The sequence below is a fragment of the Erinaceus europaeus genome, chromosome 12, assembly GCF_950295315.1.
Source record: "Erinaceus europaeus chromosome 12, mEriEur2.1, whole genome shotgun sequence".
Lineage (NCBI taxonomy): Eukaryota > Metazoa > Chordata > Mammalia > Eulipotyphla > Erinaceidae > Erinaceus > Erinaceus europaeus.
Window position 1 is genome coordinate 55176781 of NC_080173.1, and position 138276 is coordinate 55315056.

Here is a 138276-nt window from a genome sequence, read left to right on the forward strand (position 1 = left end):
ACCTACAAATTTGCTTCACTGCTCATGTAAATGGGGAGCAGGGGCTTGAACCTGGATACTTGTGTATGGTGATATGTCTGCTTAACTGAGTGTGTCACCCCTTGGTGCCTTGGACCAAACTTCTTTATGGGGTACAGAAGGTGGAAGGTCTGGCTTCTGTAATTGCTTTTCCCCTGGACATGGGTATTCCTGCCAATACCCCCAGCCTGTTTCTATCTTTCAGCTGTGTCTAACTCCCTCGTTGTTCACCTACAAGGAAGGTAGTTAGCTGAGCACCTCTCAGGAACAAGCTTTGTCCTAGAGGTCCACATCAGATTTGCCAACATTTCAATTGCCAACCGGGGTTGGCGGCACCTTGGTGAGTCAGGGTCTCCAGAGAGAGGGCTGAAGGACCGGAAGCCTCGCGCCCCAGCACCGGGGAAGTTCGGGAGGTGCCGCCAACCCCGCCCGCGCGGGCGCCTCCAGTGACGTCACGGTCCGACCCCCCGGCACCTCCGTGACGTCACGGACCGACCCCCCCCCCCCCGCACCGCCGGTGCAGTCACCGTCCGATCCCGGGGCGTTCTCGGGGTCAGTTCTGGAGGAACCGTCGGCGACCAGCTGCGGGGGCGCGGCCTGATGAAGAAAGTGGCTGCCAAGCTGTCTCCAACCAAGGTGTTAGGTGGGTGCGTGCCGGCGCCGGCCGCTGGTTACTAAGGACGCGTCAGCGAGCGCTGCCGGGCGGGCGAGTGGGGGCGCGGGGTGTCGCCAGGCCTAGTTCATCCGGCGTCCCGGCGGCGTAAGGCCTTGCTCCTCACAGCTCAAGCGGCACCATGAAGTCCCTAAAGAAGGATTCCCGGCTCAGAATACCCGCCGCAAACAGACTGTTGGAGACCACAGAGAACATGAAAGGTTGGCTTTGACTGCCTGGGATTTGGGAGACGCCCGCCCGCGCCCCCGCGAGGGCCAGCCTTGGCTGGGAGCCTCGAGAATGGAGGTGACACTGGAGTGGAAGTGAAGGCCGCTGCCCAAGGCGTCCCCCGAGTCCCAGGATAGTGGACAGGACAGAGCCTCCAGGGAGCGAGGGCAGCGGGCACCGGCCCCGGGCCTGGGGTTGTGATGCGCCCGGTGGGAGCCCTCCGGGAGCAGGCGCAGGGCACCGTGAGTGCGGGGACACAGTGGAACGGCACCCACGGCTCAGTTGTTGAGAAGATGCTTTTGAGCAGGAAGACTTGGGAGACATCTCCGCATATTATATATATATATACATATATATGTGTGTGTGTGTGTGTGTGTGTGTGTGTGTGTGTGTGTGTGTGTGTGCAGTGTAAAATAGTACGGCATCGTATATATGCAATTAAAAACACTCTGCTTGTGGCATTGGGGATTGCAACTGGGACTTTGTAACCTCAGGCCTTTTGTATAACCATTATGCTATCTTCCCAGACACTCAGCTCTGGCTTATGGTGATACTGAGGATTGAGGCTGGGACCTGCCCCCCACCCCCACCTTTGCCCCCTCTAAACATAGAGTAGGAGGAAGAAGGCAGGAACCCTTCCATGTATGATTGCAGAACCAGCAAAGGACTTTAAGACTAGAAGGAAATGGGGTCCTTAGGGAAAAATAAAAGTCAAGGGAGAATTTAAGAAATGTACTGAGGTTGTAAAACCAACAAGCTTGGTGGACTCTGGGTGGTTGTCACCTAAGAGTTCTGCTGGAATACCCAGAAGACATGCTTAATGTGGCTCCCCCACTCCCCTTTCCCACCAGATGACACCTAACTTGCAGGGACACTAGTCATGACAGCTTCCTGGTCTCTGCAGCTGGTGTCAGGTTGCATTTGGGAGAGCCCCAGAGTGTCTGACAGCAGACTGACTCCCATGGACATGTCCCCATCTATAGCTTTTCCCGTCTTCCATCTTTTCTTCCTGTTTCTATTTACCATTGTGGACAATGGTGAACAGTATTGGTGATGGTATTAACTAAGTGACCCCAGGCCTCAAGAAACTCAGTCCAGTGCAGACCTGACAAATATAGATGCTGTGATAGTGTCCATAGGTACAAGCACCTGCCCCAATCCTTAGATTAGGAAGGGAGGTTTTCAGAAGGTGACCTCTGTGACACAGACACGCACACGCGCACACACGCACACACATGCACACACGTTTCTCCAGGTCTAGGGAGAACATGACTGAGGTGTAAACATATATGATCTCCGTGGCCAAGGCAGAAGTGGTGATTGTGGAGAAGGGAGCAGAGGTATGGAATGTGGGGGGAAGAGGAACCAGCTAGGACGGCACAGGTAGGCTAGGACCAGCTTACCAGATTGCTTCACATGCTGGTTAAGAAAGTCTGGGTGAGCTCATGAGACCCCGCTTCAGAATCATGGTAGAAGTTCAATGTGAGAAGAGGGGAGTCAGCAAGGCCACCAGGAAGACCTGGGGCTTGGTCACTTTTCAGCATGACTGACTTTAATGCTGCTTCATGGTATAAAAGTTTGGTTATGGCTATGGTGAGAGGCTGTTTCATGGTACACTTATTATTATTAACATTATTATTATTATTTTGCCACTAGGGTTATCCCTGTAAATCCAGCACTCCTAGAGGTCTTTCCCCCCCCCTGATTTTATTAGATAGGACAGAGAAAAATTGAGAAAAGACAGGGAGATAGAAAGAGAGAGAGAGAAAGAAGGAGTCGGGTGGTAGCGCAGCTGGTTAAGCAAAGGTGGCTCAAAGCGCAAGGACCGTCATAAGGAACCCGGTTCAAGCCCCAGCTCCCCATCTGCAGAGGAGTCGCTTCACAGGCGGTGAAGGGGGTCTGCAGGTGTCTCTCTCTCCCCCTCTGTCTTCCCCTCCTCTCTCCATTTCTCTCTGTCCTATCCAACAATGACAACAATAATAACTACAACAATAAAACAACAAGGGCAACAAAAGGGAATAAATAAATAATTTTTAAAAAGAAAGACATCTGCAGATCTGCTTCACCACTCATGCAAAGCAGCCCCCCCCCCCTTGCATGTGGGGACCGGTGGCCTGAACCCCAATCCTCACGCTTGGTAATATGTGCCCAGCCTCCCTTGGTACACCTTTTAGCAGTTAAGGTAGAGAGAAAAGTAACTGGTCTCCTTTCCCAAGGACAGTCAAGGGCTCTCCTCACTGCTGCCTCCTGCTCATTTTATTTCTGGAGCTCTTATCAGATTTGAACTTTCTGCTGTAAACAAATCAGGGAAATATTTTTCACTGCATTATTTACTTTTAATAGGGGGAGATTTAATTTATTAAGTAACCCTTGAGTTAACAACATACACCAACGTGAGTGAAGTGTTTAGCATGCAAGATGCTATTTTTCCCACCCCCCAGATAACTTAGGAGAAACCTCTAATATAGTGATGCAGTGCATATACCCTCTTCCTATAATGCAGCTAGTCAACAAGTGTAATCTTATGCTTTATGTCTCCAAGGCCTCTGAATTTTAAGCAAAAATTGGCAAGTACTGTGACTGTAAACCTGTTCAGGGACCCTTTTCCATTGACTCCCAGATGGTTCCCTGCTCTTGTTGCTAAGAAACCAGGAAGACTCCCAGCAATAGCAGATTCTCTCTCCCCCATCAGTTACAATTCAGCCTTGGTAGGGACAATTCTTTCCTTGGTTCCCAGAGTCTGACCCTGAGGTCAGAATTTCTACCCTCCCCCCCCCAAAAAAAACACCTAATTCTAAGAATAACATCTAGGTAAAACAAGAAAATAGATTCCAGGTTTCTTCTCTCTCCATAGATCACTGTCTTCTTCTTCTCTCCATTCCATTTGAGCACTTTGCTTCCAGCTGCCTTGCCAAGCACCAGCAGGTGTCACCTGACTGTCCTGTGCAAAGAGGCTAAGTGCTTTGACCTCCTTACAGATGTCAGGACTGAGGGAGAGAGGTCAGCTCTGTGGTTATCAGGAGCCCCCCTCAGCTTGGGTTTCTAGTCCAAAGGAGAAATGGCTTCTACATTTAGTTCAGTAGTGAGACATAATTTGGAGCTGTAGAGCCCTCCTGCAGGCCCTGAAATGACCTAAACTGAATGTCTCCTTGGTCCTGTGAGTAGGAGGTTAAAGCAGCCAGCCCCTTTGCATAAAGCAGTCAGGCGGCATCTACCAGTGTTAGACCAGGCAGCTGGACGCAGGGTGCTCAAGTGGGATGGAGAGAAAGGGGAAGAGAATCCTTTTGTCTCTGGAGGGACAGAGGCCCTGAAATTGACCTTCATAGGACTGACCTTCCTCCCTCACCCCCCCAACTTCCCTTTGCCCCTCCAGTCCACCTGGTCCACCCACATAGGATGAATCAGTCTAAGATGTTGCTTTCATCCATTCACTCTCTCCTGGACCAAACCTTCTGTCAATAGAGAGAGATCTGATGCTTTGGCCTCATTTTACAAAGCTGTCATAGCCTGTTTTCTCTCTCCTTCCTTATCTACCCCCCTCCCCAGCAGCAAGCTTTCTATGTCACAATGCTCAGCCTAGCCTCCACCTTTGCTCTGACTGAACACTTCCACTTACTGCTCTACCTGTACAAAGCTTTCCTATCCCTCTAAAACAAGCCTGTGAAGCTGCCTCTGACCCCTGAGGCTCCTCTTCTGAGCTTTTCTTTAGAGTTCTCAACTGTTTGATCCATACCATCTGTTCCTTCTTTGATGTGTAACCAAACCTATTGCCTGTACCACTAATTTAGTTCCTTATGTTGTGTTAGGTGTGTGTTAGTATCTGCTGTATTTTTCACTTCAAGGGAAGGAACCATCTTTCAAGCATCATCTCTAGTTTCTAGGACATAGGAGTTGTCTGATAAATATTCTCTAGGGCAAATTGAAGGTTAAAATACACGGTTCACTCTTGACCACCACTAGAGTGAGTGGAATCAACTACTTCCCAGCTGTCAAAAATCCATGTATAACTTTTAAAAAATGTATTTACTTAATTAATGAAAGAGAATGAGAACCAGAACACTCCTTGGCTTATGTGGTGTTAGGAACTGGACCTGGAACCACACACATGCAAATCCTGTACTTTGCCCTTGAACTACCTTCCTAGCTGCATGTTTATGACTTTTTTCTGTCCCCAAATCACCAGTTGCCCCAGACAGTGGATTAGTTTCAGGAACCCCAAGGATACCAAAGTCAAGTTCCTTATGTTTTTAAGTATTTTTGTTTTATTTAATGAGAGAGATAGAGAAAGACACACACAGAGAAAGACCAGAGAGAGCACTGCTCAGTTTATGGTGGTGCTGGGGATTGAACCTGGGACCTCACAGCTTTAGGCATGAGAGCCTTTTGCATAACTGTTATGCTGTTTCCCCATCCCCAAGTTCCTTATTCTTAGGATCCTCAGTATCCGTGGGTTCAGTAGCCTCAGATTCAACCAATTGAGAACTGCTGTTGGTTAATTCCTGAATGCAGAACCCATGGAGATAGAGAGCCAGCATGCTTATTGAAAGCAATCTGCATATAAGTTAACCAGCACAGTTCAAATATGTGTTATTCAAGAGCGAACTATATATGCCATTTAAGTGAAAGTCTCATTAGTTAAAACACCACTCCTGTGGTTAGGGAAGTCACTCTGCTAGTGGAGCGCAGGACTTTCAGACCTGAGGTTCCTGGTTAAATCCTTGGCACATGTGCTGGAGTGCTGTGCTGACTTCTCTCTGTTTATACTCTCCCTTTCATATGAACCTATCTCTTTCTCCATGAAATAAAACGAATCTTTAAGAAAACACTATCCCATGACTACATGCAATTACAAACCATATATTGTAGTACACCCAAGAAAACTTCAGAAACACCTCAGACTAGCATTGCACTATTTCTGAAATCTCCAGCATTGTTGAAAGTTTATAAATTCACACATGGTAATGATACACCCACCAGTAAAAAACACACATCTGGAGATGTTTAATCCCTTGGGGGAAATGTAGACTTAGCCATGATAATGGACAGATGAAGCAACTACCTTGGAAAATATAAATAATACCGAAATATTTATAAAAGCTGACCTTCAGCTGGTTCCAGCTCTCTTGTGCTGCCACCAACTTTGGTGGCTCTATAGAAAGGAGAGAAAAATTTGAAATGAAAACTCAAGGCTGCATCTGAGGGGATAGCTCAGCCTGTCAGAACTTAGTACTTGCATGCCTGAAGCCCTACGGCCTCAGGTTCAATCCCTGATGCTACCTTATGCCAGAGTTGAGTAGTAAACTGGTGTCTCCCTCTCCTTCCTCCTCATTCTCTCAAAATCTCTTATCTCATAACTAATAAATCTGAGAGTCCAGGCAGTGGTGCACCTGCTTAAGCACATTACCATGTGCAAGGCCAAGGGTTTGAGCTCCTGGCCCCCATCTGCAAGGAGGATGTTTCATTAGCAGTAAACCAGGTCTCAGTTTCTCGGTCTCTCTCTCCTCTCTCTCTCTCTCTCTCTCTCTCACACACACACACACACACACACACACACATACTTTCTCCCTCCCCTTTTCAATTTTTATCTTTGTCCTATCAATATGGAAAGAAAAAAATTCTAAAAAATGAAAGTAGCAGATGGGACCACATTGCTGGGTCAAACCACCCAGCTTCATGCATGTTTGTGTGTGTGCAGAGTCTTGTGGTTTTACTGACAAACACTCCTGAGTTGCTGTTGCCCCAGTTGCTGAGGAGACAGACTCTGGCCAACAGATTAAATTTAGTTATGTTTGCAATGACTCTGACTCGGATTTCCTTGCCACCAACTATGTGGCCATATCCTAAAAATGAGTTTGATTTTTGGTAACCAAAACACCTGCCCTTGATGTTTTCTTGTAACATTGCCTAATCAGAATTAAGAGTACTGCTAGAGCAGTGAACAAAACCAAGTTCTCTTTCAACCCCTGAAGGTAGGGATTAGTTTTTATTTTGATTTATTTTCTTAGGGTGGACATCAAACTATTCTGAACCAGTGGGCAGCAGACAGGAACGCAGTCAGAGAAATTAACAGACTTTTGAAACTGTTAGCCCACCTCTGTGAAAGGAAGGCAGAACCTGTGTTGTCTTTGGAGAAGAATCCTCTTCTGAAGTCTTCTGTGAGCTCAGTACTGAGCATTGGCATGTCACATGGGAGAAACTGGCTCAGCTCGCTTCACTTTTCTCCAGTCCTGGGAGTCACTCTTGCCCTCAACTATTGCATCACTGTAGTAGACCCCTAAATAATCTCATTCTCAGATGAGAAAGATGGGTAAAGACCGAAGTCCTTTATATGGCTCACCAAGCTCTTCGTGACAGGGCTCCTAACTCCCTGCCAAACACTGCTTCCTCCTTCCCACCTCGTTTCACCCCAGCTATTTCAAAACACATACTTGGAGTTCCAGGAGAGCACTCCATCCTAGCTTGCCTCTGGGCAGCTTCACGCTCTTCTCTCCTGGAATGCCTACTCCCCAGTTCCCTTTCCCTTGTCCAAGTTCTTTTCATCCTTTAGCTATCACTTTAAACATCACCCCACACATTCTGCTGGAGCCTCCCTGGGTGCTCCCATAATAAACCTGGATCAGACTCCTCAACAGTCTTGTCTCCTATGGCCTGTGCTCTTTGAAGCCCAGCACCTATCTTGTATCCCCCAGAGCCTAGCATATTGCCTGGCATAGAATGTGCTTAAACAGTATGTATTAAATGAAATAAATGAGGGGGCTGGGTAGTGGTGCATAGAATACACACCTTACAATGCGCTCAGCTCCTTGGTCCCCACCTGTAAGGAGGAAGCTTCATAAATAGTGAAGCAGTGCTGCAGGTGGCTCTTTTTTCTCCTTCTCTCTCTGTCAGGCAATAGTAGTGGAGTTGGGCAGGCACTAAGTCCCAGTAATAACCCTGGTGGCTAAATAAATTAACTAATTAAATGGTCAATAGTGAGTGTTCTCTTTTCCCGCAGAGCATTTGCATTTTAACCGGTATCTTGAGAAAGCTGATGCCTCTACCCAGAATGGATCAGTGCTAGTAGTGAAGAGAGCTGTGAAAGCTTTAGTACAGTTGTCCTAAACTACTGTGCATCACAGTCACCTGTTGGGGGAAACAAAACAAAACATAAAACCCTTCCAAGTCCTGGATCCACATAGGAGTCAGAAAGCTCTATTGGTAATAATCTCTAACAGATTCTGAGGCAGACATTTGACTAATATTTAGGAACCACTGATTTAGTCTGGCTTCTTTATACCAAAGGCAGGTTAAGTGTTATACCTAAGGTTGTCCAGCTATTAACAAGCACAACTTGGAATGATATAACCTCTAATTTCAGCCCCGGCTATAGAAGCCTTAGTCATTATGGTGGATCAGGGGAAATTGGTAAAGGAACCTCCAAGGTTCCAGTCAGTCCAGTATAGTGCTTCCCAGGCCACCTGGCAGCTTCTGTTGTCCACCTGATGGCCACTCTGCTCCCCCTACTCCAAGTAACTTTGTTTTGTTTGTTTTGTTTTTGTTAGATAAGAAACGGACAAAGGTACCTGAACAGCTCACACCTCCCATTCAGGAGGAACCCGAGACTGTTAGCAATGTCCTACAGGGAGATGACATCCTTGCCTTAGCGATTAAGAAGGAAGACTTGAAGAAGGTAAGGACCAAGGCTAGAAACTCCTTACTGCAGAAACTGTGCCCTGCCTGCTTGTGTGGTCCAGTCTCACTATTTCTCCATCATCTCTAAATCCTTAGGGAGTGTCTAGTCCCAGGGAAAATCCATTGTACATCAATTCATTCCCCTTTAGCACCAAAAGGAATTTACTAGATTCTTTTCACATTTCTGATATTTGTCTAGAACCATATGGGAATGAGATGATGAGGTGCCTTGCTTCCTTGCAGGCAAATGCCATCACCTCCATTTCATGGACATTTCATGGACATTAAATGGACATGAGTTTATGTAGCAACGCTACATAAAATGTGGCTTCTTCTTCTAGCGTTTGCCCTTCTTCCGTAGCCAGTTAATGGCTTTGAAAGTGACTGGGATCCATGTGGATTCAGTCGGCTAGGAAGGATCGTCAGTTTCCCCAATGAATGGGTACTCACGGGATGCACCACGGGAAGGTCGATCCAGTGCGCCCCAAAATGTGGCTAACACTGCTAAACCATGACTACCACTCTCAATTTAGAAGAGTCAGCCACTTCTCACCTAAATTGTCTGGAGGCACAAGATGTTACTCCCTCCCAATCCCCAGGACGTTACCAAGTCTCATTTCTGTTGTACCGGCATTTCCTCAACAGAACATATGGTCAGAGCTAGAGAAACAGATTTATCAGCCTCCAGGCATTCCACCAAGAACTAGGACAGAGGAGTTGGGTGGTATTTTTCCTCTTCTTAATTTCAAGTGAATTTCCCTTCTATTGTGTTTCTTTTTAGCAACACATTCCACGTCTTCCTGAAGCAGAAGACAGACCTGCCATTAGACAGAAATTTGTCATTCGTAAATTAAAACCCAAGGATTCCAGGAGGAGGGTCTGCCACTTAGTAGCACATCCGGCTACTCCAGATGCAGCCACAAAGCCCCTGGACTACTCTGGTATGCTCAGCACCAGCTTAAGCATCACTGGCCTCTGAGTTCATGGCTCAGGTGGCTCATTGGTCTAGGAGTATGAATAAATGGGTCAGCCTATGGGAAAGCTGGGCTTCCATCAGCAAGCAGCCCCCTTGAATTATTTATATCAGCTAGCTTCAGCTTGTCATACCCCTTCCTTTCTCCCCCTACACAGGTCCTGGTGGCAGATTCTGTGGTGGTGACCAGATCCTGCCCCATCATATCTTGGGGAGCCTCCAGGACTTTAAGAGAATTGCAGTTGCTCGAGGGAATAATGAGGTTCGTTTGGCACAGAACTCCTTGGATGAGAGATCATTGGAGTCATCTTAGTTTCACTACTTGGAACAACCCAATGTCTGGGTCCTATGATCTGAAATAAGTGATTTCCCACCAAATAGTGAACCAGCTGAAGCTAGTTTCTGCTGAAATCAGGGACTTACTGTAAGGACACAGAGGGACCTTAAGGAACTCAAGGGCAAGAGTGTGACTGGCTGAACCCAGGAAGGCATCAGAACTCAGGGTCCCTGTCCCCCATTGCCATCGGCTCCTCCGTGCACTACCTCAGGTCTCCCACCTCTGATGACTGGCCTGTTCTTCTTGGTCTACCTGGTGGAGAGAGGTGTCCTTTTGCAGTTCCCAGGACCTCATGGAGAGTCTGCCTGTCTTTCCCATTTCTCCCATCAGGCAATGCTTCTGTCTCTCAGTTCTTTCTTCTTTTCATATGAGAGATGTGATGGTGCTAGGGATAGAACCTGGCAAGCCTGGAATCTCAGGTGTACAAGTCTGGCTTGTTGCTGCTGTGATATCTCTCCAGAACAATTCCTTTCTCCCCCTGGCTCTAGGCAAAGACTAGTGAGATGCAAAGAAGATGGAACCATAGAGAAATGACTCAGTCACCCTGTAGGAGGTGCCAAGTGACCTTCATTATGAGAAATACACACTGAAACACGTTGACCATGATCTTAAAACAAAGGCTCCCATTCTGGGGAAGGGAAGAAGGACTGAACACTGTTTCCAAGCCACCTTGGTTCTGTGATTTGTTTTATGTTACTTGCTTTCTTAGGGTCCTGAGGAGGAGTGATTTGTTACAGAGTAGGAGGCCCTAAATCCCTGGTTCAGTGCCTCGTCATCATCCTCCACATGCTGACATTATGCTTTTCAGCTGGCCGAGATGATACACATCCCATCCTATGAGGTACTCTTCATCATATCTAAAGAAGAACCAAAGCAGAAAGTGTCCAAAGAAGAGAAGACAGTTCCTTGGGCTCCACCTCCTCAGCACAACTTTCTGAAAAACTGGCAGCGCAACATAGCCCTGCGGAAGAAGCAGCAAGAAGCCCTTAGTGGTGAGCACAGTGGATGGGGCTCCCCCCAATCCTCATCTGGTACAGAGGTTTTGAAGTGTTCCTCTGGCCCCAGATTTGGATTCAGGCTGGTCACATTTGAGCTGCTCACTCCCAGCTGTTTCTTGCTCTTAAGCCCTCCTGCTCAGCTCACTGAATGGTTCTGACTGGAGCAGAGCACCAGGGCCCCTGTTTGCTCTGACTTGGTGGAGGGACTGCATTCTCATGTCTCTCTAGAACACCTGGGGAAGCCAGTCAGTGAGCTGCTGATGAACACTGGGGAGACCTACAGGCGGATCCAGGAGGAGCGGGAGCTCATTGACCGAGCGCTTCCAACACAGCATGACAGGAAGGTGAGAAGAGCTCTGAACTCAGGGATGACTCCCTCATATTGCAAAGTTGGGGACAAAAAAATATGACTTTCTGTTGCCAACTATTGATATACCTTCCAAACCTTCTCTAAATTTTTTTTAATATTTATTTATTTTTGAGAGATGCAGAGAGAGAAAGACACTGAGAAACACCAGAGCACTGCTCAGCTCTGGCTTATGGTGGTTTAGGGATTGAACCTGGGAATTTGGAGCCTCAGGTATGAGTTTCTTTGCATTATCATTATGCTATCTACCCCCACCCCTCTAAATTATTTTGTTGGTCCTATATCATTTCTATTTGTTGGATGGTCAGGATCTGGCCAGTTGAGTAATTTGGCTGGTGGTGGTCAGTGGTAGTCAACTTAAGAGAAAGGTATCATAGGTACTGAGTTGTCAGGTTGATCTTCGTATTGTGTCTGAGAGCTTAGGTGCAAACTTGGAATGGCCAGGGCAATTGTTGGTACAACCTACAGCATACATCTGGCGTGGGTAAAGGCCACATCAGGGCACCCTGAAAGCAAGGGGGTACTTCTTTGAGGACAGAGGGAGTGTGGTTCTTGTCTTTCCAGCCCTTCCATCCCTTGCAGTTCCCTAAGGAGCCCAGTTGATCTGACCAGCCTTGCTGTCCTTACCAGGTCTGTGAGGAGACTGTTGGGTTCTGGAGTCCCCTGGACTATTTGGGAGATGAAATGACAGGTCTGCTAATGACAAAGACGAAAGCTCAGCGTGGCCTCCTGGAGCCAATCACTCACATCAGAAAGCCCCGCTCCATCCAGCTAGAGACAGGTAAGGAGCAAGCTATAAGTGAGACCAAAGCGAGTGACCAGCCTAGGAGGTGGGACAGCATGATGTGAAGCCTAACTGGGGACAAGTCCCATCCATAACCTTCCAGAGGTTCTGTCCATGTCAATAGATGGTGATAGAAAAGGTAGGAGATACCAGTAGGGTGGGGGAGGTGGGTGCAGCATATTGTAGGGCTCACCAGCTTGTCTGCCCTGAGCCCCTGGCTGCCAAACCCCTGGAATGTGGCTACTCTGAACTAGGGTGTGGAAACTGTACATAGGCTCTGAAAGATCAGTGTGGAAAAAAAAAAGTAAAACTAATGGTATATTGGGGCCAGGTGGTGACAGACCTGGTTGAGTGATCATGTTATGCTTGAGAGTTCCAATTCTTTTTCTACTACATCACCTCCCAGGCTATAGAATAATTTTTTAATTTTATATTTATTTTCTCTTTTTGTTGCCCTTGTTGTTTTAGTTATTATTGTTGTTATTGTTGTTACTGATGTCGTCATTGTTGGATAGGACAGAGAGAAATGGAGAGATGGGGGGAGAGAAAGAGGGACACCTGCAGACCTGCTTCACTGCCTGTGAAGTGAGTCCCGTGCAGGTGGGGAGCCGGGGGCTCGAACCGGGATCCCTATGCCAGTCCTTGCGCTTGGCATCACGTCCTCTTAACCCACTGCACTACCGCCCAACTCCCCTGAATAATATTTTTATATACTAGGTTAAGCCATATTACTCATATTACTGTTTTTTTCATTGTGGCATCTATATAAAATACTCATAGGTGTCTGGGCAGTGTCATGCCTGTTGAGTGCACATAACTACTATGCTCAAGGACCCTGGTTCAAGTCCCAGTCCCTGCCTACAGGGGAGAAGCTTCACAAGTAATGAAGAAGTGCTGCAAGTGTCTCTCTTCCAATCTCCCCCTCCCCTCTCAATTTCTCTCTTCCTGTCAATAAAATGAAACAAAAGGGAGTCGGGCCGTAGCCTGGTGGGTTAAGCACACGTGGTGCAAAACACAAGGACCAGAGTAAGGATCCCGGTTCGAGGCCCAGCTCCCCACCTGCAGGGGAGTCACTTCACAAGCAGTGAAGCAGGTCTGCAGGTGTTTATCTTTCTCTCCCCCCTCTGTCTTCCCCTCCTCTCTCCATTTCTTTCTTTTTTTTTTTTTAAATTTTTTATTAAAGAAAGGATTAATTAACAAAACCATAGGGTAGGAGGGGTACAACTCCACACAATTCCCACCGCCCAATCTCCATATCCCACCCCCTCCCCCGATAGCTTTCCCATTCTCTATCCCTCTGGGAGCATGGACCCAGGGTCATTGAGGGTTGCAGAAGGTAGAAGGTCTGGCTTCTGTAATTGCTTCCTCGCTGAACATGGGTGTTGACTGGTCGGTCCATACTCCCAGTCTGCCAGTCTCTTTCCCTAGTAGGATGGGTCTCTGGGGAAGCTGAGCTCCAGGACACATTGGTGGTGTCTTCAATCCAGGGAAGTCTGGCCGGCATCCTGATGACACCTGGAACCTGGTGACTGAAAAGAGAGTTAACATACAAAGCCAAACAAATTGTTGAGCAATCCTGGTCCCAAAGCTTGGAAAAGTGGAGAGGAAGTATTAGGGAGGTACTCACTGCAAACTCTAGTGTACTTCTGCTTTCTTACTTTGGTGCCATACTCCAAACTCAGTCAATTTCTGCTTTGCGTTTCTACTTCTTTTTTTTTTTTTTTACATGCATAACATTCCCCAGATTCCCATTCAACAATACAACCCCCACTATTTCATTCATCATTTTTCATGGACCTGTATTCTCCCCACCCACCCACCCACCCACCCCAGAGTCTTTTACTTTGGTGTAATACTCCAATTCCATTTCAGGTTCGACTTGTGTTTTCTTTTCTAATCTTGTTTTTCAACTTCGGCCTGAGAGTGAGATCATCCCATATTCATCCTTCTGTTTCTGACTTATTTCACTCAACATGATTTTTTCAAGGTCCATCCAAGATTGGCTGAAAACGGTGAAGTCACCATTTTTTACAGCTGAGTAGTATTCCATTGTGTATATATACCACAACTTGCTCAGCCACTCATCTCTTGTTGGACACCTGGGTTGCTTCCAGGTTTTGACTATTACAAATTGTGCTGCCAAGAACATATGTGTACACAGATTTTTTTTGGATAGATATGTTGTGTTCCTTAGGATATATCCCCAGGAGAGGAATTGCAGGATCATAGGGTAGTCTATCATGTCAGATATGAGAATAGCTGTTCTTGCCCTTTTTTGTGGGCCATTGGCTTGAATGATAGTTTTCCATCCTTTCACTTTAAGTCTGTGTTTGTCTTGTTGCGTTAGGTGAGTTTCCTGTAGACAACATATTGTTGGGTTGTGTTTTCTGATCCATCTTCCTACTCTGTGTCTTTTAATAGGTGAATTCAGGCCATTCACATTTATTGAAATCAAAGATTGAAGATATTTTAACGCCATTCTTGTAGAGTTTTAGAGTGTTTTGATATGTGTTCTATTTGTGGTGGTCTGGTTGTTTATAGGAAACCTTTCAGAACTTCTTTCAAGGCAGGCTTGGTGATGGTTGCTTCCTTCAACTGTTGCTTGTCTGAGAAGGTTTTGATGCTTCCATCTAGTCTGAATGACAATCTAGCAGGATATAGTATTCTTGGCTGAAAGCCTTTCTCATTGAGCACTCGATAGATATCTTGCCATTCTCTTCTGGCCTGTAGTGTTTGTATGGAGAAGTCTGCTGCTAATCTTATGGGTTTTCCTTTGTAGGTGACTCTTTGTTTTTCTCTTGCAGCCTTGAGGATCCTTTCTTTATCCTTATTCCTTTCCAATCTAAGTATGACATGTCTTGGTGTCTTTAGGTCTGGGTTAATTCTGTTTGGGACCCTCTGGGCTTCTTGAATCTTTATGTCTTTGGTGTTGTCTAGACTAGAGAAATTTTCAGCTATTATGGCCTGGAGAACGCTTTCTTCCTCCCCTTCTCTTTCTTCCTCTGGTAAGCCAATAATGCGTATATTGTTTCTTTTGAAGTCATCCCATAGGACTCTGTTGTTGTTTTCAGCATCTCTTAATCTCTTTTTGAGATCTCTTACTTCTTCTTTAGTTGTCTCTAATTCATCCTCAATCTTGCTAATTCTGTCTTCAGCCTCATTGATTCTATTCTCTCTGCCCTCTACTGCTTTCTGGAGTTCATCTATTTTGTTGCCCTGCTCTGATACTGTTTTAGCTTGTTCAGCTAGTTGCCTTCTTAGCTCAGCAATTTCAGCTTTCAGCTCTCTAATAACCATGAGATTATTAGAATTTTCTTCCATATTCTCATTTGTTGTTCCTGCAGTTCTGATTACAATTTTTTCAAATTCTTTACTCACTCCTGTTATTATTTCCTTAGCTAATGTTTGGATGTTGAACTCGTTGTTTTGTGCTTCACCCTCTGGAGGACTTTTAGCTGGACTCTTGTCCTGGTTCGAGTCTCCATTATTTTTTCTTGTTGTTTTAACCATTTTATATAAGTTAACAGTTTTTTCAATCCCTGAGTTGGAGTTCAGTGGTGTAAAAGCCTTTTTTTTTTTTTCCCCTGTAGGCTATGGTAGCCTGAGGGCTTTTAAACTATCAATAGGCTTCTTGGCTTAATCAATGACTCCTGACCAAGAGATAAAGCAGGGTGTGGCAGAGATAATCCTGTGGTTATGCAAAGAGACTTTCACAGCCCTTCAGCTATGCCACCGAGGTATAGGTCTTCTCCTGAGTTTCCCGGTTAGATCTCTGTGCCCTGGTGTCCCTCCCTGTTGCTGCTCCAGATTCTGAGGGTAGTAGCAATGGAGACTCAGAGTTGTACTTGGTGAGTCTCTGGGGAGTCCTTTCCTCCCTTCAGCTGTCCCCTTGTTGGTGGAGCGGACTGGAGGTGGTGTCTCCACTGACAGACTGTCGAACTGTTAGCAGTCACTTAATCTCTCCTTAGGCCCCTCTCTCCTCTCTGTCACCAGCCACGCGTGTTTGTACTCACGGGTGATTTACTGGGTTTCTGTGGTCATTCTAGTCCTGTCTTGTTTCGGTCCGGTGGTCTCCTTTGGTATTCCTAGTTGATCCGGGAGAGGAGAGGAGAGGAGAGAAAGCGATCTGCTGCTCGTAGCTCCGCCTCCGGAAGTCGAATCTCTCTCCATTTCTTTCTGTCCTATCCAAAAACATCAATAACAACAACAATAACTACAACAATAACAAAGACAAGGGCAACAAAAGGGGAATATATTTAAAAAAAATTTTTTTTAAGTGAAGAACAAAAAATGCCTGTCGGGAGCAGTGGATTTGTCATTCAGGCACCGAGCCCTAGCAATAACCCTGCTGGCAATGAAAATAAAATCCATAGGGGGTTGAGTGGTAGGTAGCACAGTGGATTAAGCTCATATGGCATGAAGTGCAAGGACTGGGATAAGCGTCTTGGTTCAAGCCCCTGGCTCCCCACCTGCAGGCTTCATGGATGGTGAAGCAGGTCTGCAGGTGTCTATCTTTCTCAAACCCCCCTCCCCCAACCCCCCACTCCCCTCTCTCGATTTCTCTCTGTCCTATTCAACAACAACAGCAATGGCAACAATAACAACAAAGGCAACAAAAAAAAGGAAAAAACAGCCTCTAGTATTTGTAGTGCAGGCACCAACCTCCTGCAATAACCCTGAAGGCAAAAATAAATAAATAAATGTTAGGCATTACGCCAGTTCCCCCTTGCTCCATACTGCATTGCTTGATGCTATGGTCTATTTACTTAATCATTGTTTTGCCTGAGACCCGCCCTGCCTGCAGGGCATTGGTTTAATCCCCACTGGTTAGATGGAAGCTTGCTACCTTCTCGCTCTTTTTTTCTCTCCACCCCCTCTCCTAGCCATTTCCTTTTCTGACCTGCCACTCTCAGAAGATATAAAGGCATTTTCTCTGATCAATAAAAGGCATTGCATTGTGTTCCCGCTCAGCCACTCAGTTCCTGGTTCCTCTCCCGTGTTAGCAGCCCAGGTTGGCTCCGGTTGAGTTCTCTTCCCCATGATGCAACCCAACAAATAAATAAATAAAATCCATCAATAAAATAAACTACTCATGGGATTGTAAAAGGGTTTAAGGAGACATGTTGTGTATTAAGAGGTACCTTATTAAACACACAATGAAAGGAAGCTGCTGGGGAGTCAGATGGTAGTGCAGCGGGATAAGCGCAGGTGGCACAAAGCTCAAGGACCAGCTCAAGAATTCCCAGTTCAAGCCCCCGGCTCCCTACTTGCAGGGGAGTCACTTCACAAGCAGTGAAGCAGGTCTGCAGGTGTCTGTCTTTCTCTCTCCCTCTCTGTCTTCCCCTCCTCTCTGTCCTATCCAATGACTATGACATCAAAAACAACAACAATAATAACTACAACAATAAAACAAGGGCAACAAAAGGGAATAAATATTTAAAAATAAAAAAGGAAGCTGCTATTGTCCTTTTTTATGTTTTGTGAGCATATGTTTTATTCTTTTAAAGTTTTTTTTAATTTATTTATTGGGGAATTAATGTTTTCTTAATTTCCTTATTGGGGAATTAATGTTTTACATTCGACAGTAAATACAATAGTTTGTATGTGCATAACATTTCCCAGTTTTTCATATAACAATACAACCCCCACTAGGTCCTCTGTCATCCTTTTTGTACCTGTATTCTCTCTCCCACTCATCCCAGAGTCTTTTACTTTGGTGCAATATGCCAACTCCAGTTCTGGTCCTACTTGTGTTTTCTTTTCTGATCTTGTTTTTCAACTTCTGCCGGAGAGTGAGATCATCCCATATGCATCCTTCTGTTTCTGACTTATTTCACTTAACATGATTTTTTCAAGCTCCATCCAAGATGGGCTGAAAACAGTAAAGTCATCATTTTTAATAGCTGAGTAGTATTCCATTGTGTATATATACTACAACTTGCTCAGCCACTCATCTGTTATTGGACACCTGGGTTTTTTCCAGGTTTTGGCTATTACAAATTGTGCTACTAAGAACATATGTGTACACAGATCTTTTTGGATGGGTGTGTTGGGTTCCTTAGGATCTATCCCCAGGAGAGGAATTGCAGGATCATAGGGTAGGTCCATTTCTAGCCTTCTGAGTGTTCTCCAGACTATTCTCCACAGAGGGTGGACCAATTTACATTCCCACCAGCAGTGTAGGAGGGTTCCTTTGACCCCACAACCTCTCCAGCATTTGCTGCTGTTACCTTTTCTGATGTATGACGTTCTCACAGTAGTGAAGTGGTATCTCATTGTTGTCTTTATTTGCATTTCTCTGACAATCAGAGACTTGGAGCATTTTTTCATGTGTTTCTCGGCCTTTTGGATCTCTTCTGTGGTGAATATTCATTCCATGTCCTCTCCCCATTTTTGGATGAGATCATTTGTTGTCTTGTTGTTGAGTTTGGCAAGCTCTTTATATATGTTGGTTATTAAACTCTTGTCTGATGTATGGCATGTAAAGATCTTCTCCCATTCTGTGAGGGGTCTCTTAGTTTGGGTAGTTTCTTTTGCTGTGCAGAAGGTTTTTAATTTGATGAAGTCCCATAGGTTTATATTTGCCTTAGTCTTCTTTGTAATTGGATTTGTTTCATTGAAGATGTCTTTAAAATTGATGCGGAAAAGAGCTATTATCCTTTTTGTGCTATAACTTGGAGATACTACCATTTGGACATAAGTTCCTCTGTAGAGCTGCTAAAGCAGAGCCGTATGGGGCAGGGAGGCTGGAGACTGCATTGTCATCCTTACAGAATTGGTGCTGTGATGGGTGCTCTCAGAGCCCTTGAGAGGGGCGGGAAAGGGCCACGGCAGCAGCCTGTCCTGGCCCTGCTCTAGGACTGCAGGCTCAGAGGCAGGCTACATACCGCTACACCTGGGATCGGAGTCTGTTTCTCATCTACCGACGGAAGGAGCTGCAGAGCATAATGGCAGAGCTGGATTTCAGCCAGCAGGTTGGTAATGTTTCTGTGCCCCGGTGCAAAGCCCCTGGGAGGGAACCTATCTTCAGCCGCCTAATTGTCCTCTCCGCTCTCTCTAAGGATATTGATGGGCTGGAAGTGGTGGGCAGAGGGCAACCTTTCTCGACTATCACAGTAGAAGACTTTTTAGTGTCTGAACAGAACCAAGAAAGCTCCTCTGAAGACACAATATCCTTGTGAGTTAGGTGTGACCCCTGTAGGCTGGGGTTGGCCAGTGGGTTTTCCCCCAGAACCAAGTATTATGGGCAGTTCTCCTTCTCTAATGAGGGTGCCTACATCTCAGCCTCTCTCTAGCAGCTGCCACCCCCTCCTCTAGTCCATTCCAGCACCTGTGCCAGCTTTTCTGTTGCCATCTGCTCCTTTGTAGCAACCTACTCTTTTTTTTTTTTTTTTGCAACCCACTCTTAATGGGGATTTCCTAGACATCCCTTTGCTATAAGTGGGCCTCTTCCAGACTCGCCTACTCTGCACACTCCCCTGCAGGAAAAGTCTCCGTATTTCTAAGAGCCCTCCACTTGCAGGAGTGGCACATGATGGAGCAGAGCTGCAGTGAATTGCTGATGCTCTGTTGGAAGCCAGAGTCAGTCACCCCTTTAGACTTCCCAGCAGCTGTTCCTTTGGGCTCCACATGCCAAGACCATGACAACTTTAGGGGTGATAGTCACTGGTTTTTCTTACAGCGACATAAAGACTAGTCAGTCTGACATGGCCTCCATGCCAATTCTCGGTCCTTCTCTGCTGTTCTGTGGGAAACCAGCTTGCTGGATCAGAGGCAGTACCCCAGAGGACAAGGTAAGCCCTCTTCCCCCTCAACCCCCTGCTGGAAGGGCTTCCTTTTGGTACAGTCCCAAGGTGATTGTGACAGTCACAAGGAGTCTGCGTGGTGTCCTAGCTGCATTTTTTTTTTAATCTGGTCATGCATTCAGCATGTCTTAAAATGACGACAGCAGCATGAACTTGAGTCAGAATAAAGTCACAAGGCTGAAAGGAGATGTCACAATTCACCCAGTCTGTCCCTCGCTTTCCTCACCCCAGCATGTAAATAAGCAAAACTTCTCAAATTAGGCATAGCTTTAGGAAAGCCCTAAAATATTCTTCAGATGCTGAGGAGCAAATGTGTTCATTGGAGAGCAACAGGGATAAGAAGAAATAAAACAGATTTTGTTTTGCTCTCCTTGGGCCCTCCTAGGTGATGGCAACTTCCAACACAACCATTACTGGGATGTGGTTCCACTTAGCAGTAAACCCAGCCAAGTACCCAGCAAACCAGGATAACTTGGTCATTCTAGTCCAGGGTATCTTGCAAAGATACCTATTTTCTTCTTTTTAAAAAAAAAACAAACATATTTTATCTATTTGTTTATTTGAGAGGAAGGGAAAGAGAAAGAACCAGAGCATCACTGTGGTACATGTGATGCTAGGAACTGAACTTAGGACCTCATGCTTTTGATATGCATGACAATGCCTATCATTGTCACTTCACCACCTCCCAAGCCACTCAAAAGTTTTTTTTTTCTTTTTGGCCTTCAGGGTTATTACTGGGGCTTGGTGCCTGCACTATGAATCCATTGCTCCTGAAAGCCTTTTTTTTTTTTTTTTCATTTTGTTGCCCTTGTTATTGTTGTTATTGCTGCTGTTATTGTTGGGTAGGATAGAGAGAAATCAAGAGAGGAGGGCAAGACAGTGAAGGGGAGAGAAAGAAAGACACCTGCAGACCTGCTTCACCACTTGTAAAGCGATCCCCCTGCAGGTGGGAAGCCGGGGGCTGGAACCGGGATCCTTGTGCTTCATGTCATTTGTGCTTAACCCACTGTGCTACCACCCCACCTTGAGACTTTTATTGTTGTTAAAATTCCGGAGGCTCTTGCTGGCCGGGCTAGCTTCACAGGCGGGTAACAGAGACACGGAGACAACGGCTGGGCAGGGAAGCTGTATTTCTTTATTCAGGAACAACAATTCATAAACTAAGACAAACTAATCACCAAACAGAACTCTTCTGTCTCTTTGCAGCGGTGCAAGCACTCTCTCTTACTCTGGAACTCAGGAACCCTCCAACTCTGGCACTCTGGAACTCTGGCGGGGTTTCCTAGGGGCGGGGCCAAGCGGCCCGCGAAAACTAACTGGACTGATCTAATTCTCTTGGTGGGGGAGGGCTAGAACAAACCAATGTAAAGCATACAACATCTTATATATCCCCCTTCCCCAGAAGCACATTGGAATTGCTGTGCGGTTGACCTTTGAGACAGTAGAAGGGGAGAAAACATCTTCAGAACTGACTGTGGTTAATAATGGCACGGTGGCCATTTGGTACCACTGGAGGCGGCAGTCCCAGCAGGACTCTTTCCAAGACATGAAGAGAAACAGGATGCAGCGGTTTTACTTTAACAATCAGGAAGGTACCCACTCACCATCTCCTGTCTGAATGTCTGAGAAACCAAGATCGAGCTAATACCCAGTTCCTGCACACTTGGACCCCTCTTCCCCATCTTGCTGCCTCTATTTCTTCTGTGAAGCATTTCATCTAGCTGTTCATGTCTGATCGGGAGAACAGTGACCTCTTCATAACACGGGGAGATGAGCTCTCAGGGAGCAGAGGCATTCTAGGGGTTCACTTACTTATGTGCACAGAGCTGGGCTAGAATGCAGAGAAGCCATGTTTGTGTAGAACTTTCTGAGTCCTAGCACCAATAGTCCTGCATCCCGGGAAACGCCAGGTTTGACCTTGTATGGGCAGCCACCCTACCTGGAGCTCAGTTAAGTACATGTACATAGGCTTGGTGCTCAGTTAACTTTATATATGCAGACTTAGGGCACATCTGTTCCTGTGTGTTAAAAAATCTCTTGTCTCTGTCCCTCTCAGGTGTGATTCTTCCCAGAGAAACTAAAACTTTTACCTTCTTCTTCAAGTCTTTGAATGCTGGGATCTTCAGGGAGTCTTGGCAGTTTGGAACCCATCCCACACTGCTGGGAGGTGCCATTTTGCAGGTCAATCTCCATGCAATCTCCCTGACCCAGGACCTGTTTAGGGATGAGAGGAAGTTACTGGAGGTAAGAGACCTGGGATCTTGGCCCTCATGGACACCAAGCTACTCTAGCCTTCTTCCTGGTATTGCCTACCTGAGGGACCTTATTTCCATAGCCTAAGAGGTAGGAGCTACTCTCAGGCAGTTATTCCCACTCACCAAATACTTCTCTAGGCTTTGTGATGTCATAGATGGGTGGACAGGTGAAAGGAGGGACTCCAGAAAGAAAGGCAATCTGATCTTGGGGTGCAGGCTGCATGGTAACACTCAAGTGCAAACACACAAATGGCCCCTCCTAGTTTCTGTGCTTACTGCTAACTGCTGTTGGGTCCTACCTCCTGGAGTCAATTTAAGTGACAAGACTTCAAAACCAGAGAGGAAGTTTAAACTTGTGGGGCCAGCATCCTGGGAGTGGATGTGAGGGAGGGAAATAGGGGTCACACCCCTCACCCCCAGACAGTTTCATAGCCACCTCTGTCTGTCTTGCTTCCTGAATTCTGTGGAGAGCTGTGCTCTCTCATTCACTATGGCTCCCATCCACAAGTCAGCTACTTTAGCCAGGGCTCCTGCCTGTGGTGACCATAGACCTTTTTTTTTTTTTTTAATTATTTTTTCTCTTTTGTTGCCCTTGTTGTTTTATTGTTGTAGTTATTGTTGTTGTTTATTGATGTCGTCATTGTTGGATGGACAGAGAGAAAATGGAAAGAGGAGGGGAAGACAGAGGGGAAGAGAAAGATACCTGCAGACCTGCTTCACCGCTTGTGAAGCAACTCCCCTATAGGTGGGGAGCCGGGGCCTCAAACCGGGGTCCTTATGCCGGTCCCTGTGCTTTGTGCCACATGCACTTAACCCGCTGCTACTGCCTGACTCCCCATAGACCATTTTGACAGAGACCAAGTCTGCTTCACCTGCTGACTATAGGAACGGCTTCCACATGAGATGCCCCTTCATTATTCCCGGGATGCCAGCCCTGTGGCCTAGCTATGGTCCCCAGCTGTGTGGCTTCTGCCTTGCCCTTCTCCCCTGTCTCAAGGACATCCAGACAATGTGGCTTCCTGGAGGATGAGAAACCCCCGGAACTGCATTTGGGAATAGGGTGTGTTTATTTGAGAAAGAGAGACAGAGAGACAGAGGCAGGAACTCTTATGCCTGTGAAGGCAGAAGGGATCTGGCTCCCAATAGGATATAGTGTAGATCCGGAAGTCCAGGCTGCCATCTGAGCCATCTTCCTTCCCCAGAGTAAGCTGGCTATCCACGAGGCAGTTACCATTGTGAAGAGTGTGCTGCAGGAGATGCTGGGAGGCATCCTGACTCCGGAGCGTGCACAGTCCCCCGTGGATGCCTACCTCACAGAGGAGGACGTGTTCCATCACAGGAACCCTCAGGTACAGGCCCAGCATCAGCCCCTGGTCCCTCCTGCATGCCTTGCATGAAAATCACAGCAAACCTGCCAGGTATCTGGACCTGTTCTCAGGGTCTTCCCTGAGTAACTCACACTCTCTCTACAATAGCCCTGTGAGACAAGTGCTGTTCATCTCCTCATTTTACAGTGAGGCACAGAGAAGTTAAATGATTCTCCCATGGTCCTTCAGCTAGTAAGTAGGTGCTTAGTGAGAACAGAGTTTCTTAAATGACCTCACTGAAACTCAGCCCTTGCTTAAAAACCCAAATGCAAAATATGTGTTAATTTGGAACTGCTTAGGTAGAAGGCAAATAGGGAGCACCTCTGAGCACAGCACCCATACCCCACTTCTCCCTTAGTGCTTTTAGGGGAAGGGAAATTGGAGAAGGGTGGCTTAGGCTCTCGGAGGCCCCTCACACCTATTCCCTTGCCTCTTCTGAAGCTGCATTACCAGCACCAAGTAGTACAGAGCTTGCACAGACTGTGGCTTCAGTACATCACCCCACCCCCCAAGATCGAGGAGACCAAGACTGAGGAGGCCAGATCCAGGGATGAAGAGAACACCAGTTCCAAGGCTCGGGCTGCCAGGGGCCAGTCATCCTTTCTGGATAAGACACTGATAAGTGCTGAGCCTTTGACACCAGTTAAATCCTCAATGTTGGAACTCCAAGTACCAAAGCAGGAGACTGAGGCCCAAGATTCCTTTGGGTCCCAGAAGCTTGGGACAGGGAGCAGGATTTTCCGTCAGAAAAGCATCATGGAGGAGATCCTGGTGGTTGCAAGTCCAGACCCTGAGAGCTTCAAGAGCTCCCCTTCAAGAACCTGGGAGCTTGGTGGCCTTTCTTCACCTGAGTGGAATCTTTGCTTGGAGGACTTTAGAAAGGTGCTTTGTCTGACCTAGTGGGTTGGTGGACAAGGCCTCAGCATCGACTGGTGCCAGTGTGCTTGCCAAACCCAGGGAGGGAGTCCTTAGAAGCCACTCCCCCCACCCCCCAAGGAAAGGGTAGAGAGTCAAGCTTCTAAGGACCTAAGGAAGTAATCTCTTGGGTCATCTCTTTTTGTCCTGGTGGTACCTAGGCCAGTGTGTGTGTGTGTGTGTGTCTGTCTGTCTGTCTGTCTGTCTTTGGGGATAGGGTTCTTGCCTGTCTGTCTGTCTGTCTTTGGGGATAGGGCTCTTCTCTGACCCTGGCAAGCCTTGGAGAAAGGGCTTCACTGGTATGCATTTCTGAGGGAGGTCCCAAATTCCCACAGAAGGCACACCAGACAGACTTCATGGCTATACCCCCTCCTGGAATCTGTCCCTAAATACCCATGCTTGTCCCTAGAGAATACAGGGGCCCTTAAAGTCCTGGGCAGAGCAGTTGCCCATGGAACCTCCGATACCTTCCAGGCAATTATGGTACTCCCTGAGGAGAGCCAGAGAGAAGATGCCCTGATCAGACTCAACAGAGCAGCACTGGAGCTATGCCAAGAGCAGAGGCCCCTGCAGTCTGACCTCCTGTACCAGATATGGTAGGTGCCCCCACCAGGAGAGCCTGCTCCTCTCCTCCCTAGGAGAGCCCCCTCGATCTCCAGTTGCTAAAATATGTTGCAAGCTTTCCATGCTCTGGCACCTTCCACAGCAGCCTCTACAGCTGCCTGCTGATCTCTGGGGAACAGTCACAGAGGAGTAAGCACCTAGTCTTTTTATTTTCCCTGTCTCTTTCCTTGCCTCTTTTCAATGAACAGAGGGATGAATAGAGGAGAAAGGAGAGTGCAGTGAGAAAAACTTCATTTCTCGGTTGTCAGCATTCCTACTGCTGATTTATAACTTGTAGGTTTGGGGCTTGGAACTAGATAGGCTTATAGGATAGGGTGTGTTTGAGTAGGGGTGGGGGGGTGGGCTTTTGCAAGGTACCAGGAGCCTCATGCTGACAATCTTGTGTAAAGTCCTATCCTTCTGTTAGGGCTTTGCTCAAGTCTAGTGTACGTTTTAAACTGGAGTTTAGACTGACCTTAGCTCAACCCCAGGCTGAGCTGCTGGTCACCCAGAAAGAACCAGTTCCCATGTGAGCCCTAGTAGGGGTGCTGGCCAGGATGCTGACACACAAAAACATGGCAGTTCTAGGCACCAAAATGTTTTTGAAAGAAAGGACCTAAAGCTCTGCAAGCTCAAGGGCAAATTGGGGTGGGGGGGTGGGGGGTAATGGCTTTCCTCGGGTATGCTTTGCCTCTAGTCTGCAGCTGTGGCGGGATATGATTGACAGCCTGGTGAGCTACTCCCTGTGGCTGAGAGCTCTCCTGGGCCTCCCTGAGAAGGAGACTGTCTACTTGGACATGCCCGAGGAGCAAGGTCAGACCATGTGCAGGCACAGCTCTGCATGTTTTCCTCCCCCTCTGCCAGAACAGCAGTGGGACCTCAACCACATGAGCCACTGTGGGGGAACCTCTGTTAGGTCAGGTCCGTGGAATAACACCCTATCACCCTTATACCTGCTACCAGCATGTGAGGCCTACAAGTCTTCTTAGTGATCATGTAAGTTCAGTTCCCTTGTGTTACAGTTGGAGCCCCAAGAAGATTAAACGACTTGTCTGTGCCATGTATGGGGGAGTTGCTCAGCTGGCACTAGAACCCAGACCTCTCCCCACTGCCCACATTCCCGTTCTACAGGGTCATGCATCTGAGCCAGGGGCTCTTCACAGTCTGTGAGAAGTCTCTCAAAACTACTGGGAGAACTGATTGCTCATGACCATTTTCTTTCTCCCTGACTCCTGCCTTGGGGGGTCTGCTAGGTCACCTTGTCTTCTGTTCACCTTCTTTAGATCAAAAATCACTTCCTAGCACAGAAACAAAGGTGACTTCTGGGAGAATTGGGAAAGAGGACAAAAGAGGGACTACCCAGGAAAAGAGGCAAATGAGCATCAGAGAGGAAAAAAAAGCATCCAAGTCCCCAGGGAAAGAGGCAAGTCAGGACATAGTCTGGGCCCTGAGTGTGCATGGGAGGGGCGTGGAGGGGCTGCAGCAGGTTCTGGCCACTCTGGCTCCCTGCTGGGATCTCCTGGTGGATGAGCTGCTCCTGAGAATCTTGGACCTTCCTGGGTGCTGCTGAAGACTGTGAATGTCTCTGTTTCTCCAAGCAGGACCGTTTAAACAGCAAGAAGCAGAAGGCAAAGGATGATAAGAAACCAGCAAAATCTGTGAGTCGAGATAGAATTTTCTTGGAAGACCCTGTCCCTGACAGTACTGTGCCCTCTCAGGAGCCTATAGATCCCCTTGTCATGAAGAAATACACCCAAAGGCTGTACACTGAGGTGAGGATACGAGCCCAGCACTCACACCTGTCCAACTCACCTCCCTCTGCTTCCTCACTCACTCCATTTATCCCACGAACCATACAAGCCTTCTATATCTCTGATCGAAGCAGACTTCATAAATAAGTACTGTGCCTAGTACTTACTAGGTGAAGAGCTTTGGAAGAAAGAAAAGTAGACCAGGAGGGAACAGGTGGTATGGGTTAAGCACACATAGTGCAAAGCACAAGGACCCATGCAAGGATCCGGGTTTGAACCCCTTTGCCCCCCTGCTCCCTACCTGCAGGGAGGTCATTTCACAAAGGTGAAGAAGGTCTGCAGGTGTCTATTTTTCTCTGTCCTGTCTTCCCCTCTTCTCTCAATTTCTCTCTGTCCTACCCAACAGCAACGATAAAAATTATTTTTAAAAAGTAGACCAGGGCCCAGGTGGGGCAGAGTGGGTCTCATCAAGAAGATATTAGAAACCCTGAGAAATCCCCAGCACTAGATGTTCCAGAGTGATGCTGATGCTCAGATTTCCCTCTCTCTTCTGTATCATTAATGAGAGAATTTTAAAAATATTTATTCCCTTTTGTTGCCCTTGTTTTTTATTATTGTAGCTATTGTTGCTGTTATTGATGTCATCGTTGCTGGATAGGACAGAGAGAAATGGAGAGAGGAGGGGAAGACAGAGGGGGACGAGAAAGACAGACACCTGCAGACCTGCTTCACCGCCTATGAAGCGACTCCCCTGCACATGAGGAGCCGGGGGCTCGAACCGGGATCCTTACGCCAGTCCTTGCGCTTTGTGCTACCTGAGCTTAACCCGCTACACTACCACCTGACTCCCGTGATTTTTTTTTTAAAGACGGTATTAAACAGACAGGCTTGAAGGGAGGTGTGCTGTGGCTATGTGGACACTGGAGGCACAAGGAAGCAACTAGTACATAAGAGTGGAGCAGGGACAGAGGTCACTGACAGACTGTAGGCTCCCCAGGGCTCTGTAGGCTTCTGTAAGGCTTTGGTAGTTTTCTGAGATTAGATGTCATGCAAAACCTTGCATGGAGGCATGATGCATTCTGACTTACCCTTTAGAAGGCAGTTCTGCTCATGTTTGAGTAATAGACTCTAGAGCAAAGCAAAAACCCTTCTCTTCCTAGCAAGCCCCTTACTCTCTGTTGGATATGTCTTGGCAGATGTGTGTGTGTGTGTGTGTGTGTGTGTGTGTGTGTGTGTGTGTGTGTGTACGTACCATGCAGAAGGGTGTTAGAGATTCACCCAAGAGTGGTATTTTTTCTTTGTTATCCTTGTGGTTTGCTTTAGAGGGGAGGTCTACAAAGGCACATTTGATATGTTACTACTATGTTTGATGATGATGCTTTGTTTCATGTGGTGTGGCCAGCAAGGTGACTGGGGTTGTACCATGTGTTGTAATGCTCTGGATCTCATTTGATCAGAGCTCTGTTTGCTGCTTAGTGACATCATCAGGATTTCTGAAGGTCAGTGGGGTCTAGGAAGTAATTAAAGGGCTCTGACAATCTATGACTCTTTGGAATTAACTTGGGGGGGCTAAGGATATAACACAATGGCTTATACAACAGACTTTTATGTCAGAGCTCCCAGGTTCAATCTTGGACCCCACCATAGGCCAAAACTAAGACTTCTGGTAAAATAAAATTTAAAAATCACTTGTTGAGTTATGGGTCAGCTCCTAGAAGGACTTAGTGTCAGAGACATTTCAGCACATGAACCTGGGGTCTCACAGGAAGAAAAGTTGGTCATAGTGGCCACTCCAGGTCAGCAAAATAGTTCACTTGGATAGTGCACCTGCTTTGCCATGTGTGTGACACAGACTTGAACCCAGCCATCACTGCACTGTAAAAAGCTTTGGTGCTATAGTCTTCCCTCTTCTCTCTTTTTCTGTCAGAAAAAAATAGTGAAGCCTTCACAATAAGCTAAAACCCCCCCCCAAAGAAAAAAAAGACTTTAGAGTACATACCTTACTATGTGTCAGACCCTGAGTTCAAGCCATGGTACCACATGAGTACCCCAAGGACCCAGGACAATAGTGTTTCTCCCTCTCAAAAAAAAAAAAAAAAAAAGAAAGAAAGAAAAAAGAAAAAGCTGGACCAGAGAGGCAGCTCAGCAGTACTGTGTATACACAAGACCCTAAAATTCATTCCCTAACACCACATTAAGGAAAATAAAAAAATTAAAACCCAGCTAATCCAGCTAATCCCAATTCCTAAATGATTCTGCTCCGTGGTTTCCCTGGAATTAATCCCTTGGACAATTCCAAATTCTACCAACTGTCCAAGAGACCAGCCCAGGGTTAACTCCCCAGACTGATGTGAAAAAATAAAACGAGTTGCAATTATAGAAGTTCTACAGAAATCTCAGGACTTTGGTCTTAATTACCCCCCCCCCAGCTAATCTCTCTTGGTATTGTATATTCACCCTCATAGAATGTTTGATATGGTTTCTATGAAGTGAAACTTTACCTTTTGTGTCAATCTTTTCTTCCCAGGTCTATGGGCTGCTGGACACCCTGCTAACTGATCTGATGGTCCTGGCTGATGAGCTTGGCCCCATAAAAAACTCTGAGGATCCTTTGCGTCTTTGTACCTGACCCCCACGCCCAAGGAACCTTCTGAGAAATTGGTTAACAGATCAATAAAGAGCCTTTATGTTGCTACAAGTCTGTGTCCTGAATGTTGAATCTTTTTATTTTTTTAACTTTTTTTTATTCTTTTTTGTTGCCCTTGTTTACTGTTGTAATTATTATTGTTGTTATTGATGTTGTTGTTCTTGGATAGGACAGAGAGAAATGGAGAGAGGAGGGGAAGACAGAGAGGGAGAAAGACAGACACCTACAGACCTGCTTCACCACTTGTGAAGTGACTCCCCTGTAGGTGGGGGAGTAGGGGCTCGAACTGGGATCCTTATGCCAGTCCGTGCACTTTGCACCACCTGCGCTTAATCCAAGATGCTACCGCCCAACTCCTGAATCTTTTTTTTTTTTTTTAAGATTTATGTATTCCATGAGAGAGAAATTCACTAAGAGACGCCAGAGCACCATTCTAGTATATGCAGTGCCAGGGGTTGAACCAGGAATCTCAGACATGAATATCTGATGCTCTACAAATTGAGCTTTTTCCTAGCTAGGAATGTGGGATTTTAAAAAAGTTAGGAGGAGGTGTGGAGCCACACAGTGGCGCACCCGATTGAGTACACACATTAGAGTGATCAAAGATCCAAGTTCAAGCCCCTGGTCCCCACCTGCAGGGGGAAAACTTCCCAAGTGGTGAAGTAAAGCTGCTGGTATCTGTCTCTCTCCCTCTCTCCCTCCCCCTCCTCTCTCAATTTCTCTCCTTCTCTGGCCAATAATAATGTATTTATTTATTCCCTTTTATTGAGATTGTTTTTTATTGTAATTATTATTGTTGTCGTCGTTGGATAGGACAGAGAGAAATGGGAGAGGAGGGGAAGACAGATAGGGGAGAGAAAGATAGACACCTGAAGACCTGCTTCACTGCCTGTGAAGCGATTCCCCTGCAGGTGGGAGCCAGAGGCTCAAACCAGGATCCTCACGCTGGTCCTTGCGCTTTGCACCACCTGGGCTTAACTTGCTGCACTACTGCCCAACTCCCAATAAATGATTTTTTTTTTAAAGTTAAAAAAAAAATAGAGGTGAGAGAGACTCATCTGGCACATGAGATGATTGAACTCAGGAGCTCCTGCTTGCGAATACAATATTTTATCTTCTGTGTCACTTCCTAGGTCACTGGATGTTGGATCTTGGTGAAGTCCTTTCATGGCCAGGTCCTCTGATGTCTTGCCTGTCCTCAGATTAATCTCCCAGCCCCTAGAGTCACGCAGCAGGATAGACACTTGTGAGGAGGTGATATGTGGGTTGGTGAGCAAGTTGGTAGCAGTACAAGGAATGAATCAGATGACAGGACAGTGAATATCACCCGTCCCAGTTCCTGCCCCTGATCTTCCTTTTGGGGTCACACTACCTGGATCTAGGTCTTCTAAAGTGTCATCAAGTATGACAAAGTGTGAGGCAAGGAGAACTAAGTGCCATGGGACCTGGCCCCCCAAAATCTTTCCTCTTAAGCTGGGTACAGGTACCCTATATGCTACCTGGGGATCTACTCAACACATCTACTACTACTACTATAGCTACAGCAGCTAGGGAGGTAGGTCAGTGGGTAGAACACCATTCTCTTAAACTCTAGTCCCGGGCCATAGGTGCTATGGAGATTTTTGTTGTTATTGTTTATCAGAGCTCTGCTCAGCTCTGGCTTATGGTGGTGCTGAGGATTGAAGATGGGACCTCAGAGCTTCAGACCTGAAAGTCTTTTGCATAACCATTATGCTGTTTCCCTGCTCCTCTCTCCAAAAGTTGACCCAGAATGGTGAACATCCCCCTCAAAAAAAGGGGGGATCTGGATTTTATAACCTCTCCCTTGCTCAGAGAAATGTGAAGTGGTTAAGAGTGGGTATGAGATGAAAAGAAAGGTGCCAAAAAAAAAAAAAAAAAGGAAGAAGGAAGGAAGGAAGGAAGGAAGGAAAGAAAGAAAGAAAGAAAGAAAGAAAGAAAGAAAGAAAGAAAGAAAGGAAGAAAAAGAAAGGAAGAAAGGTGGCATGATCTCAACCTCAGGTGTCACTGTCTCCTGCCAGGAAGCATTAGTCTGAGCCAGGCTTCCTGTGCAGAGTGGGCTCTGGGCTCCAGAGTCAAATGGCCAATGGGGGGCTTGCAGCGAGGGCGGCAGTTTTGCATTTGGGATTTAGACAGGGGTCTCCTAGGGCATACCTGGGGTGGGGGTAGGGGAGTCCCCTAGCTCCAGTGGGAAGTGGGAAAAAGCTTGGAGGAAGTGTTAAAAACACAGTGACTGGAGTCTTCAGGCTGGCCCCCAGGGGAAAGACGGGAACCATATATATCTTAACTACTGGGACAGATCCAGGGTGTGGTCCTTCTGAGTCCCATCCCTTTTCCCTCCCCAACCCCCCCCCCCAAGGACATGGGGCACATGATGTTGCTCCCCACTCCTGTTTCCTGTTGAGGCAAAGAAAGGGTTAACTCACCGTGGAGTGGAAGGGGGCCACAGCACTGGCTCTAAGTGAACATCTCCTGGGTACAGCCAGCAGGCAGGCTTCCCGCCCCCTAGGCACCGTCTGACCAGCCAGCAGGAAGGGGTTAACTGCTGCTGCGTCCTCCTGTGTCCTGTTACTGCTGAGACAGACCTGCCTGGCCAGCTGAGCAACTTTCCTCTGAGTGCTGCCTGCTGGCTGGGTGTCTAAGAGACAGACACAGGAGCAGGGCAGAGCTGCAGCCCATTCAGGGGGCCCCCTGCCGCCGCCCTTCCTCAGCGGCTGCAGCTCCTTGGAGAGCGTGGGTCTCCCAGACAAGGGTCTATGGTGGATGGCTCTGGGGACACTCCTGAGGCTGTGCCGTCCCCCTGCTGCGCAGGTTGGAGGGTCACTGCAGAGGTTGCTCGTGGTCCCCGGGCTGGGGCCAAGGGAGCCTGCGCTGGAGGTAAGCTGCCCCTCCCTGGCAGCAGTGGGGTGGAGGGGAAAGTGCAGGGGGCTTAGTCTGCCCATGGGCCTCCAGGTCCCCGGGGAGAGGGGTCAGGAGGTCTGGGCTGTCATGGAGCCAGGATGCTTTCTTGCCTGCCTGCTGGGGGATTGGGGTGAGGATGGGGGCTCATTCCCTAACCTGAGACTAGCGTGTCCGGTGGTCTCTACAGACCCCTCCTCCACAGCCCCTGGTGACCCCCCTCAACACCCTCTAGCCTCAGGGCATCCCCCATCCCATCCTGACCCCTCTGGTCTGAAAGGGGGTAGGGCATTGCCACTCCCCCCACTGCTGGGCAGGGGCTGCACACACCCCTGCAGAGGATGGGGTGAGGTGCAACTGGAGGAGCACACTTAGGCTCTGGACAGGCTCCTGCATGTGACTGATCTCGGTCCCCTGAACTTCCACTCTGGGAATGCCATCAACATCCTTTGTCCTGACAGCTCAGTCCTGGGAAGAGCAACCCCCTCTGTTGTAAAGTTCTCCTTGGGACTCTGGATGGGGGAGAGCAGACAACAGCATGTCCCACCCCCTCCTAGACCTTCTCCACCCACCCCTCCAGTTGCCCCTCCTTTCCTGCCCTCCCCACCTGCCCCAATTAAACTGGCTTCTCAGGCCTGGCCTTCTCTGTGTCCTTCCCTCTACCTGCCGGGGTCTGGCTCAAGGTCACTGCAGTAATTCCATACCCAGCCGCCTGGGCTGCCGCCACCGCCACTGCCATCTTATCGACAGCTGGGTTTCTGTTTCACTCCCTTTTATTTCTGGGCATATTGTGTTCGATAAAACCCTTTGCTTGTAACACCCGTTGGCAGCACTCCCAGCTGTTCCCTCCCTCCTCCCTTCCCTTAGTCTTTCCTGTCCTCCAGCTCCCAGGTCCCTGCCCCCTGCTCTTTCCTACCTTGTCCCCTCAAACTTCAGGGAAGGGAGATCCCAGTCATCCCCTTAGTGTCTCTGCTCCCTTTTCAATCCCACCAGTTGATGTGTACCAAGAATGGTCCCTAGATCCACCAGAAGGAGAGACCCAGCAGGCTACAGAGCCCACCCCAGGGTCCCCCCTCAGGACCCCTGGGCTGGGCCACAGGGCTGGGGCATCCTGGCCTAGGCAGGCTCCCAGCACTAGGGACACTGGACTAGTTCTGCAGGTTTCAGTGGCCAGCACTGGGAGGGGCTGCAGTTGGGGCGGGCTGTGGGGCATAATTATTTCTCATCTGGACCAGCCCACCGGTTGGGGAGGTGAGGTCTGAGTCACTTGTGAGGGGGAGGACAGGAATTACACTGGTGTTGGTTGGGGCATCCCCACAGAAGGCACGGAGCAGTGAAACAGCAGCAGACAGCAGGTAGGCAGTCCTCTCTAACCGCCTGGCCCCCTGCAGAAGCTCTGGGTTGAGGGCCTCTTAGGCCTGATGAAACTTGCCAAGGCCTGCGCAGGGCCTGCTGTGAGCTGGGCTCAGGGTTAGCAGGGCTCTGGCAGGCAGTGGCCAGGGAGAAGTCTGCTGGGTTGGGGGGCAGGTGAGGAGACTGGACAGGTTCCTGACTTCTGTGAGGGGTGGGGGTTATAGCTGTCTCCAGGGTACTATGTATGAGCAGTCAGGAGGCTCTTAGGCCCAGCCTATGTATGTGTCCCTCCATCTCAGAGGTAGGTGGTAATACTGGGGGTTCAATCTGGGGCCTGCCTCCGTCTTCTGATCTCCATCAGCTGGCCTGGGTCTGGGCCTGAGGCAGGGGTGGGGGTGGGGCAGAGGGTTGGTGCCAGTCTTCCCTCAGCTGGGCTGCCAAAGGCCTACTGTGTGCCTAGGCCTGTTACAGGGTCTGAGAGCTCAAGCTAACCTTGCCTTCTGGGAGCTTCCATTTTGTCTGAGAAGGTGGGACCAAGCCAGCAAGGCAATCGAATGAATTACAAAACTGGTGAGTCTGACAATAAGTATTAGATGAGCCTTCTGGAGGCTTTTGCATAAGTCCCATCCCTGCCACCTACTTGCTGGGTGGCTGTAGGCAATGCTTGTGTGTCTGCATAATGGAGTGGGATGTCTAGAGCTCCTTCCAAGCTCAATTTTGGACCCAGTGCACCTTATACTTTCTGAGCTGCACTGCCTCAGGTTACTGGCTCACTCTTCCTCACGCTGCCCTTTGGACTTCACTCAGCTCAACTGTCATCTCCCTGGGGAAGTCTTCCCTGATTTTCTTAGCTTGAGTCCTCCTGTGTTCCACTGTACTGTGATTGCTTGTACCCACTCAACTGAATATGGGTGGGCCAAGAATTGTGTGCCACGGCTGGCTCAGTCTACCTGGCTCAGAGGTAGCCTGGGACATAGATGTTGAATCAGTCTAGTGACACAAGTTAAGAGCCTATGGAGAGAGTTAAGTGAGGACAGAAAAATGGAGCTAAAGCCTGAGGAGAGAGCTGAGGCTAGATCCTGGCAGAAACAAGAAAGGTAGGTAGCTGAGTGGAAGTGAGGGGAGTAGGCACTGGTGGGCAAGGAACCCAACCATGTCTCTTTGATAAGGACCAGGACTGTGGGGTGCATCTGCCCACGTTAATCATGATTCCCCACTTGCCAGTCCTGTGATCTTGGACATGCACTTGATCCTTTGTGGAACCTCACTCTCCCCATCTCTGAATGGTGATAATAATAGCATCTCTGTGGTTGTGAAGATAAACCAGCATGCAAAACTAGAAGTGCCTGTTAGGGAATAAGCCAAATAAGAGAAAGAGAAAGAAGTACTTGCCACTGGTCCTCCTGGCAGCAGGCACACCTGGGTTGGTCAGGCCTTACGTGGGCAGCTGAGTGGCCAGTGTGGTAGGTCATTCACTGGCCCTGAGTTCTAGACCTTCCCATCCACCCACCTCCCCCACCCCTGCTCTTCCTCCTCAGACCCATGCAGGACCCACAAAGGCAGCCACCCTGCTAAGAGCACAGTGGCCCATCCCTGGAGACACTGACTTCTCACCGGTGGCCCTCAGCCCTCCACCTCCGGCTGGGGTGGGGGCCGCCCAGCACCAAGTCCCCAGCCATGACCACGTCAGCACTGCGGCGCCAGGTGAAGAACATTGTACACAACTACTCAGAGGCCGAGATCAAGGTGCGTGAGGCCACCAGCAATGACCCCTGGGGCCCACCCAGCTCCCTCATGTCTGAGATCGCTGACCTGACCTTCAACACCGTGGCCTTCGCCGAGGTCATGGGCATGCTGTGGCGGCGGCTCAATGACAGTGGTAAGAACTGGCGGCATGTGTACAAGGCGCTAACGCTGCTGGACTACCTGCTCAAGACGGGCTCTGAGCGGGTAGCCCACCAGTGCCGCGAAAACCTCTACACCATCCAGACCCTCAAGGACTTTCAGTACATTGATCGTGATGGCAAGGACCAGGGTGTCAACGTGCGTGAGAAGGTCAAGCAGGTGATGACCCTGCTCAAGGATGAGGAGCGCCTCCGCCAAGAGCGGACTCACGCTCTCAAGACCAAGGAGCGCATGGCACTGGAGGGCATGGGCATTGGCAGTGGGCAGATGGGCTTCAGCCGTCACCATGGTGATGAATATGGCCGCTCTCGGGGATCTCCGTCCTCCTATAACTGTGAGTCACTTCTCAGGGGTGGGGACAGTGGGGTGGCCTGAGCTCCAGTCCTGGCCCTGAGACCCTGAGCCATGGGCAGCAGTGCCTAGAGGGATGCCATGAGGGGTCTGCTAGATGAAAAATGGGGCTGGGTGAATAATCACCTGGATAGCATGCCTGCTTTGTCACAAGTGTTTCAGCCTGGTCCCTAACTCACTGGAGGAAGCTTCAGTACTGTGTTTCTATCTGAAAAAATGGTGAAGTTCTGGTGATGACAAAAAAAAAAAAGAGAGAGAGAGAACAACAACAAGGAGAACGGGGGAAAGAAAAAGAGAGAGAGAAATGTAAGATGCAAGGCATATCTATAGTAGCTAGACAAGTTAATGAGAATCACAATGATACCACGTTTGGTTTTCCTTTTTCTTTTCTTTTCTTTCTTTCTTTTTTCTTTTTCTTTTTTACCAGAGCACTGCCTAGCTCTGGCTTATGGCAGTACCAGTGATTGAACCTAGGACCTTGGAGACTCAAGCATAAAAGTTTTTTGCATAACCGCTATGCTGTCTCCCTGGCATCATATATTTGTTACTATTATTGTTAGTTAGATGTCTGCTAGGAGAGGATAGCGGTTAGAGCGTAGGCTCTGCAGTACTGCCCCATCCAAGCTGCATGACCTGGAACTCCACCTCGCTAATCCCCGGTTTCCTCATTTGTTAAACAGGGATAACCATTTTTTAATCTTTTTTGTTTTTAAACATTTTATTTATATTGGATATAGATATAAAGAAACTGAGAAGGCAGGGAGAGATAAAATAGGAAGAGAAAAAGACACACACTTGCAGACCTGCTTTACCACTCATGAAGCTTCTTTCCTGCAGATGGAGACCAGGGGCTCGAACCTATATCCTTGTGCACTGTAATGTGTGCACTCAACCAGGTGCACCACCACCTGGTCCCAGGGTTAGCCTTTAATTTTTTTTCTTTTATTTATTTATTTACTCCTTTTTGTTGCCCTGGTTGTTTTACTGTTGTAGTTATTATTGTTGTTGTTATTGATGTAATCATTGTTGGATAGGACAAAGAGAAATGGAGAGAGAAGGGGAAGACAGAGAGGAGAGAAAGACAGACACCTGCAGACCTGCTTTACCACTTGTGAAGTGATTCCCCCTGCAGGTGGGGAGCTGGGGGCTCGAACCAGGATCCTTATGTCAGTCCTTGCACTTTGTGCCACATGCGCTTAACCTGCTGTGCTACTGCCCGACTCCCAGCCTTTTAAATTTTTAAAGATTTATTTATATTAATGGGGGTAAGGGGGCACAAACCAGAGTATCACTCTGTTATATGTGCTGCTGGGGATAGAACAACAACCTCGTGGTCCAGGAGGTGGCGCAGTGGATAAAGCATCGGACTCTCAAGCATGAGGTCCTGAGTTCAATCCCCGGCAGCATATGTACCAGGGTGATGCCTGGTTCTTTCTCTCTCCTCCTATGTTTCTCATTAATAAACAAATAAAAATCTTAAAACAACAACAACAACAATAATCTCTTGAATGCAAATCCACCCTGCTGGACCACCACCCAAGCTTCAAAGCAGAAATAAGTTCAATTTTTTGATGTGAAAATTAACTAGGTGCAGGCTCAGGACAAACTTTGGCCCTGTGCCTGAACACATGACACTTGGTGCTTCCTCAGTGGCTTTTCTGTCCACCATCCACTTGGAGGACGGGAGAATGCTGCAGAGCAGTTCTTGCCTCTCTTGCTCTGCCTATTGTGTGTGTGTGTGTGTGTGTGTGTGTGTGTGTGTCCACGTGTGCATGGTGGAGGGGTGAGGGCTAGGAGTTGGGGGCTTCCCTGAGCTGAGGTTATGCATTCCTTAATGACAGTGCCACCCTGGGAAGTGTGTAATTGGGTGATGCTGGTGCTGTGTACATGTCAGAGGGTGACACCATGTAGGCCTGGGTGACATATAGCCCATAACACACCTTGGTCACATGGTGCAGTGTGTGGGGACCTTGTGAAGTTGGGGTCTGTGGCTGACTGAAAGTCATAGCGACTCTGGGTATCCTCAGAATGATCCTCCTGGCAGTAGACCTATGGCAGGATGACCAAGGCTCTGAGAGCTGGAACCTGACTGATGGGGACTTCTTGTCCTCCCACCCGGCCTGACCCCAGGCTGGACAGGGTATGAGGATATCTGGGACCAGTCTTGCAGTCAGAAATGTTTGTGGATCTGTAAAGGAAGGGAGTAGAGTCTTTTTTAGTTTTTTTTATACTTATTTTCCCTTTTGTTGCCCTTGTTTTTTATTGTTGTTGTAGTTATTATTGTTGTTGTTATTGATGTTGTTGTTGGATAGGACAAAGAGAAATGGAGAGAGGAGGGGAAGACAGAGAGAGGGAGAGAAAGATAGATACCTGCAGACCTGCTTCACCACCTGTGAAGTGACTTCCCTGCAGGTGGGGAGGCAGGGGCTCGAATAGGGATCCTTAAGCTGATCCTTGCGCTTCGTGCCACGTGCACTTAAATTGCTGCGTAGCTGCCCAACTCTTGGGGGTAGAGTCTTTATGGGGATTCAATGCCTGACCCCCAGGCTCCCTCAGTTTCCCTCTCTATGCCTTGGCTTCCTAGCAGCAGCAGTGGGGGATGGAAAAGTGGGTGTGGGGGGGCCTCAGGCACTGGGTGGTTAAAGATGCTTTGATGGGCTTGCAGCCTCCTCCTCATCACCCCGCTACACCTCCGACCTGGAGCAGGCCCGGCCTCAGACATCAGGAGAAGAGGAGCTGCAGCTGCAACTGGCACTGGCCATGAGCCGGGAGGAGGCAGAGAAGGTGAGGCCCTGAGACCCTGCTGGGTTGGGGGTGGGGCTAGAGGAGAAAGGAGATATTCAGGGACCCTGTCACCTCTACTCTAGAATTCATGTCATCCCAAGGACAGGACAGGCCTGACTCAAGTCCTTGGATTGTCCCTGGATAGAGAAAGAAAGGAATGGCCTCCCTACCTCTGAGCTTTGGGAGGAAGGAAGGGCTGGAAAGGGCAATGTGTGTGTAGGGGTTGGGGACATACAGTGTGTCCTGTGGGCCTGCTTCCATCTCGTGGTAAGAATGGGAGGAAAGTGTGTTACTATACGTATCAGGAAACAAACAAGCTGGCCTTCCCCATTAGCTGCCCTTGGAAGGGATGCCGGCAAGCCCCCCAGTATGATTCCCTCTCCTTTTCTCTCTGAATCTGTGGATTCAGGCAGATTGGGCAAGAGGTATCTGGGTATCACACGGCAGGTTTAGAGAGCACTCAGGGGATCCAGAGGAAAAGTTTATCCATTAAACTTGATCTCATATCCAAGCTGGGAGAAGCTTGTATCTACACTGCTGTGGGGGGGGGGGGGCAGGCTGCCCTCACCCTTTCAGGGTGCCCCCCCTCTTTCCACGTTCCTTATCCATCCAGCGCTGGGCGCACTAGGTCAAGTTCACCCCTCTCTTCCTCCCTCACAGCCAGTCCCCCCAGCCTCCCACAGGGATGAGGACCTGCAGCTGCAATTGGCTCTGCGTCTGAGCCAGCAGGAGCATGAGAAGGTAGTGAGCTGAGCCTCCTGAGCTGGAGCTGGTGCTGGTGCTGGTGCTGGTGCTGGTGCTGGTGCTGGTGCTGGTGCTGGTGCTACCCAGGCACTAACCAGGCTCTGACTGCCTCACCTGCTGATCCTCTGCACTAACCTCTTGCTGACTCCCACTCTGCATTTCTTCTTGACTCCAGCTCAGGTCCATGCTTTTCTTGTTTCCTTGTGTGTGTTCTCCTACAGGAGGTGAGGTCCTGGCGGGGAGACGATTCCCCCGTGGCCAATGGTGCTGGTGGGGCCGCAGCCCCCTGTCGACGGGACAGAGAACCTGAGAGGGAAGAGACCAAGCAGGAGAAGCTAAAAACTAGCCAGGTATGAAGGGGCTGGAGCACAAGGGCACAGAACCCAGAGATGAATTAATGTTTGTGAAGAGTCTAGAGCCACGCCCAGTACATATTCCCACTACTTACTATTTTGTGGGAATGGCGGCTAAGTGGGTGTTGCTGGGTATGGTCAATGACTGAGCTGACAGCAAACTGGATACAAGGACTTTTGATCTGAAATCCCTGGATCTACTGCCACTCACTTCATGACTTAGGGCATGTCATTATTCATCTCTGTCCAGTGGACTTGTCAGTCTCAGCTCTAACATTCTAGGATTATAAGATAAGTGGATCGAGACAGTGAGGGCAGCGGGGGAAGGAGTGAACTCAGCCATTTGGTGCTGGAAACACCTTGGGCTCATAACCAGTCCCACACCACAGGATGATCCTTCTGCCAATGATGGACAGCATATACAATGGTGGGCCCCATGGAGCCCATCTGCATCATGGGCTATACCACAAAATCTTGTGTGAGGACACAGTGAAATCAACTAATGATGCACTAGTCGTTAAGCAGTGCATGGCTGTATACTTCCTGAGAGAGGGGAGAAGCTAGTTGCTGGGAGCAAGGCTACCCTCCAAAAAAAATCCATGCTATTCTCCAGGGGTGTTTCTACTCCTTTATGCCCATATTCTATGGAGCCAGTTTCTGTTAGGCAATGGTTTTGGGAAGTAGAATAAGGTCTGCCTTATCATTGATGGCTGAGGACAGCTGAAGGTCTGGGTTCTATCAGGCAAATTGTCTCCCTTCTCTGGGCCTCAGTGGCCCATTTGTAAAATGAACACACCATTGTAGGCCCTGCCTCCCTACTGCACAGGGTTGCTATGAAAATTAGGCACCAAATGGGTGAGGAAACCTTTCTAAGTGGGAGAGCATAGTGCCAAGGTGGGTGAGAGGTCACTGATAGATGTTTGTGGAATGAACAAAGGAGAGCATGAGCTGGATTTAGGCTGACAGGCCTGCCCTTCCTCTGGGCCCCGCCCACTTCTGTCTCTCCCCACCCCCCACAGTCCTCCATCCTGGACCTGGCGGACATCTTTGCACCTGCCACAGCCCTGCCCTCCACACACTGCTCTGCCGATCCATGGGACATCCCAGGTGGGCATGCAGGGCTGCAAGAGGCTCCCAGGCTGGCCCCAAAGAGCCCTTTCCCTTCCAATCACTCACTGGCATCCCACTCTCCAATTGAGGGACCTTGGGAAGGTCACCTCCTTGAGCCTCAGCTGTGACATAAGGAGCACATCAGAGAAGCCCAGCCCATGGGAAATTCCTAAACGTTCTCTTGTTCTATCTAGTCACCCTGCTTCTCCCTACCCCACCTCCATGGGAAGATGGTCTTTTGCTTACCGGGGTGCAGGGGGTCTAGGCCCTTGCAGTCACCCGCTGAGTATGGGCATCAGTGAAATGGGTCCTGTGGTCTCCCAACTCATTCTAGGTAAATGGGAAGGACCCTGGACCAGCTGTAAAGGTGACATCTGTGCTCTCCCCATTTCAGGTCTCAGGCACAATACAGAGCCCAGTGGCTCTTCCTGGGGGCCTTCGGCAGACCCCTGGTCTCCTGTCCCCTCAGGAAGTGCCCTGTCCCGAAGTCAGCCCTGGGACTTGCCTCATACACTCTCCTCCTCTGAGCCCTGGGGCCGGACCCCAGTGCTGCCTGCTGGACCCTCTACCACACATCCCTGGGCACAGGACTCGCCCCACCATAAACTCAATGCTGGGGTTGACCCTTGGGGAGCTTCCATGGAACGCTCCAACTCACCTGGTAAGTGGAAGACCAGCGCATGTCTTGGGAGGAGCTGGAGGGTTTCTGGTGCCCAGTGCCCAGAGGAGAGCAGACCCTGTGTGTTCAAAGGGCTGCTCACCTGGCAGGGGATCACACTAGTGTCTGCCCTTTTTGTCAACACATCTCCATCTCCCTCTCTGGCCAGGTGGTGCCTCGACCTTTGACCCACTCGCCAAACCTCCAGAATCCATAGAGGCGAGGGAGGGGCTGGAGAGTTCCCCAGCTCTGCCCTCTGGGATGCCTAGCAGCCCTGTGGGTAAGCAGGAAGCAGGTGCGGTGAGGCTCCCTGGGGAGTGAAACGCCCCTTTACAGCGGGTCTCCGCACCTGTGTACGGTGTCCGTGACCAACCCTCTACTCAGCAATAAGCTCTACGGTATCTATTCCAGAGCCGGACCTATTTGGAGACCCCGTCCCCAGTTCCAAGCAAAATGGCACGAAGGAGCCAGATACCTTCGACCTGGGTGTGATGGGGGAAGTGCTAGCCCAGCCCAGCAAGGAGACCAGAGCTTGCCCGACTCCTGAGTCCTTCCTGGACCCCTCAGCCTCTTCCCTGGTCAACCTTGATTCACTGGTTAAGACACCCCAGGCAGCGAAGACACGGAACCCCTTCTTGACAGGTAGGACACACCGCTCAACCCCGCCCTAGAGCCAGTCCCGGCCCTAGAGTCGTGTCTTCCTATTATCTCCAGTCTTGTCCCTCCCCTCTAAGGGGTGGGTCCCCAGGCCCGCTCCAACCCCTCCTCCCACTCTTGTTCCGCAGGTCTTAGCGCTCCGTCCCCCACCAACCCGTTCGGCGGGGGCGAGCCGGGCAGGCCCACCCTGAACCAGATGCGAACCGGGTCACCGGCGCTGGGCCTGGGGGCCGGAGGGCCCATCGGGGCGCCCTTGGGCTCCATGACCTACAGCGCCTCCCTGCCCCTCCCTCTCAGCAGCGTGCCGGCCGGCGTGACCCTCCCCGCCTCGGTCAGCGTCTTCCCGCAGGCCGGCGCCTTCCCGGCCACGCCCGGGAGCCTCCCGCAGCCGCTGCTGCCCTTGTCTGCCTCTGCAGGGCCGCTGAACCCGCCCCCGCAGGCCAGCACCAATCCCTTCCTCTGAGCGCGCCCCCTCGGGGTTGCGGCGCGAGCGCGGGAGGCCCCGCCCAGAGACGCGGCCAAAGGGGGCGGAGACACAATAGTCCTGCCCCTGCAGGGGGCGTGACGGTCACCAAGACCCACCTCGGAAACCCGGGAGGCCGAGACTCCGCCCCGCGCCCGGAGCGCGCGCGCTCCAGGTCTCTGCAGGATCTTGAAACTCATCTAGAGACTAACAACTTCCTGGGGGCGAAGCCACGCTCCCCCACCCACCCAATAAAGACTGGAACCCAGGTCCTCAGCTCTCGCCAAGTGGACTTTTTGCCGGACCTGGAGGACAGGCCTGGCTGCAGTGGAAACGACTGCTCCAGTTTTTCCTACAGCCAGCCCCCCTTCCCCCCCCTTACCCCCCTTCCAGCACACTTTGGCTTCCTGATGCTCTCCAGGCTCTCACTTATTTATCACACGGGGGTACTGGAAATGAGCTCAGAACAAGGAACTAGATGCGACTGTTTTCATTTACTCCCCACGCCTTCCGTGCTAAGCACTTTAGTCTTTGCAACCGTCCTTGGAGATAGATCCTGTTACGGGACTAGCTCCACAGTTTGTGGGACCCAGTGAGAAGTCCTTGACACTGCTCCCATTTTATAGGCAAGAAAGCTGAGGCTCAGAGAAGTTAAGTGGCATGTTCAGAGTCACGAAGCCAGCACTACAAAGGGCTGGAACTCAGTCAGTCTGGCTCCACAACCCTGAGCTTTCAGACTGGGCCCCAGATTTAATTCACAGATAGTGACTGCTATAGACAAAGTGCAGGGCTTGCCTGGGAGAGATCCAGAAACAGCTAAAAGCACAGTCTCCAGCAGTGCTGAACTCAGTGGAGCAGCAAGCCGGGTTCAGGAGCCCAGGGGACTTCTTGGATTTACTGAATCACGTGGATTCAGTAACCCAGGTGTTACCTGTCCCCCTTTCCACGTGATCACCAGGGCTGCCAAGAATACTCAATCTCATTCACTAAGAAGAAGCCTCACCTCCTTATCCCTTCCACTCCCAGGCTTATGTGAGATCTGGGAAACTAAAGGCCTGGTCTCACCTTGGGAAGTCACCCTCCTTTGCTAAACTTAGTGCCCTCTGATCACTGTACCTATGGACACAGGTGTGTCCTCCATGCTCAGGGTCTGTTTCTGCGGGCAGCCTGCTGCCAGTTACCCCTCCCCCACACCCCTAGGGGCATTGGGGATAATGGTCTTCCTGGGACCTGAAATACTTACCAAAGCAGGGGCAGAAGACCCCATGCCGCTCTCTTTCCTTACGTGGGAGTGGAGAAAGGAGCTTCTTTGGGTTATTTTTTGGAGGGAGGAAGTTCTAGCTTGATTGTTAGAGCAGATAGGTAAAAGCCTACTTAGAAGAAGTCAGACCAACAGTGCTCAACACTACACCACGGTTTGCACTTAGTAATGATAATAATCACTTTGTAATGAGTGGTTATGCTTCCTGACCTTGAGTAAATGATTTAACCTCTCTAACTCTGTGTCTCTGCCTCCTTGCTGGTCAGGTGGGTACGGGAATTCCTTCCTTATGACGTTGCTACAGGGTCCCAGGTGGCTCAGGGTCCACCCTCCTAGAGACTCAGCATGAGGAATGAGCCTGTCTTTCTCCTCCTTCCTGGTTTTGCCAGTCTGTGCCCAAAGTGCTGCTCTGCTTGTCTTCTGCCACACTAACCTGGGAGGTCTCCTGTCTCAGTCCCTGACCTCTTCCCTATTGGGGTTCTTCTCATCTTCCAGATGGAAACTGCTTTCCTGAGGACTCCAAAGAGAATGGGAGTGGTGTGTTCTGCCCTTTTGCCCATCCAGGGTTATCTCTGAGACTCTGTGCCTGCCTGACACCACTGTTCTTGGTGGCCATTTTTTAGAAATAGAAAGTTAGAGACACCAAGATAGAGAGAGGTTCCTGCAGCACTGCTCCACTACTCATGAAGTTTCCTGCTGCAGGTAGAGTCCAGGGGCTTGAACTCATGTCCTCGTGCATAGTAACATGTGCTTTACCAGGTGCACCACCGCCTGAAGTCCCAGAAGTGCTGATTTGTTTCTCAAAGAGGAGGTTGGCAGCTTTGCTCCCCATTGCTACTTCCAGACTGTCTTCCTTCCTTAAGACCCCCTTCTCCTGGGAAGCTGGGACCACTTGGCTGTCCTGCTGCCTTGAAGCCTGCAGCTGCCCCTCCACCTCATTCTTGCCATGCCTCAGTCCTGGCTCACAGCCTTCTCCAGTAGATCTTGCTCAGTCTGGTGTAACTGTACTACCAAGATGCCCTCTCTGCCCCTGGACCTCTCAGCTGTGCCCATGGTCACACTCTGAGATGGGTTGTCACCCCCAAAGTCCTCCACATTCAAGATGGGATTTTTCTGGGGCACCACCTACACAGCCCACTGATGAGCTCCATTTTGCTGAAGCCAGTGGACCTGTTTCTGTTTTCTCCCAGTTGGCTTCTATGAAGTGTGGCTATGTGGTCCCTTAACACTTCTGGGAAACCATCCTCTCCTGGTTTTCCCTTGACATCTTGACCGTTCTCTCTCTGTGCTTTTTGGGGTACACTCCTCCACAAGCCAGGGCTCAAGCCCACTTCTCTTCTCTCATTGCAGTTTCCCTGAATGATCTCTTCCATATGCATACTACCCCCACCCTGAACGCCCAGTCCCTCCATTCAGTCTCTCTCCTTTGGGTCCAAAGCCTTGTCCTCTCCCTGAGTATGTTCCAAAGGTACCTTTAAGTGGCATGTTAAAAAGGGGGGGGGCGTCAGGCGGTAGCACAGTGGGTTAAGCGCACGTGGCGCGAAGTGCAAGAACGAGCATTAAGGATCCCGGTTTGAGACCCCGGCTCCCCACCTGCAGGGGAGTCGCTTCACAAGTGGTGAAGCACGTCTGCAGGTGTCTTATCTTTCTCTCCCCCCCTCTGTTTTCCCCTCCTCCATTTCTCTCTCTATCCTATCCACCGACAATGACATCAATAACTATACAACAACAGGGCAACAAAAGGCAATTTAAAAAATCAAAAAAAAAAAAAAAAAACCCAGAAACAAACAAACAAAATGACCTCATGGAACAGGTGAGATGGCTTACTTGGGCAGTGCACTTGCTTTGCCCATGCTGTTTTGGTACTGTGGTATCTTTCCTTCTCTATATACATCTGTCTCTCTGGAAGAAAAAGCCCTAGTGTGGTGAAGTCCCAGGAACAACTACAAAGTATCTTCATTTGTCAAGTGTTGTTGGGCAGCCCCCCTGCTCTGATGCTGTGGTCTATTTACATAGTCATTGTTTTGTCTGAGACCCACACTGCCTGCAGGATATTGGTTAATCTGACTGGTTAGAACCTTCGCAACAGCTGCTATGGGAGCTTTCTAAACCTTCATGCTCTTTTCTCCACCCCCTCTCCTAGCCATTTCCTTTTCCCACTTGCCACTTCCATTTAAAGATATATATAAAGGCATTGTCTCTGATCAATAAGGGCATTGCATTGTGTTCCCGCTCCACCACGAGTTCCTGGTCTCTCTCCCGCGTTGCTGAGTAAGCAGCAGCCCAGGTTGGCTCCGGTCGAGTTCTCTCCAACGCAGAGAGCACGTGCCCGAGAAGAAACACCCACAAGCTAGCCCAGTATTGTGTCTTCTCCCTGTGTCCCATTTCAGTGAATGACCCCACCATTCAGTACAAACCTTACTCAATGAGTCACTTTTTTTTTTCAGTTTTTTTTTCTTCCACCAGGATTATTGTTAGGGCTTGGAGCCTGCACTATGAATTCATAGTTCCTGGTAGTTATTTTCTCCACTCCCTCCCCCCTTTTTGGTATAGAGACAGAGAGAAATTGACAGGGGAGAGGGAGAAAGAGAGTGAGAGTGAGAGACACGCCTTCAGCACTACTTCACCACTCATGAAGCTCCCTCCCCCTGCCCATCCACAGATGGGAATTGGGGCTTGCATTTGAATCCTTACACTCTATTGGCTGTGTGATCCCGAATCACTCTCGACATTTCCCTCTCCCTTGTTGCCAACCTTAATGCTTGCTCCTGAACAGAGCTCACATCCATTTCCTTTTATCTCCATTTTCATCTGCTGAAGACCTCCATCATCTCTGGGTCTTGCTAAGACCACCTAACCTCTCCTGCTTTCACTCTTGCCTCCTTCTGAGGCTTCCCTCCTCTAGGGAGCTAGGGACAGCTTTCCAAATTAGAACCCCTTCTTTAGCTTACTTCCCTACCTGCCTGTAACCCAAATTCCTCATGGTTCACAAATCCCTGCATGCCCTGGCCCCACCCCTGTTCACCAGCCTTATAACTTCACTATTATTACCCCTCTTCCCTTTGTGTTCTGACTTGCACTCATGCTGACTTCCTACAAGGTTCTTCAGCCCTGAACCACTGCTATCTCACAGGGCCTTTGCATTTGCATTCCTCCTGCATACCCTCTGGAGAGTCCAACTTCTTAGTCTTCAAGGGCTGCTTCACAAATGTAGCACCACTTTCCTTCTGCTTTTTCCACCAGTGTTAGTCGTAGCACTTCTCATCATGAGGAGGTAGGCCTTCATTGACTCAGCCATCAGATTCACCCCAGTCTCCTTCCTCAGACTATGAACAACACAAGAAAAAAAACCTATTCTCTCTGATCACATCTGTCCTAACAGCCTGCCTGGTTGGCAGTGGACTTTCACAGTTGTTGAATGCAACAAACAGGACACTTGTATAAAATATATGAAATAACACAAATGGGGTGGCATAATAAATTATTTAGATAGTGCTTTGCTTTGCCATATGTGAAGCCCAGATTCGAGCCAGGCCCCCACTGCACTGGAGGAAGTTTCAGTGTTGTGGTCTCTCTCTCTCTCTCTCTGCCTCTATTAAAAGGAGGAGGAGGAGGAGAATGGAGTTGGCAGTAGCGTAGTGGGTTAAGTGCACGTGGCTCGAAGCATAGGGACCGGCATAAGGATCCCAATTGGAGCCCCCGGCTCCCCACCTGCAGGGGAGTCGCTTCACAGGCAGTGAAGTAGGTCCTATCTTTCTCTCCCCCTCTCTGTCTTCCCCTCCTCTTTCCAGTTCTCTGTCCTATCTAACAACGATGTCAACAATAACAACTACAACAATAAAAACAAAGGCAACAAAAGGGAAAAAATAAATAAAATTAAAAAAAATTTTTTAAATGTGGTCTGGGAGATGGTACAGTGGATAAAGAATTGGACTCTCAAGCAGGAAGTCCCAAGTTCAATCCCTAGCAGCACACGTACCAGAATGATATCTGGTTCCTTTTCTCTCTCCTCCTATATTTCTCATTAATAAATAAAATATTTTTTAAAACATTTTTAAAAAAGACATAAAGTTGGCTCCTCATTATTCTTGGGGGTGGAGGCTGTTCCCACAGTGGGCAGGATTAGAGCAGGACCTTGAAGGAGGTTCAGCAAAGGTCTGGCTGGCTGGACCTAGACAAACTACACTGCAGTGTGCAAGGCCTCTCTTCTCAGGTGTAGAATGGACACGTGTGAGGAAAAAATGAATGGAAGCTCTGCCATTTCTTGGCCCTGGTCCTTACAGCTCTCCGTGTTCCCCTCAGAAAGGTGATCCTTCCAGCAGCAGCTGGTTTAGGTCCACCTGAGCATCTAATTTTGTGTCCAGAGCCCCGTCCTCCCAGGGCCAGGTCCTCCCTGGCCTGCAGTCTCGCACATGACCACCAGGCGGCACTCGGAGACCATCCATGTGGTCCAGAGTCCGTCAAGTCTGTCCTGCAGCTGGGTTTCTTGGGTGCAGGCTCCCCTTAAGGCAACCCTCCCACCCCACTCCCAATGCTGGGCGGGGCCTCTCAGCCCATAGCCTGTAGCAGCCATGCTGGGTTCTAAGCTTGGCTGCGCTGCAGTACGCTGCGGCTCCACACTCGGCCTGGGTTGGAGCCTGCAGCAAGTGCAGTCCTGTAAATGGGTCTGTGACCTCCAGGGGGTGGGTTGTCCGGTGATGGTCCCTAGTTCTTGTGGCCACCCACCACCCACCACCCCCTAACCCTGCACCAACTTTGTGCACCAACACTGTGAATCCCACCTGGCCCCAGTATCATCCTCCTCCCTTCCTCCCTTTCCTATGGCTGAAGGGGGATTGAGGGAGAGAGGCTAGTTCCCCTGGGGTTATCCTGACACTGCCTCCAGGAAGTCTTCCTTGAACCCCAAAGCTGAGGTAAGAAAAGTGTCCTGTTGCTCCGTGGGCTGGCTGAGTTAACATTTATTGCTGCAGGGACATGTCATTATTTAGGTCGGCCTGCAGCAACATTTTCTCAGACTAAGGGAGAGGTGAGTTGCTGCCCCATTTCTGATTCTCTGAGGTCCAGGGATCTAGTACAGGGCCCTACACAAGAATCCAGAGGGTGGGTGTTGAGTGAGGGTGTCCCTCATGTCTGTTTTCTCCTGACCACCCCTCACCTGGTCCAATCCCAGATCCAGCTCTTCCCAGTCCACCCCCCAGCTGCCTGGGGCATCCTTCCCAGCTCACATTGATATCCGGGTGTGCCAGAGAGATGCCTCCCATGAGAAACCTTGGGGAGGGGCCCCAATAGAGGGACAGAATGGAGCCCCGAGGACCATTCTATCCATTGTGACTCACCCTGACCTCACAGTCATCATCCTTCCCACCGCCAGGTCCTAGAGGCTGGGGGAGACTGACCTGCCAGGGAGCCCCCAATGAGCCACCTTACTTCACCCCCCCCAAAACATAAGGGGGAGCACAAAGGCCACGGTCTCCCCCGTGGTTCAGAAAGGTGGGTTGGGGGCTGGGAGCAAGGGATTCTGGGAGGGATGCTGGAGGGCAGAATGGGCCTTGGGGTGAGCCTGGATCTCACCCCCTCAACTGAGTATCCTACGGCATGTCAGGGGAAGCTCCTCCCGGGACAAGGACCGGAACGTGACAGTCAGTAGTTCAGTGCCCATGCCCATTGGAGGGAAGGGAAGCCGGACCAACTGTTCCCAGTCCTCATCACAGAAGGTCCCCAACCGCCTGATCAATGAGAAGTCACCATACCTTCTGCAGCATGCCTACAACCCTGTGGACTGGTGAGCCCCTCCTCTCTGCCCTCCCCCTCATCCTCCTTTACCCCAGCCTAGTGGGTGACACCCTGTCCTGTCTGACTAGGTATCCCTGGGGACAGGAAGCCTTCGACAAGGCCAGGAAAGAAAACAAGCCGATTTTTCTCTCGGGTAATGCAGCTGCCTGTCTTGGGATGGGAGGAGGGACAGTGGTGGCAGATGGGAAAGTATTCCCTGGGCCTAGGAACTTCCTAGCATACTAGAGGCAACAGTGGAGGAGCCAGGAGGTGGTACAGCTGCCACAGTGCATTTGTTACCATTCTTGAGGACCTGGGTTTAAGCCCAAAGTTCCCACATGCAGGGGGGAGGCTTCATGATAGTGGAGCAGTACTGCAGATGTCTCTGTCTCCCTTCCCCCCCTTTCAATTTCTCTTTGCCTGTCAAAAGAAGTAAAGAAAAAAATTTGAAGACAGTCCTTGGGCCCTTGGCTGGCTGACCCCCCCCCCCATTCTAGTCATGGTTTCTTTTTCTTCTATTTTTTTTTTATTGATTTAATACTGATCAATAAGACCGAAGGACAAGAAGGGTACAATTCCAGACAGTTCCCACCACCAGAGTTCAGTATCCCATCACCTCCATGGGAAGCTTTCCTGTTCTTTATTCCTCTGGGAGTATGGACCCAGGATCATTATGGGATATAGAAGGTGGAAAGTCTGGCTTCTGTAATTGCTTCTCTGCTGGACATGGGCATTAGCAGGTCAACCCATACTCCCAGCCTGTTTCTATCTTTTCCTAGTGGGGCAGGGGTCTGGAGAGGTAGGGTCCTGGGACACATTGGTGAGGTTAGTCACAGTTTTTACCTGTCTCCCATGGCCCATTTCAGTGGGGTACTCCACCTGCCACTGGTGCCACATGATGGAGGAGGAGTCCTTCCAGAATGAGGATATCAGCCGCCTGCTCAATGAGGACTTCATCAGTGTGAAGGTGGATCGGGAGGAGCGACCAGATGTAGACAAAGTGTTCATGACCTTTGTGCAAGTAAGCACTGACCTCAAGGTGGGGGGGCTGAGCTTAGGAAGCAGTGTGTCTCTGTGCCAGGACTGTGCCCCTCACCTTCACCCTCTCTCTGCCAGGCCACTAGCAGCGGTGGCGGGTGGCCCATGAATGTGTGGTTGACTCCCAACCTCCAGCCCTTTGTGGGGGGCACCTATTTTCCCCCTGAGGATGGACTGACCCGAATCGGCTTCCGCACAGTATTACTGAGGATACGAGAGCAGGTGGGTGTGCATCAGAGAGTATGGAGGAGAGAGCTGGAGAATAAGGGACCCCCAGCGCTTGCTGACCTCCTGTTATCCACAGTGGAAGCAGAACAGGAGCACCCTGCTGGAAAACAGCCAGCGTGTCACCACGGCCCTGCTGGCCCGCTCAGAGATCAACATGGGGGACCGCCAGCTGCCGCCCTCTGCTGCCACTATGAATAGCCGCTGCTTCCAGCAGCTGGATGAGGGCTACGACGAGGAGTATGGTGGCTTTGCTGAGGCCCCTAAGTTTCCCACGCCTGGTCAGTGCTCCCTGGCCTTCACACCCCAGCTAAGTCGCTGACTTCCTTCTGTCCGCATGGGCCACTGGCTCTGTACAGGCTGGGGTCTGTCCCCCGCTGTCTGGTGACATCCCTCTGGCCCTACCCCAGATAATAGCTTTCTGATCTCTGGGTTTATCATTGACCATCTGAACTCCAGCCTGTCTAGAGAGATTGCCCATTGAGTGAGCTCTTAACTCCAGCCTGGCCAGAGGTTTCTGATGGGCAGCCAGGGAGCTAGCTTAGCTGGTAGAGCATCCGACTTGCATGTCTGACATTCATGACTCAACTTCCAGTGCCAAAAGTGGTAGAGAGGTGCTCTGGCTTGCCTCTCTCCCTTTCTCTCTGACTCATGTCTCTTTCTCCCCCCCCCTCCTTCCCTCCCTCCCTCATTCATAAAAAATTTTAACAGAATTAAAAAAAAAAACCTCTCCTGGACACCCAGCTCTCTACCTTCCCTCTCCTGCCCATCTCTCATCCACCTGCTCTTGGTGCTTGCAGTGATCCTGAGCTTCCTGTTCTCCTACTGGCTCAGCCATCGACTAACCCAGGATGGCTCCCGGGCCCAGCAGATGGCCTTACACACCCTGAAAATGATGGCCAATGGGGGCATTCGAGACCACGTGGGGCAGGTAAGAGAGTGAGGCTGGGCCTTTGAAAGCCAGGCTCTCTCAATACAGGAGGCAGTGGGGTGTGGGGTGGTGGCTGAAGCTGGCTTGGCCTCCAGCCCTGTGTCCCATCTGGTGCAGGGCTTCCACCGTTATTCCACCGACCGCCAATGGCATGTCCCTCACTTTGAGAAAATGCTCTACGACCAGGCACAACTTGCTGTGGCCTATTCTCAGGCCTTCCAGGTGACTCTTTGTCCCAGCCCAGAGCAAAGGCACTCATGCAGGTGCACCCAGCCCTGGCTCTTCCTGCTCTTTAACTGACCCCAAATGCCTTCCCACATGCCGGCTTCCTCTGAAAACTCCAGGGAGAATGCTGACTGCTTCCAGCACCTGGGCAGCCTCAGCAATGGTTGTTTACAGCCCCCTCCTCCCCCTAGATCTCTGGTGATGAGTTCTACGCTGATGTTGCTAAAGGCATCCTGCAGTACACGTCTCGGAACCTGAACCACAGGGTGTGTGTCCACTGAGGCAGGCAGGCCTGGCCCGTGGGAGGGCTTGGGACCTCTACTATTCTGTAGGCGATGGCCAACCAACTCTCCCCTCCCCACAGTCTGGAGGCTTCTACAGTGCTGAAGATGCAGACTCGGCACCAGAGCGGGGCATGCGGCCCAAAGAGGGTGCCTTCTATGTGTGGACTGTCAAAGAGGTCCAGCAGCTTCTCCCTGAGCCTGTGCCGGGGGCCACTGAGCCACTGACCTCAGGCCAGCTGCTCATGAAGCACTACGGACTCACAGAGCCCGGCAACATCAGCACCAACCAAGTGAGGAAATGAGGGACAAGAGAGGGCACTTGGCCCTGTTGGACAGCCCAGTGGGCACGTTCCAACAAGGTCTGCTTCTCTCAGGACCTCAAGGGGGAGCTGCAGGGCCAGAATGTGCTGACCATCCACTACTCCCTGGAGCTGACAGCTGCCCGCTTTGGCTTGGATGTGGAGGTTGTACAGAGCCTGCTCAACTCGGGGTTGGAGAAGCTCTTCCAGGCCCGGAAGCATCGGCCGAAGCCACATCTGGATAGCAAAATGCTGGCTGCCTGGAATGGTGGGAGGCTACACCTGAGAGAGACCCGCTCCGTTTGTAGAATTAACCTTTCTTCACCAGGACCCTTCTGTATCTTGAGTGTCTGATGGCTAAATGCGAGTCTCCCCTTGATCATGTTCATTAGCCTCAACTTACAAAGGAGCAAACCAAGTTGTAGAGGGTTTATGTTACCTTCATGGGTTGCACAGGGCCCAGAAGCCCAGTTCTGCCTGGTGCTGGAGGTCCAGGCCTTTTACCTGCTCACCACACTGCTCTGGAAAGGTGTTGGAGTCTGGTGGGAATGGGGGTGGGCATTATTCAGAAGGAATACCTGGAGGGTCCTGGCCAGCTTCTCAGGGGGTGCCTCCTCTTCTAGGTCTGATGGTGTCTGGCTACGCTGTGACCGGGGCTGTCCTGGGCCTGGAGAGGCTGATCAACTATGCCATCAACGGTGCCAAGTTCCTGAAGCGACACATGTTTGATGTGGCCAGCGGCCGCCTCATGCGAACCTGCTACGCAGGCTCTGGGGGGACTGTGGAACACAGGTGGGGAGCTGTGTAGATCGGAAGGTTGGTCTCTCTGGGCCTCCTCTATTTTCCTTTCCCTCCTTCCTCTCCTCCGAGTTGGTGCCTGTGTTGGATTTTTTGTTCACTTACTGTGAGCTCCCAGGGCTCATTTGCTTAGCCAAAAAAATAGGCTAAGGGCCACACAGGACATGGCCTTTGGGGATTAAGTGAAAGAAAGGTTGGGGAAATGACTGGGGAGATGGCTTAAGTGGTTGAGCAACAACCTCTCATGCCTGAGGTTCCAGGTTCAGTCCCCCAGCACTGCATATACCAGAGTAGTGTTCTGGAGTCTCTCTCTTTCTCTTTGCCTCATAAGAGACTCACTCATGTAATAAAATAAGTCTTAAAAAAAAAAAAGGAAATGGGGGGGAAGAAGGCTTACCATGGGAAAGCCCCTTTCTCCCTGATCCAGCTCCCAGCCCTTCCCAATACCTGTCCTCACAGCAGCCCACCCTGCTGGGGCTTCCTGGAGGACTATGCCTTCGTGGTACGAGGTCTGCTGGACCTGTATGAGGCCTCACAGGAGAGTGCTTGGCTGGAGTGGGCTCTGAGACTGCAGGACACCCAGGACAGGCTCTTCTGGGACTGCCGTGGTGGTGGCTACTTCTGCAGTGAGGCAGAGCTGGGGGCTGGCTTGCCTCTGCGTCTGAAGGACGGTCAGTATGTATGTGGGGGATAGTGGGGTGGGGGTGGGGTTGCATAGCTGTCTTGGGGTCCTGCGCCTATCCTAGGGGTTGGTCTCCTCCTGGGAAGGCTAGTGCTGTGTAGTGGTGGATGGCTGGGGAGGGAAGGGGAGTGAGGGGGCAGGGCCCTGTGGAGTTCACATCCCCACAGCCTGTTAACCACCTTAGAGCTTCTTTAATTTTCTTTTTTATCCTCTCCTCTCCTTTCCTTATTTTATTTTATTTTATTTTATTTTATTATTTTTTACCAGAGCACTGCTAAGTTCTGGTATATGGTGGTGCTGGGGACTGAAGCTGGGATCTTGGGATCTTGGAACCTCAGGCACAAAATCCTTTTTTGCATAACCATTATGCTCTCTCCCCAGCCCTGAATTTAGCTATTATCCAGTGAACTTAGCTATTAAATCAACTATTGTTTAGTAGCAGTAGCTAGTGTGCCTGGATTCATATACGGAGCCAGGCTGAGTTGGTCTTTGCCCTGTGGAGGCTTGTGATTTAGTCAGGGAGACAACTTAGAAACTGGAACACCAAGTCCAAAATGTAGGCTCACCCAAATGTGTAGTTAAAATTGTGGGTGCCATGAAAAGGGAGGTGCCCTCATCATCACCTGCTGGGTCTGGTCTGGTAGCAGTCCCCCATCCCCAAATGTAAGCTCCTTGGGAAGGGACATTCTGTCACAGCTGCACCCCCCAGCGTCTGGTGCAGGCCAGGTATGTAATAGGTGCTCAACAAATGCTAGCTGAGAAATAAAAGGGTTTTGAGAGAGAACAACAGGATGTGTGTGTGTGTGTCAGTCCAGCTGGGGAAGGTTAAACCTAGGACAGGTGTCATTTATCCCCGGGCTGGAGGACAAAATGGGCCAGTGTGATCATAATGGAGCTGGGAGTGGAGGATAATTGGGGGGTGGGGTGGAATGCAAGCAGAAGGGACAGCCTGTGTGGGAAGCCCTGGAGACACAGCCTGTGCCACAAGGCTAGGGAACAGAGGCCTGAGGAGGGAGAAAGAGTGGAGCTGGCTCCCATTGATAAGGCAGGGAGTGGAAAGCTTACAGTAATTCCCAGTGAGTTGTAGCCTGATCTGCTTAGGCCCAAGGATGTCACTCTGACCAGAAGGGGACAAGGGAAAGAGGCGATCAGTCAGAAGGCTAATAGTGGCATGTTGTCCACAGGCCTGAGTAAGGTAGCAGTGTGGGGGAGGTATGGCAAAGTTGGCTCTGTTCAGGTTGCAGACCTGGCAGACTCATGGGTGGATTCCAAGAGGGAGGTGAGGGAGCAGGAGGGGAAGGAAGGCTGCCTGTCTGGCTCCAGCCAGATGATGGCATTAAGATGTCAGCAGTGAAATGGGGGGGAGGGTGTCAGGGGGGCTGGGTACCACAGTTCAACCTGGACAAGTGGGGCTGAGGATGCCAGTGAGAGAGAAGTGCTAGCAATTGCTTTGCCACCTCATTGCACTGTGTGTGTGTGTGTGTGTGTGTGTGTGTGTGTGTGTGTGTGTGTGTGTGTGTATGCATATGCATGCTTACTCTGGCTTGCTAAGCACTGATTTAGGGCAGCCTCCTGGCAGCTGCTCTGGCACCCCACTGGCTTCAGACCTGGGCAGAAGTAGTGGCAGGGACTCCTTTAGCCCATCCTCCTTGCTGCCCAGGGCCCAGTTACTGGGACTCAGAAGCCGTCCCTTAACCATCCCACTCTCATGCCCTATAGATCAGGATGGCCCGGAGCCCAGTGCCAACTCTGTGTCTGCCCACAACCTCCTTCGCCTGCATGGCTTCACGGGCCATAAGGACTGGATGGACAAGTGCATGTGCCTGCTGACTGCCTTCTCTGAGCGCATGCGCCGGGTCCCCGTGGCACTGCCTGAGATGGTCCGTGCCCTCTCGGCCCACCAGCAGACCCTCAAGCAGGTGGGAGAAGCTGTAGGCCCTTGGGCTGGAGGGACCCTGAGTGGGCCTCAGTGAGGGGTGGGGGACTGACATGCCTGAGCCAGGCATCTGCAGGCAGGATGCAGAGGTCAGATGTGGGGCCCTGTGACAGGTGAAGTGTTTCTCTGTACATCATCTGTATGCATAGGTGTTGTGGGACTACTGATGTGTGTGCAGGTATATGCATATCTGCATGTGGTCCCAGTGTATATTCGTGTGTATGTGACTCTGCAGGTATGCAGCTGTGTGCCTTCTTGAGTGTGTGCTCTCCAGTATAAATTTGCCTTTCTGCAGGTGCATGCTGTGTGTTTAGGTTTGCCTGCTTGTTTTTGTGCATTTGCCTGTCTATCTGTGTGTGTGTGTCCACATGTGGCATTTTTGTGCCTCTATGCAATCATCTGCTATGTGCATGTGTGGCAGCTGTGTCTCCCTATACGTACATGTTTGTGTGTTTATGTCTCCCACTATATCATGTCTTCTCTGTGTGTGTGTCAGTGTTTGAATCTCTCCCACTATGTATGGCATTGCCAGTGTGTGTGTGCACTTCTGCTTGCTGAGCGATGATTTAAGGCAGCCTCCTGGCAGCTGCTGTGTACATGCTGAGCTGAGCCCATTTCCTTCTTAGGATGTTGGGTAGGGTGGAGGTAATGGTTAAACAGTGACAGATCTGGGCCTAGCCTCTTGCATCCATCAATGGAGTTGCTTTTCTGTCCTGACCACAGATTGTGATTTGTGGAGACCCCCAGGCCAAGGACACCAAGGCTTTGCTGCAGTGCGTCCACTCCATCTTCATCCCGAACAAGGTTTGTGTCTGAGCTCAACCTCCCTCTCTACCTCCTACTTTCAGCCCCCTCGTATCTCCTCCTCTGCAGGCTGCAGCGAAGAAAAAACAAAAAAACACTGCTGCTTCCTCCCAGTATCCTATTCCTCCCATGTGACCCTCTTTACTGTGCCACTGCCCCAGGTACTGATCTTGGCTGATGGGGATCCTTCCAGCTTCCTCTCCCGCCAGCTGCCATTCCTGAGCACCCTGCGGAGGGTAGAAGACAGGGCCACAGCCTACGTGTGTGAGAATCAAGCCTACTCTATGCCAGTCACTGAACCCTGTGAATTACGAAAGTTACTTCACCCGTGACTGTCCTGCCTCCCCTGGGCTGGGGCAGAAGGTGGAGCCTCCCAAAAGACCAGAGACTCAGGTCCTGTAGGACCCTGCAGAACTTGTGGGCAACCCTGTACACCCTGTGACCAGGCCAACTTAGCTATTCTCACTGTTCCCCTATGGGCATCCACTCACCCTGGAATAAACCTAACAGTGTCCCGTGGTAACTCAGGACCTGTTTTGCCTTTGGAGGAGTGGCCCCAGGTACCCACCTGGAAATCGGCACCTGAAAATTGGCAGCCCTGTCCTCTGAGATCCCCTAACTGCCTCCTCTGCCTTCTCACAGTTTGTCACCTTCAGAAGTCACCAGCCTGTCCCTGCTCCTGTTCATGGTCATTGTAGCCTGAAAAGAACAGAAGTCAGGGGACCAGCAATACCCTCAGGAAGCAGGGGGTGGTGGAGTATGACTTGCCAGGAGAGGAAAAGGCCTGTTCTGTTCTTCCCCTTCTCTATTGCTTTAATCTGGGGAAGAGGCAGGCGAATATTTTATGTGTGTTTTCATTTTTCACGGGATGGTGACATTTGCATATGCTCAGGTGCATTGTGGGAGCTGCTGTCATCAGCACCAAGGATTTTTCTTTTGGGGTATTCATCCAGCCCTCAGTTACATCAGGATGGAGCAAAACCTCCCTGCAGGAGGTCAGATTGCCTACCCCTTAACCCCAACCCTATTCATATTCCATGCAAACCAAATGCAGCAGAAAGAGTTCTCTTTCATCTGGAACAGATCCTGAGTTCAAAGTTCTCCAAATCTGAATCTTTCCTTCTAGGAGGAAAATTGGTACTTTCCTATGGTCCCTCCTGTCCCTTCAGTATTGGGAGATGCTCAAGAGCCTCATTCTGGGTTCCTGCATTTTCACTGTTCCCTGGAACCCCATCAAGTTTACACCAGGGGGAGGCCGAGGGGGCTAGGAGGCATATGCTGGGGAGGACAGGAATAGGATGATAGGGCTGACAGGTGAGAAGGTGCCTTTGGGGCTCTGCTGAGCCTAGGCACCCTCAGATCCCAGAGCCAAGTAGCACAGATGGCTGGGAGAGGCTGTTGGAGAAGAGACCCGGATGTAGTTGCTACTCATGGGGAATGTCAAAACTGTTGTTGGGAGTGGGATGTGGCAGAAAGGAGTGGGGAGACTGGGCCAACTCACTCCAAGGTATGATAAGGACCATGTCACCTCCTGCATACAGTCACATACAATCACTAGGAGTGGAGTCAGTTTTGCCTGGGCAGCTGGGCCCTTGGTATAAGCCACCAACCCATCCGGAGGGCATTAGGGTTCCAGCCAACAAAGTCAGCTGGTCTTTTCTGGCTGGAGCCTGATCAACCTTGCCAGAAAATCTGATCATTGGGCAAGTGGAGCTGGGCCGGAGGTCTGTGAGGAGGCAGGGTAGAGTGGGGTGGGGCACAGGTGGCCTTTTTGGCAGCCCCAGCCACTGCTTTGTTGTCCCATTGACTTTGGTGAGTGAGGTGGCCTGGCAGATATTTTGGGCTTCATACAGGTAGCTATTGATTGTCCAGGGAGGGTAAGAGATTTGTTTGAGGCAGCTTGGCACATATGGTTCTTTCTTTCTTCCTTCCTTTCTTTTTTTAATTTTTTTATTTATTAATGAGAAAGATAGGAGAAGAGAGAGAAAGAACCAGACATCACTCTGGTACGTGTGCTGCCAGAGATTGAACTTGAGACCTCATGCTTGAGAACCCAGTGCTTTATCCACTGCGCTACCTCCCAGACCAGGATGTGGTTCTTTCTAAAGTGTTCCCCCCAGGAGATGCAGGAAATGTTGTGAAGGAGTGTAGTCTTCTGCTCATCTCTTCCTTCATCTAGTCTTCCTTCTGCTGCTGTGTTTCTCATCTTTCCCTGTACCTTACAGTGGGGTTCTGTAAATGGATCTAGAGGGAGGATTTAGGGGCTTGGAGCATGATTTTCCTAAGAGCACTTGCATTTTCCAAAGAGGGCAAGGCTAAACATAAGTCTTGTTCAGATACAGGGTCTTAAGTCTAAAGCTTTGCTTCCCCTGTGCTATTCTGTCTTGGGTCTGAGCAGGACAGCCCTAAGGACTAGGGCCCTGTGGACCAGGGCCATTAGACACAGCATCTCAGGGCTTGGGGAATCACTTCAGTAATCTCGTCTTTTTGTACCTCCCTCTTTTTATCTGAAAAATGGGCAACCAGCTCCCAAGGCAGTTCAAACAATATGCTTCAATATATCATGACTGAGCAAAGCAGCACAGATGGGAAGATTACTGTAATTCCTAAGGGAGCTGTGTGGGTTTTGTAAAAAGGAGGGTAGGGAAAGGGGGAAGGGCAGAGGGGTCTCAAGGGGCTAGTTGAGTAGGACCTATGAGGTGGGCCTCAGGGTGTCTTTAAAGCCTGATGAGGTACTAGAGAATATTTAGATCTAACTTTATTAGAAAACAAGGTCTGAAGAAAGAGATGTCTTGCTTTTCTCATTCCCACTATCTGCCTGAGGTTACTCACTTGGTTGACAAGGATTTATTTCCCCCTTGTTATGTGCCAAATCCTAGATCAGGCCATAGTGAGCACATACATAGGTAATGAGTGTGTCCCCAGGAGGCAACACAGAGTCTCATGTCACTACCCACATAATCATATCCCAGCCTGGGCCAGGTGCCATGAAGGTCTTTTTCTGCTCAATATTATGTCTTTAGCACCCTGGCACTCAGTGGGTACCACTTCCGAAGAAGGGGAATCAGAGCTGGGGTTTTGAGGGTGGGAATTAAAGATAGTTCGATGGCTTTCTCTGTGGGTCTTGAGCTTTTTCCTACCCTTTCCCCACTCAGCTAGTAGCATTGTTAACTGCTATAATACCCTGTGCTCCTGCAGTGTACACACACACACACACACACACACACACACACACACACACATACCACTTAGGGGACAGGTCTCCTCAGGCCCAGGGAGGTAGATGTGAGTCTCAATTTGTCCAGATGGTGTGTATGCCAGCTTCTTCCATCTTTCTGGGTATTCAGAGCAGAGCTCAAGCCAGGAGTGGCCTAGATGATGGATGAATGGATGAAGGGGCCTGGGAACCTTACCATTAGGTTGGGCAGACCTCTCTGGCCTCATTTTCCTTTCTACTAAGAGGGGATGATGGAAGTCACTAGCTGCCACCTGCCCCTTGTCCTGGAAGCACGGGCCAAGCAGCAGACTGCAGGCCAGCAGGAGATAGGAAGGTGTCAGACACGTGGGGCTGCACCATAAATAGGCCCCCTCTCCCAGGAGAGGGCTTCGAGTTCAAGACTCTTGAGCAGAATGAGAGCAGAGACTCCCGCCAGGAGAGAAAGGCACTTAAGAGAGCAAATGAAATGCAAATGAACCGGCCTCATTTGCACAACTCTGTGCCCAGATTTCGGCGAAAGGGCAACCCCAGAGGTGCAACCCCAGAGGTGAGACGCCGCAGCCACTCTGCCCTCCCGGCTGCGCTCGGCGAAACCCGCTCAGGAGAGCGCCCAGACAGCCACCCCGCGCGCGGCGGGAGGCCCACTGAGGCCGCGTGGGTGGCGCAGCCTTGGGAAAGCGCAGAACGCCGCGGTGTGGGGGGAGGGGGCGGGGGCCCGAGGTCATCCTGTCCATCCCGCTGCGTTTCTCCGCAGTGGCGTCAACGCCCAGCCCCGCGGTGTCTACACCTCCCGCAGAGATTGGGGAAGTGCTTCCCTATGTCCAGTCCTCCGTGCCCGCCCCGCCTCACCCCTAGTGCCCAACGGTGCTTCGCTCCCAGGTACACACAACCTTTTGGGGGTGACGCCGCCAGCAGCTAGAGGGAGCAGACGCAGCCGGGGACTTGAGAAGGTGAGGCAGGCACGGATGGGGGTCTGAGAGTGTATGTGCGCTTTGAGGACGCCGCAGAGAGTACCCACTCGGCCGGGGGCGAAAGGCTGCGAGGACTACCCCGCGAGTCTGTCTGTGGACAGCCTCCCCACAAACCACAGGGAAACTCGAGGGAGGGAGGGAGAGAGAAAGAGAGAAAGAGAAGGGGAGGAGAGAAGAGAAGAGAAGAGAAGAGAATAGAAGAGAAGAGAAGAGAAGAGAAGAGAAGAGAAGAGGGAACACCGAGGCACAAAGTGAAGGTTTGGTGAGATTTTGCAAGTCTGGCGAGCCATCGAAGCCCCTTCTCTGTTCTTCCAGTCCCCGCAGATTCCTTCACAGGGTTCACTTCTGCTCTACAGCCTCTCTTGGGGATGCAAGGATCTGGTGTGAGCTGCCTGAGGCTGCGCAGTCAAGAGCGAAGCCCCCGGGTGGGGTTCACACTGTCCAGAAGAACCCTAGGGACAGACAGGATAAAGGTCAGGATAAAGGTCAGGCCCGTGAGAATGACAAGCGGGCCAAGGCTAAGAGGTCAGGGTCAAAGTTACAGAAGTGAACCTGTGAGCCAGATCTACAAGCCCCCAGAGGTGATGAAGGCCACGCAGTGTCCTCGTTACCTCAACCTTTCCGTTGTTTTGCCCAAGGCCGTCCTCCCTCTGGCCTGAGGCCCCATCCCCAGGACCTCCCGCTTAGTTCCTCCCATTCTCCAGTCGCGCGCTCTCAGTCTGAACTCTAGGGTGGGCGATGAACCGGGTAGAGTTTGCTCTGGGACCCAGGTCACACCTCTTGTCCCCAATCCGTTTCCTCCCTTCTCTAGGCTCTCTCACAGCGGAGCCCCGCCCTCCAGCTGTGGTACAATTCTGGGGCACTGGACAAAGGATGCCCGGGGGCTGGTGGCGCCATCCCAGGACCTCGCACCAAATAACTCCGATTCCCCGAGGCTCCCTCCAGGGGACTCCCAGAGACCCCAGCGGCCAATAGGAAAGTGGGTTCGGCCTGGGAAGCAGTGTAATTGGCTCCGGCCTGCGGGAGCACACCCAGGGGTAAGGGGAAGGGAGGGAGGCGGTTCTGGGCTTTGGGGTGGGAACCAGATTCCAGCTGTGGTCCTCTTCGCGGCGCCCCCGCCCGCACTGCCACGGCGGCCAGCCAATAGGCGCGCGGCTCGGGGCCGGCGGTGCGCGGCGATTGGCTGCGAGGCTGGCAGGGGAGAGGCGGGGCCGAGGCTTGAAGTTGGAGTGAGGGATCCAGCTGTGGTGTGCGCCGGGCTCCTCGCAGCCGCTTTCGCTCGCTCGCTCGCTCGCTCGCTCGGCATCTCCGCCGGAGGAGGCGGCAGTGGCGCCGGCGACAGCTACGGCAGCAGCAGCAATCGCGGCGGCGGCGGCAGCATCTCCGCCTCCACCCCGTTCGGGACGGCCCCCCACCGTCTCCCCGCCCCTCCCAGACTGCGAGCCCGCCGCGGGGAGGAGGAAGGGGCCGCCCCCCACCCCTCCAAACCCACCCCCAAAGAGAGCCCTCCTCCCCTCCCCCCGCCTCTGCTGGCGCGGAGCCGGGACGATGCTGACCCCTTAGATCCTGCTCCAGCTGTGCTTCGCAAAGAGGGGGCGCCCCTCCCCAGGCCCCGCGCCCCCTGCCCCCTCCTCTCTCCCCCTCTCGGGGCTGCTTTGCCGAAGGTAGCGCCGAATCGGGCAACCAGAGCCTGGGCGCGAAGCGAAGAAGCCGGAACAAAGTGAGGGGGAGCCGGCCGGCTGGCCTGGAGGGGAGGGTGGCCCGGGGCCCTGGGGAAGAGGGACTTGCGCCGGGCGGGGCTTCCCTGCCACCAGGCTTCCCGCGGGCAGCATGTCCCTGCGGGTTGGGGGAGCTGGGCTGAACTGGCCCTCCTGGGGGCTCAGCCTGCGCCCTAGAGTTCCCCCGATGCGCCCCCGCCGGGGCCCTCCGATTGCGTGAGGACACCTCCTCCGAGGGGCGCCGCTCGCCCCTCTTGAGAACGCCCGGTGCCCCAGCTGGCCAGAGGATGGACGAGGAGGATGGAGCGGGCGCCGAGGAGTCAGGACAGCCCGGGAGCTTCATGCGGCTCAACGACCTGTCGGGGACCGGGGGACAGCCTGAGCCGGGGTCGGCGGAGAAGGACCCGGGCAGCGCGGACTCCGAGGCGGAGGGGCTGCCGTACCCCGCGCTAGCCCCGGTGGTTTTCTTCTACTTGAGCCAGGACAGTCGCCCGCGGAGCTGGTGTCTCCGCACGGTCTGTAACCCATATCCTCCCGGGCACGACGGCCGGCGCGGGCTGGGGGGTCCGCAGGGGGGCGGGCCTTGCCGCCAGATGGGGACCGAAAGCCGAAAGCCGGGTGAGTCGGAGAAGTGAGCTGGGCGATTAGGCAGAGGGGAGGGGGCTACTGAGGAGGGTAGGTGTCGTCTTAATGCTCTGGCAGGTTTGGCGGATCCTCCTGGCGAGCCCCACCTCAGTACACACACCTCGCGGTCCTCTTTGGAGGGTTGGGATCCAGGCCAGTAATAGAGAGGAGACGTGCCCGCTGATTTGCAGCTGGATGCTCTCCAGATGTGGGCTGGGGAGGGTCGCCATCCTCCAGATGTGAGAAGCTTCGGGAGTCTGGGTGCTCTACTCTGCCCGCTGCCGGTTAGCTAGCTGGGTTGGGTTTCCGAGTCTGGGGGGTGGGGTGGGGTGGGGTGGAAAGGAAGCTGCGGGGACGGGGGAGGGGGAACCGCAATCTCTTGGGCTTCCCTCCTGCCCCCGCTCCAAAGTTTGCGGTAGATTCTGGGGCCTGATCCCAAGCCCCACCCCCACCTGGCTCGTGAGGCTGAGGTTTTTAGTGACCCAGAGGGAGATGGGGGTGGGGGGCGGGACCAGGTCTTAACCCCCCCACACACACCCCCACCCCGCGGGTTGGAGGCACAACAAGGAGATTCCGGCGGCGGCTGATGTCAGGGGCGCAGAATGAGAACAAGATGTGGTGGAGGGGAAGCTGTCTGCCCCCAGAGTGGGAGCCCAGGGCCTCCCTCCTTCCCCCCATTCTTTATTGTGGAGTGATTGAGGTTGGTCGGAGAGTTTTGTGTTAGATTTTTATTTTATCTTATTTTATTTTATTTTATTTTATTTTATTTTTATTGTGGAGGAAAAGACTAGCAAGAGCTTTGTTGGGGGGATGGGATTAAGCAGACCCAAGTTACTCCTTCCCTTTCACAAATAAAGACTGCTTACTTCAGATTGCCCAGCAGGTGTGGGGGGCCGAAGCCCACCCCCAGTAGGTGGGACACTTTGAGACTGAGTTAGTCCTACTGAGAGAAGGGTCAATCCACTCTCCCAGTGTCTACTCCTTGGATGGATTTAGAGAATGCGAGCCCAGGGTGGTAGGTCTGATGCTGCAGCACCCTGTGTCCCACCTGGTCACCCCCCCCCAGGGCCTCCCCCATCTCACCCCCTGACACAAAGCACTGCTTGACTGGTGTGGGGCTACAGGCTCCCTGGTGGGCCTTGCTCCTGACAGAAAAAAAGGGGGTCATGCTATCCTTCCAGGTCATTACAGTGGCTTCTGCTTCCTTTTTGCATGTGTGGATCCCCCTTGGAGCAAGGACTGGCCATCTGGGGTCTTTTGTAACCCCTGAGAGCCCAGCTGGGACTCTGCTTTGGTGAAGGGGGGGGAATCTTGGTGCCACCCTCACTCTCTACAGCTCTGCTGCCTCTAGTATGCAAAGCAGGAATGTGAGCTTGGTGTTGTCCCCCCCACCTCCTTCTCTATACCCTTGGGGTCTTTTGCAGGAAACCCCCTTATCACAGCTTCTCTTCCACCAACCTTTAACCCTTCTTTTTCCTTTGAACTGCAGATAGAGGTGGGGACTGGAAAGGCCTGTGAACCTGCTGTCTTGGGCCCCCCACACCCCACTCCTGACCCCTTTATCAGTAGCAGAGATGGGGATGGAGAATAAACATTTCTGACAGAGATGGGCTCTGGGCATCCCTCCTCTCTGTCTCTAACCATTCACGGTCGGTCTCCACATATGGGGAAAGGCTCTAGTTCCAACCCTCCTTCCCAGGGGCCAAGGGATGAGACAGACATCATTGCCCTTTCTTTCCTTCTCTGTAGAGCACAGACCTCTTGGCCAAGCATCTCCCTGCCTGCCTGCCTGCCTGCCTGTCTCTAAGTGCAAGTGGACAGTCTGGGGGGGGCGGTTGAGGGGACAAGAGTTGAGGACTGGACTGAGGTAAGAGAGGTGGAAGCAAAGTGCCCATCTTGGGGTTGGGGTTCTGTTGGGATGTAAGGCTTTCCGCATTGCTAGGTCTGGGTAAGCTGCTGTGCCAGGATTGGCTCACAGTAATTGTTTGGGGGGGGGTAAGGGTCTGCCTAAGCTGTGCCCCACCCCAACTTCTCTCATCCCATCTAGGTGTCAAGAGAAATCTGTATTTGTACCACTAGAGAGGTTTTGAACTTACTCTTGGGCTTCAGCTATTTGGATTCTCTTTTTTGGTATCTGTGACACCTCCCTTGACCCCACTGGGTTCTTCTACACTCTGAGCTTGAGAGACATACTCTTCTCCCCCCACCTCCCCTCCCAACTCATAGAAGCTACTCAGGCTCTTAGCATTCTTTTCTGCCTCCTTTCCACCACAGCTTTTAAGAGACCAGGTTTCCTAGAGAGGAGATCTAGACCCAGGTAGAAAGTGGTGTGTGTGTGTGTGTGTGTGTGTGTGTGTGTGTGTACACGGAGGAAAAGCAAGGGAAGGGCCCAGAAGTGCACACTAGATATGATGAGAACAGGATTGCTCACTGTCAGTTTAGAGCTGGGAACCCCTCTCCCCAGGTTATAGGGGGGGGTGTTGGGTTTTCTAATAGTGTTTCTTCAAGTGTGAAGGAGTGTGTCCCCTCCCTCCGGGGAAGGAGATCCTGAGCATTCCCTCTCCGGCTGTTGTGTCACATCTGGAAGTTTGTGTAGGAGTTTCTCCAAGCTCAGAGCCCAGCACAGCTTTTTCTCATTTGGAAATCACAGGCTGGCATTTGGGATGCCGAGAGAGGGGGAGTGGGAGGGGGGCCAGAGGGGAAGAGGGGAGTCTGCCAGGAGTGGGGGGGGAGAAGGGGGAGGCCCCAGCCAGCAGCAGGAGCCCTAATGGCTTCCAGAAGTGAGTGTGAGTGTGTGACTGCGTCACTGTGTGTGTCTGAGTATGCGTGTCTGGAGGGGAGGGGGCACCAGGGATTCCAGGAGCTTCTCCTGCCACTGTCCCAGGGTCCCCAGTTCTGCCTATTTCTTTTACCTAGGGAACAGTCTCCATTTTGGTCCTCAGAAGAAATGGAGGGAAGGAATTCTTCCTCCCTCTCCACCAATTCTTGTTCATTGTCAAACCCAAGGCTTTCTAAAGAGGTTCTGGGGAGTAGGATTGAGGCTGGGAACTGACCAAGGCTTGGAGGAATCAGTTTCACTCCCCCCCCTTCTAGACCCATATTCCTTCTGGGTCACATACCCACTCTGCCCCACCAAACTGTTAGGGGACTCCTTGTCACTCTTAGTGCCAGTTGGAGCCATTCCTGGGGTTACCCCCACCACACAGCCCCCCCTCCCCTTACCCTTGCCTGCTCCCGCCCCAGCTCTCACCCCACCCTGCCTGCCTCAGCCAGGATGGCGACAGACACAACTGCTCACACATGCAGACATGCGCGCGCACGCACACACACACAGTCACAGACTTTTGAATCAGATTTCTGGCCTATTTCCCCTCCCAAAGATTCCAGCAGGCCTGCTCTCTTGTGTCTCCATGTCTCACGTCTCTGTCTCTGGGTGGGGCTGGCTGCCTTTCTTCAGGCTTCAGTTTTCAGTTCAGCTGGAAGCCTCTCTCTCCGCACACCCACACACTAGAGCTGGCGGTGACCACTAGGAACTGACTTGTTGGGGGCGGGGGCTGCTATGCTGGGGAATCCCCCTTTCAGCCTCCCTTAGCACCAGCTGTGCTGCTCAGCCCTGTGTTCTGCCCCAGCTGGTGGAATGCTGGGTCTAAGAGACACTGTCCTCCCCATGGAGTAGGTCAGACAAGAATCCACCCTCCTCAGACTGGATTTAGGAGGCCAGAGTTCCTGGGTCCAGGTCTTTTTCATTCTGGGCCCTCTTCAGCCTCAGATTTCCATGCTCCTGGTGGAGAATGGAGCGACCAGAGGGCCTGCTGTCCTCTGGTCATACCTCTGGGTATAGGTATAGCTCGATACCCATGAAGGTACCCTACCCACACTGTCCTGCCTGTCCCCACCTCCCTCTCTCTTCCTTATAACTGCCAGGCCAGGCAGGGGCTCCAGATAAAGGCCCACAAGGCCAACTCAGTTGTGCAGATAACATGCAGTAGTTCTCTTTCCTGGAGGGAGAAGAGGAGGAGGGATGTAAGTGGGATTCCTTGCCCTTTTATTTCCTTTCTCTCTGTTGTTGATGGTGGGTTGTGAAGAGTATAAAGATCCTTTCCCCTTCTCCCCCCCCTTTGGGATCTACTCCAGCCTGGACAGTCACCATGGCAACAGTAGTCATGTGACTGCACAGGTCTCTCTCAGTTGCCATGGCAACCAATGTCCCCCATCCTTTGGTTGCCATGGGGATTTGTCACATGGTTCCTTCAACCTGGTAACCTGTGGGTCTCCTCACTTTCCCTTTCCTTATATGAGGACAAGACAGTAGCCTGTGTAAGAGGAGTTCATGGATGGAAGGGGGTGTCTCTTTACCATGGCAAAAAATCCACGCCACCTGGTGACACATCCTTCTGTTGCTATGGCAACAGGGGAACATCACACAGTGACATACGGCCACATTCCCAAGGAAACGAGTCCTATTGTGAGAAGGGTGAAAGACCTCGTGATTTATTCTTGATTCAGGCTGTTCCAAATATTCCTGTGCCTCAGTGTCCTCTCTGTCTACTTGTGGGAGAGAGGAGAGGCTGAGCACAGGCAGGATATACTTGAAAGTAAGATGGCCTTCTAAGCAAATCTTTCAGAAGGGGCTTCTGTGGCTAAGAACTGAGGGTGGGATTATTTAGGCCAGCTGTGACTGTAAGAGTCCCTGTGTGAAAGATGGGGACAGAAAGAGGTCCAGCTCCTCTATTATGCAGGCAAACAAGGCAGGAAAACATGAATGAGGAAATATATCTGGCTTGTAAGGGAGAGACAGATTGGTTGATTGACTGATTCATTCATTCATTCATTCTTTTCATCTGTGATCATATGCTATATGCTAGGTACCACTCTAAGCTCTGTAGGGGATATGGAGATATATCAGAGATTCCCTGCAGCAGCAGGGGAGCTGATACAGCTTCCTGGGGGAGGGTCACATGGTCATAACTGGAAAAAGGCAATAGAATCACTGCTATTAGAGGGGATCCATATAGGATCCCTCCTCCCAGGAGAACCACCCTTGTGGAGGCATCTGATCACTTGGGAGGACTTCTGTACCCTTCTCCTTATAGAGGACAGAAGAATGCTTAGTTTGGGGAGTTCTTGAGGGTAGTTATGTCTTTCCCATCCAGGTGATAGAGACAGGAACTCCCTCCTTGTCTCCCCCCAACCACACTCTTTCCAGGGTGACCCGTAACGCCGATTTTGGGGAGAGACCCATTGGGCTCTGTTCCACTCAGGAAAAATAACTCTGCAGAAACAGGACACTCTTTATTTTTCCCTTCCATCTATTTACCCCCAAACCTAGAACTAATTTTGCTTAAAAAGAAAAACCAAAAAAAAAAAAAAAAACCAAAAACAACAAGCAAGCAAACAAACAAAATCCAAACAACAAAAACCATCACATTCTGCTGCTGAGGAGGTGGTAGTTAAGGAAGTACTTGGGGACATCTTGGGACCTTTCTAATACCTCTCCATGGGGGGAGATGTGAATTAGAGTGGAAAGGGCCAAGGTGACAGAGGCGAGGTAGGAGGTTTGGGGGTTGGGGTGGGGACTTAGGGTGCTGTGGGGGTTTGGGAAGGAGTGCTGCTTGAGGATCAGCATAGAGGAGGGTTCTGACTGTACCCACATGGGGTAAAGTCCTTGGGTTCTTGGCCAAAGTCTTATTTATCATGTGGGACTCTTTTTTTTTAAATATTTTATTTTAATGAGAGAAAAACAGAAAAAGAAATAGAGAAAGACCAGACCACTGCCCAGCTCTTGTTTATGGTGGTGCTGGGAATTGAACCTGGAACCTCAGATTCTCAGGAATGAGAGTGTTTTGCATAAACATAATGCTGTCTCCCTGGCCCTAGATGTGGGATTCTGATAGGATGATTCTATTTGCTGTGGGCCCCTGCTGAGTGTGGCTTTCCACCTTCACCCCCAAGCCCTCTTCCTTCCCCCACACCTCCACTCTCTTCTTTTCCTAGCCTCTTTGTGCACCACCCACTCCAGATTTTCCTTGAGCAAAATTGAATGCTTGGTCACTATGAGTCTGGCACCCAGAACCTTCTAGAGTTTAGAGGCTATTTTGTACATTCTCCTATGCATGGGCAGGATGTAAGCCTCAATAGAAACCCCACTCCTCTGATGCAGAGTGGTCTGCTTTAATGGGTCCAATGGGACCCACTACTCTACTGGGAATTATGATGACAGTATGGTCTGTGTGTGCAGGGAACTGTCTACTCTGCAGGGACTGGGGACTTGTACCCAGCACAAGACATTGTGCGTAGAGTTCTGTACTTTCTGTGTGAGAATGTGTCCAGAGGCCATTTCAGGGCTCTAAGAGGCTGGGGGGGGGGGGGGCTGATGATGAAACAGCCTTGGGCAGAAGGGGGGGTACAGCTCTGGACCCTCAGATCCATCTGTCTAACCTTCTGGTGACTGATGGTCATGACTTCCCTTCTCACACCTCCAAGCAGCCAAAAAAAAAAAAAAAAAAAGTAATGGGAGGTAGTCTAGGACAGGTCACTTGAACTGCAAGCTTGGAAACTCCAGTCTAATCCTGGCTTTTCTTGTGACCTAGCACATGACTTTGGGATGTCTAGACCTCAGTTTCTTAGGATTCTGGGGAAGAAGATGATCTCCTTGAGATCCTCCCCAGGATTGTCGTGAGCATCGGGTGTGGTGTGGTGTGAATGTGCTTGATAAACTGTCAGGCAGGCATGGCCCAACTTTGGGTTGATGTCACACATCCACATACGTTGTCTCATTTGCTTCTCACATCTTCCCTATGAGTTGGGGAAATAAGAATTCACATCCAGCAGCAAATTCTTGGTGTCTGGTATTTCCACCAGCACAATCGATTTATTTCCCCAAGTGGATTGTGCAAACAGTCCGGGTATTTGTGGCTCTTCCTACTTTGTAGATGAGGGTGTTGGATCTAGAGAGGGGAGATGTATGAGGTGGCAGTGGGACTGGAAGTGAGTCTGATGCATATCCCAGGGCCCTCTTGCTGCCTAGGTTACAGCTCAGATGGGATCAAGAAGCAGGAAGTGCCAGGGCTGGGTGTGGGGAGTCAGGCTCAGCTCCAGTGTTGGCCAGCTGTTTCCTTAACTACCTGGGTACCTGGTTTGAGCGCATCAGTATGTTGGTTATCCTTCTCAACTGCGTGACCCTGGGCATGTTCCGGCCATGTGAAGACATTGCTTGTGACTCTCAGCGCTGCCGGATCTTGCAGGTGAGAGGGGGTGTGGTGGGGTCAGTGCTCAGCTCCTGCCCTAACCCTCTCACCCTACTCCTTCTCTGATCCCCCTGTGGGGGGTGGGGGTGTCCCCCCCAAGTTTCAGCAGCCTCTCACCCCCACATCAGGCCTTTGATGACTTCATCTTCGCCTTCTTCGCTGTGGAGATGGTTGTGAAGATGGTGGCCTTGGGCATCTTTGGGAAAAAGTGTTACCTGGGAGACACTTGGAACCGGCTTGACTTTTTCATCGTCATTGCAGGGTAAGGGGTGGGGCCATGGGTGGGAGGGTAATAGAAGGACCCAGTTGCTTTCCCAGGACATAAGTTCAAGGCCAGCTCCCACCCCTGCCTACAAAAATGCTGCCTTCAAGCCTCTTCATGCCCCCTCCAGTCACACCTGCCTCATTTATTCTCTGATGATGTGGAGTCTGTCCTTCACTTGGGGGTGATCTTGCCCCTAGATAGAGACCTGGCTTTTTGGATTCTCTTGGAGGGAGGTGAGGGCAGGATTCCTATGGGACTCTTTCGACAACCCCTCCCCCCATTGTGGCCTCAGACTCAAAGGGCCTGTTTTTGGGCCCCTCCCTGTAGGATGCTGGAGTATTCGTTGGACCTGCAGAACGTCAGCTTCTCAGCCGTCAGGACAGTCCGAGTGCTGCGACCGCTCAGGGCCATTAACCGTGTGCCCAGTGAGTGACCCCCTGGTCCTCAGCCTCTGGACAGCCCTGAGGGAAACTATGGACATCATAGACCATCCCTGCTTCCACTCCAGCCCCCTGGCCACTCACAGACCACTCTGGGCTGAGTGCTCTGAGACAAATTCATCAGAGTGGGGCTCACTGGGGAGCTGGGTCAACCACAACCATAAGGAGCCCTTCCACCCTTGGGACGCTTTGGGCTTTGCTTGGGAAGACCCCCATCCCTCTTTTCAGCCCAGTTGCTAGTCAGAGTCTCAGAAACGTCTCAGGTGACCACTTTCTTTCAGCCAGAGTGCCCCCAGAGAAAAGGGGAGGGCAGTGGGTACAAAACAGGTGGCCTTTTTACAGCCAGAGCAGCCTCGGCTGGGGTCTGGTTCTCGACACTGAGACCATGCTGACCAAACTGAATGCCAGGGCTGCCCCATGCCTCACTCTCCTGCCTGTGTCCCCTTCCTTCTCCCTCCCACCCCCTTCTTCCCATTGCAGCAGCCGACTGCCTGCCGGGGACCATTATCTAAATTAAACCGCATAGGTTTTCCTGAGCCAGAGAAGCTTTGGCAGCTCAAATTCCCTCTACATCCTGCCCCCTCTCCCCCTGCTCAGGCCCCCTTAGTGACCCCACAACCTACACAAGATGCTTGGGTCACAGTTGAAGGGGTGGTAGTGGTAGGGGCATCTTTCTGGATTTTTGCACCTGGTGAAGCAGCCATGTGCATGGCTGTGTGTGTCTGTGTGATGTGGCTCCTCTGGGTGGGCAGAGCTGCTCAGTGTGTTGGGGTGCCGTTGGAGTGGTGGCATGCCTTCCCTCCCCTCCCCTCCCACCTCAGGTGATGGCTGCCAGATTTATAGGCCTCTGTCTAACCGCTGGTGTAATTCCCTTAATGAATTCGAACCCTGAGGAATTGATCTCAGTTGGAGCATAGAGGAGCTGAGGGAGGTGGTGCTGGAGAAGGGAGAGGGATGGAGTCAGAGATGGGACTAGCAGTCGGGGGCAGGGCAGCTGCAGTGGAGGGTTCATTCGTGACTGCTTGGACCAACTATTCTTGGAGAGGGCTGGGGTCCTGGAAGTGGCTCTTTGGGAGTCAAAACCAGCCATTAGAGTTCTGTGTGCTGGACAAGGTGCTGTCCTGGGGCTGGCTCAGCTTGTGTGGGCTGGTTGGGTCCTTAACCTCGGAATGGGAAGGGGGCCAGTGCCTGTATAAGGCTTCCTGAGCCAGGTGGTGGTGGCTTTCCAGGAGGAGGTCTTGATTTGGTTATCTGGACTAAACAGAACAGGCTCAGGGCAAGGTCTTGAACCCGTGAAGTGCAGAGTACATCAGCCTCTGCTGAGGAGCAGGCTCTCAAATTGAGATTTCAACCCTCTCATGGCCTTCCAGGTGGTCTAGACCTCTGTTTCCCTATTGGGTGCTGTGGTGACAACTTAGGTAGTGTGGGTGGTGAGAGAAGAACAAGAGGAGAGAGGGAGAGATGAAGAGCGCATGCACCTGGATTTAAGACCCTGCACCTAACTTCAGCAGCTCTGTGATACTGGACAAGTATGTCTGTACTCTGAGCTTCCATCTTCATCTCTAAATGGAGGGTGATGTCATCAGAAAATTGGGCAAGTCAGTGGGCTCTGGTGCAGGAGTGTTTTGGAAACCACCAACCCGAGGTGACAAGAGCACTGGCATTGTGGCTTGGCCCAGAGAGGGTGTAGGGGTCAGGGGCTACAAAGGCTGCCTGAAGAGTAAGAGGTGTGCACTACACCCCCCCCCCTGTGAGCTGGCAGGCTCAGCCTCAAGGTCCCAGGGGACCCCTTTGGGAGAGCTGCCAGGTCCTTGGCATCCAGCCTTGCTTGGCCAGCCCTCCCACCTCCCCCCCAGCGTGGCTTCTGCCCCCACCACAGGCATGCGCATCCTCGTCACGCTGCTGCTGGACACGCTGCCCATGCTGGGCAACGTCCTGCTGCTCTGCTTCTTCGTCTTCTTCATCTTCGGCATTGTTGGCGTCCAGCTGTGGGCAGGGCTGCTGCGGAACCGATGCTTCCTGCCAGAGAATTTCAGCCTGTGAGTGGTGCATGTGTGAGGCTGCTGGGGGGCTGGGCCTTTCTGGGTCCTTGCTGCTCTTGACACCCCCACCCCTGCTCATATGGAAAACCCGGCTGGTTCTCTCAGAGGTGGCTTTGTGTTGGGGTCACCTGGGCTGCACCCACAGTGGATTCTAATCTTAAGAGTCTCGGGTTCAGCATGGGGGACTTTTAGAAGTTCCTCACTAATCATAATGTGCAGTCACTTTAACCTAAGATGTGACCATCCAATATCATGACTTTAGTGTTTCACACTCAGTCCTTATACTCCGTCCACACACCCCATCTGTGCCTGCCAGTCCTCGCCCCTCTCTGAGTCTGCATCCTGCCCTGCTTCCCTAGCATGCCTTGACACCCTCTCCATTCTCCTTGGGCCTCACCACTTCCCCCTCTGCAGCCCCCTGAGTGTGGGCCTGGAGCCCTATTACCAGACTGAGAACGAGGATGAAAGCCCCTTCATCTGCTCCCAGCCAAGGGAGAACGGCATGCGATCCTGCCGGAGCGTGCCCACACTACGTGGGGAGGGTGGTGGTGGCCCGCCCTGTGGCCTGGACTATGAGGCCTACAACAGCTCCAGCAATACCACCTGCGTCAACTGGAACCAGTACTACACCAACTGCTCTGCTGGAGAGCACAACCCTTTCAAGGGCGCCATCAACTTTGACAACATTGGCTATGCCTGGATCGCCATCTTCCAGGTAAGGGCACAGACCAGGCTGGGGGCACTGGCTTTCAGGGCTGGCATAGAGTCAAGGCCTTTGGAGGAGATGGCAGGGGCTGTCTGGGGGTGCCCCACCCCCATAGTCAGCCTGCCTTTCTGCTCCCTCCCCAGGTCATCACGCTGGAGGGCTGGGTCGACATCATGTACTTTGTGATGGATGCTCATTCCTTCTACAACTTCATCTACTTCATCCTCCTCATCATCGTGAGTGACTCCTCAGGCCCCCTTGGGGATGGGGTCCTGGGGAAACATGTGAGGGTCACTTCAGAGAGAGCATTGTTCCTTAGTGACCCAGAAGAGAGATCATCCATTGTGAGAAATCATAGGGAAATGTAAGGTCATGGTTTAGCATTCTCATCTGCTTTAAATGTAAGACCAATCACCTCAGGAAGTCCCCAGTCTCACCCCAGGCTTCTGATCCTTTCTGGATAAAATGAGTTGTTCTTAACTTGGGGTGGTATAGTCTTTCTCAGGAGCATCTGGGAGTAGCAGAGGGCAATTCTGGTTTCACAAGATCTAGGAAGGACTGTTGGCATCTTGCTGGGGCAGGGGGGAGAAGTGAGATGTCCTAAAATGACAATCCTGCAAAGAGTGTGCCACCCCAAATTTCTATCATTTGGGGTCCAGAAACACTTTGTGAACTCCTGCTGCTTCCTTCTCTGATCATCCCGGACTTGAAGGGGCAAAGATAGGGGCACAAGTAGCAATACTGAAGAGTTTTAATCACTACCATTCAGAGTTAATGATTTAATCACTACCACTTATTGCTAATGTTTACTGAGCACTCCAGTCGCTGTTCTAAGCCCTGTTTTATTGCTGGTGCATTTCATGCTCACCACGATCCTGTTACAGTCTCCATTTGGCAGGTGAAGAGACTGGCATCTGCTCATCTGTCTGACCCCATCACCATGCACCTTGCATATGCTGTGGGTTAATCTCTAGGCAAGAACCTCTGATGATGTGTGCTGTAACATCTGCTGCCTGTTAATCCTCACACCCCACCCCCTCATGAAGTATGTGGGGGGTGGTGGAAGTGGGACATGCAGAAATTATGACCCCCCCCCCCAAACTCCCAAAGGACAGCCCGGAATCTCAGAGGGATTGCTCACCAGATTCAGTTAGAGGTTGTCACTAAGACTCCAAACACAGGTTGCTGCCCCCAGTCCAGCCCTGTCTCCAAGTTACTAAGAGGCCAGTGACAGGGCCAGAGAGAAGGATAACTATCGAGAGAAGGGATTAAGCAAGAGATTAAGATCTACTCAGGACCTAGGGCAAACTCCAGAGAGAGAAGGAGACAGAATAAGGCAGCTTTGGGGAAGTATGTGTGGTGGGGAGAGGCTGAAGAATAGCCAGTATTTGAGGCCACCCTTTCTGCCCCCAAGCCCTTTACTGTCTCAGAAAAGCCAGAATATCCAGGCTCTGGGCCTCATCCCACCCCCACCATTCCATGAGGGAGCAGGGAAGCTGGTGTCTTCATTATGCTGTTCTCCCTGGGCTTGGGTGGGGGGAGCAGACAGGGAGGTAAGGGGCCTCGTTTCCATCCTCCCACACACCCCCTGAAAAATCTTTCCAAACTGCTCTCTGGAATCACACTAGTGAAGCTAATTATCATAATTACTAGGACACAATCTAGAAAAAAAAAACTGCTTTGTCACCATAAATATTCATTTCCTTCATTCTGGACTGTTGTCCAAGCAGTGGCCATCCCAGAGTCCTGGAGAGAGACTGAAGCACAGCAGTGGGGCTGGGGTACTGTGCATGGGTCAGAGATGCAGCCTGGCTGGTCTGTAGGGTTCAGGGTTCCGTTTCTCACCTGGTTGGGAAAGAGGAGAAACAGAGAAAAGGAGATTTAGTCATGGCCAGTGGTCATGAGAGATAGAGGTTCCACGGTTTAATGGTCTCATTCAAAATCACACAACTAGTATTGGGGCTTGAAGCAGGAGTTAGTGAAGTCTTTTTGCCAAGATCTCAAAGACCTGATTTAATGTGATTCTTAGAGATCCCATGTAACCAAGATTTCATTTATTTTGAGTCTTCTTGGACTCATAATGGGAACTGGAGAGGGTTACTCAGGATCTCTGTGGTTGGGCATGCCGAGGTGGGTGGGGCGTTCAGGAGATGTCCTTGTAGGGTCACAGTGACCAGAGGCATTCTGGAGCTCTGTAGAGCTTAGCTGAGTCTTTCATAGAGCTTTGATGCACATTAACTGAGTGATTTCCTCCTCTGTGAGATGTTGATGACGAAGGCATCTACCTGAGTCTCTTGTGAGAGTGGAATGGAATAATACCTGGATGATAATTGAGCCCAGCGCCTGACGCATGCACCGTGCTCAGCACATACTAGCTGGCACTGTGAATTCTGTTTCTTTAGGACATCTCCTCTTCCTGCCCCCACTCCAACAGGTGGGTTCCTTCTTCATGATCAACCTGTGCCTGGTGGTGATTGCCACACAGTTCTCTGAGACCAAGCAACGGGAAAGCCAGCTGATGCGGGAGCAGCGAGTTCGGTTCCTGTCTAATGCCAGTACCCTGGCCAGCTTCTCAGAGCCAGGAAGCTGCTATGAAGAACTACTCAAGTATCTGGTATACATCCTCCGGAAAGCAGCCCGCAGGCTGGCCCAAGTCTCCCGGGCAGTGGGGGTGCGGGCTGGGCTGCTAAGCAGCCCAGAACCCCATGGGGGCCAGGAGCCCCAGACCAGTGGCAGCCGCTCTCGCTCTCACCGTCGCCCATCTGTCCACCACCTGGTACACCACCATCACCACCATCACCACCATTACCACCTGGGCAATGGGACACTGAGGGCCACCAGGGCAAGCCCAGAGATCCAGGACAGGGATGCCCATGGGTCTCACCGGCTCATGTTGCCACCGCCCTCCACACCTGCCCTCTCCAGGGACACGCCAGCAAGTGCAGAGTCTGTGCACAGCTTCTACCATGCTGACTGCCACTTAGAGCCAGTCTGCTGCCAGGTGCCTCCTCCCCGATCTCCATCTGAGGCCTCAAGCAGGACTGTGGGCAGTGGAAAGGTATATCCTACTGTGCACGCCAGTCCACCACCAGAGATGCTGAAAGAGAAGGCGCTAGTGGAGGTGGTCCCCACCTCGGGACCCCCCACCCTCACCAGCCTCAGTATCACACCTGGGCCCTACAGCTCCATGCACAAGCTGCTGGAGACACAGAGTACAGGTGAGCATTTGGGGGGGATACCTTGGTGCCCCTTGCCCCTGGAACCTGCTAGTGTTTGAGAGGACTGAAAATCCGGTCAGAATGACTGAGCATGGATTCCCATTCTGTTACTTGTAGCCATGGGGCCTCAACTGGTCACATCACTATTATGGCCTCGAGTTTTCTGTTAAAATGGGGCTTGCCTCTCCTCAGTGGTAAAGATGACAATCACCATCCTGGCATGGGTATCTGCAGTGTGCTCGACTCTGCCCGTCTGCACATCTGCACTACCACCGCAGTTGTGACCGATGGCTGTGTGCCTGTCACATGCTTTGCAGGCAGAATCCTATCAGGTACTCCTGACAGCTTAGGTGATAAATTTTCTTATCGTCCTCATTTTACTGATGAGAAAAAGGGGCCACAGAGAGGTTGCATGACTTGCCCGAGATTGTGCCCTCATGCAGGGGGAGAGTCGGGCATGACACATGTGGGTTGGTATGTGACTGTGGCTAGCTCTTTGCTCCACTCTTAAGAGGACTCTTGTAAAAGCGAGGTCTGCCTCCCCACACCAGAGAAGGGGGCCTGAGCGGCATGTCTTCAGGCGGCTACTAGTCTGAGTGGTGGGATATTCCTGGTCACAGGGGCAGTGAAATGCCTAGTCAGATAAGGTGGCTACAGACAGACTTGCTGTGGCTGAAGCCCAGAACTGGTGTTTGAGGAAGGATGGGGCTTATGGGAGCAGTGGGATATTAGGTGGGCTTGTGGGTTGGGACAGGAGGTGCCATTATTAAAGGCAGAGTCCTTAAACCAACTCTTCCCTTCCCTAGCTATAGGACATAAGCCATTCTCCACCACCCCATCCCCCCCACACACTTCCTGCTTGTTAAAGGACAGGGCTGGGGCACTCAATATTAGTGTGTGCCTGCTGCCACCTGCCTTTTGTGTATGTGTGTATGGGGAGGGGGGTGGGGTGGAGATTAGAGGCCTTCTAGGGGCCAGCACCTGAGGCAGGAGCCTTCAGGAACATGTTCTCCCTGGGTCAACTCTGAGGTTCCTTTGAGTTTTCTTTTTTTTTTTTAATTTATTTTTTTATATTTATTTTCCCTTTTGTTGCCCTTGTTTTCTTTTTATTGTTGTTGTAGTTATTGTTGTTGTTATTGATGTCATCATTGTTAGATAGGACAGAGAGAAATGGAGAGAGGAGAGGAAGACAGAGAGGGGGAGAGAAAGACAGACACCTGCAGACCTGCTTCACCACTTGTGAAGTGACTTCCCTGCAGGTGGGGAGCCGGGGGCTCGAACCAGGATCTTTATTCTGGTCCTTGCGTTTAGGCCAAGTGCACTTAATCCACTGCGCTACCACCCGACTCCCTCTTTTTTATCTTTTTAATATTTATTTATTTATTTTTCCTTTTGTTGCCCTTGTTGTCTTCTTGTTGTAGTTATTATTGTTGTTGTTGTTATTGGTGTTGTTGTTGTTGGATAGGACAGAGAGAAATGGAGAGAGGAGGGCAAGACAGAGAGGTGGAGAGAAAGACACCTGCAGACCTCTTTCACCACCTGTGAAGCGACTCCCCTGCAGGTGGGGAGCTGGGGGCTCAAACCAAGATCCTTAAGCCAGTCCTTGTGCTTTGCACCTCATGCGCTTAAACCCACTGTGCTACCGCCCAACATATTCTGTGATCAGAGCGGGACTGAAGTGGACATCAGTGTCTCTGCAGGCCACTCTACACATTTATTGTATGTGTGCATGGTGGCCTACCCGTGTGCCTACACACACCTGCTGTCTCTGTGTGCATGCGAGTGTGATATGTGGAGGTGCCTGTGTGTGTGCAGAGGGGTACTGCCCTTTTCATGCACTTGTGCATTATATGACATGCACATTCCTGGCTGTGCATGCATGGTGTGCAGAGTGTCACATGCACACTGTGTGTGTGTGTGTGTGTGTGTATACAGGTATGTATGTAGTGTACATATGCACATATAATGTGTGTGTGTTAAGATCCCTTGGAAAATGCTGCTTGAAGCAGTGTTGAAGGAGAACTGGCTGCCCTGGGGAGGAGGGATGGTCTGGGCTCTTTGGAGGTTCTTTGGATGTGGGAGCTCAAGGGACCTTAGAGGTCATCAGGCCACCTACTGGTCCCTAGGGTGCCCAGCAGTATGTCAGTCAGTCACTGGGATGATGCTGGCATTTGGGGGTATCTGTGACTCAGGACTGGCCATGATGGATGCAGGGCACTACGCCCTTTGTCTCACTCAGTAACTGGCACTCCATCATTATCCCGAAGTCCCCTGTCATTTTCTGTGCACTTTGTGAGAAGGGCCACCCCAAGTAAGAAACCCCAGAACTGCTAACCTCTCCCCTCCTGTCTCAGGCACCTGCCAAAGCTCTTGCAAGATCTCCAGCCCTTGCTTGAGGGCAGACAGTGGCCCTGACAACTGCCCTTACTGTGCCCGGGCTGGGGCCAGGGAGTTGGAGCCCACCGGGCCTGAGATGCTGGACTCAGACAGCGAGGCAGTTTATGAGTTCACACAGGATGCCCAGCATGGTGACCTCCGGGACCCCCACAGCCAGCGCCGACAGAGTGCAGGGTCGGATGCTGAGCCCAACTCTGTGCTGGCCTTCTGGAGGCTGATCTGCGACACCTTCCGGAAGATCGTGGACAGCAAGTATTTTGGCCGGGGCATCATGATTGCTATCTTGGTCAACACGCTCAGCATGGGCATCGAATACCACGAGCAGGTAGGGGCAGGCTTCCTGCTGGCTGCTTCTACCCTGGGGCTGGGGACCCTCTGCCACCCTTCCCTCCTATCCTTGTGTTCAGTTTTGTTGAGGGCTACTAGCTTGCTTAACAGGAGGGAGATGAGGTGGTGCATGGGAGACCCCTAGGAGGGTGAAAAGCCTCAAAGATCACACTGAGCATGGAGGTTGTCAGAGCTGGGCCAGGATCTGAGTTGGTCATGTTCTATCTGGGAAGGCTTCTCAGAGGAGGTAGACTTTGAAGGATGTAAATGAGTGATGAACCTTATTGGTAGGCAAGGTCTTTTTGGAGGGACAAGCCACTGGACAAGATTCAGATCTTTGGAGAAGAAATAGAAAAAGAAAAAAAAAAAGACAAGGGAGTTGTGGGGCGATCCTTAGAGTTTCTCCACACCCCCAGCATTTACCTGACTCAGGATTAGGATGTGAACGACTGGAAGCTGGAGGGATCAGGGCTGAGAAGGGCAGGACTGGTAGCTGTGTGCTTGTCATGTGCCTGTGAGGGTAGGTGGGGGTGCTCTTGTCCTAGCCCGGGTGCTGGGAGCCTTTCTGGGAGCTGGCGGAGCAGATGAGAGCGCCCAGCATGGCAAGGGAACTTGAAACCATAGCATTTGAGGAATGGTTCTAAGAACTGGTGTGTTTAGTCAGGAGAAGAGGAGACTCAGCAGGGACAGGAGAGCTGTCTTCAAATATTTGAAGGGCTGTCATGTGGAAGAGGGAGCAGGCTTGTTTTGTGGGGCTGATGCTTGCAAGTGCTGGAATCTGGGAGGAACGGAAGGGGCTGTTCTCACTCTCCCAGCTATGCAGGGACAGAAAGGGTGACTAAGGGTACCCCAGTGACCCCTGTCCCCCACTGGTTAGGGGACAGAGAGGGTACCATTTGGCCTCAAAGCTGGATCTGGGTTCCTGTAGATTTGTTTCATTCTCTTTGGTTTCTAGGTGTCCCGTGTATGTCCCTCCCAGACTGCCACCCCTAGACTCTGGGAAGAGGAGGGAGGTCAGCAGGCCAGTGCTGTGCTGGGGGCTCTCCCCTTCCTGGAGCTTGGGGAGAGGACAGGGACACTGGGACCTGACACTGACTGGTACAGAATTGAGACTGAGCTTCCCTGGCCTGGTAGAATGTGAAGTATGTGTGTGTGGTGGTGTTGGGGTAAGGATAATGTATGCACTGCCAGCCAGATAAGAGGTGAAGAGAGAGGGGGGGTGGCACACCTGGTTGAGTGGACACATTACAGTACTCAGGGACCTGGGTTCGAGCCCCCAGTCCTCACCTGCAAAGGGAAAGCTTCGCGAGTGGTGAAGCAGGGCTGCAGGTGTCTCTCTCTATCTCTCTCCCTTTCTATCACCCGCTTCCCTCTCAATTTCTGGCTGTTTCTATCCAATAAATAAATAAAGATAAAAAAGGGAGTTGGGGGAGTCGGGCAGTAGCGCAGTGGGTTAAGCAAACGTGATGCAAAGCACAAAGACCGGCATAAGGATCCCGGTTAGAGCCTCCAGCTCCCCACCTGCAGGGGAGTCACTTCACAGGCGGTGAAGCAGGTCTGCAGGTGTCTCTTTCTCTCCCCCTCTCTGTCTTCCCCTCCTCTCCCCATTTCTCTCTGTCCTATCCAACAACAACAACATCAGTAACAACAACAATAACTACAACAATAAAAACAACAACAACAAGGGCAACAAAAGGGAATAAATAAAAATTATTTAAAAAATAAATTTTTGTTTAAAAAATAAAGATAAAAAATTTTAAAAACATAAAAAGAGAGAGAGAGAGCACATGGGGTGGGTTTTACCTGGGCTCAGTGGGAGGGAGCAACACAGGGGCTCTGGCAATAGCCAGCATGAGATTGTTTGGATTCCAAGGGCATCAGAAACCCCTTCCTCCCACTTTGATGACCTTTGCACCTGCTGTATGAACTTGGACCTCAGCTTCCTTGTCTTGCTGCCCAGTGCACCAACCCCTGCCCCTATCACTACTGCACCTTGTTGGTGCCCCTTCCTCTTCCTCTTTGGCTCAGTCCTTCCACACCCCTGCCCAGCTTATCTCCTCACTATGGAGGTGTGGTTTTGGGGGCAGGATACCGGCTGCTGTGCCAGCAGGGGGGGCATGTGAGTATGTGGTGGGAGTGTTGTGTCTGGGCGCTTGGGGCGTGGGTGTGTATGCCTAAGTATGCTCAGCCAGCCTCCCAGGGAGAGGTGATCTGCCCCCCAGGATGGTGGCGGCGGTGGGGGGGGGCAGGTGGTGGTCCTTTCTCAGACTCCTCTTCACCTTAGCTCTGGGAGCCTGAGCCTCATTCTCTTTACCCTCACCTCAGTTCTTATCAGGGGTTAAATGTCTCTCCTTCATGGATCCTACAGTGGAGTATGCCTGGCAGTCTCTGCCTGGTGGGATGCAGCTAGTGTCGGCTTTAACTGAGGTGGGAAGAAGCTGAGTCACAGAGACCAAGGAAGATGAAGGTGCAGTGAGAGAGTTTTCAGATGACAAGGAAGACCTCCTTTGGGAGAGAAGTAAAAATGATCTATCGGGGTTCCTACAGCATCTCCCTGCCCAAGTGCCAAAGTAAAGATTCCCCATCCCAAATCCCTCCCCCAGCAGCAGTAAGGGATCACTCAGTGGTGGCACCATGTCTGCTTCAAGGAGGGGTTTGTCTCAGTGGGTGACAGGATGAGTGAGGGTCCCTTGCAGGCCAGGTCAGGCTTGGTGCCATGTGGCAGGCGAGTCCTGTGATTGCAGGCACTGCAGAATGAATGCCCCATAGTTTGGCTCCAGAGCCAGAGTGGGCAAAGTTGATGTGGGGATGGGAGAGACAGAGGTGGAGACAGAGAGGGTATAGATAGGAGTACAACATGGAGACAGAGACAGAGGAGAGGAGATGGGAAGGAAATATGGAGGTTCAGGGAGCAGAGAGGGAGTCAGATCTGAAGCTGGAGAGACAGAAGAACAGAGAGTTAGAGGGAAGATGGGCAATCAGGGTGGAGGAAAGGGGGGCAAATGCATAGAGGGGTAGAAGCCAGAGACTCAGATGCAAGTGAGGATAGAGACAGGCAGGAGTGAGGGTGACAGAGACTCAGATGGAGCTGGGCTGAGGAGAGACAGTGAGGGGCCAGCCAGCAGAGCTGAGAGAGATGGCAAGCCAGAGCTCAGAGCTCCTTGCAGTGTCCATAATGAAGCGATTGTGTCCATTGATCGGGGGTATTGATCAGATTGGGGTAGAGAGGATGTTGCTGCTGCTTCCTGGGGAAAGAACCACAACCTTCTCTTCTCGGTCCCTGGCTGCTGCCCTTCCTAGGCCCTGTCCTCCCCCACTGTCACCTGCTTTACCCATCATTCAGTTCTCCAGTCCCTTTGGCTACTCACCACCAACCTCTTGACTGTGGAAATAGCCCTTTTGTCAGGCCCCAGCCTACCCAAGGTAGCCCCATACTGACCACAGCACCCCCTCCCCCATAACTGTCCAGCTGGTGTAGAATTAGCAGGACTGGTTTTTCCAGAGGGACTGGGGAGGAGGATAAGGAGACAGGGACACTGAGGAGGGAGCAAGAATGTGACAAGGTAGGAAGCATGATCAAAATATGTGTGTACTCCATCCACTAAGGGACAGTACCTAAAACCCGGAGTTCTGTGAATCATCTACCCATCCATCCACCAACTTTCCTCCCTCCCTCATCTCCTCCCTCCTCCTCTCCCTCCCTTCCTTCCTTCTTTCCTCCCTTCCTTCCTTCCTTCCTTCCTTCCTTCCTTCCTTCCTTCCTTCCTGCCTTCTTTCCGTCCTACACAGTTTTTGTGCATCAGAGTTAAGCTTAAACAGTGGCATGCTGATAAATGTTTAACAGCTAGCTCTTAAAAGAAAAAAGTCCTGATTTGTGTTGTTTGAGCATCTGCCAATTTCCATGGTGTCAGTGCTCCCACTATGGCTGTTTTCAAGCAACCGACATGATGTCACTGAGTGTGGAGCTGGGAAGGGGTGTGCACTGCTGGGCTCTGAAGCCAGTGCATGATGACTGTGGACACGGCCCTCCAGTCAGAGAGCTCAATAGTCAGGTTGGTGTGATGGACTGTACGTGAAGGAGAGATACCTGGAGGAATCCTCCCCACATCCAGACTGGGGAGAGGACTCAGAGAACTGAGTGGTGTGAGCTGAGGCTGACTTGGGAGGAAAAGTGGGATGTTGGCAGAGAAAGGTGTAGGGTAGACAGAGTATGGAGAGGGCAGAGATCCCAGATTCTCAAGCTGAGAGAGTGACAAAGATTTGTAAGGTGTTCAGAGTGAGGGCTCTGGGCAGGCTTGGGATGGACAAGTGACAAGAGATGAGTCTGGAAAAACATTAAAATCAGAATCTGACAGACATAAGAATGAGTTTGAATTTTTTAATTATTTAATTATTTAAGAAAGGAGACATTAACAAAACCATAGGATAGGAGGGGTGCAACTCCACACAATTCCCACCACCCGATCTCCATATCCCATCACCTCCCCTGATAGCTTTCCCATTCTCTATCCCTCTGGAAGTATGGACCCAGGGTCGTTGTGGGTTACAGAAGGTGGAAGGTCTGGCTTCTGTAATTGCTTCCTCGATGAACATGGGCATTGACTGGTCGATGCATACTTCCAGTCTGCTTCTCTCTTTCCCTAGTAAGGTAGGTCTCTGGGGAAGCAGAGCTCCAGGACACATTGGTGGGGTCATCAGTCCAGGGAAGTCTGGTCGGCATCCTGCTGGCCTCTGGAACCTGGTGGCTGAAAAAAGAGTTAACATACAAAGCCAAACAAATTGTTGAACTAATTATGGACCTAAAGGCTGAAATAGTGCAGATGAAGTGTTGGGGGGTACTTACTGCAGACTGTTGTGTACTTCTGCTTTCAGGTATATATTTTGCCCTAGTTTATGGATACATGTGAACATATACTCTATCTCAGGGGACCTGGTCCATATCTAGGTTTTGGGACTTTGATAGGAAGTGAGTCACCTGGAATGGGATTAGAGAATACTATGAAAGGAAAGGTCTCACCCGAGTGATGAAGCTGAAGGGTTGTCATTCCACACCTGAAGTCTCTGGACACAGTCTGAAGTGAAGCATGCTGGGGTGGCACTTGTTGCACTGATTAGGTTGCGATCAGCAGGTGCAATATTATTTGGTATGCATTGAGAGAAGCATGCAGGAAAGTGGGCCCCACCCTAAGGTTCCAGGACTGGGGGAAATATAGGCTCTATAGTGGAAATGTGAGGTTCCTGCTGTCTTGGGGTTCAAGAAGACAATGGATAGTTATTGTTATCGTCACATTATTTGGCAATTAGGTTAACTTTGAAAAGTCCCTTTGTTAAGTTTTGTTGTATAATACCCAACATCTTGTATATAGCTGTGCCACCAGTTGCTTCTGTTCTACCTGGTCTAGGCTTTTGAGAGAGTCCACATATCAAAGACTCAGCCTATGCATTAAAAAGACTCAGTCTGTGTTTTTAAAAGCTCGAGACATACAATTTTTCCCCTCTCATATTAATTAAATAGTGATTTATATGACTACACTTTAATAGGAGTGTACATAAACACCATTCCCACCACCAAAAGACTGTGTCCCATTCCACCCCACCCCACTCCCGCCACCCCGGGAAGCTGAATGTCCACCCTCCCCCTCACCACAGGGTTTTTACTTTGGTACCCTACTCTCAATTTAGTCAGGTCCTGCTTTTAGTTTCCCTTTCTTTCTCAAATTCTGTTGATGAGTGGGATCATCCCATACTCATCTTTATCTTTCTGACTTAGCTCACTTAACATAATTCCTTCTAGGTCCATCCAAGATGGGTCAGAGAAGGTAGGTTCATTGTTCTTAGTAGCTGCATAGTATTCCATTGTGTATATATACCACAGCTTTCTCAGCCATTCATCTGTTATTGGGCACCTGGGTTGCTTCCAGGTTTTGGCTATTATGAATTGTGCTGCTATGAACATAGGAGTACACATATCTTTTTGATTGGGGATTATGGAATCCTTGGAGTATATCCCCAGGAGAGGAATTACTGGGTCATGTTTAAGGTCCATGTCTAGCCTTGTGAGAGTTCTCCAGACTGCTCTCCAGAGAGGCTGAACCAATTTACATTCCCACCAGCAGTGCAGAAGGGTTCCTCTGTCTCCACAGCCTCTCCAGCATTTGTTGCTGCTGTCCTTTTTGATGTATGCCATTCTCACAGGAGTGAGGTGGTATCTTAATGTTGTCTTTATTTGCATTTCCCTGACAATCAGCGACCTGGAGCAGTTTTTCATATGTTTGTTAGCCTTTTGGATCTCCTCTGAAGTGAATGTTTTGTTCATATCCTCTGCCCATTTTTGGATGGGGTCATTTGCTTTTTTGGTGCTAAGTTTGCTGAGTTCTTTGTATATTCTGGTGATTAGTCTCTTGTCTGATGTATGGCATGTGAAGATCTTCTCCCATTCTGTGAGGGGTCTTTTGGTTTGTGTGATAGTTTCTTTGGCTGTGCAGAAGCTTTTCAATTTCATGTAGTCCCATTGGTTTGTTTCTGCTTTAGTCTTCCTTGCAATTGGGTTTGTTTCATCAAAGATGTCCTTGAGGTTTAGTTGGCAAAGTGTTCCACTAATGTTTTCCTCTGAGTATTTGATAATTTCTGGTCTAACATCCAGGTCCTTGATCCACGTGGAGTTGACTTTTGTTTCTGGTGAGATAAGGTGGTTCAATTTCATTCTTCTGCATGTTTCAACCCAGTTTTCCCAGCACCATTTATTGAAGAGAGCCTCCTTCTTCCATTTAATATTTTGGGCTCCCTTATCAAAGATTATATGTCCATAGGTGTGGGGTGAATTTGAATTTTTATCCTGGATGTGATGAATTCTCAGCAAAAGATTTTTAGATTTATTCATTGGTTAAAGAGAAGCAGAGTACCATTCTGGTACATGCATCACCAGGAGTAGAACTTAGGACCTCATACTTCCTGCTCATAAATACAAGACTTTATCTTTTTTATTATTAATATTAAAACATTATATTTTATTTATTTATTTTTCCCTTTTGTTGCCCTTGTTTTTTATTGTTGTTGTAGTTATTGTTGTTATTATTGATGTCGTCGCTGTTAGATAGGAAAGAGAGAAATGGAGAGAGGAGGGGAAGACAGAGAGGGGGAGAGAAAGATAGACACCTGCAGACCTGCTTCACCACCTGTGAAGTGACCCCCTGCAGGTGGGGAGCCGGGGTCTTGAACCGGGATCTTTATGCCAGACCTTGCACTTTGTACCACGTGTGCTTAATCCACTGTGCTACCACCCGACTCCCTATTATTAATATTTTTGTAATTCCTGGGTTCTGTACAGGCATGATTCTACTGCCTCCAAATTGACTTCTTCTTTTTTTAATTTTATTTCCACCAGGCTTATTGCTGGGGCTCAGTGCCTGCACAATGACTTCAGTGTTCCCAATCACATTATTTTTTCTTTCTTTTCCTTTCTTTTCTCTTCTTTGAAAGGGTGAGAGACAGAACTAGACAGAGGAGAGCCACTTACAGTACTGTCCCACCTCCTGTGAAGCCCCAGGTCCACACCTGCAAGGGGGGGAAGATTCATAAGCAGTGGAGCAGTGGTGTGGCTATCTTTCTTTATTTCCATCTATCTCTTATATCTGTGGGGCTGGGGCTCTGCAGGTGAAGACCGGAGGCCTGAACCTGGGTCCTCGCACATGATAATATGTGTACTCTACCATGTAAGTCACCATCCAACCCCTTTTTAAATTTTTTTTCAGAGAGACAGAGAAAGGTGAGATACTACAGCATGGCTCTGCCATCTGTGGAGCTTCCCCCAGTGCTGTGGTGTTCCCATGTGGTATCAGGGTTTGAACCTGGAGCCTAATGCACACTCTTCCAGGTGAACTGTACACACACATACACAGAGAGAGAGAGAGGGAAGAAAGAGAGAAAAGGAGGGAGAGAGTGAGAGGGAGGGAGAGAAAGAGGTTTTAAGCAGGTTAATGATGAGTGGGGTGGGGGTGGGGAAGCAGAAAGCACTTCACACTGCATCCCTGTCTCTGGAGGTACAGAAGAGAGATGGGGCAGAGCTAGCTGGTGGCTGAATCTACAGAATTCAACCCCTTGTTGAATTTTGGGAGGGATCAGGCAGGACAGGTGACTTTTAAGTCTGCCTGGGTTGGGAGTGCTGATGCAGGAGCAGACCAGGCTGCCTGCTGGAGAGAATGCCACTTGGTGCCTAGTTCCAGGAAGAGGGGAGGGTGTGTGGGTGGGGTCCTAGGGGATATGGGAGCTTCCCATCACCCTCTTCTTGGCTGTGGTGAGGGCAAGTGCTACCCCCTATTTGGGAAGAGGGACAGCAGCACATGGGAAGATGGGGAGGGGCATGTAGCCTATGGCCTCCTGAGATCCAGGAGATTGAGGGAAAGAGGGAGGGTTCATACCCAGAGAGGACCTGGCAGGTGGTGGGTCTGCTTACTGCTCAGACTCTGGGCCCATCCTGTCACTCTCAATCCATGTCCAGAGAGGGTTTCTATTTATAAGTGAATGAGGTTGAATGCTCAAGGAGAGGGAAATGAGGGGTGGGGGTTGAGAGTGGGGGTTAGGGTGGAGGGTAGGGTTTAGGGTGAGTCCAGGTATACCTCCTTTTCATTTCTGAGGGGATCCTCAGACCCGTTTTGGCAGCTCCTGGAGGTTGGGACCTTCCTCCCTTGAAAAGGCACACATTCGCAGACACCCAGCCACCATGGCTGTGGAGGTCAGGGTTTGTGGATATTTCCCACTGAGCCTGTCACTTGGGCCTCCCACCTCCCAGGAGTCCTTGAGTCTCTAGGCAGAGGAGCCTTGGCTGTGAGGCTGTGGGCTGAGCATGACTTTTTGTTGTTGTTGTTCCCAAGGTCATCACTGAGGTTCAGTGCCTGCACAACTCTACTATTCCCAGTCACCTATTATTAATTTAATTTTTTGTAAAGGATGAGGGATAGAGAGGAAGTAAGAGACAAAGAAGGTGAGACACCTGTCGCACAGCTCCACTGTTCTTGATGCTTGCTCCCCTGCAGGTGGGGGACTGGAGGACTTGAACCCAAGTCCTTGTGCATGATAATGTGTGTTCTACTGAGTGAGCCTGCCCCCACCCCCAGCAGGACTTCAAAGGAATGATCTGTCTGTAGCTGCCTTAGCCACAGACTTTCAAAGGGCCTCCAGATATGCGAGGAAGTAAGATATGATGTTGGAGATGGTGGACCAAGGGGTATACATACATCCTCCTCCAAGCATACTCTGGTTCTAGCTATCTCATCCCCAAACAAACAAACAAACAAACAACAACAACAAAAAATCAAAGAGCACTTCCTGTGCCCAGCACACTGAGCTAGAATAATACTGACAGGGGGTGAGGGCCAGAGCCAGAAGCACTCAAGAAACAGACCCTAGTGAGAACCCATCTGCTTCCTTTGTGATTATGTTAAAGGCCATCAGGGTAGCTTCTGGGGACAGAAGAGGAACAGTCATAGTACACAAAGGAGGTGACTCTTGAGAGGGGCCTGAAAGATAAGCAGGTTGGCACTGAGACTCAGTGTGGAGAGGCCCAGGTGAAGGAATTGGGGTGAGTTCTGGCAGGATGGCCTGAAAACACACAAGGTGGCCTGGGATACTTAAAAGTCAGTCATATGTCCCCCTTATCCCCTCCCCCAACCGAGGTGTCTGGGCAGGAGTGGCATATGTCAAGCTTTGCTGAAGGAAGCAGGAGCTCCTGGTAGATGTGCTGGGCTAAGAGAGGATCCCAGGGATTATTTCTGTCCTTCAGATCAGAGATAAGGTGGCCCCAAGTGTGGCGGTGGTGGTGGCAGCAGTGTATGTGTGTGTGTGTGTGTGTGTGTGTGTGTGTGTGTGTGTGTGTGTGTGAGGGGGCCAAGGACCAGGAGGGCTGCACTTCTGTTGGCAGAGCCTGTGGGCCCGGCACCTTCTGCTAGAGGATGCAGGGCAGCACGGATCCTAGATAACACCAGGTTCCAGGACAGAGCCCTGGGCATGCTGGAGCCCGAAGGTCGGGAAGGGGTGTGTTGGGGAGGGGAAGGAGAGGATTTGTTTTGGATGTGCTGAGTTTGAGCTGGCCAGAGGCCATGCTGGAGGGCCGGCAATGAGGCCAGCCTCGATGAGAGGAGCCGGAGCCTGGAGGGAGATTGTTCAGTGTTGTCTACACCCCAGTGACAGCTGGAGAGGTGGGAAGGGGGGGAGTTGGCAGAAGTGGGGGGGCTAAGGGAAGGGAGTGGGTCCAGCCTTAACGCTAAGGAATGTTGATCCAAGGGAAGAAAGGTTACAAGAGAAGATGGTGGATGCAGGCTGGGGTGGGGTGTTGCTGAAGCTGCCCCCACCCCTGGGGGGGGGTGGCAGTGGTTGGGACGAGTTTTCTTGCAGGGGTGGAGCCCCTTGGCCCAGGGTTCAAGGATGAAACATCCTGGATTCTTGCAGAAGGTTCTTACTTTTAGCCAGGGGATAGGGATATGCTAGGGGAGGGAGTGAAGAAGCGAGGGAAGCCAGTAATGAAAGACCTTGACCCAGGGAAGCCCTGGGGCAGGATGAGTTGGAGGTACCAATTGAAGACTTTCTAGAGGGGAGGAACAAGGCTGGGGGAGGTGCAGGGAGGGAGGGAGCCAGGTTGGGAGTGAAGATGAGAGAAAAGGCATGGGGACAGCTCCTGGGGGAAGTGGTAGCCAGCAACAGAGACTGTGTGTGGAAACCTGGAGCAGCCTCAGACCCCCAGCAGTGTCTCCCTTTCCAGTCAGCCCAGGCTGGGGACTCCAGCATTGCACAGCTGCAGCAAGACCTGGAGTGGTGAGGCAGCCTGTCACATCTGAGACTTGAGAGCAGAGAAGTTATTGTGGTGACTGAAAGCTAGACTGCACTCACAGAATTTTAGCCTGTACAGGCTTTGGTTTGGCTGTGTACAAGTCTACTTAGCTTGTGTGTTTATATGAAGGGGCCTCAGGGAGCTTGGTGGTGGGTGGTATGTGAGTGGGGACTAGATGACGACAAAGCCAGCCCTTACTTTGCCCCTGGCTAAGAGGCGCTATTGGTACACTGACTAACTGAGGGCCCAGTAGCACAAGGGACTGGTAGGAGATAAGCTCAAGAGGCAAAATTCCAAGCTGGAGAGCTCCCAGGCCAGCAAAGAGCAGGCCTGCAGGACTTCCCAGAAGCTCTCGCCCTCCTGATGACTCCTAACTCACCTCTTTGCGACCCAGTGGCCTCGTCCTTCCACTGTGCCCCTACAACCACCCACCCCCACACACACCACAGGACATTCCAAAGCTGAGATAAGAGAAGGAGTCAGGATTGGGACACAAAGCTTTCAGGGTCCCTGGTACAGGTGGGACCGAGGAGATGGGCATGCTAGGGCCTGGCTGGGGTGACTGGTCCAAACTTCCAGCTCCATTCTACCTAGCTGGCTCAGCCACAAGGAGGAATGTCACCGTCTATGGACCCTGTGCCCAGGCCTCCTGCCTGGATGGCTGCAGTGTTCCCTAATTGGCCTCTGTCTCCCCATCTCTGAAACATCCTCACATGGCCACCACTGCAACCAGATTAATCTTCTTAATACACCACATTTGCACAGCTTGTCCCTCCCCTCAGAAGCTTCCATGATGACATGCCAGGCAGAGGCAAATCCAGACTGAATGGTGGCCATTCAGCCTGGGGTCAGTCTGCTCACCTTACAGACAGCCCTGATGCCCTAAGAACCCATACCCTCTGGCTCAGGCCTCCACTTGATTCTTGGTCACTGAGTATAGCTTGCTTGGTCTTTACTCTGCAGCTTTGCTCTTGCCACCCCCAGCTGGCCCTGCCCTCTGTAGGCGTCCTCCCATCTCTCCCTCTCTGCTGGCCCACTGACCTCAGCTGCATTTGGGCTGTGAGGACGTCCCTGGTGTTTGCCCTCAGCATGGTGCTTAGTTGCAGCCTTGCAGGCATGATGTTGCCCTACTCAAGGCTGTCAGTGCTTCCGGGGCCACCTGAGCATGGTTCTGGCTGGCTGCTTTTACACGGCATGGCTCCCGTGTTCTGCAGAGCAGCCTCACTATAACATTCTGTTGTTCTGGTGAGCAGAAGAGGTCAGAGAGATTAACAGACTTTCTCAAGGTCACACAGTAGTGTGTCTCAGAGTCAGCAGACTCTTATATTTGGGGTTAAGCCCACCTTTCTATGGCTGGAGTTCTTCACATAGTGGCTACTTTAAGGGCTGTTTGGCAGAGGTGCTGATGAATTTCAGGGAAGCCCTGGTGCTGGAAAGCACTGTGTGGCTTACTGGGGACCACAGCTGCTCCAGGGTGCCAGGCTGAGGTCAAGGAAGTGTTGGAAGGTAGGAGATTTGCAGTGAGCATCAGTACAAAGGAGAGTTGGGGCATCTGGAGGGCATGGGGGAGCCCAGGCTGCCTAGCTTCAACTCACTGAAACCCCCATTGGGTCCCAGTATCTGTGAGCAGGTGGGAGGCACAGCCCAGACCTGACAAAGGGCTTCCTACCCACAGGGGAGAGACAGGCAAAGGAGGTTGGTACCTGCCGTGTGTGTGTGTGTGTGTGTGTGTGTGTGTGTGTGTATGTGTGTATGTGTTGCAGACAGCAGCAGTGTGGGAGGATGCAGAGAGCTGTGACTGAGCTCAGCCCCTTTATAGGGGGGTGGTGTGACCTCCATCCAGATGCCCCACTCTGGGAGCCTCAGTTCTCCTGGCCATCTAGAAGGTTATGCCCCTCCCGTGTGCTCGGGTGCAGACAGGGAGGAACTGACTCTGGGGGTAGGGGGTAGGTGCTTAGTGCAGTCCATGAGGCTACTGCTACAAGTTGGCTGTCTCCTGCCCCCTTGTAGTTGCAGTGGCCATGATCATAGCTCTGGTCCCTGGGGCAGTCGTATGGTTAAGATTGCATTTCTGCATCCTTGTCCGGCATTTGTAGAACATTCCCAGCCTCTGATTTAGTAACTTGGATAGGTCTGGCTGTCTGAGGAGGGAAGGCTTTGTTCTCATGGGCCACAGGGTAACAGGGGACCTGGAAAGGACAGGTCATTGTCTGTAAGTGTATACAGTAGGGTGTGTGTGTGTCCTGGTAGAACACCTAGCTCTCTTGTTCAGTGACAACTGCAGTTCTGAAACTCCTGGCAGGGTGCAGTTAGGGCATTTACTGCTACTTTCCTATCTCAGGAGGACTGATGATGTACGCCTTGGTTGATTGGGGGGTGGTGGGGACTGTCCTGTGCTTCTGTTGAAACTCTTTGGTGTCCAGGTTTGTGGAGTGTGTGTGTGTGTGTGTGTGTGTGTGTGTCCTTGAGCTGGCAGGGACAGACTATTCAAACTCCATGGATAACATTAGGAAGCAATAGGAACACTCCTCTCACCTTCCCAACACACACACACACACACACACACACACACACACCTTGGTAGTTGTTTTGCTTTCAAATTCACTGTTTATGTGATTCCCCAAAGCTATTCTTCTTTTAACTATTTCTGAAAAAAGCATCTGTTTCATTAGTTTTTATTGTGGCATTTTTTTAAAGGTCCAATGTATATGCCACCCCGCTGCAAGTGTACCTCAGCTCTGCTTTCAAATCAAATGTGCCCTTTATTCATACTTCTATGTTCCTGCAAGACACCATTTTATACGCATTAGAGGCATGCTATTTATTCCATATACCCATGAGCCTGGGTTCTCAGGCACCTCGTCCAAGTTAAATTTGAATCTGGATTACGTTTGGACACAGTGATGTGGCATTGGGTCCCCTTCCCTGATCCCTCGTGCCCTATGATTTTGAAGCAGTTATTCACAACATGTGGAGCTCCTCTGCTCATCTGCCCAGTGAGGCGGTAAGGACTGCAGTGCGACTGTCACGAGGGGACCCAGGAAAACGCCAGCTTGGCTGATCATGAGGTACACAAATATTAGAGCCCTGGGTTCTGTCTGTCCTCATCCTGGCCCCTGTGCCTCTCCCTCTCCCCACTTGCCTGTCTGTCACCTCATTTGCTAGGACAGGAGCAATGGCCCCTTTGGTCCCACCTCCAGAAGTAAAGATTATTTTTTAATACATTCTTTTAAATACATATATATGTATATATGTATATATATACACATATATATATTATTGGATAGAAACAGAGAAATTGAGAGGGAAGGGGGAGATAGAGAGGGAGAGAGACAGAGAGACACCTATAGCCCTGCTTCTCCACTGATGATTTCCTCCTGCAGGTGGGGATCAGGGGCTTGAACCCAGAACCTTGCACACTGTAATGTGAGTGCTTAACCAGGTGCGCCACTGCCTGGCCCCTGGGAGTAAAGATTCAGTGATAGTAGAGACTGCTGGAATGATGGGCCCTGTGCTTCACTGATCACCACCACCACCCCTACCCCACACCCGAGGATGACTTAGTCACCCACTCTGGACAACTGGGCCCTGCCTGCTGATTCTGGCTCTGCACTTCACTTTTGGGAAAAGTCCACACATAGATCAACAACAATTGAGCCATCAGCATAGCCACTGATCCCCCAAATGCCCCTCACCTGCCAGTCAGAAGGCCCTTCCTTCCTTCCATCTCTCTCATCCAGACTGGCCACATGGAGGGGAACCATTCAGGGACATTTGGTGCTTCTCAGTACTTGGCTCCTTGCTTGGGTGACTATCTGGGCGGTTGGCCAGATAAGGCATCCAGGTAATCAGGAGAGGTGTCTGCTGGGCTCATAGAATTATTTATTTAACTCAACTTTCTTGTGTGTCTACTATGAACCTTGGATCTTTGAATAGTTGAGACACCCCATCCAATGGGCAGTGGGCTTCACTGAACAGAGATAACTGAGATAGCTGTCCCCTGCCTTTCTCTCCAAAGGGCTCATTTTTTATGCTCTACAGAGATGCTGCCTCCTCCCCACTCTTGCCTAGAGAGACCCCATCACCCTTCAGAGCTCATTTCACGCACTGCCTCCTGGTTAAGGCTTTCCTGGTATGCTCCTCCCTCACCTTCTCTCCCCTAAACTCCTGGATTTACTGTCTGGATAATTTATTTTGGCACCAAAGCATCTTAGGCCTCTTGTGGTTATTCAACTGTTTCGTGTGTGTACAACTTGTTTCTGGCTAGAGGCTGAGCTCCCGAGAGGCAGGGAGCACGATGGGATGTTTTTGTAACTCCTTTAGCACCTGGTGTGTTGCCAGCCATGAAGTAGGCACCTATTATAGAGAAGAGGAGGAGGAGGGAGAGGAGAAGGAGGAGGAAGAGAAGCAGGGCTGGCACAGCAGCTCATCTATATAGTATGGCTGCTTTGCTATGTGCAAGCCAGGTTGCAGCCCCTCCCTCACCCCACTGTGAAGAGCTTTGTTGCTGTGGTTACATGCCCCACCCCACCCCAAGTGTCTCTGACTTCTTTCTATCTGAAAAAGGCAACCTGGAGTGGTAAAGTCCTGGTGTCCCAGCTCCAAAAACAAATCACATGCGCCTCACACACATGCACTCACGCACACACGTGCACTGACACACACATGCATGCATGGAGAGGAATGAGGTGACCAGTGAGCTGAACTAGTGTATGAGATAGTGTTTGTTGTTAGTTCTGATGACCTCTCTAGAATGTGTCCTTGGTCCTAGTCCCAGATCCTGAGTACAGCGAGAAAAAGAATTCCTTCTGTTGTCTTATGTGTGACCAGAGAGGTTGAAGATCTTGCTGCAGGTCATATCAGTGAGTTGGCAGGCTAGACTGAGAATTAACCTAGGCACTCCTCTGGTCTCAGGTCATGGCTCCAGATGCTTTCTTGTTCATGACAATACTTTTTTGAGGTCCCTTTTCAGTTGGTCCACGTGTTATTTGTTTTGTTTGCGTGTGTGTGTGTGTGTGTGTGTGTGTGTGTGCGTGCACTTGTGCATAGCTGTGTGTGTGCATGCGTGCAAGGATGCAGTGTAGTGCACCAAAGTAAAAGACTTTGGGTAGGGGGGGTTCAGGTCTGGGATCATGATGGCAGAGGACCTAATGGTGGTTATATTGTTATGTGGAATACTGGGAAATGTTATGCAGGTACAAACTATTATATTTGCTGTTAACAGTGAAACATTAATCCACAAATAAAGAAATAAAAACAAAGTGGTCCAGGAGATGGCACAGTGGATAAAGCATTGGATTCTCAACCATGAGGTCCCAAGTTCAATCCCTGGCAGCACATGTACCAGAGTGATGACTGGTTCTTTCTCTCTCTCCTTCTATCATTCTCATGAATAAATAAATAAATTCTTTAAAAAAAAGTCTAGAGCTGAACTAAAAAAAAAATTAATTAATTAAAAAAAAAAGATGCAGTGTAGCAACAAGAGGGCTGCCTTGTCTACAGTGTCATTGCAGTGTGTGTGTGACTTTGCATATGGCTGTGGGACTACCTATGCGTAGAAGGCCTCGGTAATCTCTCTCTGACAATGCCAGCTTCCCAGAGTTGGGCTGATGGCCTGGACCAGATTAGTCTTACTAGAGCAACAAGCAAGAGGTGGGCAGAACCCACCACATAAGTTTACGATAAGCCTGAGGCCCAGGAATCTGCGATTTCCTGGTGGCAGCTTCTGAGTGCAATTCCTCTTAGTCCCTTTGCTCCATCATCCTCTCTATGAACTGAAACCTCTAATACTACCACCCCTCCCCAAGCCTCTGTCCCAAAGCTTTCTGCTCCTGGTCCTGTCCTTGAGGGCCCCTGTTTGGGAGGATGGCTGAGGCACTCAGGGACAGGCTATGCTGTCTCACATCTCACACTGCCCTGCAGCCCGAGGAGCTTACCAATGCCCTGGAGATCAGCAACATCGTCTTTACCAGCCTCTTTGCCCTGGAGATGCTGCTGAAGCTACTTGTTTATGGTCCCTTTGGCTACATCAAGAACCCCTACAACATCTTCGATGGTGTTATCGTTGTCATCAGGTATGATTGACACCCCCCCCCCATTTGCCTGCAGAATGTCTATAGGGCAACTTGGAGTGAGGAAAGGAGCCTGCAGCCTGTTCCTTTAGGTTGGAGGGGGTCTGCAGCCAGCCAGGTCAGGGTTCTCTTTGCTTCCCACTCCATACCACCTTTTAGCACCCCACCCCCTTGCTGATGTAGAGCCTGGTCTCATATCTGTTTTGGGCAGACTCCTCTGTAGTCATCCTTCCTCCTCCTCTTCCTTAACTTCCTCCTCCTTCCCCTTTCCTTTTCCCTTCCCCTCCTTCTCCTTCTCTTTCTTCTCCTTTTTCTCCTCCTTCCTCTTCCCTTTCCCCTTCCCTCCTTCTCTTTCTTCTCCTCCTTCTTCTCCCCCTCTTCCTCCTTCTTTCCCTCCTCCTCCTCCACCCAGAACAAGCCTGGGATAGGTGAGCCCCCTGGGCAGACACTGGTTTTGGAGAGGAGCTGGAGGAGGTGTGAGGCCCAGCCAGCTGTCTCTGCTTGCAAAGTGCTTGGAAACAGGCAGCAATTTGCTTTAGGGTTTCCAAGACCTTGGGAAAGTGCTCTGTCCCCCTAGGCCTAGGGCCAGCAGAATTACTTTATTGCTTTTTAGAACTGGCTTTCTATCTCATTAGGGGAAAACAAAGCAAATATTCCATCATTTAATGCTGTTGCACAGGCTGGATTCGGGGAGAGGGTTGCCTGCTTCCCGGATATGCTGTCTAGTCTGGAGGTGGGGTGGGGGCAGACCGGACAGCCTGTATGTGCCATTCTGCCGGCTGGCCTGGTCCTCTTAGCAGGAGGGGTAGAAGGAAGGGGGGGCCTGCCCTGGACTTAGGCTCACGCACCCCTCCTCACCACCACTACACAGCGTGTGGGAGATCGTAGGCCAGCAGGGGGGCGGCCTGTCGGTGCTGCGGACCTTCCGCCTGATGCGGGTGCTGAAGCTGGTGCGCTTCCTGCCGGCGCTGCAGCGGCAGCTTGTGGTGCTCATGAAGACCATGGACAACGTGGCCACCTTCTGCATGCTGCTCATGCTCTTCATCTTCATCTTCAGGTGAGGGTAGGCCGCGCCAGAAGAGGGAGAAGGGCCTGAGGGGCCATGGGTGTTGGGTCCTTGACCCCCGTCTTGTGTCCCCAGCATCCTGGGTATGCATCTGTTTGGCTGCAAGTTTGCCTCTGAACGGGATGGCGACACACTGCCAGACCGGAAGAACTTTGACTCCCTGCTCTGGGCCATTGTCACCGTCTTTCAGGTTTGAGGGTGCCCAGTCTGGACTGAAGTGGCAAGGGGGTACCTCTGGTTAGAGGCCTTGATACCCACATTCTGCCCTCACAGATCCTGACTCAGGAGGACTGGAACAAGGTGCTCTACAACGGCATGGCCTCCACATCGTCCTGGGCTGCCCTGTACTTCATTGCCCTCATGACCTTTGGCAACTACGTGCTCTTCAACCTGCTTGTCGCCATCCTGGTGGAGGGCTTCCAGGCAGAGGTAACCTCCTGTCCACCACTGTCCACTTCCCAGAGGAACCCACTGCCTGGCTTAGTCTGTGGTGGCTGGGACAGTCCCCAGGGAGTAGCTTTCAAACTGGGCTTGGAAGCTGGGGGTAGGAGACCTTCCCCTCTAGTAGACAGGGTGGTTGTGTGGGGCCTCTGGGTCCTGAGTGGGCTTTCCCCTCAGAGTTGGCTCACTTCTCCCAGAGAGTTGGACAAGATAGATAGATGCCAGCACATACTGCCTCTGGACCCCTGAACACAGTGTCTGGACATCAGAGAGATGTCACCCAGTCTGGCAACTGGGGTGGTGGGTGGTGAGTGGTAAGCCATCTGAACCCTGGCTGAGCTAAGAAAGGTGCTGCCAGTGCCTGAGCAGGGCTGAGCTGCCCTGGGTGAGCAATGAGCCCAATTAGTCGAGGGCATGATGGAGATGAGTGTCCTATTTCCAGCCCGGTCTCCATCACCTTCACTGCTGGCAGTATCATCAGTTAATATTGACTTGCATCGATCCTGCCCTTACCCAGCTAGAGTGCAGCCTCTGCACCCCCCCACCCCGAGCCTAAATTCTGCCCTCTTTCCCACTTCAGTGCCCCCACCCCCACTGATGCCCAGCATAGAGCAAGTGGCCCAACCTAGAAATGCTCCAGGTTGGCAGTGGAGAAGCTCTTGGTCCAGTTCTCTCCAGGTGACCCGGATGGAAACTCCCGCTGCAGCCTGCTCTATAAATACCCGGCACATGGCGGAAAAACAGAAATCTATTTTCTGACTCTTTCCCAGCCTTGCAAGGGAAGGCTATTCCCTGTGGGCCGGGCCTGGCTGGTGAGGTGCGGGTACGGCTGTCCCGTATAGCACAGGCCTTCTCCCGATTGATTCTCTGTGATGCTGGAGTTCTCCATTCTTGCCTCTCCTCCCCACTGAGGGACAGCCAGGGAACTGGTAGGGGTGGGGACAGGGGGAGAGACAGGCCCTGCTTATGATGATGGCCAGGCTTCTTGTGGGAAGGAAGAGATGCTGGCACTCATCTTGGAAATGGACATGTATTTGAGACTTCCTTGGGGCCCCAGGGTTAAAAGGTGCCCCCATGTTCCCACAAGCACCAAGGGCCTCTGGAGATCCACCACTCTTAGACATTGCTCTTTGTCTGCAGAGGAGCTGAGTATGCGAATGTGAGAGTGTATGTGTGTTAGGGGGCAGGAGGGTCCTCAGCCCCTTCCAAGCCACAGCTCCTGGTGGCTAAGATTTCCTCAGGAAATTCCTGTGGAACTCTGTGCAGAGAAAGGGAAAATATTCCAGGCCTAGTCTGCTTCCCTCAGCAACTGTGCAGCTAGCTTGGAGGTGCCCTCAGGTGGGCAGCCCCCTCCCCACTGCCAGGCCCTTTCAGTAAACACCTTGTGAAATTGAGTGCTGCAGGCTGGCCTGGTTGCTAGGCAGCGGCAAGTCTGCATGTGGGAGCCAGCTGGGAGCAGCCTGGCCCTCCAGCCAGGCCTGGTCACTCTGATCCTGCTGTGGTTCTGCCCCTCTCAGGGAGCCTGCTGAGATACCTGGCAGCCACAGTCTCCTCAGCCTCCCTAGAACTTGTATCCCAGCCTTCCTTGGTCAGTGTTCATAGAAGGGACTGCTTTTGCTGTTGTGATGACCTGTTTTTTTTTCCCCCAAGGAGGCAGTGAGCCTCAGTGGAGGAAGTAGACACCTGCCTCTGCCTTTTGTTGGGTTTTACCAGCAGGAGGCCCCCTGCTGACCTTGCCACTGTTGCTAGGATGAGGGAGAGGATGGCTCTGGGGACAGACCTGCTTGGCTGTTGCTTTCTCAGCTTGTAGGGGGGCAGTGCCCTGAATCCCTGTGTATTTATCATCCATGCACTTAATTAAATGAGCAGGCAGCAAGCCCGGTGTGAGGCCATTAATTGATATGGGACAACATCATAGCCGTCATCTCGGTGTTACTTGTCACTTCCCATCCTGGTCAGACGTGTCTGATGTGGAAGGACGTGGGCCACACAGATGGGAATCAGCAGTCTCATCCCTGTTCCTGTTCTTCTGTCTCCTCCCCAGCCTCTGGCTTCCATTTCTCCCCAACCCCCACCCTTCTGCCCCTCCTATGCCTGCTGCTCAGAGCTGGGGAGAGGAGAGCTGGAGATTCAGGTTTGAGGCCCTGATGAACCTTACTCTCCATATGGCTCAAGGAAATTTTCTTAACATCTCCCCATCTAAGGGTACTCCTCTCAGGTGGAGCTAGTGCTGCGTATCACTCACCTGGCTCAAGTTAATGAAGCAATGCACCTGGCATCTCCTCAGGGAATAGAGTGTGATTAAGATTACCAGGAAAGTCTCCTTTCCTGCCCTTGTCCCCGTCTCTGTGGCCTCTGCCTTCACCCTTCAGATTCATCTGCCCTGAGGGCCTGTGGTTGAATTCTGGAAGGCCATTCTGTCTCTGCCATCCCCTGGTCTGGTTTGCACCTCTTTTTTCTCATCTTCTTTCGACACTGCTGATGTTTCAAAGTGCCTATGACCAGCGCCCGTCCCCTGCCTCCCCCTCTCCCTGTAGGAAATCAGCAAACGGGAAGATGCGAGTGGACAGTTAAGCTGTATTCAGCTGCCTGTCGACTCCCAGGGGGTAGGTACGCGCTCCCCAACCGGCATGCCCTATGCCCTATGCCCCTCCGCTCTGCCTCCCTGTTTCTGTGCTCATGTTCACACTCAGCTGCTGTGCAACCTGTGGTCACCGTGGTGGTCCTTGGTGTTGTGAGGTCTGCTTTGATTTTAAGTCCCTTCTCCCTTGAGGACTGGGAGGTCCTGCTGGCCTCTGCCCCCAACAACCCACTAAGGGCCAGCTTCCCATCACCTCTGGGCAGGTGACCAGGTGGGAGTGGGAAGGGACTTAGAATCTTTTGTGTGCACGTGTGTGTGCGTGCCTACACTGAGGTCCCTGGGGAGTATGAGTCACTGGGCCTCAGTGGAGCTGGTCTGTGGCAGCAGACCATGCCACCCCACCCCCGACATCTTCTTCCCCACCCCCTTGCTCTGAGACCCTGTTGGAGACCCCACAAACTGCCTCAGCTCAGGACTGGTCTTTGGAGGTTGTTGGGGTCAGGGTGCCTCTTGCCAGAATGTAGCAGAATGTTGAACTCACCTCCCAGTCTCTGGCACCTTAACCACCCAGGAAGTCCAACAGAGATCTGGGGCCCTCACAGGGAGCCTGTGGCCTGCTGTGTTCTGCACTGGCACCAGAATTTGGGGCGCAGCCAGGATTCCCGAGGGACCCCATGGTGCTGCATATCCCGAGCAGCCCCCTGGAGATCCCACTTAATAATTAAAGGCCTCGTTAGGGATATAAACTAAGTTAATGAAAAAGATCCCCTGAGATGCCAATTACACAATATTTATGTCCTTATCAAAAGTAGCAATCAAGTATTTTTTTAATAACTTCTTAAGGAGAAGTGTGTAATTACTGGGGAACCTACTGACCTGCTAAGAAGGAAAGGGGGGAGAGATATCCCAGAGACAGGGAGAGAGGGAAAAAAAAAAACACGGAGCCAGGGAGGGGGGCAAGGGCTGAGAAAATGGCAGCAGGACTTGAGTGGTGTTCTTGGGCTGAGCTGCTCTTTTGGGGTCTTTCAATTGCCTTCTGGGATCCTTGGGAGTGGAGCTCAGGGAGGGACAGTCATGGAGGGAGAGCAGAGGGCATAGCAATCCAGGGAACTGAAGCTGCATAAACGCCCAGCTCCCTCTGGGCCATGCTGCCCACCTACCTGGCTGTCCACTCTCCCCTGGGCCATTCTTGAGGTCAGTCCCAACTAGGCCAGTTGTGCTGTGAAGCCTGGGTTTAGCTGTGGCATTCTCTCAGGTGTAGATGGTGGGAGGCTGAGGCATCAGGAGGTCCTGGGGCACTCTGGACCCGCAAACCTAGGTGGTGTGCCCTGCACTGATGCATGCCTCATGCCCTGGTTGCTGGTTCCCGTGGCCTCTATGTGGTGTGTGTGTGTGTGTGTGTGTGAGGACAAGGGAGACCTTAGGCTGATCTGCAGACACCTGCCTGGTAAGGTCCCTAATGGTCTCATGCTCCCTGACCCTAGGGAGATGCCACCAAGTCTGAGTCGGAGCCTGATTTTTTTTCACCCAGCCTGGATGGTGATGGGGACAGAAAGAAGCGTTTGGCCTGTAAGTATTCTGGAGGTATGGGTTCTGGGCCTGGGCCAGTCCTACACAGACTGAGCTGCTCCACTCCCTCTCCCCTCACCCCCTCCAGTGGTGTCCCTGGGAGAGCACCCTGAGCTGCAGAGAAGTCTGTTGCCCCCTCTTATCATCCACACGGCTGCCACACCCATGTCGCTGCCCAAGAGCTCCAGCACAGGTCTGGCCGAGGCCCTGGGCCCCGGCTCCGGCAGGACTAGCAGCAGCGGGTCTGCAGAGCCAGGCGCAGCCCATGAGATGAAGTCACCGGTAGGGGAGACTCAGAAGGAGGGGAGGGAAGATGAGACTGGGCAGCCCTTTGGGGGATGGGGTGTGGGTGGGGAGTCAATCAGGATAAAGCAGTCAGGTGGGAGAGCCTTAGCCTCAGAGGTAAATAGCAAAGTGCTTCTGTCTCTTGAGTGACCAGGTTTAAGCCTCAGCAGTTGAGTTCCCTCCACAAAATGGGAGTGTCTATCCCCTTAACACCCCCCTCCATTAACACAGTACACCCTCACCCGGTTCCTGAGTCTGCACCACCCTGTGTGGGTCAGAACTCTCCCCTTACATTCCCTCATCCCCAACACTAGGGAATGGCCTTACACACTGAGTGGCCTCTCAGAGCCAGTACTTTAATTCCTTCTCACTTTAGAGAGAGATAGGGACAGGAGGGGGAGACACAGAACTATCCCATCATCCAAGGAGCCCCTTCGTCCGTGGTGTTCCCAAGTGGTACCAGGGCTCATGTGCAGGTGGACACTACCAGGTGAGCTATCTCCTGGCCCCAGTACTGCTCTTCAGTGCTTGAAACACATTTTATTCTCATAGACCAGCCCCCACCCCCTACGCCAAGGTGGGTGCCACTAGCTTCTGCCCTTGTATAGATGTGGGCTGTGAGATTGCCAGAGGGATTTGCAGGAAGCTTTGCAGTGACTGTAGGTGACAGAACCAGCACTTCCATACCAAAACAGCTCCCTTGGATAGTGCGCTGCTTTATCATGGGTGGAACCCAGGTTCAAACCCAGCCTCCACCACATGGAAGGAAGCTTCCATGCTTCAGTCTCTTTCACTATTTAAAACAAAACAAAAACAAGCAAGCAAAATCTAGAAGATTGGCATGAGGATCCGTGTTCTTTTCTATACATTATACTACCTCTTGACTAAATGAGTGCTAGTGTCTTATTTATCTTACACATCAGGAGACAGGCACAGAGAAGTTTAGTAACTTGCCCAAGGTCACACAGCTGCTGGTAACAAGCTAATTCTGAACCCAGTCTTCTAAGACCAGAACTTCTGCTCCTGCTTCTATATCTGGTGATGCCAGGGAGGTTCACAGTTGCTGGAGATGTGAAAGGGTTGCAGGGTGGAGTTGCAAGTCCTGGCTGAAGCCAGTGTCTCCTCTGCCACCACCCCCCAACCCCCAGCCCAGCACCCGCAGCTCCCCACACAGCCCCTGGAGTGCGGCCAGCAGTTGGACCAGCAGACGCTCCAGCAGGAACAGCCTGGGCCGAGCACCCAGCCTGAAGCGCAGAAGCCCCAGCGGGGAGCGGCGGTCCTTACTGTCAGGCGAGGGCCGGGAGAGCCAGGATGAGGAGAGCTCTGAAGAGGAGCGGGCCAGCCCTGCAGGCAGTGACCGGCGCCATGGGGGCTCCTTGGAGCGGGAAGCCAAGAACTCTTTCGACCTGCCAGACACACTGCAGGTGCCTGGGCTGCACCGCACAGCCAGTGGCCGCAGCTCAGCCTCAGAGCACCAGGACTGCAATGGCAAGTCAGCCCCAGGGCGCCTAGCCCGAGCCCTTCGGCCCGATGACCCTCCTCTGGATGCAGACGATGGCGATGATGAGGGCAACCTGGTGAGGCCCCTGTGGGAACAGTGACCCCCCCAAAAACTTGTGCTCATTCTGGCTCTGGACTGGACCACCACTCCCAATACAGTACTGTAGGGTTACCACCTTGCCCAAAGGGGACTCCAGCTAGAGGCTGAGTTCCAAAGACTTTCTTTCTCCTTTCACCCACCCTGCCAAGTCCCCCTCCTCCTTGTCATGCCTCAGGCTGAGCTCTACAGTCCTTGGTGGATATGAATGGTTCTGGGCAGATGTGTATGAATCTTTCATGGCCTTCCCACTGTGACTCAGAAAGACCCATCACTCATCTCTCCAAACTGATGCCCTCTCTGTCCCCCTCTCTCATCTCCACATTGTCATAAGCCTTGCCTTCACATCCTGTCTCACCATCCCCCCCTCCACACACACCTGCTGGCCACCGCCTTCCCCCTAGGCATGGGGCACAGGGACCAGGACCTCAGGGTTAACATGTGGAGGGGAAGGAGCCAGGTGTGCCTTTGAACGGACAGCTGTGATGGGTACAATGTTTGATAATTGATGCATTTTCTCAGCCCAGCAGGCAGGGAAGGAGGAAGGGCAGGCTGGAGGCTGGGCTGCAGACAGAGATAGAAAGAGTAGAGAGCTTGTGGTGTGGAGGAGATGGCGGGGGAGGGGGGGAGATGGTGCAGAGAAGAAGGGAGAGATGAGAGAAGTGAGGGGTTTCAGGGCACAGAGATGGTTTCCTGGGAACTAGGGTTGGGTGCTAAGTTTAGGAATAAAGCAAGAGAATCAGGGCTGAGTGCAGGGCCAAGTGGGAGGGCAGGGGGATGCTGAAGAGAGAGAGTGGGGGCTTTGGGAGTCTGGCCCTACTCAAACTGGACCATCCTTCCACAGAGCAAAGGTGAGCGGATGAGGGCCTGGATCCAAGCCCGGCTCCCTGCTTGCTGCCGGGAGCGTGACTCCTGGTCTGCCTACATCTTCCCTCCTCAGTCAAGGTAACCTGGGCTCCTGGCCTCTGGCTCTCATGGTGTTAGCCATCAGGGATGCTAGATGGGTCCAGTGCTGGGGCAGGGTGGGAGAAGGGTTGCTCATAGCCACCCCATTCCCCTACCCCAGGTGCTCTTTAATCTGAGTGTAATAATCCATGTGTGATAATCGGAGTGTAATTGGGTGTCCCTGGGCAGGTTCCGCCTCCTATGTCACCGGATCATCACCCACAAGATGTTCGACCATGTGGTCCTTGTCATCATCTTCCTCAACTGCATCACTATTGCCATGGAGCGCCCCAAGATCGACCCCCACAGTGCTGTGAGTCACCAGCACCAGACTGGGGCCCATTGCAGGCCTGCCCAGTGTCTGGCCCCTCCTGGGCATGTTAGTACTCTGTCCCCCCAGGAAAGCAGATTCTGGCCCTTGCAGCTGGTGCCCTGTCCTCCGGTCCCTTTCTGTGATACACCAGACCAGTGTGGGAAGTAGACTCTGCGCCATTCCTGGGTGATCTGTCACACCTAGTGAGAGGGATGGCTTTCATCTGGGACTTCCGAGTTGGTGTAGCCAAAGACTTTTTTTTTTCCTACCAGGATTATCAGTGGGACTTGGTGCCTATATTACAAGGCTACTCATCCTCCTCCCCCATTTTTCTTTGATAGAGATGAGAGAAAGATAGAGAGAGAAAGAGGAGAAATACCTGTAGCACTGCTACACTGCTTGTGAAGCTTCCCCCCTGCAGGTGGGGACCAGAGCATAGCAACTTGTGAGCTCTATGGGGTGAGCCATGCATGCACTGTCCCCTGCCCCATAGGGCAATATCTTACCCAGCCTCGTGGGTGTTGCAGGAATGGAAAAGAAGCAGTTCTTTGCACATCTTGGCCCTGTCATCTCCCTGCCACTCACAGATGAGCTGGTGTTCAGGGACCTTAGGGGGGCAGTAATTGCTTCTGCTTGGTTGTGAACTCATTGATCCTTCTCAGAAGGGGAGCACAGGTCTGAGTCTTTGGACCTGGGGGCTTGACTTCTTTGGCATGGGCCCATCTAGTTTTGGTAGCTGTCTCTTCCCAACCTGGAATCACAGCCCCAAACTCATGACAACAATTTTTGAGTCCTAGGAAAGGGTGGTGGCTTTGTTTCTCTGTGTGGCATTTTGTACCACTTGCTTATAGTCGTCCCCCCCCCCAAACACCCCTCACCCCCCACTGCCATTGTTCAGATTTTAATGCCGCTGGGACTTCTGTTTTCCATTATGAAGGCTTTAGCCAGACTGGCGTGTATGTGTGTGTGTTTGTGTGTGTGACTGGATAAGGGAGTATAGGGAGTCTGAGGAATGAGGAGTGGGATGGACAGGGGGGCTAAAAATGAAGAATCACAGTACTGAGCACCCCCCTGGATCATTGTGGGGTGAATCATGGGCAACTGGCCATATTCTCTCCTTCCCCTCCTCCTTCCCCTCCTGCTCCAGGGACTGCCATGGTGCCTGCAGCTCCTCCCATGGAACCTGGCTCAGTCACGGTGCTTGCTCCTCTCTTTCCCATCTTTCACACTCGGCCTGTTGGCCTTGCAGCTCCCTGCACCCTTGTCTTGGCCACCCAACAACTGTAGAATAGCCAGCCCAGATCAGAGGAGTGGGAGGCCTTCTTTTTGTCTCTGCCCCAACCTCTACCTAGCTTGAGAATGCATACACAGGGGCCAGGTGGTGGCATACCTGGTTAAGCACATATTACAGTGCACAAGGACCTGGGTTCAAGACCCTGGTTCCCACCTGCACTGGTGAAGCAGGCTTTCTCTTTTTTCCCCCATCCCCTATCAAGTTCTTTCTGTCTCTATTCAATAATAAATAAATAAATAAATAAATAAATAAATAAATAAATAAATGGAATGCATACACAGCCTGTCCTCAGACCACCAGCTTACCTTTCCCTTTTGTTACTGGGATGCACATCAAGACAGAAAAAACATGGAGAAGGGAGACCATTGTGGGTGGTTCGGAGATCAGGTTAGATCCTGCCCCAGTTTAAAGAAAGGAGTCATGGAATAGGGCCAGAGATCCAGTCTCAGATGACAGTGCTAGCAGGGATGGGGAGTATTTTCCTCTGGGCTCTTAAGGTGGGGACCGTTCTGTTCAGGGAGCAGCTGAGGGGCACTGGCCGACCACAAAGTGAACGCCTTAATGGACTAGCATGTGCACGTGCGTGTGCGTGTGTGTGCACGCGTGCGTGTGTGTGTGTGTGTGTGTGTGTGTGTGTGGTGTATACACACATGTATGTGCCTGTGCATGCAAGGAGATCAGTGTTGGGAGCCATTTTTCTAAGTCACATGTTGGAAGCCCAGGACTGGGCTTCCTGAGCAGCCTGGGACTGGGGTCCTGGTGGACAGCACCCACCTGCTCTCTGTTGCAGGAACGCATCTTCCTGACACTCTCCAACTACATCTTCACTGCAGTTTTCCTGGCCGAGATGACAGTGAAGGTGAGGAGCAGGGTGGGGGCAGGGGCTGGGGTGTGGCCCTCGGGAGCCTGGAACAGGTGATGATGGTGCCTGTGTGTGGGGGGACATCTGCAGGTGGTGGCGTTAGGCTGGTGCTTTGGGGAAAAGGCGTACCTGCGTAGCAGCTGGAATGTGCTGGACGGGCTGCTAGTGCTCATCTCCATCATCGACATCCTGGTGTCCATGGTCTCTGACAGCGGCACCAAAATCCTGGGCATGCTTAGGGTGCTACGGCTGCTGCGTACTCTGCGCCCGCTCCGGTGAGCCCCCACCCTGGATCAGAGTCCCCTCATGCTTCCTGCCTATGACACCCCCCTCCACAGGGACCCCTATTTCCCAAGCAAGGACTTTATATCCTTCAGCAGAAGCTGTCCCTCAGGTAGTACCTCCAGGGGGGACATCTGCCCCCCCACCCCATGAGGCAGTAGACTCCTTGCTCCCCTTCATGCCCTGCTTAAGGTCCCCTTCCCGGTAAGGCCACTACTAGCACCCCAGAATCAGAACTTTCTGTGGGTAGAGAGGCAGCTCACTGACTAGTGGTGGGATAATCCACCTCTTGGCTCCATCTGCTCCCTGCCGAACCTCTCCTCAAATGTGCCTCTCTATTCCCATAGCACACTGTCCCTGGGTCGAAGCTCCTCAGAACTGAGCCACCCCAGGCCCTGAGAGTGAAAGTAAACATGTGGGTGGTGGCAGTGTACAGGGGTCCTGGGTGGGGATGAAGGGACAAGAGACTGTACTGAAAACCCTGAAACCTCGTCCTTCTGGATCCCTGGATGGGAACTGGTGAGCCAAGGACAAGGCTGAGGGGGGAGAGTGGTAACACACATCCTGTCCTTGAGGACAAGGGCAAGGGCATATCTGAGCCGGGGAAGCCATTGACTGAACTCCTCCCCACCCCCAGGGTTATCAGCCGGGCACAAGGGCTGAAGCTGGTAGTGGAAACGCTCATGTCCTCACTGAAGCCCATCGGCAACATTGTGGTCATCTGTTGTGCCTTCTTCATCATTTTTGGCATCCTGGGGGTACAGGTTTGTAGGGGTCTTGACGGGGGTGAGGAAGAGAGAAGCAGCTGCAGCTGCTGCTATTCCAGAAAGGAGTCCACATGGCTGTTTCCCTTGAGACCCTAGACCTCGGGCTCCTTTGCCTTCTGGACATTTCATGGAAAATTGGGAACCTATAAGAGAGCCCCCGAAGGGTCCAGGGCCTCTCAGAAGCTTCTGGCCTTGCTGGCCGCAGGATGCTGTACTTGTCGCCTCCTGAACTGTTCTCTGGAGCACAGACGCCCTGGCCCGCAGTCTGCTCAGGGATCCCCTCCTTTCCTTCCCTGCCTGAGCTGGACTGCAGGCTGCAGGCCAGGCCTGGGAATCAGGGCCCAGACAGCTGGGCCAGGTTAGTGGCGTGCTGGCAGGCAGGCGAGTGCAGACCCCAGACAAGGCAGGAAGTGGGGGCTGCTGGGGAAACTTGGCCTCTGGCCCAGAGAGGGAACTTGGCTTTGGAGGGAAAAGAGCGGGAGCTGCCTGCTGCCTGCTGGATTCAGCAGGCGCCTCTGGGAGCTGGGAGCCCCTCCATTTCTATATTCCAGAACCATCCCCTCAACCCCCCTACCTCCAGTACCACTGTTTCAGCTGCAGGGTAGACAGCTGGCTGTTGGAGCAATAAGGAGCTCCTGGGTGGCTGCCTCCTATCCTTTGGCTTCTTGGGGTGTCCTCTCTGCCCTGGGGAGGGGGATGTTCCTGGTTTCCTAGAACTCTCTGGCCCCAGGGACCAGGCGTGGGTACATTTGCCAAGGCTGTGTGCTGCCTGTCTGTACTCCCTGTGCCTCTTCTTGTCCCTGGCTTCTCAGCCTGCTTGAGTAGAGAAGACTAATGTTGAACCCTTGCTCAGGCCCCCTGGTCCTCCTGTCCCTCAAATTCCTCCCCCGGTCTGCAATCATAGCCTGATCTGTGCTGGGACGAGGGTAAGAGACTGGCCTGAGTTCCTGTCCCCTCGCTCCCACTTGCTACTTTTGTGATAGTGAGCTAACTTCACTGAGCCTCAGCTTTCTTCATCTGTAAAGAAGGTGAGCGGAACCCCACCATTTAACCAGGTCACTCAGCCCCTACCCTGACTATCTAATTCAGCAGATCTGGAGTAGGCCTGGGAGTTGGTATTTCTAGCATGTTCCCACATTCTGCCAATGTCACTGGCCCAGGGACCTCCCCTGGAGAACAGGCCTGTGGCTCTGCAGAAAATGTATGACTGGGAGTAGACAGCATAATGGTTATGCAAAGAGATTCTCATGCCTCAGACTCCAAACTCTCAGGTTCAATCCCCCACACCACCATAAGCCAGAGCTGAGCAGTGCTCTGATTAAAACAAACAAACAAACAAACAAAAAAAAAACGATTTTGGGGCCTAGTGGTGGCACACCGGGTTGAGCATACATGTTACAATATGCAAGGACCCTGGTTCAAATCCCCAGTCCCCACTTGCAGGAGGAAAGCTTCACAAGTGGTAAAGCAGGACTTCAGGTGTCTCTGTCTCTCCCCATCTCTATCACCTCCTTCCCTCTCAATATCTGGCTATCTCTATCCAATAAATAAATATAATGCAAATATATATATATATATATTAAAAACAGAAAATGTCTGACTGTTCCTCTCCTCCAATTCTCCCAGGACATCTGCTCCCTTTTCTAGACCCTCTGCTCCAAGGAGCCAAGAGTTGGGGTGGGGGTGCAAAATAAGGACTCCTGTTGGCTTCTCTGCCTTGACTGAGCATTTCATCCTTACCCACAGTGTGCCCAAACTCTTGGGCCTTCTGAGGGCCTGGGGGTTGTGGGCTGTCTATTGCCACAATTCACCTCTCTCTCTCTGGTTCTGTGTGCATTTAGCTCTTCAAAGGGAAGTTCTTTGTGTGCCAGGGTGAGGATACCAGGAACATCACCAACAAGTCCGACTGTGCTGAGGCCAGCTACCGCTGGGTCCGACACAAATACAACTTTGACAACCTGGGTCAGGTGAGCTCTGGCTCCCAAGTGGGGGTGGTGGCAGGTCCTGGAGGGGACACACGTCCGTGATGAGTACAAAGCAACTGGCTTGCCAGGCAGGACTTTAGTCTTATCAATGGGGAAGGGGTCCTGATGCCGTCTCCTTGGAATACAATATTAAGAATGGAGTAAGATGTCTTGTCCATGTGCTGTGCAGGGTGCAGGCATGGCAAGACGGTGCCTTTTCCAAATCCACATATACAGAAACAGAGAGGTGTGTTTCTTTCTCTTCTTCCTTCTTTTTATTTTGGGCTTGGGAGAGAGCATATTGGTTATACAAAAGACTTTCATGCCTGATGCTCCAAGGTCCCAGGTTCAACCCCCAGAACCACCAAAATCCAGAGCTGAGCAGTGCTCTAGTCTCTTTCTGACTCTGTAGTTTTTCTCTATATATCTCATTAAAATAAAGTATATATTTAAAAAGAAAAAGAAAATACTGTGCATGGACAGTTGTCCTTCTTACCTGTCATTAAAAAATTAAAATATTCATTTATTTGAGAGAGGAGAGAGAAAAGGGGGAAAAAACAGCCAGAGCATCATTCTAGCATATGACTAGAAGGATCAAACTCAGGACCTTGTACGTGAAAGTCTCTACCTGTAGCGCCACCTCCTGGACTACTGTTTGTTTTTGTTTTTGTTTTTGTTTTTGTTTTTCAACCAGAGCATCGCTCAGCCCTGTTATTGTTTGTCCCACAGTTCAACCTGGGACCTCTCACATGCAAGCTCTATTCTCTACCATTTTACTATCTTCCCGGCCACCAACAGAGAAATGTAGAAAACCAATCCACTCACTTTATTTTCTCACTTAATTTCTGCTGGTGTGTTTTTCAAACCCTCCCTGGCTTGGGCTTCTTGGCATCCAGGGCTCTGGAATCTCTAACCCCGATACATTGAAGTCAGAAGGTCTGCCATATTTTGTACAGTTCCTCAGGCTTCAAAAATGCCCTGGATCCCTGGGGCAGATTGCTCTTTTGAAGCCTGGAGTGTGATTTCAGCCTGATGTCAGAAGGGCTTGAGTTCCCTGACCTGCTTCCAGGAGGTGCTTCAGGCACCAGTGGTGGGTGCTTTGGCCACAGAGCCTCAGTTTCAGATGGTCTCCTTTTCTGCTTCTCTCTCTGCCCCAGGCCCTCATGTCCCTGTTTGTGCTGGCCTCCAAGGACGGCTGGGTGGACATCATGTACGACGGGCTGGATGCTGTGGGTGTGGACCAGCAGGTAGGGCTAAGGCGGGCAGAATCCATCTGTGGTCTCAAGGCACTCAGCATGGGACTCAGCATGACAGGTGCAGATGAGAGACAGAAAGAGAGGGAAGCAAGTTGGCTACATGCCATCAGAACATCCCCCCTTTTACAAAGGCTGTGTCTGATAGCCTTAGGCCCCTGTCTGGGGATGCTTTGTTGGCTTGCGGTATGTCTTTTAAAAAATATTTACTTAGGGGAGTTGGGCGGTAGCACAGCCGGTTAAGTGCAGGTGGTGCAAAGCACAAGGACTAGCCTAAGGATCCTGGTTTGAGCCCCCAGCTTCCCACCTGCAGGGGAGTCACTTCACAAGCGATGAAGTAGGTCTGCAGGTGTCTATCTTTCTCTCCCCCTCTCTGCCTTCCCCTCCTCTCTCCATTTCTCTCTGTCCTGTCCAGCAACAATAACATCAACAACAATAACAATAATAACTACAACAATAAAACAACAAGGGCAACAAAAGGAAATAAATAAGTATTTTAAAAATTATATATTTGGGAGTCAGGAGGTAGCGTAGCAGGTTAAGCGCACATGGTGCAAAGCACAAGGACCGGCTTAAGGATCTCGGTTCGAGCCCCTGGCTCCCCACCTGCAGGGGGGTCACTTCATAGGTGGTGAAGCACACCTGCAGGTGTCTTTCTCTCCCTCTCTCTCTCTCCTCCCCTCTCCATTTCTCTCTGTCCTATCTAACAGTGACAGCATCAGTAACAACAACAATGAAAAAAACAAGGGCAACAAAAAGGAAAATAAGTAAATATTTAAATATGTATTTATGTGGTCTGGAGGTGGCATAATGGATAAAGCATTGGATTGTCAAACATAAGGTCCCGAGTTCAATCCCCAGCTGCACATGTAGCAGAATGATGCCTGGTTCTTTCCTCCTATCTTTCTCATTAATAAATAAGTAAAATACTTTTTCAAAGAATATTTATTTATTGGGCAAGGGTAGATAGCATAATGGTTATGCAAAGACTCTCATGCCTGAGGCTCCAAACTCCCAGGTTCAAACCCCCACACCACCATAAACCAGAGCTGAGCAGTGCTCTGGTGAAAATAAACAAATAAACAAACATGTTTATTTATTTTTAATAGAGAGACAGGGAGAAAGTGAGAGGGAAAGGGAAGATAAAGAGGGAGGGAGAGACACCTGCAGTACTGCTTCACTGCTTGCCCCTTGTGAAGCTTGCCCCACACAGGTGGGGACTAGGGGCTTGAATCCAGATCCTTGCATATGGCAATGTATGTACACTGCCTGACCCCTCCTTTTTTTAAAATTAATTGTGAATATTTAAAAATGGGTGAATTTCATATGAAAATCCAGATATGATTCTGCTCAAGAGAAATTTAAAGATCTGAGATCTTTGTATCCTCATTCCTCAGGCTCAGAGCTGTGATCAGCAGGAGCAAAGAAGCAACTGCTTTTTTTTTTTTTTTTGGGACAGAACATCCACTCTTCGCCATAGACTCCACCTGCCAAATCCACATAGTCCCTTTGCATCACCTTCTGGGGCTGTGTAGCCAGTTGAGTGTACAGGCCCTGTCTTGAAAGACCCAGACAGTGGGGTGGCCCATGAGGCGATTACCCTTGGGCTGATGCCTCGGTCTGTCCTCCCTGCTCCCCGCCAGCCCATCATGAACCACAACCCCTGGATGCTGCTGTACTTCATCTCCTTCCTGCTCATTGTGGCCTTCTTTGTCCTGAACATGTTCGTGGGTGTGGTGGTGGAGAACTTCCACAAGTGCCGGCAGCACCAGGAGGAGGAGGAGGCCCGGCGTCGGGAAGAGAAGCGTCTCCGGAGGCTGGAGAAAAAGAGAAGGAGTAAGGAGAAGCAGATGGCTGGTCGGTAGTTTTTCCACATCTCTCTGAGTCGTGCTTGACCTTGGCCTTGCTACTATAAGGGGGCCAGGGGCTGGGGCGGGGGAGGGGGGGGCTGTGAGAAGAGTCTTCCACCCTCTCTCCTCACCTCCCCTCCTCCCCACCACCCCACCAAGAGCATGTTAGCCTTTAGAGCCTGCATGAAGCAGACCAGTCTAGCCCCATGAGGAGGAGGGGGAGACCCCCCCCAACCCCATGGGCTCCCAGGTCTCAGCATCATGCCCCCTGGATGGTGCCAGGTAGGAGCTGGTGCATGGCCTCTCCCAGCTCGACTCTTAGAGGAGCCTCCTGGGATGAGATCCTGCGACACTGCCCGGGCTGGTGTCCAGGACCCCAGGACCCCAGGACTTGGCCCAGGTGCCAGCCTTGCTTGGCCCAGGGTTGGCAAGGAAGCATCTTGAATCTGTGCCTGCCCAGTGTCTGTAGCTGCTGAACAAGACCTTGGCAGAACCTCCAAATAACAACAGTGTGAGAGAGCCCCAGACCTACCCCAACAAAGATTCCAACTTCCTATCTTTCTTTTCTTTCCCCAAGTTGAAAAAAGAAAACCTCTAGGTCAGCAAAAGTCTGAGGTCACAGGGAGTCTAAGCTCATTAGTCTCTGGCCTTAGACCCTTCAACCCTCTCAGCTCCCCCAACATCTCTTGCCCTTGGCTGACCCTTCTCACCTTCTTATTCCTTGTGTGAGCTGGGACTAAGCAAAAATGACACATAGATTCCGGGCAAGATGGGTGAGAGGTGGCAGGTACAGGAAGCCTTGTTTTTCGTTGTGTCTCTAGGTGTGCCTGCACCTGCCCCATCTTCAGGGCTCCTGCTTGTCTGTTCCAGTCATCTCTGGGTCTCTCTCTCTCTCTCCCTCTCCCTCTCTCTCTCTCTCTCTCTCTCCTCGCTGCCTACGTCTCTCTGAGTGTCTGTGTGTGGGTTTCTCCAAGCCTTTGTGTGTCTGTCTCTGTTGGGTCTGCGGGCTTCCCTTCTCCCTCCACCCTTTCACACGCTGTCTTCCTTGAGATGATGAAACGTGCGCACGGCGCTCTGAGTTTGCCCTGGGTTTGTTAACATGTGAGTACCACTGCCTGGGCTAGGGACTCCATTGTCCTACCTCCCATGTCCCCTGGCCATCTCCTCAGTTCTTTCTGCAGAGTGTGGGAGTGGGTGAGGGTGGATCTGCTGAGCCAGTGCTTCCTGACGGGTGCTCAACAACCTTAAGAGGGTGGTGCATATCCCCAAGTCCCACATCCTCCCTTCTCACCTGTTCCCCCAGCCTCTTGCTCAGTTCTGGAGTGGGGGGTTCCATCTGAGATGCCTGTGACTGCACAGAAGCAGTGGCCCCAGCCCCCCTTCCTCTGTTCCGTGCAGTCTTCCTTCCCGGTGGGGCATCTGCAGACGGAAGCCTTTTGGCAGGAGGCACTTGTGGCCCTGCCTGACCAGCTGTCTCCCCTTCTGGGCTTTGTCGCCATCTCAGGTGCTGCTGAGGCTGTGGCAGGGTAGGAGTGGACATCTGTTCTGATGACAGACTGCCCTCCTGCCCCGTCACCCTATGCCCCTGACTCCTGCCCCCATAACCCTGGTGAGCCTTCTGAATTGCTCATCTTTTTCCAGTACCCTACACCCCGAGTTTGGGCTAGATGCCTAGGACCAGTCACATGTGTTCAGTGTGCCCCACATAGAGGCTGAGTGAGGGCTGGAGGCAAGGGGGAGTGAGCTGCTGAGGGGGCCCTGCCCAGCCCACCTGGTCCATCCAGTGACCAATGTCATGTTTCGTTCTTTTAGATCTAATGCTGGACGATGTAATTGCTTCCCGCAGCTCAGCCAGCGCGGCGCCAGGTACTGCGTCTAGGGTTGTGGGTTCCAGGGCGCGGCTGTGGGGGACAGTCAGGCCCTTTCTGGCCGCAGGCCTGCCTCTTATGTGAGGCGACATTCTTTTGGCTCCTGGTCAGGGCTCCTTGACTCTACCCTCTAGGGGTGAGAGTCTCAGGGGCCATGGTCTCATCTAACCTTGATGGGAGGTTGAGGGCCTGGGTGCATAACTCCCTCCACACTCACCCAAAGACCCTCCTCATCTGTCATGGCCTCCAAAGCTGGGGTGCCCCAGCTCCCCCTTCCCTTGCTTCTCCCCCACTCCCTCTCCCCCTCCTGTCTCACACCATTCAATTACTGGTGCTGCAAATCTCTTCCTTCTCCTTATATCTGAAAGGGAGACTTTGACCCAAGTGAGCAGAATGAGAGGAGCAGAGAGGGGAGGGGTTTGCTTTAAAAATATAAGGATGAATAATTGAACAGACTCATTAATTGTCATCACCACAGTGGCCACGTCATTGCCACAGACGGCAGGAGCTGAGTTCACCACAAGCACCTCCCTCAAAAGTCAGAGACTTGGGACTGAGTTGAGTCTTTTGCTTTGAAATCTGTGTTTCTGGGGAGACCCTTCTGTCCTGCCTTCCTATACTTCCTTGGTCTTCAAGCCCCTGGCTCCCCAGCCCTAGCCCTAGTCCATTCTCTACCCAGTGGTTCCCAATCTGCTTATCTCCAGGGCCCCCCTCATCCTCTCCTCTAACAGACCCTACATTTTTAAAAGACAAGCTTTGAAGTGAAGAGCACTTCAATAATGACTTTGTTTCACTTTTTTTTTTTTTTGTGGTCAAAGTACATCTAATTGCCCATCAGAGCTTCTGAGCTACAGAAGCTTTCATACTGAACAGTGTCAAAGAAAGACCTGCTTTGCCATTAATTAGTCTTCAGGGTCTTCCTATGGGCAGGATGCATTTTAAGCTTTCAGAGATATTTAAAAAAAACAATGCCAGGACCTCCACATGGCTGCCTTCTCATGCTGCTGAGCACTTGGGACTAAAGGCTGGGAACTATGGGCCTTCACTTTCTCCATTATTCCCTGATGACCAAAGCCAGACTCAGGCAGATGCCTCAGTGAGTCTCTGCAGACTCAGGGACCCACTGAAAGGAACCCCTGAGTTGTCATTTGGGAGGTCATTCCTCAGACCTTGGGTTTGTGTCTGTTGTCCCCATGGGGATGAGTTTGGAACCATCTCTCTAGAGGACCTGGGACCCCCCAGCCGGCTTGATCTGAATTACCAGGGTCCCATTCTGCCTCAGGCTGTCCTGCAAAGTTCTGGTGTGTGACAGGATGAAGGGAGAGTGGGAGGCAGTGACCTTTAGCCTTTCCCTTGTGGGTTCACCTGGTCTGGAGGCTGGAGGGGCCACATACACCCTCCCAAGCATAGGCCTGGTCCACCAGGGTTTCTCCACTAAGAATCCACCTATGCAGCCTCATGTGTCCACCCCCCCCCAAGAACCTCCTGAAACACCCATGCTGTAACTTTCAGACCGCAGTCCCATCCTGGGGATACTCTGCCATTCTCTGTTGGCATACACAGCTGTATAGACAGTGTATCTTACCTTCTAGGTTGGTAACTAGAGACTGGAATGGGGATTCAGATCACTCTTTCCCCATTTCCAGAGTTCTCTGTGGTCTGTACTAGAATTTCAAACTGTGTGTGTGCATAAATATCACCCAGAGAGCATATATAATTCAGACTCCTGAGCCCCACCCCAGAAATTCCCTTTAGAGTGGTCTGGGGTGGGCCCGCATTTCCAGTCAGCAACCAGGGTAAATGAGCTGGCTTGCTGCTGGTCTACCTGATGATGTGGTGGAGAGGAAGCTGTGCCCCCTGGTCTGGAGCTGCTGGAGTCACACACCTGCACCCAGCTACTTGCTAGTACCATCACACCCCCTACTGCCCCCAGTAGGGGGCCTCAAAGAAAGGCAGACCTCAGAGAAAGGCTGGACCTCAGAGAAAGGCAGAAGGGGAGAAGCCTTTGAATATCAGGGGCAGGGGCCTTACCTCACACCTGGGCCAGGGAAGACCAGGGTGACCAAATAGGTCAGCCCCAAGTGACCACTTGGCCTCCAGCACCAGCTCTGCTCCCCTCTTATCACCTGTGGCTCCTACCTTCCCTCTCCTTCTCTCCCCTGCTCCAGGACTCAGTGATCAGGTCAGGCCACAGCAGTGAAGGGGTAGCCTCTGCCGTGGGGCACTGTGTCTCTGGGAGCAACCCTAACCTACCTTCTCCCAGCCTCCTCCTTGCCAAGCCATCTGCCCTCACTGTGCCTCAGGCTCCCAGTGACCCCCACTAACTCATGCCTGCTGCCCTCACTCACAGCCTTGCCATCCTTCTGCCATCTCTCCTTTGCTCTTGCTCCTGACTGGGAGCTGGGCAATCCTGGTGGTGTCTTTCTCCCTACTATCTGACTCTGGTGTTTTATTTGCCTTGGGCAGCTAGTATTGGTAGAAGGTGGGGAGATGGGGCCAGAGCTATCAGCAAGTCAGTGACCTTACCTGAACCACTTGAGAGCTTTCAGAGTGGCAAAGCCATTCATGGCTTCTACCAGAAGGGTTTCTGTCTCTTCTCTGAACCCAGGTGGTTTCTTCAGGAACCCAGGTCCTGGAAGAAGCAAGGAAAAGTGGGGAGTGATGCTATCTATAGTCCATCCAGCAAGGGCCTTTGGGAAAACTGTCTTGACCCACTAGGCCAAACCTCAAGGCCTTTGTCTATCTAAGCTCAATGGGTCTCTGCTGAGGGACTGTAGCTAGAACTTGGGGTCCTAGCTCAGTCACTGGATCACATTGTATGAATGACTCATGTATTGCTGGGTCTCTATCTCTCCCTCAAGGTAAAGAGGTGGGCCCAGGATATGCCATCAGTTGGCCCTGGTGCTCTTGGGACCTGCCCTCTTTTGGGGAGTTCTGGCAGCCTGGGTACCTGAGAAATGGGCTGGGGGCCTCCAAGAAAGGATATTTGTACACACCACAGGGGCCTAGGACCCAGGGCTCTGAGCAAATGCCTTGAACCAGCCTCCCAGCACCTACCTTTCCTCTAGAACACTGGAGGAGGATCCCTGGTTGAATCCAAGACCCCCAACCCCCACTCCCCACACCTCAGACTCCTAGGCAGCAGAAGCTCCATTTGGCCTGGGGCTACCTACTGTCTGGGTCTGGGGTGTTGGGAGAGAGGGGGGCTCTCCTGACTTCTCCTCTGCATTGTCTCAGCAAATAATGGGGCTAATGAGGAACCGCTTTCTCTAACCTAATTGTATTCAAACATTTTAGTTAATTCTCCATTCATATTTTAGCATAATGGGATCGGGTGCTCTCGGCACTTATGGAGATTAATGCAGAGAAAGATTGCTGCTGCTAAGGCAACGCAGGGTGACTAGCGCCCTCTGGTTCTTGCGGGTATGGGAGGAAGGAAGAAAGAGGCCCCTCTCGCCTGGTCCACCCGCCACCATACCGTGTGGATGACCTGTGGGCCCCCCCATCAGTCCTGTCACAGGTCTCTCCTGGGGAGTCAGGAGGGCTGCCTGAGCAAGTCAAGCCAAGCCCCCTGAAAAAGAAAGAAAGAAAGAAAGAAAGAAAGAAAGAAAGAAAGAAAGAAAGAAAGAAAGAAAGAAAGAAAAAACCGCCTAGCTCACCCTGTGGTGCAGCAGAATATTTGAGACTCTGCCTCTTGGTCATCCACACCTCAAGGTCGATGCTGGAGAGTGTTACCCTGCGAGGCTGAACACACACAGCTCTTGGGCGCTCTTCTTCCTTCAGCCTTGGGTGGGAGCCCACCCCAGGTTACTCCCTGTCTCAGTTTACCTCTCTGTTGATAAGCCTTGTGCATGGGAAATGACAACTATCTGTGAGCTGGCCTGGGCCCGACGCTTCCTGCCATCCCTGAGCCAGCCACCCTGGCACAGGCCTCCAAGGCCACAGCCTTGCTCACTGCCTTATAGCCGAGACTTTCTGCAGGGAAGAGCTGTCTGGGACCTGAGGCTGCCCCCAGCTGCCTCGTGAGGAGCAACACCCCCCCTTTTTTCATGGCTGCCCAGCCAGGCGGATCTTTCAGTCATTACCCCATGTATCCCCAACTCGGCATGGCCTTTAAACGGTACCTGGAGGAGAGCCCCCCTGCCCCCATACCATCTATTGTCCCCAGATTTAGTCTGCCGACTTGGCAGGCCAGCCTTCTGGCACCATGATTCTTACAACAAAGGGCTTCACTAATTACAAGAGAAATGATGCTGCTGACAGATCTCAGACAGTGCTTCCAGCCTAGCCTGTAGTCTAGTGCTGCCCTGACCTCCCAGGATCAGGTTGGGCACTGCCTCATTAGAAACTGGGTGAGTCCTTTGGGTTGGCTCACCTCAAGTCTGGGGTGGAGCAGAGCTTTGGGCTTCCCCCTCTGTCCTCCTCCACCAGAGGTTATGGACTCCCAGGCCCTGCTGCCATGCCCCACCCCACCCACCCTGCCACCCACCCTAGACCCTCTGGGTGGTTCCATGCAGCCAGCCAAGAAGATGTCCAATTTCCAATCTCCGGTTTTATCTCCAAATCCCATCTCTGTGTAATCGCCTCGGCTCCACTTGAGGGGCTGAGCCTGGTGAAGGAGCAAAAGCCTTTGCCTTTCTGTTGCTGCAGCTTCCTTTGAACCTGATAAGACCCGTGGTTTTTCATCTTATTGATCTGGCCTCACTGTAGAGCATGGGGTCGATGGGTTTTTGGAGGCTGCCCTGGGAGGGGGCTCACCCAGTGTCTAACGTGGGTGGGGAGCCCTGCATGTGTTCACTCTTGCACCCAATTGTAGTCAGTAGAGCAGATGCTTAGAGGGGTGACAGACAAAAGCGCCCCCTCTCCCTGCCACAGCCTGCCCCCCCCAAGGAGGACAGCGTGTGGAGGGCAAGGATGCTGAGGACACTGGAATGTGTCAGCTCTGGCATTAGAGGCTGGTGGTGGCTGTGAGGGACAGTGGGTGGAGGGGGTCCAGTAAGCAGGGGCCCGATGGTTGCTCTGTTTTTCTCCCACCCCCCCCACCCCCTACCCCAGAAGCCCAGTGCAAACCCTACTACTCGGACTATTCCCGCTTCCGGCTCCTTGTCCACCACTTGTGTACCAGCCACTACCTGGACCTCTTCATCACCGGTGTCATTGGGCTGAACGTGGTCACCATGGCCATGGAGCACTACCAGCAGCCCCAGGTAGGAGAATGCAGCCAGAAAGCGGGCCCTGTCTCCAGCCTTGGGACTGTGAGCTGATGGCTTGAGCCAGGGCCTTGGGTGTCTACTGGCCAGTCCATGGGGCTTCCTCTGTACCCCTCGTAGTGACCCCTGGAGGTGGGTAGCATCTTGGTTTAACAGGTGAGGATGCTGAGGCTCAAGAGAGGGGAGTTGGCTAAATTGAGGTCACACAGCCACGAAGTGGAGGACCTGGTTTCTTTACCAGGTGGGTACTTAAAATTGAGTGCCTGGTGTGCTGGGTTGAGGGGACAGACAGGTGCCGGCCATTCTGTGAGCCTAGTGAATTCCCTAGCTTCATAATTCACCTGTGATCTTGCTGCCTCTCAAACCAGCCTCTGTCAGCTGCTCTGCGGGCCTCAGTTTCCCCATCTGTGAAATGGGAGCATTGACCTGGTACTACACAAGGCCCCTTCTAGGTTCCAGCATGCTCTGCCTTCCAACACATTCTAAAGTGGTCTCCTCACCATCCTTCTAGGAAATCCTTTAGCACAAGGTTTGAACCAAGCATGTAAATCAGGGCTCTGCTCCACCCTGAGGTGCTTGGTGGCCCATGGTCCATGACAGGGACAGAGAGGAGAGGCAACCTTCCACTCGCTCATCCCCTGGCTCTGGGAAGAGTGATGGAAAGGCAGGGTGGGCATTATCCCTGGCTCTTTGGAGACATTGCATCTTGTTCTCATCCCTGTCAGATCTTGGATGAAGCCCTGAAGATCTGCAACTACATCTTCACTGTCATCTTTGTGCTGGAGTCAGTCTTCAAACTGGTGGCTTTTGGCTTCCGTCGGTTCTTCCAGGACAGGTAGCAGAGGAGTGGGGACACAGGAAATAGCAGAAGGATCTAGTGTCCAAGGATCTTCCTTAATTTGGAGGCTCAGCTGCTATTCCGGGACTCTCCCAGAGCCCTGATGGTGGGGGTTAAAGTGGGAGGCACCATCCATAACCTGGGAGGTAAGAGAGTATGGAAAAAACTTGGCAAGACAGGATATGGGGGACACTGGCATCTGGAAATCAATGTGGCCTAGTCTGGGGTTTAAGGGCACAGAGCCTGGAGACAGACTGTCTAAACCAGACTCAAATTCTGGTTTCACCACTTAGTAGCTGGGAGTCTTCAGTAAGTTGGCCTCTCTGCCTCAATTTTCTTATTTGTATACTAACACATAATAAGAATATCCCCCATCTCAGGGGCCAGGTGATGGCACACTTGGTTGAGCACACATACTACAATGTGCAAGGACTTAGGTTCAAGGCCCCAGTCTCTACCTCCAGGGGAGGAAACTTCACAAGTAGTGAAGCAGTGCTGCAGGTCTCTCTCTCGCGCCTTTTTTTTTTTTAACAATTTTTTATTATCTTTATTTACTTATGAGATAGAGACAGCCAGAAATTGAGAGGGAAGGGGGTGATAGAGAGGGAGAGAGACAGAGAGACACCTGCAGCCCTGCTTCACCACTTGCAAAGCTTTCCCCTAGCAGGTGGGGACTGGGGGCTCGAACCTGAGTCCTTGTGCATCATAACATGTGCACCCAACCAGGTGCACCACCACCCAGTCCCCTCTCTCGCCCTTCTATCTCCACCCCCTCTTAATTTCTCTTTCTTTCCTATCAAATATAAGAAAATGAATAAAATAAAGCAACATATATTAAATAAACCATCACCAAGTTGTGATCTTTATGAATTTGTAATGCCCCTCAAGCAGTGTTTGGTGCACAGTAAGCACCAGGAAAGTGCTAAATAGAGAAAAAGCAGGGGCCCTCAGGTACCATATAGCAGCTCCTGGCCATGAGGCCAAGGATGAGTAGCTCAGAGAGGCTGGAGCAGCTGGCCCTCACCCTCCTTTCCTTGACCAAAAACCAGTCCTGCTATTGCCACAGCCTCCCCTTTGCCCACAGTGCCCTCCCCCCAACTCAGGGAACCATGTTCTGGGCTTTCCAGGTGGAACCAGCTGGACCTGGCTATCGTGCTTCTGTCCATCATGGGCATCACACTGGAGGAGATTGAGGTCAATGCCTCGCTGCCCATCAACCCCACTATCATCCGTATCATGAGGGTGCTGCGCATTGCCCGAGGTGGGTTCTGAGTGCCTGCTCACAACACCCACCCTCCCAGGGTGCCTGAATCCAGGGGGAGATAGCTCTGTGGTAGACCAGGGACTGCATGGGTGTGGATTTTCTTGGATCTGCCTCCCTCTCTGTGCCAAAGGGGAGGTGTGGGAGCTGGACCGAGAGTGGGGGTGGAACCGTGGCTGGCTAGGGGGAGGGTGGCCATCCTGCCTGTCCCAGCCAGACCCTGCCTCTGCCTGCTGTGGGACCTGGGTCCCGGGGGACCGGCTCACGATGGTGTCCTGTTCTGCAGTGCTAAAGCTGCTGAAGATGGCGGTGGGCATGCGGGCGCTGCTGGACACAGTGATGCAGGCCCTGCCCCAGGTAGCTGGCAGGTGGGGGTGGAAGGGAAGGAAGGAGGGGGCCTTTTGGGGGAGGATGAGGTGCTCCCCAAAGGGGCAGGGGGCTCCCTGAAGCTGGCTGGGAGATGTAGCAGCACCTCTTTCATTTCTTTTCCTCTTTTCCAGGTGGGGAACCTGGGGCTGCTCTTCATGTTGTTGTTTTTCATCTTTGCAGCTCTGGGCGTGGAGCTCTTTGGAGACCTGGGTGAGTTGGGGTGGGAAGGACAGAGGGCTGGGGACTGGGGGCTCAGGGGCTCTGGAACTAACTCAAGCCTCTCTCATCTTCCCTCCTCCTTCAGAATGTGACGAGACCCACCCCTGCGAGGGCCTGGGCCGGCATGCCACCTTTCGGAACTTTGGCATGGCCTTCCTGACCCTCTTCCGAGTTTCCACAGGTGACAACTGGAATGGCATCATGAAGGTGAGAGCCCATGGAAGTGGAGAAAACCAGGCCTGGCTCAACCCCTGTGGAGACACCCCCACTTCTTTAGTCAAGATCCCTTGGCAGGATGAATTGGCTGTGAATAAAAGCACATGGCCTTCTACCCCCATGCTGGAACTATCTGGAATCCCTCTCCCCAGGACCTGGTCTGATTCACACCTCTCAGTTCAGTGTCTAATGTTCTTCTGCCCCCCTCCCCAGGACACCATAACTCCCCCATCCTGCCCATCTTTCTCCTCCTCCAATGCTCTATGACACCGGTGACCCCATTTCCCATGACAGCTCCTGTCACTGTCCTCCCCAGCCTCACTCCTCCAACCCACCTCTCCAGGACACTCTCCGAGACTGTGACCAGGAATCCACCTGCTACAACACAGTCATCTCACCCATCTACTTTGTGTCCTTCGTGCTGACGGCTCAGTTCGTGCTGGTCAACGTGGTGATCGCAGTGCTGATGAAGCACCTGGAAGAAAGCAACAAGGAGGCCAAGGAGGAAGCCGAGCTGGAGGCTGAGCTGGAGCTCGAGATGAAGACACTCAGCCCACAGCCCCACTCACCACTGGGTAGCCCCTTCTTCTGGCCTGGGGTTGAGGGCCCTGACAGCCCTGGTAGCCCCAAGCCTGGGGCCCCACATGCCACAGCCCACATGGGAGCAGCCTCCCACTTCTCCCTCGAGCATCCTATGGTGAGCACCCATCCCTGCTGCAAGGGGGTGTGGGGGTAAGGGGTAGCTAGATAAGAAGAGTTACAGGGAGTCCAGAGGGTAGCATAGCAGACTCTGGGGCTCTTTCTGGAACCTTCTGTGACCTCCTGCCTCAGTGGGGATGGGCAAGTATCCCCTGTTCACCCTTGCACACCCAACAAGCCATCAGCATGTGTTCTGGCACCTTCAGACCCTGCCTCCAGCCTAGCCTGACTCCTACATTCAAGGCTAAGTTTTCTGTTTCCTTCCTGTTTGCTTTTTCTTTTCATTTTTTCTTCTTTTCTTTTTTTTTTTTTATCCTTGCCCAACCGTTCTTTCCTTCCCACCCTTTAATGGCCTATTCCATCTGTTAATCCTTTTCCTTGATCTCCTCTTCACTTCTCCCTCTCCTTGTGGGTCCTTCTCATCTTCCTTCTCCCTCCTCCTCCTTATGACTGTGTGTGTGTGTGTCCTGTGTCCTCCTCCTCCCTGTGTCTCTTGCCAATTCACTGCCACCACTGCATTTTCCATCACACTGTCCCTCTCCATGCCACCTGCTCCCCTGACTCTTGGCTCCCTTCATGGGCTGGTCCTCCCCAGGACAGACAGCTGTTTGACACCATATCCCTGCTGATCCAGGGCTCCCTGGAGGGGGAGCTGAAGCTGATGGACGAGCTGGCAGGCCCCGGGGGCCAGCCCTCTGCCTTCCCTCTCGCCTGCAGCCTGGGTGGCTCCGACCCACAGGTTACTGTGTGCCCCCTCCCCCAGCCCCTGTGCTGTGGCCCCTCCCCTGACCGTGCTGTATTGGGCTGTGCCATGCTGTGCCGTGCTTCTTGGGGGGGGGGGGGCGATGTTTTGTGCCCAGTGGGTGTCTGGAGAAAAAGCAGCCTCATAGCCTCAGCTGAACTTTGGGCCTGGTTGTGGGCAGCAAGGGTTTGTCTAGGTGAAATCCACCTCTGAAACAGATCTGGGAGATAATGGTGCTAAGATTGCACTTCTGAGGGAGAAGGCTGGGTGTGGGAGGCATGTAGAGGGAGCGCTGGTCAGAAAGAACCTGCTAGAGGAAAAAAGGGGGGTCTAGAAGACAGGTTGGCAACAGGGCCTTAGGAGTGGAGGAAGCTAGCTGCTTCTAGATAAGAAGAGTCTCTGGGGACAATGCAGCTGGGCAGGGGACCCATGGAGGGACATGTGTTAAGACATAGTTTGCTCTTCTCTGCCTCCAGCATCCACCCTCACCTTCTGCTTGGTGGCTTTTTAAGCCATGGAGCCCAGGAGTGTGATGAATCCTGTCACAGTCAGTGGCTTCTGGCCTGGTCCTGAGAGAATGAACAGGAGGGTCCAACTTGAGGATAAACTCTGGAGGGGGCTGAATGTGAACTAGAGCTTGGTTTCTGTCCCAGTATCTGCTCCCCCAATTCCATCTAAATGTAAATCTGCTACATTTTGAGGTCTTTTGGTCATTTTCTCTTGTGACCTGTTTACCTATCTGATCCTCTCCACCTGCCAGGTAGGGGCTGCAGGGAAGCCCTGGGGTGGGGGAGGGGGGGAGAATCTGGAAGGAAGGCAAGGAGCTGGGTGTTAGCCAGAGATAGGAAAGCCTCATGTTCCATGGGCCCTTCTGGGTAGAGGGATAAGGGTGCAGAGAGGTCCCCAGTGCCTGGGACACCTGTAGCCTGAGCCAAAGGAGTGAACATCAGTGCTTGCATGGAAGGGACTTTGTTACTGAGTTCCTGGCCTCTTGCTGGGATTCACCTCAGATTAGATGCAGATCTGAGTCTGGCAGTGACCTAGAATGATCAGGGAGAGTATCCATGCCCAAGGCCTCCGTATCTCATCGGAAGCTTTTGCGGGGGAGTGCTGGGGGAGAAGCAGGTATGAGAAGAAAGTGGCTAGGGCCAAGTGCTGAGAGAGATGGCCCTGCCACCACCCCCCAGGTCCTGTAGCCCCTGAAGCCCCCCAACCCATCCCATGTAAAACAGTCTGCTGAGGCAGTGGCAGCTCACCAAGGCCGGCAGGAGGAGAGCATCTCCCAGAGCCAAGCTGGAGAAGGTGGCGTGCTGCCGGCAAGCGGAGGAGGGCCCAGGAGGGGAGAAGCCAGAATCTGGGGGCAGGCCAAGTCCTACCAGGCTTTTGGAAGTGGAGAGAATAGGCAGAAAACAGTCATCAGATTGGTGGCTTTGTCCCTAGTGCCCCCCACGCCACTCTGTCTGTGCTGAGAGCAGAGAGATGCTTTGCTGGCACTTCTCTCTCCCTCTCTCTCTCTCTTTCTTCTTTTTTTTCTATCTCTCTCTCTCTTTCTGGCATCATCTCTATGAGAGTTGAAAACCCTCCCCCCCTTTCGTGCCCTCCCTGGGTGGTAGTAGTGTGGGAGGGGGCTGTTGAGATTCCTGGGGTATCTTTAGAATTTATTTCTGTGTCTCCTGCTTTGTCAGTGTTTGCTCTGGCTCTTTGGTGCTTGCTGCAGCTTCTCTGATCTGAGTGGGGATTTGGAGGGGGAGTGCTGTGGATTAACTGGAGAAAGGGGGTGGGCAAAGAGAATGAAGGCCTTCCCTCCCCAACCCCTGGTGCTTTGTGAAAAGGGGAGTGTGTGTGTGTGTCCGTGTGCGTGCGCGCGCGCGCGTCCCTGTGCACTGTCCTGGTTTCTTATGCCTGATCATCTCTCTCCCTGTCTAGATCCCTCTAGCTGAGATGGAGGCTCTGTCTCTGACGTCAGAGATTGTGTCTGAACCATCCTGCTCTCTAGCTCTGACGGATGACTCTTTGCCTGATGATACTCACATACTCTTACTTAGTGCCCTGGAGAGCAATGTACATACACACAGCTCCTCACTGCTCCCCCAGTTTCCCTAGGGGCCGGGCTGGCCACAGGGCTCCAGATCCCTCCATCTTCTCCTGTTACCACTAGACAGCCCTTACACAGCCCCCCAACACACACACTCCCTGTGGAAAGTACTAAGTGCCCCAAGCTCTCCCCAGGCTCTGCTGGCACATGCTTCATACGGACAAAGAAGTCAGAGAAGGTTGAATATGGGCTCTTGCACCCAGGGGCAACAGTTGTGAGAGGGTTAACATAGCCATCCAAGAGAGACACAGCCCCCAAACTGAGTTAGCAGCAAGCAGTTGGCCCAAGGGGCTGCCTGGATGCATCCAGGTTCTGTATTTGGAGCCCTGTGCAAGCCAGCCCTCCCCTCCCCTGCATCCCTCCCCCCTCCTCTCCCCGACATGAGCCATTTGCCACCACATAGTGGGGAAAGCTGCATCTCTGCTGTCACCACCATGCTCTTCTCCAGCTGGGGGAACTGTCCCTGTCTGTCACTGTCCCTGTGTGTCCCTGTATGTCCTGGGGACAGGTGTGTGTTTTGATAGCTTCTTCGCCCTATCCTGGCTCCTGGGCCCTTTATGACTGTGAGAAGACCCCTCCACTTGGCATTTAAGAAGAGGCAAGAGTCCCTTCTTCATGGCAGAGCTCAGTTGGGCAGGGACTTACAACTGGGGTGGCCAGTGGAGGTGAAGAAGAAAAGCATCCAGATTCTCTTTCAACACAGGCTCCCTGATCTGCTGGTGCTGCCTGACTGGTTGGCCCAGTGGGGAGAGCCTCTGAGAATGAGGAATGGGCAGGGTGATGGAGAAACCTCGACGCTCTTCAGCTGAGATGGAAGGCTGATGAATACCTTCTTTTAAAGAGAGTCCAAAGGCTCATTGCCATCCCCAGCCCATCTGCTGAAAGAGACCAGAGCTCACAGTGCCCTGGTCCTGCCTCTACCCTCCACATACCAGAGTCAGTATGTCACCAAAGAAGAGTGTGACAGAGGGGGGTGGGCCAACTGTGACATCCCCTAATGGCCATTCAAACTGCAGGAACCCAGCCATGCCCAGTGCTAGATACTGGAGAAGCAGCTGCTGCCCTGTGGGGGCCGGGTTGCTAGCCTCCTCCCTGGTGGTGTTGGTGGTTGGGGGGGGGGGGTCCTTTCCTCTGCCCCCCTCCTCCCAGTCCCAACACAGGGATTGGAGGAGTCTTGTTCATACTTCTGTACTGTGCTACTTATAGCCCCTTTGACACTTCCACATCCCTCCACTATTCCCCACCCCCAGGTGCTGAGATGATGCAGAAGAGATAGTTTTTCAGGGACAGGGCCTTCTACCCACTCCCCTTCTTGTGTATGGGGGTGGAAGGGGCCCTCTGTGTGTCATCTCTTCTCCCCCCGTCACACTCATCCCATCCCACCTTGTTTGGGGAGGGGATGGGGGGTCAGGGTTTGGGTGTGGGGGGAAGGCATCTGGCTTCTGTTGTCTAGCCCTGCCTCAGTTACCCAATCCAGTTGCCCCCTCTTTCTCCTACCTCCCTTGTTCCTTTTGCAGATGGAGCCCCACACCAAGGAGGTGCCTGGCAGGCTAGGGCCAGACCTTCTGACTGTGCGAAAGTCAGGGGTCAGTCGGACGCACTCCCTGCCCAACGACAGCTACATGTGCCGAGACAGGAGCCCTGCTGAGGGGGCCCAGGGACCCAGGGTCTGGGGCCTCCCCAAAGCTCATTCAGGTACCAAAATGGGAGCAAGCTGACTCAGCTCACATGAGGACAGCCCCTTATTGGCCCTTAAGCTCAGTGCTGATCTGAGGGAGCAGTGGGGAGACTGGGGCTACAGGAGGTCGTCTACCCTGGGTTGGGTGACTTTCACTCCAGGGTGAGGGTGATGTGGGGGGCAGAGGCCCTGGTGTGGAAGGGAGAGTGGAAAGGAGGGGTTGCTGGTAGGGGGCCAATCAGGCTGACCTTCCAGCTCTTTCTTCCTTCTTACCGTGCCCCCAACCCACACAGGCTCCATCTTATCCGTGCACTCCCAGCCAGCAGACACCAGCTATTTCCTGCAACTTCCCAAAGATGCCCCCCATATGCTCCAGCCCCATAATGCTCCCACCTGGGGCACCATCCCTAAACTGCCACCACCAGGCCGCTCCCCTTTGGCTCAGAGGCCACTCAAGCGCCAGGTGAGCAACGGTGGGAGGTGGGCAAAAGCCTGGGGACTGGCCTCTGTGCTGGTGGTGTTGGGGGTTGTCACTGCCATCCTTCCAGCAAAATATTTTCATGTACTTATGAATGTGCCAAGCTTAGTTCTAGGAACCAGAGTCATATACTGAGCTCTAGTTATTAGGAACATAATAGAGTTTGTGTACACACACACACACACACACACACACTCACACAACTTTGCTTCTCTTGAGGACTATGCAGACCCAAGAGGGTTTCCAGAGGATACACATCAAGTTGGAGGTAGAATCCAAATCTCTAGACTCTTTCCCCCAGATCAAAGCTGCTTTCCTATTTTCTTTTCTATTCTCTTTCTCTTTCTTTATTTCTTCCTCTCTTTATTTCTTTTCCTCTCTCTTTTTCTTTATTAAGATTTATTTATTCATTAATGAAAGAGAGGAGGAGAGAGAACCAGAGCTTCCCTCTGGTACATGCAATGCCAGAGATTGAACTCAGGACCTTATCCACTGTTTGCTCGTGGGCAGCACCTCCCTGTTTTCGAGACTGAGCTAAAGGTACCTTCAGCTGAACCTAAGCCCACCTGCCAGAGCCCACACTGCAGAGGCAAAGGGAAGAGGCTCAGGTAGCCTGGTGGGGCTTGTCTGCCCCACCGGGTGACAAGGCCATGGTATGCCCTTACTTGCAAGCTTGGCTCCATGCAAATCTGCTCAAGTCCACACACTTGAAGAAGCAGGCACAGCTGGCATCCATCCTGCAGCTGTGCACCAATCAGTCCTGCATATGCCAGGCCTGGGGACACAGCCCCCGCCCTCTGGAGCGAGGGTCTGTAGCATACTGTCAGATTTTTGCAGTGACAGGTCATAGTTGCCAGCGTGCCAGGAGGACAAAGAAGGAAGGACAAGTTTCACCTAAGGGCATTCACTAGTCATAGAGGACCTGAGCCCATAATGGCCAGGAGAGCATGCCACTCAGGAGGGTTAGTCAAGATCAGAAAAGTAACGTATGCAGGTTGGGGAGACAGCATGATAATTATGCAAAGTAACTTTCATGCCTGAGGCTCCAAGGTCCCAGGTTCAATTCCCTGCACTACAATAAGCCAGCGCTAAACAGTGCTCTGGTAAAAAAAAAAAAAAAAAAAAAAAACCAAATAAATAAGATAAATAAAAAGCAGGAAGGAGATTTATTTATTTATTTTTGAATAAGAGAGAACTAGAGCATCACTCTAGCATATGAAATGTCCCAGATCAAACTCTGGACCTTGTGCTTTCAAATCTAATGCTTTATCTACTGCACTACCTCCCTGACTGAGAGCTGTAGAAAGCTATGCCTGGGCAGGAGTAAATAATACAGGTGGGGGGGAGGGGGGTAGATACCGTAATGGTTATGCAAACAGACTCTCATGCTTGAGGCTCCTAAATTCCAAGTTCAATCCCCCACACTACCATAAACAAGAGCTAAGTAGTGGGCTGGTAAAAACAAACAAACAAACAAACAAGCTATGCCTGCAAGCCAGGGAGGGTTGGGAGGTACAAAGGAAGTCAGACTGTACATGCCTTCATCTCTCAACTAGAGCAGATACTGGCACCCTTGTTCAGGGTGTTCTTGCTCTGTGGAGGGGGACAGTGGAGATCTGTGGTTTCCAAAGTGGGACAGTCCTTCAGGGAGATGTCCCTGCACTGAACCCCTCCCACATCCCATACAGGCAGCAATAAGGACTGATTCCCTGGACATTCAGGGCCTGGGCAGCCGGGAGGACCTGCTATTGGAGGTGAGTGGGCCCTCTCCACCTCTGGTCCGTGCTTCCTCCTTCTGGGGCTACCCTCAGATGCAGAAACACTCCCAGAGCAAGATCTCCAAGCACATGCCCTGGCTGGCCCCCGGCTCAGGCCTCCAGCCCACCTGGGGCAAGGGCCTGACAGAAACCAGAAGCAGCTTAGAGCTGGACACAGAGCTGAGCTGGATTTCAGGAGACCCTCTGCCCATCAGCAGCCAGGAGGAGCCCTCCTCCCCAAGGGACTTGAAGAAGTGCTACAGTGTGGAGGCTCAGGGCTGCCAGCGCCGGCCTGCATCCTGGCTGGACGAGCAGCGAAGGCACTCCATCGCGGTTGGCTGCCTGGACAGTGGCTCCCAGCCCTGCCTGGGCCCAGGCACCTCTAACCTGGGGGGCTACCCTCTTGGGGGCCCTGGGAGCCGACCCAAGAAAAAACTCAGCCCTCCCAGCATCTCCATGGAACCCCCGGAGAGCCAGGGCACACGGCCCCCTCCCAGTCCTGGCATCTGCCTCAGGCGGAGGGCTCCGTCCAGCGATACCAAGGATCCCTCAACCTCTGGCCCCCCTGACAGCATGGCTGCCTCACCTTCCCCAAAGAAAGATGTGCTGAGTCTCTCCGGTTTATCCTCTGACCCAGCAGACCTGGAGCCCTGAGTCTTGCCCCACTCTCTCACTCACCTTTCTCCATTGGGTGCCAAATCCTAGCTCCTCCTCCTGGGCTGTGTTGCTGAACAAAGTTCCACCGGGGACGCTGAGGAGGCACTCCTCCCTGTTCAGTGGCACTGGCCACCAGCAAACAGGAATTTCCAGAGAGTTCCACGCAGTGGCCCTGGCCACTCTGGCTCTGGGCACAAAGAGAGAGGCCCAGTGTAACTGAGGTTCCTGACACTTAGGAGCTGTTGAGAGAAAGCAATACGTTTGTGCAGAATCTCTATGTATATTCTATTTTATTAAATTAATTGAATCTAGTATCTGCGGGATGTACAGCATTTTGTGACTGAAGAGACCTGTTTCCTTCTACTTTTATGTGTCTCAGAATATTTTTGAGGTGAAGGCGTCTGTCTCTTGGCTATTTTAACCTAAAACAACCAGTCTAGTTATATTCCCCCCTTCTTGCAAAGCACAAGCTGGGACCACAAGTGCATTACAGCCCTGCCGGTGGCCCATCTTCAGCAGAGTGTGATAACCATTTTGGAAACTGTCATGTAACTTATTTTCTCCTTGAAGCTTGTCATCATTTTCTGTAGGAAAAGCGAGAGAGAGAGAGAGAGAGAAGAGAAAAAAGAAAAAATAATAAGATTTTACAAATGAAATGGTACCTTTTTATATATACACACATATCTATATCTATATATCCATATATCTATATATAATAAAGTCATTTTCCAAAATAAAAAAGCTAATCACGGTCCAGAATAAAAGCAAAAGGGGCATAGGTAGACATTTCCAAAAAGTGTTGGTTGGAGAGAGATTCCTGGAGATGGTAGGGGAGTGGGGGGCTGGCGTGGGAAGGTCAGAGCTGCCTCTGTCTGTATGCGTATCGTGTGCGTGTGCATGTGCATGTGTGTGTGTGTGTGTCTGTACCCAGAAGCCTCTCCCTTTAGGCTGCATCCTTGGAGCCTTACCTCTCGGGGCACTGAGGGGAGTCCCTCTGCTTGAAGGAGGGCTGGGCAAATAGGGTAGACCCTTGCTTTGATCAAAGCTTTATTGCTTCCTGTTAGCCCAGCCGCTTTGTGAATGTGAATAATTCCAGATTAACTCTTATTTCTGCTGACAGCTATCAGCCACATATTGAAAGCTGGAAATTGGCATAATGAAGCTGTTTTGGTTAATGAGGCCGACTGAGGCTGGGGGAGGCGGCCTCAGCTGCTGCATCTTGGCTTCAGGAGCTCTGGTTTGGCAGGGGAAGGGCCAGCACTCTGGGTTGGAGTAGGGGGCTTCTACTGTGTGGGCACCACCACACATGGGCTGGCTATGGGATGAAGTTGTCTATAGGGTTGGCTGCTCCCTCCTCAGGGGGTTGGGGGCGACTTGGTGGAGTGGGTAGGTTTTGGCAGTCAGGCTGCTGAGCAGGGATCTGCCCCCTAGGGGGTGATGAACAGGCACCATCAAGGTGTTTACATGGTCTGCTTCTGGCTGCCCAGTGGGAGCCTGCAGAAGAGGGAGGGTGCAAGGAACCACTGGCAGGAGAGGAGGAGGGGTGCTCAGCCTGACCAGGAAGCTCCTTGTTAGCCATGGGCTCCTATCCCTGGCTCAGCCAACCTGGCCCCTGCCATTCACACCAGAACATCTGTTCCAACTCTACTCCCTTGGCAACCCCTACCCCTTCACCAGCACCTTCAAACCTTGAAACCTTTAGGGCATCTGGGCAGCCCTGACTCAGCAGCCTCCACCCCCCACCCCAATCTGGTCTCTTGGGCATCAGGTTGCTGGGCTGATGGACCTGGAGGCCTTGTTTATCCCTGTGTTTTCTAAGCTGGGGAAAGCTTTTGTAACTGCTCTTTTGGACAGAAATGCTGCCAGTCTTTGGAGCAGACACCTGGTTTTATCCTCTATCCACTACTGGGATGCTCTGAACTCCTCAGAACGGAAGCAGGGTGCTTATAGGAGTTGCCTCTTTCTTCTTCTTTAAAGCAAAGCTTTATGAGACTCCTAGAATGTTCCCTGGGTCTACAGATGACTATATTTTTGTAGAATTCTGTAGCTGTCTATTCCTGGCAAGGGTGGGAGATTTGGGAAAGAGGGCTCTACATTGGTTTTTAGTTCTAATAGAGGATCCTGGGTCAAGGTGAAGCCAGAAAGCTGAATTTCTAGCTGGATATCCCTCCATCCTAGGCACCCCCACAGCCCCCTCCCCCCACCTTCCCCCGGGACATCCTTGTCTCATGCCTGCCTCAGCAGACAGCTCAACAGCACCCTACATGGGTCTGGTTCTTTGGGGGGTTTTCCTTGGCCCCCTCTTCCGAAGAAGGGTAAAGGCAACTTGTTTGGGGTGCACTGTCTGTGCTGTTGGTTTGCTCTGTGGAGTTCTGCAATGACTAGTCTGGTGAGATGGAAAAGACTCCCCCTACCATCAGCGGACTAGGGGGCCTCCTCAGTACTGAGGGGCTGGGGGTGAGGTAGTGGGATCTGGGCATTGCTGTGGAAATATTCATAGCAGAGTCAAAGTGGGTATTTTGGAGGAAGAAACTGTGTCCTCTTCTCCAATAATCTCCCCTGCCCCCCAACAATGTAAAATCTTTATCAGTGATGAAAACTTGTGTCTCATTAAAAGGGCTTTGAAGTGGAAATACTCTGCTGAATGTTATTAACAGTAGTAATAACAAGGGGGATGCCAGCCCCAGGGTGCTCATCTGGAGGGTTATTTGAGTCTGCTCCAGGATGGGGGCTTGGGGTTGTCGGTGGAGGGGGCTGGGAGTAGAGGGCTCTGAAAAAGACTGGGTGGGGAAGGGCTGGTCTTGCATTCAGGTTCCAGATGCAAAGCTGGATCTGCAGAGCTTGGCATGGGGGGGGGCGGCATTGGGAGGGAAAAACATGGACCCCCATTACCTCTGTCCTTCAGCCTTCCTCTTTGGGGATGTGTCAGTAGCTATAGACTCCCCACTTTGGGCTTGACTGCTTCTGCTTCCGCCACCCCCAAGACTCCAGGCAAATGTCTGTCTGAGGGTGGGGACACTGGGAAGAGGAATGAGCTGAGCTGATGCTAAAAACAAATCTGAGGCTCATCTGCAGTCTCTCACTGACTCTTCACAGCACCCTAGCAAGAAAAGTCCCATAGCTACCCTTGATCTCATATGGCAGTGAACTCAAGAGTGGTTAAGCAACTTACCCAAGGTGGCACAGCCAGCAAATGGGAATTGACCCTAGATCTAGCCAAACCTCCAGCCCATTGGCTTCACACTATGCCAGCCTCTTCTCACTGGAGAGGGACTGGAGCAGGCTTCAAGGACTCTTGCTCACAAAATGACTTTTGTCATTGAAATGTGAACAACTGCTTCCAGCTTGGTTTACACAAACACATAGCCTGTGTGGGGAGAAAGGGTGAACCACAGGAGGAAAGTGTCCTCCGTTCTGAGGACTCTGCAATCACCCAGGTTTCCAGAAGCCACCTTGCCCTGGCATCATGCTGCACTTGAACTCCATAACACCTGCTCTTTGCCTCCCATCCTGCCACTCTCCATGCCCCACCCAGACCAGTCCCACTTTGTAAACATCCACTTCTGGTCCCCACCCATCACAGTGTGGTGCCCAGTGAACTCCACTCATCTCCTGGGCCAGCTGAATCCTCCAACCTGGGCCTGCTGGTGGCAGTGCAGTGAGGGCACCAGACTTCAGGTGGCAGCACAAAGCACCTTCATTAGGTACCTCTCGTGCCACCCTGCCTGTGTGTCCTTTCTACAGAGGGGCTGGTGAGGGAGAGCACACCCATTCCAATGGAAACCTTAATTCCTGTGGACAAGTATGTTATATAACCCCCCACAGGAAAAATCGGGTTCTTGGAGGCAGTGAAGGACTTGCCAATATGTGAGGAATTCTGACTTTCTTTTTTTTTTTTTTTCCCCTCCAGGGTTATTGCTGGGCTAGGTGCCTGCACCATGAATCCACCGCTCCTGGAGGCCATTTTTTCCCCCTTTTGTTGCCCTTGTTGTTGTAGCCTCGTTGTGGTTATTATTATTGCCCTTGTTGACGCTATTCGTTGTTGGATAGGACAGAGAGAAATGGAGAGAGGAGCGGAAGACAGAGTGGGGGAGAGAAAGATAGACACCTGCAGACCTGCTTCACCGCCTGTGAAGTGACTCCCCTGCAGGTGGGGAGCCGGGGGCTCGAACCGGGATCCTTACGCTGGTCCTTGCGCTTTGCGCCACGTGCGCTTAACCCACTGCGCCACCGCCCGACCCCCCGGAATTCTGACTTTCTAAGGGCTGAACCCCCAGTGCCCAGTGATCCCTGCCTAATGTCAGTGGACCCTGGACAGTGCTTGTCAAGAAGGGAAGCAACTGCAGCTGTAATCCAGCTTCCAGCTCGGAGGGTATAGCCAGGGAGGGTGGTAACCATTCCAGTGAACTCTGTAGAGGGAATTCTAAGAACTTTGGAGCTCTGGTGTGGCTAAGCCCTGGTCCAGGTGTGGGAACTGCTGAATCTAGCCCACGGTGCTAATTAATTCTGTCTTGCTTTAAAAACTTGAGGAATCAGGCACAGCAGTCAGTGCACCCATGCATGCCAAATCAGATCAAGCGTGCCTTGGGGGCAAAAGAGCAGCCTTGCAGAGGGTCACAGGAGAGGCTAGTGTGGGCTCACCAGGCTGGGATCCAGAGAAAACAGGCTTTGGCCTGCTGCTGGGGTACTGAGAGGTGTGGAGGCTGGAGGCTAGTTTGGGAGGGCTCCAGGCCTTCAAGCACCCACAAGAAGCTAAAAGGAATGGGATGGTGAACGGGGGAGAGATGAGCAGTCAGGCCTTCCCCCACTCTTGCCATTTCCACCTGACTTTCCCCGCTTGCAGAATTTCCTACCCCTGGGCTTCCCCAGCCCCCACTCCGGCCCCAATTCGTAGCTCTATCAGGCTTTCTTTTCTCTGCTGTCATTCCTGCTCTGAGCTGTCCCTGGCAATTAATTATCTTATCTTTCCATCCACTGCCAGGAAATCCCCAATGCTGGCTCCCCCCGGGATGCTATGCTCACTGGCAGGTAGGCATAGCATCAGTTCTGTCCATCCTCCTGCAGGAGCTGCAGTCATGAGGAAGAGGAGGTTGGGGGTGGTTAGGGATAGGACATGGGTCACTAAGCTGGGGGAGGTTCTGTCTCTCATTCTACCATAGCCCAACCCACACGGCTCCTCTCAGAAGAAGCCTCCAGCAGGAAAAATCTTGGTTCAGAAAATTCCAAAGCTGTGACTATACTTAGCCTAGCTGCCTCTCGGACACTTGTGTAGTCAGTCAACAAACATTTCCCAGGGCTAATTTTGCTGGGCACTGTCCCGGGTGCTGAGGATATAGCAATAAACAAGATCACTGTCTTTGAGGTGCCCACAGGTTTCTGGGAGAAGTGAGAAGAACCATCCATGAGTACAATACAGGGAGAGAGTGCTGTTCTGAGACAAGGTCCTCCAGCTCAAAATTGGGGTGGGGAAGATTCAAGGAAAGATTCTAGGGGTTGAGTATGAGTGAGAGCTTCAGGAATGAGTAGAGTTTGCCAGGTACAAAAAGGGAATTGAAGCAGGAGAGTATGTCAAGCCACCTTGAAGTTGGAGTAGGGTGTGAATGTCACAGCTGAACACACAGAAGCCCATCTTGCCCAATGTGGCTGCATAGAAATAGCCATGAATGGGGTCAGGTGGTGGCACACCTAGTTAAGTACACACATTACAGTGCACAAGGACACAGGTTCAAGCCCCTGGTCCACCTGCAAGGGGGAAAGCTTCACAAGTGGTGAAGCAGGGCTTTAGGTGTCTCTCTGTTCCTCTCCCTCTCTCTTTCCCCCTCCCCTCTCAAATTCTCTCTGTCTCTATCCAATAATAAATAAAAGAAAAAAAATAAGAAAAAAAAAAAAGAAATAGCCATGAATTTGGAAGGTGTGTGCTCATCCTGCCACTGCTGGGTTTTGAGATTTCAAAGTCCCAGTTTCCTCACACTGGTGAAAGGAACAACTGAAACCACAATATTCTAGGTACCTCATGTTTAGTTTTTAAGGCCTAAGTGAAAGGGGCCAGCTCCATGAGGGGCCAGTGGCTCAAGAGAGCTGAGAAGGATTACCAAATTCTCCCATCATGTTCTGGAGACTTCTACTTACTGCCCC

The 138276-nt window shown here is 51.6% G+C and overlaps 4 protein-coding genes and 1 long non-coding RNA gene across 34 annotated transcripts; 4 read left to right on the forward strand and 1 right to left on the reverse strand.

Moving 5' to 3' along the window:
* Positions 1-475: 475 nt before the first annotated feature.
* On the forward strand, positions 476-29422 carry MYCBPAP (MYCBP associated protein). Of its 6 annotated transcripts, none has more exons than XM_060203717.1 (19): positions 476-661; positions 8440-8567; positions 9351-9510; positions 9701-9804; positions 10688-10871; positions 11106-11221; positions 11875-12025; positions 18887-19002; positions 19090-19205; positions 19710-19821; positions 21236-21425; positions 21890-22077; positions 23291-23437; positions 23897-24337; positions 24845-24966; positions 25671-25786; positions 26257-26396; positions 26575-26745; positions 29252-29422. In XM_060203717.1, the coding sequence occupies exons 1-19, from the start codon at positions 619-621 to the stop codon at positions 29351-29353; spliced, it is 2847 nt and encodes a 948-aa protein (XP_060059700.1). In that variant the 5' UTR covers positions 476-618; the 3' UTR covers positions 29354-29422. The 6 variants fall into 6 exon arrangements, with proteins under 6 accessions (XP_060059700.1, XP_060059696.1, XP_060059699.1 ...); XM_060203714.1 differs by having other exon boundaries at positions 527-891; XM_060203713.1 differs by having other exon boundaries at positions 18887-19205.
* On the reverse strand, positions 6876-33374 carry LOC132541963 (uncharacterized). Its single transcript, XR_009553078.1, has 5 exons — positions 33204-33374; positions 31816-32027; positions 21924-22047; positions 7682-7712; positions 6876-7187 (listed from the first exon to the last, which is right to left on the reverse strand). It is a non-coding gene; the product is annotated as an uncharacterized LOC132541963 (long non-coding RNA).
* EPN3 (epsin 3) lies at positions 32025-44163 on the forward strand. 6 transcript variants are annotated; one of them, XM_060203718.1, is made up of 10 exons: positions 32025-32266; positions 35179-35879; positions 38562-38680; positions 39341-39421; positions 39646-39774; positions 40797-40884; positions 41282-41548; positions 41715-41840; positions 41957-42187; positions 42331-44163. In XM_060203718.1, the coding sequence occupies exons 2-10, from the start codon at positions 35318-35320 to the stop codon at positions 42663-42665; spliced, it is 1938 nt and encodes a 645-aa protein (XP_060059701.1). In that variant the 5' UTR covers positions 32025-32266; positions 35179-35317; the 3' UTR covers positions 42666-44163. The 6 variants fall into 6 exon arrangements, with proteins under 6 accessions (XP_060059701.1, XP_007525660.1, XP_060059704.1 ...); XM_007525598.3 differs by having other exon boundaries at positions 41715-41825; XM_060203721.1 differs by having other exon boundaries at positions 41357-41548.
* A 4402-nt stretch (positions 44164-48565) lies between these two features.
* On the forward strand, positions 48566-57443 carry SPATA20 (spermatogenesis associated 20). Of its 3 annotated transcripts, none has more exons than XM_060203724.1 (17): positions 48566-48952; positions 49298-49416; positions 49529-49708; positions 49788-49852; positions 50565-50719; positions 50815-50958; positions 51041-51242; positions 51762-51892; positions 52010-52114; positions 52309-52383; positions 52482-52691; positions 52776-52968; positions 53324-53492; positions 53961-54169; positions 55900-56099; positions 56840-56920; positions 57082-57443. In XM_060203724.1, the coding sequence occupies exons 2-17, from the start codon at positions 49340-49342 to the stop codon at positions 57250-57252; spliced, it is 2367 nt and encodes a 788-aa protein (XP_060059707.1). In that variant the 5' UTR covers positions 48566-48952; positions 49298-49339; the 3' UTR covers positions 57253-57443. The 3 variants fall into 3 exon arrangements, with proteins under 3 accessions (XP_060059707.1, XP_060059706.1, XP_007525659.1); XM_060203723.1 differs by having other exon boundaries at positions 48567-48952; positions 53958-54169; XM_007525597.3 differs by lacking the exon at positions 48566-48952 and having other exon boundaries at positions 49294-49416; positions 53958-54169.
* Positions 57444-62838: 5395 nt separating this feature from the next.
* Positions 62839-132455, forward strand: CACNA1G (calcium voltage-gated channel subunit alpha1 G). Of its 18 annotated transcripts, XM_060203743.1 has the most exons (38): positions 62844-63351; positions 70582-70694; positions 70826-70959; positions 71290-71387; positions 73282-73441; positions 73859-74159; positions 74294-74386; positions 76585-77368; positions 79723-80090; positions 96837-96988; positions 97857-98042; positions 98127-98241; positions 98325-98480; positions 101030-101098; positions 102558-102642; positions 102731-102924; positions 104076-104504; positions 105369-105469; positions 105659-105782; positions 107867-107935; positions 108029-108213; positions 108858-108984; positions 110829-110954; positions 112109-112198; positions 113848-114040; positions 115867-115920; positions 120978-121129; positions 121858-121967; positions 123098-123231; positions 123518-123588; positions 123732-123810; positions 123905-124026; positions 124379-124732; positions 125330-125473; positions 127403-127537; positions 129089-129266; positions 129543-129712; positions 131416-132455. In XM_060203743.1, exons 1-38 carry the CDS (start codon positions 63114-63116, stop codon positions 132136-132138), a joined length of 7116 nt encoding a protein of 2371 aa, XP_060059726.1. In that variant the 5' UTR covers positions 62844-63113; the 3' UTR covers positions 132139-132455. The 18 variants fall into 18 exon arrangements, with proteins under 18 accessions (XP_060059720.1, XP_060059721.1, XP_060059722.1 ...); XM_060203726.1 differs by lacking the exons at positions 125330-125473; positions 127403-127537 and having other exon boundaries at positions 62846-63351; positions 113848-114061; positions 123449-123588; XM_060203727.1 differs by lacking the exons at positions 125330-125473; positions 127403-127537 and having other exon boundaries at positions 62846-63351; positions 123449-123588.
* Positions 132456-138276: the final 5821 nt, after the last annotated feature.

Coding starts and splice junctions, on each gene's coding strand:
- CACNA1G (XM_060203743.1), top strand. CDS start 63,114: ATGGACGAGGAGGATGGAGCGGGCGCCGAGGAGTCAGGACAGCCCGGG. Junction 74,387..76,584: donor ACTTCATCCTCCTCATCATC/GTGAGTGACTCC, acceptor CCACTCCAACAG/GTGGGTTCCTTCTTCATGAT. Junction 115,921..120,977: donor CTCAGCCAGCGCGGCGCCAG/GTACTGCGTCTA, acceptor CCCCTACCCCAG/AAGCCCAGTGCAAACCCTAC.
- EPN3 (XM_060203718.1), top strand. CDS start 35,318: ATGACCACGTCAGCACTGCGGCGCCAGGTGAAGAACATTGTACACAAC. Junction 41,549..41,714: donor GGAACGCTCCAACTCACCTG/GTAAGTGGAAGA, acceptor CTCTCTGGCCAG/GTGGTGCCTCGACCTTTGAC. Junction 41,841..41,956: donor TGTGGGTAAGCAGGAAGCAG/GTGCGGTGAGGC, acceptor TATCTATTCCAG/AGCCGGACCTATTTGGAGAC.
- SPATA20 (XM_060203723.1), top strand. CDS start 49,340: ATGAGCCACCTTACTTCACCCCCCCCAAAACATAAGGGGGAGCACAAA. Junction 51,243..51,761: donor CCCTAAGTTTCCCACGCCTG/GTCAGTGCTCCC, acceptor TGGTGCTTGCAG/TGATCCTGAGCTTCCTGTTC. Junction 54,170..55,899: donor GCCTCTGCGTCTGAAGGACG/GTCAGTATGTAT, acceptor CATGCCCTATAG/ATCAGGATGGCCCGGAGCCC.
- MYCBPAP (XM_060203712.1), top strand. CDS start 813: ATGAAGTCCCTAAAGAAGGATTCCCGGCTCAGAATACCCGCCGCAAAC. Junction 22,078..23,290: donor ATGAGAGGAAGTTACTGGAG/GTAAGAGACCTG, acceptor TTCCTTCCCCAG/AGTAAGCTGGCTATCCACGA. Junction 23,438..23,896: donor TCCATCACAGGAACCCTCAG/GTACAGGCCCAG, acceptor CCTCTTCTGAAG/CTGCATTACCAGCACCAAGT.